At 43.4% G+C, this 144,179-nt stretch overlaps 1 protein-coding gene and 1 long non-coding RNA gene across 13 annotated transcripts; both read right to left on the reverse strand.

Annotated features, from left to right (window-relative positions):
• Positions 1–33,505: 33,505 nt before the first annotated feature.
• LOC136286393 (uncharacterized) lies at positions 33,506–40,875 on the reverse strand. Of its 4 annotated transcripts, XR_010719894.1 has the most exons (7): positions 40,733–40,875; positions 40,113–40,245; positions 39,532–39,605; positions 38,399–38,510; positions 36,314–36,373; positions 34,889–34,948; positions 33,506–34,352 (listed from the first exon to the last, which is right to left on the reverse strand). It is a non-coding gene; the product is annotated as an uncharacterized lncRNA (long non-coding RNA). The 4 variants fall into 4 exon arrangements; XR_010719891.1 differs by lacking the exon at positions 40,113–40,245; XR_010719893.1 differs by lacking the exons at positions 36,314–36,373; positions 40,113–40,245 and adding an exon at positions 38,051–38,151.
• Positions 40,876–41,105: 230 nt separating this feature from the next.
• Positions 41,106–108,657, reverse strand: CCDC85A (coiled-coil domain containing 85A). Of its 9 annotated transcripts, none has more exons than XM_066177906.1 (5): positions 108,416–108,657; positions 107,917–108,297; positions 104,409–105,324; positions 58,230–58,306; positions 41,106–43,089 (listed from the first exon to the last, which is right to left on the reverse strand). In XM_066177906.1, exons 2-5 carry the CDS (start codon positions 108,133–108,135, stop codon positions 43,000–43,002), a joined length of 1,302 nt encoding a protein of 433 aa, XP_066034003.1. In that variant the 5' UTR covers positions 108,136–108,297; positions 108,416–108,657; the 3' UTR covers positions 41,106–42,999. The 9 variants fall into 9 exon arrangements, 7 of the variants coding, with proteins under 7 accessions (XP_066034003.1, XP_066034006.1, XP_066034005.1 ...); XM_066177908.1 differs by lacking the exon at positions 41,106–43,089 and adding an exon at positions 58,017–58,049; XR_010719895.1 differs by lacking the exons at positions 41,106–43,089; positions 58,230–58,306 and adding exons at positions 97,082–99,160; positions 99,615–99,734.
• Between the last annotated feature and the right edge of the window lie 35,522 nt (positions 108,658–144,179).

Raw genomic sequence — 144,179 nt, forward strand, 5'->3', positions numbered from 1 at the left:
GCTTCTCTGAGCAGCCTGTGCCAGGGCCTCCCCACCCTCACAGGGAACAATTTCTCCCTAATATTGAATCTAAACCCACACTCTATCAGTTTAAAGCCATTCCCCCGTGGCATATGCAGATGTTTCAGGATTTTCTACTGGAGTCTGCGATCATCAGAATGACATGATCAGTTGCTCCAATTTAGCTTTTAAACTGAACTGAATTAAGATTCTCTATGATGTCCTTGTTTAGGGCTTTTCAAAACCCAGCCTCTCAGAAGAGAAGGGGAAAGGTTCTTGAAATAAGAGGTGTCTGCAACAGAGCAGGCCAATTTCCTGCCATTTAACATCACAATGGTGGAGTTACTACTAATATCAAATTCAATTTGTAAATCCATCAAAACAACAAAACAGCCCGATTTGCCATATTAAAAATAATGGCTTTGTCCTAGAAGGAAAGAGGTTTGTTTCAACAAGACAGGGAAGAGAGCTGTTCTTGTGACTGCTGTCCTTTTTGCCCCCTCGCTTACGCAACCCACAAGATCTGTAAATGTTCTTACTTCCAGCAGCTTCCCGGAGCCAGTCTCTCCCTTCAGCTGTTCTCATGAAAACCTGCTTAAAGCCACAACTGAACCAACATCCAAATGAGGACAGAAGCTGACCCAGATGTGTTCAAGCAAAAAGACTCAGAGGCCCAGCAGAAATTCAAGAGAAAACGGGAATAAGGAGCAAAGGAAGGCTCCCACATTGCCATGGGCTTCACTGTCCAAACCTGGAGGAGTTTTGCCCTGGGTGAGCTGCCAATGCCACAGGCTTCACGCAGCTCCAGCAGGAAACTCTTCTCTAGATGTTTTTGATGGTGCCCACCACAGGATCCCCCCAGGAAGGACACACAAATGCCTCTGGAATGCTGTCAGTCCTCCAAGTGCTCAGTGTCCCCTACAGCCACAGCCATTGACTGCAGAGCTTCTGGACTCAAAACGTCCCCACAAACATTCTGAAGGCAAATATCAAAAACCTGAATCATTTTACACATCTTTCAGCAGCAATCTTTGAGCCCTGCAAACCCAATTACAGGAATGAATGATGAGACATCTGATAGGGTAATTACTCATAATTAGATTTTGACAATCTTTGTGAGATGGGCATTTGACTCATGGGGAGAGATGTTCTCATCTCAAAATTCACCAAAATGTTAGTTACTGTGTTGAAAAGTCAAATACAGCAGTGTATGCTAAAAGAGAGGAATCCACACAAGCAAGAGACACAGCCCTGGAGCCACCTAGGCTGTTTATGCCTGGGAAGCCCAGGAAGGCTCCAAGGGATATGTGCCCAGTGCAGCAGCAGTGCTGTTCTGCAGTCTCCTTTTCCCACCCTCTCAGCTAAGTACCCTGTGGATGTGTCAGGCTCACATTCCCGTTTTTCTCACATCCCCATTTCCTGCTGCATGCCCTCCTCACCACAGCTTTTGTGGCAGTCTGTGACTTGGCCCACCTTAAACCCAGCACTTCCCAACACCTGCAATAAACTAACCCAAGCACTCAATAATAAGGGGAGAAAGAGGGAATGAGCTCTCCAGTTATTCCAGATGGGTGTCTGTCCCACAGAATGTGAGCTGCCTGCGGGGAGGGCAATCTCCATCTTCTCATAAAAAGTAGAAACAATGCCACTGGCATATCACAAAAATAGCAGGTAATTTTATCTTAGTCCTGGACTGAACAAACAGAAATGTGGAAAAAAAAACAAAAAACAACTTTTTGGCAGATGTTAGTCAGAAAGTGAGAAGTAAGAAAGGTTCAAGTTTTCCTTCATCCTTGGCTGATGGCAAAGAGGAATTTACCCCATTTTCCTTCACTAAATAGAACTGTGACTTTATGGAAATTAAAAATAGCGTTGACCTGGTTATTGCTCTTTATGACTACATTCTTATTTCCAGTTTCCTTCCTTTATGCCTTTTGCTTGACTCAATTGCAAATTGGTTTAATGTTTCCTCTTCTTTATGAGCATCCCTCCCGAAGGGCACAGCCTCCTCATCTCTTGCTTTTTTGGCTTCAAATAGCTGAGAGCCACATTAGCATCCTCTGACTGGAGCAGGATCAGGGGCTTGCTCTGCCTTTCTTACCTCAACCCTCAGTAATCCTTCTATTTGAAACTTCCTTTTCAAGTGGCTAAATTTCCCTTTAGCCCATTTACACTCTCTGAGGAATATTAGCACTAAGGAATCAGCCACACTCACTCTCCCTTTGGTCCTGTCTCCCTCCCTCATTCCCGAGTCTTAAATGCAGATCATTGGTCTTTAACTTCTGAGTATCCCAATGGTGTCCATCAGCCCCCTTCCACTTCCTGCACTAAGGAGCTGACAGGTACATAATAAAATAGGACTTGTGGTTTTTATTCCAGTAAAAGTACCTTGGCAGGCCAGAAGCGCCACATTGTAATCCCACAGTGAAGGCAGCTCTAATTGAAAGGTTCCTTCATGTTGGAGAAGACCTGCAGGCAAAGCTCACATCTCACATCCAAAGCTGATCCCAAGTCCCCCAGAACCAAAAGCAATACAGGATGTGCATTTGGGAACCACTGAAGTCAATAATGCACAGTTACTTAGTCCTTCTTCATTTAATGAGAATCTGTGTCTATGTTATTGTACCTAATAATTCTCTAGTGAGAGGCAGCAAAGGCAGAGAAATGGGGAAGAGAAAAGCAGGTCCCTTTGCTCTGGCCCTTGGCATGTGACAGAGCAAGGAAAACTGAAATATTTGGAAAACTAGACCTTCACCAAGGCAGCCCCCAGGGCCTCCTCTGGCTCCACACTGGACATGTGCCTTTTCCTGAACCATCCTCAGGCCTCTACCATGCAGCCGGTCCAAGAATTCTGCTTGCAGGAAGCATCTGGAAAATAAGGTATGACCTATGCACATGCACTTAACCTGAAAAAAAATGATCCAGTAATCTTCCCATGTCCTGTAGAGAAATAGGACACATTTTATCTCCTGTGATTAAATTAGTGCTTGGTCTGCAAGAAAGTTGTAGGATATGATTTCCCTGGATTACTTCCGTGAAAAGCACTTTCCCTATTTTCTTTCTGATCCCTTGCTTACACCGTGACTCCCATTTTGGGAGAGGACCGTTTACTCCAACACATTTTTCTTTGCAGATTACACCACCTCCAAGAGTTTTTCATTCCTTGCAGCCCTTACTTGTACTTCTCTTTTCTAATGAATTCTGCTGCTGCTGCCCTAACATATGAGGAGCTAAATATCTAAGTAGCAGAAGTGAGAGATTCAGGGATGTGCATTTACTTAGATTTCTTCATTTCACAGTAGGTCCAGGAGAAATGCACATACATTTTTCAAGAGATCAATCAATAATCCTATTTTGTTTGCTTGCATCCTCAGTGCAGCATTTCCATCTTATTCCCATAGCATACAAAAGGCTCAATTCTTATTTACCTGCCACAGAACAACAGGTGAATGTTTATGCACAGGCTTCAAGGAGGTTTAAAATAAGACAAAACAAACCTTTCTCTGACAGCAAACATGAAAATAATAAATTGCCTTAACACAGAACAGTGGTCAGGGCCAGTGAAAAATAATGAGCACCCTGTCTGGTTTTGAAGGATTCCCTAGGGATGCTGTGGAACCAGCAAACATTTTCTTGACTAACGAAGAAAAATCAAAGTGCAGCCCTGTCAGCCTTTCTTGTCCATTCCCTGGACAGCTCTGGATGCACAAACTGCCATAGCTGCTCCTGCATGGAGCACAAAGGATGATAATCTCAACAGAGTCGGCCTAAACCGCACCTATACTGCTATAAATGCAACCTGTCCAGCCTAGGAGCTGAACTTCCATGATCCTCATGGGTCCCTTCTGATTCTGTGTCCCTCACTCAAACATGCAGCTGATCATCTGGCCTTTGGCAATAATGAAATTACACAGAAGTCTCCCCGCTATGCCCCAGAGTTAGCCAGGAAAAACAATGAGTTAAGTGGAGAACTAGAAAAATTAGTGTCATTATTGAGTATGGTCTTGGAAATACTGAAATTTTCTACCTTTGTCACCGTGAAAAAAGTACAGCTGCTTCTGAGTTAATAAATTGGTAGATGACTTCCAAAGGATATGGGATAAGTGGCTGCAACTCCTCATTTCTGTGTCCCAAAACTTAGTGCAATGTCTTCCTGACTGTGCTGGCACAGCCTGGCCTGGCACTCGAAGCCAGCGGCTGCTTTTTGCTGCAGAATTGGCAGTTCAAAGGTGTAAAGCTCTATTTCTGCACTAACCTGATTTGGAGCTGGGATGGATTATGTAAGTTTGCAGAGAGTTATTCATCAGCACAGGCTGACAACATTTCATCTTGCACAACTCCACAGCAGAAACTAATGAGACATTTAAGAAAGAAGATGAAAAGGAGGAAAGAGGGGAAGATTAAAGAAATGTATTGTTTCTTAAAAAAAAAAAAAATGAACACCAAAACAACAACAAATAATAAGCAGAACAACTAGAAAGTAAAGGAAAGAACATTTTTCTGAAACCTTTGTCTTTTTTGTTCCTGAGACGTGCTGGTGTTTGTCTCCCTTGAGTTTTCTTACCCTTCTCACTGTGCATGATCAATTCCTGTAACTGCAAAGAGCAAAAACCCAAAGAACATTAAATGCGATTTCTCCTTTTAGTCCATTTTCCCAGCATAACTTTGCAGGCTGTATTATTTACCATTAAACAATTTTACATTCAACACTTCAGGAGACATTTTCTTCAGTAGCAGTTTTGTTTGTCACTCTGAGATGAAGCTGCTGATTTTAGTGTGGAGAGGATTTTAACAGCAGCCAGCAGAAATGTCACTGGGTGTAAGTAACTCTTCCTTAATAAATACAGAAAAGTCTCTTTAATTGACACAGCTCTGGTAGAACTGGAGAGGTGGCAGCTAAGGGCTGTTCTCTCTGTGTAATACAGGGACAGGGGGACACGTGGCTGCCCGTGGGAAGAGAAGGGAGGCTCTAAAGAAAATATTGAGCTGTTAATCTGTTACCCCATTGCACCTGTGACAGAGATAGGGTGTAAGAGGCTGAAGTTATTTTTCTTACATTTTCTTATTCCATTTTTTACCAGGGAAGAAGAGGATGCCATCAAGTTTCTCAGGTACATTTCTCATGATAAAAAGCACAAGTTAATGATGTCAAGTATTACTTCAGCACCTTCGGCAAACTCACCTCCCGTACTCTTGGATGAACTTGTTTTCCATTCAGTAACCTTCTCTCAGGCTGACTCTGAGATGCAAAATGTTGCACAGTTTTGGGTCCCAGAGAATTGAAACAGGAACAGTATCAGAGAAAAGAGAGAGGGAAAAGATCCTCCCAGGTCAGTTACTCCTTTCTCTTCCTCTGCTCCAACAAAGGGCAGAATTAGCTCTGCTAAATCACTCCTGACTTTGTCTAAAGTGATCTGAAGAACCCAACAACAGCCCTTAAACGCGCAATGCCAGAGCCTGCTCTGCAGCACCCCTCCCAAGAGCTGTCCTGCTCACCCTGTGCAGCCCAGGGGCAGCTGAGCTGCGCAGCAGGGAGCCCTCACTGCAGGAATTTTCAGGTGTTTGACTCTCCCAAGCAGGACAACGACAAGATTCCTCTAAATGCAGGTTATAAATTATTTTATCATTTCTCTGCTAAACAAGGAAATGTGTAATGCTTGTGGTTACCGTTCTTTTGATATTCCAGGATTCTCATTTATTTGGGTCCCACAGACAACAGTGAATGAAAGCCCCACGGAACAAATTTAATGACAGGATAATGAATTTAAAGCCTCCATCCTACAAACGCAGCATTAACCACAGGATTTATTGCCAACACCACCAGGCACATTCATACAACAAATTTGCTTCTTCCAACACCTTCCTGTGACAACACAAGGTGTTCAAAGAGCTGAAGGCAGGGCTGACATGGTGCAGTTGGAGAGGGAGAAGAGCCCCTTTCCCCCCTTGTTTGGTTTTCCTATCACAGCTACTAATTGGGATTGGAGAGAACTGAAAAACTCTCCACCAGACCAGGGCAACCTGTGCCAGCACACTCTGGCTCCTCCCAGGGACTGCACACAGGAAGTTTTTCAAAGATCCTTAAATCCCAGGACACACAGCGACAGTAAAACAGAGAGAAGGATTCAAGGAGAATCATGTTATTCCATTGCTGTGTTACACCAGTAATAGCTGAATGTCCACAAGACTGCTAAAGTAAAAGCAATGCTTTCTCTTGAAAAAGAGTAGTGTTGAAATTTCATTTAAAAGCACCCAAAACACACACACCTAGAGGTGATAAAAAGGTTAAAAAGTTAAAGCAGTAAGAAAAAAACCTGAGGAAAAATGGGAAAATGAGCTGGCTGTTGATAAAACAAATCAGTCATGGTATATCCACAGACTGAAGGGAAATCTTGGGCACTTTTGAGAAGAATCAATGTTTGGATATTTGTGGACCATCCCAGTGCTTTCCATTGCCCCCTTTCAAAGTGACTTTGAACTGGTGCCTGCCACAGGACAGAGTCAAACATTCCTTGTCTCCACAGGAGGGAGGAGCCAGCACCAAACAGATTTGCTCTCCCAAGTGCTTGCCCACTGAGCTCTTCAGTCACTTGGACATCCACGAATATGTTATCCCACTCTGCTGCAACAAGATCTGCCAAATTATCCTGCCTGTCCCTGGACAGGGAGAGCTTGGAGAGAGGCCAGCCACCAGCTGAGAGCTCTCCTTGCCAAGTCTGTCAGGCAAATTGATTTTCCTCCAAGACCTTTGGGCCCCTCTGAGCAAAAAGAAACCATATTTCATCTCCTTTTTGCTCAAAGGGCTTGGAGCAAAATTCTCCAATCTGGACTAGAGGACGCAAAGTGCCCCCCCTGGTCACCTACAAAACTTTTGGATGTGGCCCAAGACAGCAATGCTGCACCAGTGGCAGCTGATGAAGGATCATCTGTGACGGGTCTCACTTCTCCGATATAAGTGCATTGGTCTGTCTGCTTGTTCACTGGAGGTATTTTGAAGGTTCTGTGCTTGGGGAGGTTTATATCCCTTTCCATCATACAGCTGGTCCTCAGTTCCTAAACAGTTCTAGAAATCTGTGAAAATTAGCAGGCTTGTAAAAAGTAAATTGAGATATTTGTTGCAGTGGGGTAAGTTTTAACACATCACTCTGGTGCATCATTGCCTCAAGTGAAAATAACCAGGGAAGATTTATTATGTACCCTCAACAGAGGAGGAAATAAAATCTGAAGCCAAGGGTTTTATGCTCAAAATATCCCCATTTCTGCCTTTGTCTGGGCAGCTCTTATGGCTTCTCCTGAGTTCTGAGGAAGGGAAGCATAACAAAAACATTTCCTAACACCAGAGATGGCACATTTCTGGTTTAGGGACATATTCCAAACCAGCACTCCGATATAGGCTGTGGGAGCTAATTATGGCAATCCTTTCATGCAATGGCCATCAACTATTCCTTGCCCAAGCCAGGGAGAAACTCCATTCCCAGCTCCAGCAAAATCCTCACCACAGCATAACACTTTTCTCAGCAGCACCAAATGGGTAAAGAAGGGAGATGAAGGAGCCTTGTATCCCAATTTTTTCCCATTTCCAAAGGGGTTGTGTGCTTCTTGCTGGCACTGCTCAAACACTGAAATAACCATTTTGTCCTGACATGTCACACACAGCTTTTCTTAGGGATTCACTGCTGTGACAAAACTCTTCCCACCATCTCAATGTGTTTTTAATGGAAGTCAATGCTAAGCACATAATGGTTTAGCAGAAACACATCTACAGTGTCAGAAAGGAGGAGAACCAACAATGGCAAGCTTTGGTCAAATCTAAATGATTCTCTTTCAAACCTAAACAATTTTGGTTTAATTACAATTATTGTTGCCAATTTCATTAGGACAATCCCTCTGTCTTCTCTGTCTTTCATCTAGATTTCCAGGATTTGAATAAATAAATATACATTCCAGTGAACAGCAACATTTCCATAAAGCTTTCTTTACTGTACCCAGATGTCTGCCTGAGAATTTCACTCTATCTCTGCCAAAAAGGAAAATAAACTATGATATAATTTACTTTGAACTCTGACAAGCTTTGGATCCAAGATTTTGGTTTAGTCTACACTAAGAAAACCAGCCGTGAAATCTAGGTTTGCATCTGAGCTTAAATGTAAATCATCTATAGGGAGAAAGGAGGGGAGGTCATTTCATCTCAGCATTTTTTCTTTGATTTCCTCCACCCTCAGCTGGAACAGCAAGGTGCTAGCTGGGATCAAAACCTTGTTTGGAAGCACTCAGATAAGAACAACCCATCACTGTTTATGTTACAGGCTTAAAACATGATAAACTATATCATACCTCAACTCTCAACTGCTTAATGTAAGCTCTAATATTTCCCTTACTGACTGCAAACCCAGTCCCTCCGATTCTGCCTTGCCAGGGACAGTTCTGAGTGCTCCAGGTCAAACAGAGTAATCGACCTCAGTGATGCAGTTGCTCCTGAACTCCAGCAAGCCTCTCAAAAGTGGCAGTGGACACGGCCAGGAAGAATTAGGGACCCTTGCACAAGTGCTGGCCATGCTTTGGCGATGAAATTCAGTGCATCAGCTCCCCAGGATGCCCCTTCTAAATCCAGTCCCATACAGACATAAGATTTTCAGCTTTTCTATATATAAGCCAAGCTGATTCCTTATCCCATCAAATTTACTTGTTTCCCCATGGCAGGTACTGAGGAGAGGACTAATTAGGAATAGTGAGGAATGAAGATCTTTCTCTCAAGAACAGAAGGGAAAGATTTAACTGTTCAGTTGCTAACAAGGTGGTTCCCAATGGTAACAGAGTTGGATACTATTGGTACACCACATTTCCAATACTTAAGAAGGAAAAAAGGTTCAATTAAAGCAGCAGAGTGCCAGAGATTTTACCTGTCAGAGCAAGAGGCATTACAAATGTAGTGCATTCAAGAGGGAAGAGGAGTTAAAAAAATAAGCACCAGTTCCCCAAACCCACCACACTGACTGGGATACAATCCAGATACAAAATGGACCCTTTTTTTGTCCTGTTATGTGGTGCTCCAAAGCACTGACCAGTTCAGATACTCCCCCAGATTTTGTGTGTAAGGGGTTGACTCTGCCCTCCCAAACTGGAAAATTACCCAAATCACCTCTAATCTTACTTTTCTATTGTATTTGTTGCATTTACCTGAGCACACACATTTATTTAAATGCAAGACTCATGGCATCAGTTTGCTTTAAAAAAGAAAAGCTCTGTAACAAATCTTAAAAAATCAACCAGCTAAGCTGTGAGACAAAATTGGCAGAGATGTGGAAGGCTTGGCAGAGCCCATTTGCACTCCTCACAGCTGGAGACAGGAGTGCTGCTAACCCCAGCTCCACTGGGAGCGCAGGTCAGAGCCCTGCAGAAATTTCTTTGAGACATCCTCTTTTCACTTGCAAAGGGACAAAGGGAGAACATTTCTGCTGAGAAACAGGAGTGACACAATCCAGCAGGTCAGGGATAAGCAGCATCCCTCTCCCACTGCCCTTCACAGACATATTTTCCAGCAGACAGCTGGGTTTTATTTTCAAAGATCACTTCCTTGGCAAAAAATAAAAAAATTATGCAAGCAGATAACAACACTCAGGTAGAGACCCCCCCTTACATACACTGCCCTCGTATCTGCTGACTGTTCAACAGGGAATCCGTGTTTAATTTGATGCAGTTTATGGTTCATTATTAAATATGAATACAAATAAATGTTCTTTATTTTCTGTTGGATAACAGTCTCTCTCCAGGTAATCTTCCTAAATCAGGGTGCAGTTTACCACACCTGACACCTCACTAGGGAATTCCATAGCTGTCCCAGCTGATGGCTCTGTGTTTGCTGCCAGGAGCCAACCAAACCAAACCCATTCCCACCAGCCAATGCTACATCCCTGACAAAAGCTCATTTTTCAAGACGTTACTCAAGGGACAACACAGAGAGGGTCTGTAACAGAAGGGCAAGGGACAGGTACAGTACAGGCTGGGGGAAGTCAAGGCAATTCCTGTGCCCCACAAGTCATGACAAAATTCATATTAAAATTCTCTTGCAAAAATAGGAGGGGAAAGAAAATTGCTGACAGAAGTATGGAGCCCAGGCACTGCAGATTTGAGGTTTGTGAGGGGGAAAAAAAAAAAGAAATCACTGTACTGTGTTTTTCCTTTTTGCCTCTCAAATGTCATGACCTTTTTTTCCCCAAAGTATTCTCCAAAAGTTTTTTGCTTCCAAAAAAAGGCAAAGAGATTTCCACAGACAATTCTGTAGGAAGTTCATCACTATCTCACCAGCAGAGCTGACTGCATGTGTAATTTGTAATTTTCCCTTTCTTTACTGACTGCAAACTGACTTTCTTAAAAAGCTCTTGCCCTATTTATTTCTGTCCTGCAGGAAAGGCTTTGCCAAAGTCCAATCAATTATGAGGTATAAATCCATGAGCAATCAGGCTCCATTACTTCCCGGCTCAGGTCATTTAGCTACCTTTGCAAAGCCAATCTCAGTGTCAGGGTAAGGGGAGAAGCCCCTGTATGTGGTGGGGTGACCCTGGTTGGAGGCTGGATCCCCATGGGCTGCTCCACCACTCCCCCAAGGAGGACAGGGTAAGGAAAAACCTCAGATGGGAAAAGTCACATGGATCAAGAGAAAGGCAGTTTACAGAAGCAAAGGAAAGCAAAATATTTATTCTCTACTTTCCATCAGCAGGCTATGTCCAGCCACTTCCCGGGCTGTAGGACTTCAGGATGCATAGGGAGACTGCTCCAGAAGACAAACATCATAATGAATGCCTCCCCTTGTCCTACTCTCTCGCAGGTTTTTCTGCTGATGTATATGGAATGGGGGATCCCTTTGGTCAACCTGAGTCAGTTGTCCTGGCTGTGTCCCATACTCTTGCCCACCTCCAGGCTGCTGGTGAGGGGAAATTCTGGGGAGACAGCCCCAATGCTGTGCCAGCACTGCTCAGAGCACTGGGGTCTGACCAACACCTTTTAGCTACCAAGAGCTCAGCACTGTGGGGGAAATTAATTCCATCTCAGGCAGACCCAAACCAGCCAGAAACTCAACTAGTTTTCAAGAGGTATACATTTCGCTCAAAATCATTTGTTTTCATAATGCATTTAATTTTACACATCCATGTGTGTCCAGCGCATGCAACCTTTCACTTTGAACAGTAAGAAAATAAAGTATAATATCCCAAGGTTTGTGAATGCACTTTAAAAAAACGTCACCTGTCAAAACACTGCTCTTAGAGAAAGGCTTATTTTCATAGTCTGTCACCATAATCAGATGAGTGTCTTCAGCTCACTGCACGGCATTTCTCCCTGACAGCAGCAGCAGTCATGATAGCAACCAATGAGAGACATCAAAGACAACTCTTGCTGCAGCACAGAGTCCATCCCCAGCACTGGGCTGTGCCAACTGCTGCGACTTCCAACTTCCCCAGGAGCCCCATGTGAAGGACAGACAGGGCTACTGAGGCACAAACATGAATTACAGAAACCCAAGCTTCATCCCAAAGGTCCAAAATCACCGGGTCTTGTGGGTTTAGACCACTGATGTCCCCTTAATGCACTTAATGGTCTGGAAACCTGTGGGAAGCCTGCACAGAGTGGTGCAATCAACTGAATGTCCCTCAGGTGGGATGTGCCTGGTCCATTCCCTTTGGAATCTCTTGGCTTGCAATGGCTGATAATGTGCCAGTTGCTGCCAGGCCTAAGGCACCACTATTCAAGGAAATCAGCACAAACAACGCCAACATTCTGTTCAGTGTTGCCATCCACGGCACCTCAGTGAGGATTTCAGGGAAGGCAATGCCAGGGAAAGGGCACTGACACCCACTCAGGCACAAGTGTGTACTGAAACAGGCCCCAAAGTGATGGCTGCAGGCACATTTCAGGGGGACTCTATAACCTCAGAGCTCCCAGACAATGATAAAATCCAGATAAAGGTGAATTTTTTTTTTTTTACTTGTCCTAAAGTGGTCGAGCTCCAACAAAGACACAAGAAATAAATACATCGGCATTAGTCCCTTAAAAGTTGTGAGCTTCAGCTCCTCTTTCCTTCCAAAAGCTTCATCAAGGCAATTGGCTTCCCAGGAGCAACACAAAATCATTTTGCTGGAAAGGGCCACACCAAAACATTCTTTTAAACCTCTCCCCAGTTAAACTTTAAGAGATAGGCTCAAGTAAGGCAGTCAAGACGTGGGCAAACCTGCACCAGAGTCCCTCTAGGGGCAGATCTGTCAGTAAAGCCTTTGGTCAAAGGCTCACATGTTCATCAGCTGCAGTAGTGTAAAACACGCTAGGTCAAGGTCAGCTCCCATTTAATAAACAGCAAGTATCCTTGGAAAGGAGGAAGAGAAGAGGTCACCTCTTTGTTCAATGTTCAGTTTTACTTTACTTTCAAGGAACCCTTGAAAAAGCCATTTCTGCGCCCTTCCCTCACACATGGATCATCTGCTGCCTTCTGGGACAGCCTGGGCACCCAGCAGCAGCTTATACACACTGGGGCAGCTGCAGCACGAGTCAAGAGCTGCCTGTACATTTACTTTCTTGTTCCTAGGAGGACTTTCCAAGAGGACAAAACCCCAATCGTCTTCTTAGTTTTCTTATAAAGCCTCCCACCACTGCAGTAGCCACTGGCATGCAGCCATGCCACAGCATGCCTTCTGGAGGTGAAATCCCTATGGACAAGCCTGGAGCCAAAATAGAGCCCAGCCCAAAGAAAGAGAGAATCCAGAAAGAGAGTTCAGGGTCGCCATTCCTGCCAACTGTAGAGCCTGTGCATTTCAGCAAGGTCTGTCTTTTTTTTTCAAAGTGTAATAGAAGAATCAGGACTATTGCTCACACTTTGCCACTTCTCTTTAGCTCTCTGTAAGAGGCTTTCTAGAGGAAGGAGCATCTTCTTTTAACAAAGGCAATTCTTTAACAGAGCATTCCTCTGATTCATCGTTTTCATCCCTCCTGTGCTTACAAAACTCATGCCACCCTTCAAACAATCCTTTTGCCACCAGATTCTAAGAGCCTCAATCAATATTCCACTCAAAAGTGTATTCCTCTAGAAAGGATTTTAGCTTAATGCCAGAATGGCTTGAACTTTTTTCCAGCCTGGACCAGCTGATTTCCAGTGGCAGCTTGGGGAAGCTGAGGGTGAGATCAGCTATCTCTGCTCTGAAACGAAACTCACAGAGGTGCAACTCTCACTTAATCCAGCCTCCTTTTCATCACAGGTATTAAGGATTCCTCTTCAAGCACTTATGCTCTTCTGTTTAATCTCCCCTTATCTCCTGAGTGGCCATCGAGCAGCCTCTTGGAATTAAGAGGGCTCAGTGCTAATAAGCCTGGGAACAGCTCTGGAGCACTCTGGTTTGGAAATGTTATGGAAGACACTCCTCAGCCCCTCCCAAAGCACCTCCTGGAATTGCTTCCTTTTGCAGTGCAATATCCACAGATCCCCTATTCCACACCCAGCTCATCAGATGAAGGCAGAGAACAAGAAAATTTCCAGAGGGTGCAAGTCAGGGAACAATGGTCCGACATTGGCTGCTGCCCTGGATGGCAGCCAGGGCTCACAGAAAGTGAAGGAGCTGAGTGCTCACCCAAAAGCTGCTGCCTTCAATGAAACAGGTATGGGAGATGTTAACTGATGCTTTTACCCTTCTCTGGTGGGGAGAGAAGGGCAAAAGCATCAGCATTTCTCTGGGGTGACTGGGGCTTTTATCTCCACGCCCTTGCTGGGCTGCAGGGCTGCAAAGTTCCTCTGCAGTCAGATGGGCTCAGGAGGAGATTTCCTGCACACAAATCCTAGCCAAACCAGGAAATCTCTTGTGCTGGTTTTGTGCCTCTGTTATTACAAGCTGTCTGTCTGGCAGCTTGAGCAGGAGATCCTTTCAGTATTACAAAAGCAATAAAGAGTTGGAAAGGAAAGACGAGGAAGGACAATGTGGATTTTTGCAAGGGGAAATTGCAGGAAGGCCCAGAAGAGCATCAGAAGAACCAGAGGGGGACATTTTGGCTATATCCTCACTGTGCAGTTATCCCAGGCTGTGAGCCAGGTTTTATCCCATTCCTCACACTCATCTGGACACTCTTTACTATGGTTCTGGAAGAGTCAGATCTGAAATTTTCATTTTGTTCAGGGAGGGAAAACTTTTTGCAAATTAATGCAACTGAGTCAGGGATCCTTCCCCAAGGAGACAACCTCCATCCCTCCATAACTGTAACTGACCAAAAGCAACTGTAGATCACAAACAAGCAAAATATTTACCCAAAATGCTCTCAGACTCCAGAAAAAGTGAGGACATGCTAATTTAGGCAGCGTGTCAGTACATCTGCACTCTCGCACAGGCTGCCTTCAGCAGTTTGATCAGAGCGCAGCACACGAAACAGGAACAGAGTCCTACCCATAAGCAGTAAAATATATTTATTCTTGGTTCATGTTTCAACAAACCCTAACACAAGACTTGGGTTTCATGGTGACAGCCATTCTGCATTTATTGCAAAAGAAACACCCTAAAATAGATTTAAAACTCTCTACCTACAAATCAAAGGTGTGCCATATGTGTGCAGAGCTGAGATTCCCAAGCAACATGGCCTTGTGCTCTCAGAAAGCCCTGTTACTCCCCTGAATATAAATGATAAAGACATAACATGGAAAGGAATGAAAAAATCCCTTCACGACATTAAAAAAAAAACCCTTCTAGTGACTTACTGGCAGGCTCAAGAGATAAGAAACAGAAGATAAGTGAAGGCAAGCACCCCAAGTGCATTTCAAATACCAGTCCCAGCCTAAAAGAAGAAAATCTATTACTCTCCTCAGGAGAAGGAATCGGCTGTCTATTGTCGCCAAACATGGAAGAAAGAACAATATTTCAAGACAGGGTTTGTACTTCTTGGGAGACAGATGGGAAAGATGTTTTGTCTTTTTTTTTTTTTAACTTTTCTCAGAAAAATCACTATTTTACCAATAAATCACATTTGTCATAGCATTTGTGCTCTGACCTGATACAGAAAAAGGATTTGTACAGAAAGTATGAGAACAGAGCTTTTCAGAAGTGATCCCACAACACTTGACTGGGTGTTACATCTCTGAAAAGATTGCAGGAATTACAAAAATGAACACACCCAAGGCTTTCTTCAGAGCCTTCCAAATGTACTCCTATACTAATTCACACTACAAAAATTCCCCATTTAAGACCAGGTGTTTTACTTAAGTAGAGTTGGAGAGTTGAAAGGGTGTCTGAATCCACTGCTATCCTGAGCAACCCAGAGCAGTGTGACAGGGAAAGGACAGACATATCCACCCAAATCCCGATTTCTAGAAAAGAGCAATAAATAAGTCCTGTGACATATCTGCAGGCTAGGAGGGAGCGGCCTGTGAACACATAAAAAATTGCAGTTTAACCCAACTACACCTCCAGAATCATGTTATACTCCACGTCAGGTTGGTTTGCTTAAGCAGCAATGGAAATAAACAGCTTCTGTACAGTTTAAGTGAGGTTTATCAGCCAAATAACAGGGAAAGGGACCTTGAATCAAATGACAGAGAAAGCAATGGAAAAATTCCCATTACACTGAAAGGTTTTTAGATGTGGGCCATCTACCATGATGTCTTGGCAGAGCTATTTGTATTTACACCAGTAAAAATTCTGACAATATGGGAAACCTCCTTTTTTTCCCTGTTAGTTACCTTATGCCAGATACATTCTAGAAATATCCCATATTGATTAAAATGTCTATACATTCAATTTGAAGTATGGAAGTCACCCACTATAAATCAGTCTCATGTCCAGTTAAGGCCATATGTGCAGGATCAATTTATTTAGGAACAATGTGATTGTTCAATTTCCAACTCAACAGCAGATCTTCCCAGAAGATGTTGTCCTTAGTGTTCACCACTAGAATGCATAAAACACATTTTTTTCCCCTTTTCCGTTAAGAGATTAAATGCATTTACTACTGGAACCTGTCCTACTTCTCTGCCAAACTATTACAGGAGACAACATTTTTACTAGGCTTAGTTAAATCTCACGTTAATAAGATAAAGTATAGTAAACTAAATATAGCCAATATTTCATTGTAAGAAAAAAGTGTTATGTATTTATTATATTTCCTATATGATGTATTCAATGTATGTTTAAAGTATTTAACATAAACCAGAATGTCTGGTTAATAAATACAAATGTTAAACATACATATAATATAGATATGCTTAAATGTAAATTGTATTTTCTATAGTACACTGCTTTCCCTTATGGTAGGTAAGAAATTACTGATTTATCACATGTAAAAGCTCTGAGCTTGTAAAAGCTTATTTCTGAGATCCCTGTGCTATCACTGATGTCCCAGTGCAGCCTGTGCTGAGCTCTGCCCAACCACTGACTTCCTTGCAGCACTTTGAAGGCAATTCAGTCAGATTTATTTGATTCCTCTGAAATGTAAGGCCATACATGTACAGCAGATTATTAAAAATGCTGGTTACGACCAAAAGCACAGCAAGATACACCTGGTTTGACCAGGACATGCACAGAATCACCCCATTCATAATTTGGCCCACTTTTCACCACGTGTACAACAAACACACTGGCAGCTGCCAAACCCTGGCTGGGCTGCAACCATCCTGACTGTACCTCATGCAGATCCCATCTGCTCTGCAGCACACAACAAGGCTGGGGCGTCAGAGGCGCAGTCACTCCTCAGTCTGATTCCTCAGCTTACCCTCCTCTTCCCTCCCAGGCAGAGAACCACTCATGACTCTTTCTTTATTTGCATTTGTCCTCCTTGTGTTTCTAAGGCTCACTCTCTACAACACCAAGATGCAGTTTCCCCCACAGTAAAGGATAAAAGGTATAAAACTTTCATCTGCAGCATAGATCTGCTTTCCTGGTCAAGCACAACCCACAGAAGGCCAGACCCACTTTAGAGCCCAGTCCATGCAGGAGAATGCTGGTTTGGCATCACTACCCTTCAGGTTTTAAAGCTCATTCCAACCTCTGATCATCACAAGGACCAGTAAAACAGGCTAAAAGCAAGAGCAGCCCTGTGGTCCCCTGGCTGGAGTGAATGAATACATTTCAGGCATGTATCACATGCTATGACAGAGGTGTATGGTCAAGAACATCTACAGTGTTTTATAAGACATAAAGGAGAAAATGTGCTGTAATAAATTGTAAAAGTTATGCCTTTTAGCATCTGGATGGCCACTTTAGAAATTTAAGACCTCACCTTTAAAAAGTGAAACAACTGAGCTATAATTCATTTTTATTTCACTATTTCACTTCCCCATCAAAGATTTTCACTCCACACACACCACCTTTTTTCCAAAAGCTGTCATGAAAAAAAGAAATTTTGCCTTGAAGAAAAACATAGCTATTTCTTTCCATCCTACAACATTATGTGTTTCGATCCAGACAGGGTTGCAGCAGTTCCATTTATGCAGATTCTCTTTCAGGAGAATCCATTAAAGCAGGGAATGATTGCTTCACGTGAGAAAGGCTAATGCTTCAGAAAGGATTCTGGAAGGTAAATATTCCAGGAAGGACTCAGATAGCCATACTACATTGTAGGCTCACCTCTCACCAAGGCTGAAGCAGCTTCAGGGCTAAGCTTATCTACTTCAGCCTTTCCAAAATGTGATTTCATAGTAACAGTGTCTTGTTCAACCAAGCTCTGAGCACACGGCACTTCGGTTCAATGTTGGGGTTATTTTGCCATTTCTGCCCTTACATTTTCAGCTCTCCAGGCAGAGCAGCAGCTGAACCATGGGCACCTTGAAGAAGCAAAGTCACATCTCTCCTGGACCACCCCCAGTGGTCACCATTTCTTCAAAAGCCCATTTTTACTGCGGCTTGGGTGAAAGATGTTTGTGCAACAACTCTCAAGTGATCCCATTTCTATACAGAGCTTATATACAGACTTTTACTAATCCAAAGCAAAGCAAAAGTACAGGCCCTTCACTCTTCCTTTTTTTGGAAAAGTCTTGGCAGCTCCTTCACCCCAATGATGCAATGAAGGTTTCCCCTGCTTCACCCAGTTCAACCCCTGCAGAGTTTATTGTGGTGTGCATCACAGGTTCCTGCCTATGAGCCTGCAAACTCTCAACTCAGTGGGGCCTATTTCTGCTGAGTTTGGATTAATCCAAGGTCACACACACATCTTTGTAAGGGAATTAATGCTTTTTAGGACCCCAGTCCTTTGGGTCCTATTTTGCCTTGGGTAATGGAAGCTTCCCAAGAGAAAGTGGGTTTAGGCGGTATTTTATGTCTCCTTTACCAATCAATACACATAAAACAAAGGCTGAGGTCCCTCTCACAGCCCCAAGGAGCCTCCCAGCATCGAAGCAGAGCTGCCGGGAGTTCTTGATCTTCCTTCGTGCTTTTGCCTGCAGAGTGGCCTCCCGTGGTGCCCTCAGCTGGAGGACAAAGCTGTGTCATTGCAGAGGGTTGCAAACGAGCCGCTGATTACAGAGCACAATTAAGAGACATCGTGCGGGTCCCTGCAGGCTGGTGCATCATAACCTTCCGTGCTCCAAAGGTCAGTCGAAGTGAGCACAGTGGGAAGTTGGATCCCTGTCACCGGGAAGCTCATTGCAAGCAGGTTCTTGTCTTTTGGGGAAGGCACGTAGAAACATTTAGTTTTAATTACAAGCGGCAAACCAGAATGCCAACGAGATGACAGCAAGCTGGTTCTCTGCAAGTACACGAGCTTCAGTCACCAGCTCAAGCCAGAAAAAAAACCCCAACATTATGAACTTGGGAAGGTGATATGCTTCTCTGCAAGGATATAAGGATACTCCTTAGCTGCAAGTGTGACTTGCATATATTCAATGTCTTTGAGACATCTCGCTCAAGCACAGGCTTTACACCACGAGTCTGATGTGGCTTTCACTTACTCCACATTTATAGCACTCTTCTGCTGAGTTTGACAATACTGGAGTTTGGAGAAGCAAAGCTCCACATGAGTTTTCAGATCTCTGCTATTTAGGCATGTCCTTCCATATTTTAGATTCCTATCTGAAACAGAGCTTTACAAGATTACAGCCCCGTGTGAGCAAACCCAAAGGGAATAACAGCAAACACTGTGTGAACACACAGCTCTCCCTAACACCAGCCCAAGTCTTTTCCCATTCCACCTGCACATCCCTGCTCTGAGCTGGTACCACAGGGATAAAGGCAGCTGATGCTACAGACCTCATGGGCTAAGGCTTGTCTCTGTAAATAAAACCAGTGCTATTTTTTCTTTGAACAACCTTTAGCAGCTTGATCCTGCCTCTGGGAATGATATTTCCTTTACAGAAACACATTTGAAGGATAATTCACACAGACTCACTAGGAGCTGAGGAAAACCTCCAGAGAGAGCAGACCCTGAGCCTGGCCCGGGAGGTGAGTGCCACTCACTTTGATCTGCAAACCCTCACATTCTTGCTCCATTTCTGCAAACTTCAAAAATTAGAAGTTTCTTCAAACTTCTTATGCCAGGATGCAACCTTGCTATATTTGTTGTATGTGAACTATTCAAGAATAAACCTGTAAATAAATTTCTCTTTTTCCTTATGCCTTCAAGGGGTTTGATGGAGTGTTTGCTGATATTTGGGCCAACTGTTGCCAGAGGCTTACAACTGCAGAGTAACCCCCAAACCAAACCAGAAGTGCTGCGTTTGCACACTCTGTTCAGAGAGACAGACTGACACTCTTAAAAATATTTCTGCTCAGACTTTCCCTTCTGTCTCAGAGCAATAAAATATTGTCCAATGAGGCTGAATTTCCCTTTTTGTGATGCCTTCACTAGAGAGGCACCATTCTCTCAGGCTCCAGAGACAAAAGATTTACAAAGAAAAAAAACAACTTTCATGTGTAATTTCAGTTGAACTTCTGTTATGACTCCCCGTCTAGCTCTATACCAGGATTTCCTTTGCCTTCTGAAGCAAGAGTAAACTCAAATATTAAACAAAAACTTCTATTTAAAAAGAAAACAATTGAACTTTTCATGTATAAATCTACACATTTGTTCTAGAAATTTAAACTCGATCTATCATCTCTAACACCTCTATCAAAAAAAAAAAAACAAAACCATGCTGAATAAAACTGAGGGCTTTTTTCCCTTTTGCTGACAATAAAACAAGTTCAAAACAAGAGACAACTGTGTGCAGACAATGTGAAAGTCACAGCAGATGAAGAGTTAATACAGAAAAGCTGATTTCCTTCATTTTCTGTGCCTGACTTCTCCTCTCATGTTTCAATATCTATACTGTACTGTGATTTCACAAAGATCGGAAAGCCCTCGCAGACACCAACCCCTGTGTCACAGGCAGGTGGGTCCTGCACAAACAGGACCTGCTGAGACACTCCCTGTCCCCAACAGCACAGAGAGTGTTACAAAGTCAACCCTCAGATCTACCAGGGAGAAGAGAGAACACAAAACAAAAAGAGAGACAATTCAGATAGAAAAGATAAGCTGAGGACACCGCACAGCCTTGATCTGTAGCTGATCTCATGCCCTCAGCACTGCTGGAAGCTCTGGCTAGCGCTCAGCAGACTTACATAGACCAGTCCCAGTTTCATTTACTTAGAAATGAAAGGCACTGCTGGCAGAGGCTTAACACACAGCCAAAAGCTCAGGAGCAAGTTAAAGCCAGCTGAGGCACCTCAGGTGGCAGACATGGCCCCTTACACACACTCAGATGTGGAGGCTGAGCTCCTTCCAGCCATGCTGACAGCTCTCCATGCCTTGGCAGGGATTTGGACACAAAAGCAGCAGATCAGGGAGGGACGGGTCTGCTGAAGTGGCCAGCGAGATTGCAGCCACCTGCACACTCTGTAGCTGCAGTGCTGCTAAGTCTGTGAAAGGAGGTATGAAATCATACCAAATTAGTTCATTCAGAAATTTGCAAATATCACTGTTTGCACAAGAATCATCACAATACACTCTTGCTATATATATATATATATATATATATGTATTTTTAAAATAATCTTTTATGTTCCTAGGATCAGAAGTACACAGGAAGAAGTTAAAAATGCTGGAGCACAAGACTGGAGAAACTTGTCCTCTTCTTGCCAGAACAATGCTCCAAATTCCCCAGGAAATACATTGCCTTTTAAAGCACAGGTGCTGTTTTCCAATGAGCTTAAAACCCCAGTGGGTCTCAGCAGACACACATATGCTCCCAGACATAGAGCCACTGAACACCAGGAGAAAATCCTCAAAGATTTCCAGCATAATTTTTCCTCACAATATTGTATGCAAAGCCCACAGCCCATTTCTGACAGCACCTGTGTAGGTGTGGAGCCCCATTCTCACACCCTCATCCACAATGTGGCAACACTGGCTTTCTCAGGATGCTTAAAACTAAATTCCAGCAGAATCCACAGGACAACAGCCCAACCAACATGTTCTCCTCCAGGGCATAAGTCTGGTGTTGCTCCGTAAGTCACCTTTTTGGTTTGGGTAACAACAATCCAGAGCCAAGGCCCCAGCACTGCACAGCCTCAGGAGCAAGGGCATTTCAGGCACTGAATATGGGGATATGGCATCAAAAAAGGAGTAACTTCCGGCCGTATAATTATAAACTGCATCATTATGCATGTGAACAACCAAAGGAGAGGACAAACTGAGGTCACCCAGGAAACTTTGATGCTGGCATTTCTTCACCTCCAAGTGTCTGACTTTGCAGCTTTAATAATATTCTTGTCATGAAGGGGTTTTGTTTAATTTATATATAGATTATGGGTTGCTGTCTATTGGCGGACACCCACAGTATTGGCTGGATGCAGTTTAAACAGCAAAACTTCCCTCTGTTGGAAACACCTGTTTTAGTCAGAAGAGCATTTCATTGCAGGTGTTACACCCTGAATGAAATAAGAACCTATTTTGATTCTGTGATCTGCCCAGGGATGACAGCATCATTTAATGCACCCATCAAAAGTTACTAACTTGATCATTATGGAATGTGGAATGGTGCATATGACCTTTCTTTTAAATTATCATCACAGACTTTTAATGGGTTTCTCAAAAGTTATTGTTATTAACATGAATATTTCAGGAATAAAATCAGCCCCTTACAGTCAGTTATCGCAGTGCTTAAACAAAGCTGGTATTTGCAAACAGCCTGCTGAGGTATCAAGAACTCTGTTGTTCCTAAAGGAAGACTTAGATGGAGACAAATCTATTGCCTGGTCGAGATACTGGTAAAGACACCGGAGTTAATTAATTGTTTTAAATGGGACAGAATTTTACAGCCTGTCCTGTGGTTAGATGGGCACAAGCTGATCTTTTGCATCTGCCAGGCCTGATTGGTGTGTGCTGGAGGTGGCTATGAGGTGCAAGGCACTGGTCTGTCCCCCATGCTGTGAACCTGCAGCTATTATCCTCTGAGGTCCTTCAGCCACACACCAGAATGAATGTCACAACTACAGCGAAGGTTAGCCAGCAACATAAGGGACCCAATTCCTAAGCCATGGTGGACTGCATTTTTTGAAGGTGCCCCCTTTTAGTTTTAATTTCTAAATTAGGAGTGAACAAACGGTTTGGTCATTCAGAATAGAGGACAAAACTCCAGTCACATCCAACTGTGTTAATCTGCCGTTGATCTTTCTTTGGAGCTACCCCCCACTCGGATAAGTGCTCCAGTAGGTCTCACATCTGCTGTACATATTTAATTTTTTAGTCACTGGAGGAAAAACTACAGTAGTGGGTCTAGAAAAGGGCTGGTCTGGAAAAAGTGCAATGCACGCAGCAGGGATCAGTGGTTCCCTAAGGATGTCCCTTTTCATCCCCTTGCAGGGATGTCCCCAGCCCCTGGTCAAGGGCCCAGCCCCAGGTTCCAGACAAGCGTTTGTGATTTAGCCTTTTCTGGGAAGAAAGGGGTGAGTTTTGAGGGTGTGCAGAATTTTTTTATAACAGCCTCCCACTTCTCATGGTCCCAGTGAAGAGTTATCAGAGGTCTGAGTGTCCTCTGAGGGGCCACTACTCCATTTAATGTGCTAAATGCCACCTTGTGAGCTACAGTACCATTTGCAGGAATCAATGTAGAACTAAGTTACTAAGCATGTGAAATTAGCTACAAATAGCAAAGGCATTCTTCCAGGGAAGATTCACTTTTTTTCTATCGTGCCATAGTTTCCAGCTATTATTATTTCTTATATGTTATTATATATAGTTGGTGCTAAACTGAGTTTAGAAACTCTTGTAATTCCATGCTCTCATCTATTTTTCTGCCCCAGCAAGCCTAACTGCCAAGAACAGGAAAAATCCACCCCATTTACAAAGAGAAAATCGTTATACTTGATTCTACACACATAGCTACTTAAATACCACAAATTTTAATACTGGGCACTGTGAAAGGCACTTAGCTATGTATGATGCTGCCTCCACTGATTCAGGATATGCAATAACTGTGCAATGCATGTCACTAAAGACTACAAAAGCTACTGGAAATGGAGCATGTCTGGACTTGTGGAGCACCATGCCAATATTGTGTTATCCAGCTTTTTACCTGGCAGCTGGCCAAACCCAATAAAACTAATTAGCATAAGAAATGTTTTACAAATGGAAAGGCTGCAGTTAAAGACAATCCAAGTGCTGAGCTCTGTGTAACAGGCAAACACCACTGCCAATTTTTTTTCCTCGTGGAGAAAAGGGCAGTTTGCTCCTGCTCACTCCAACAGAGAAAGTCAGCTCCGCTTTCTGGATCTACTACTCCTGGGAGACAGCAACAGAGAGGACTTGACTATCACCACTATGATGAAGATGATTCCCTTGGCTCACTGTACTGAAACAGTTACTTGCAGATCCCCTCTCATTATATGCAATTTTTAGTTGCATTTTGCATATCATAGTTTTTTCACACATCCTTCAATCTGCCACCACTATAGGGTTTCATCCAGTCAGGCCCAACATGCAGACATAGTTTCCTGTTACAGAGAATCCCACAGATGCCTTCAACCCAGCACTGATTTAGAATCTTTCTGAAAATCCTCTGCTCCCTGCCAGGGCTTTCAGATTTCAAGCCAGAAATGATCCTATGGCTCATGGTCTCACTGCCACTTGCTTTTGGCATGTGGCAGGGGTTCACTAGTGTGACACAGAGCTCCTGGCACAGAGCAGAGGCACAAAAAAAGCTGCTAAAGAAGTTCTGGTGCCTCCAGCCATCACACCCAGAACTGTTTGCCACCAGTGCCACAGCACATCCCAGTCTCACATCAAGGATTCTGTTGGCACCGAAAAGCATTGTTGATATTTACCCTGATCCTCTGAAAAAAATTGTGGGAAATGAAAAACCAACAAAGAACAAGAGTCTTTATTCAGGATGCAAAGCCGGGAAGATTATTTGATCAGGAGAATTAATCTGTCTCCTCTGTAGGCAGTGATATTTGGGATGGCACTGAGCAGCCATTTTCACAGTTCCAGAAATTCTCATTTTGGTCTGTGACTACAGACACCACTGTCACTGTTGGATGCTCCCATCCCATCTCCCAGTTCACACCTAACTCACCTTTGCACTACCAAAGTGTACATATGACAGCAAAGTGGCTCCCTCAACTCCACTGGGCTGCCTCACCCTGTGCCTGAATCCAGCCACATGCTCCAGAGCCTCCTGGCTTAGGGCTGGGACTGCCCACTGCTCCCCATACATATACCATAGCCTATGGTAGAACACATTTCCTGCTGGAAGGGCAGGTGGAAGGCTTGGCGCACTGAGTCTAGATAAAGTTCTTTAAATTATTTGAGAATATTTACCGGCAGATGCCAGCACAAAGCAGTTCTTTACTCCTTTTCATTAGATGTTGCTCCTAACGGATCATTCCCAGAGCCCTCCTGGGAATCCGTCAGAGAACTATCTTCTGCCAAGACTAGCCCAGGAAACAGTGGCTGATAAAAGGCAAGAGGCATCACACTGAGTAAATGGATCATTAATGACAATGTTTAGCAAGAGACAGACACCAAAGGTCCTTCTTGAATGAGATCTGTGTCTGACAATGTGTATATGACTGCAGGGAGAGCAAAAAATAGCACAGTATAAGGAAGGACACACAGCGAGGCTACCAGGGATGCTTCTGCCCAAGAAGGAACCTTTCCCTGGGAGTCTACAAAAGCCGTTCTTTGTCTTGCCTGCTGCCCCATTTACTCTGCTCTGTACAGGTCAGAATAAATCAGCTCAGAATGTTCAGGTACAATGGAACATGATCACTTTCAATCCCCAGCCTCCAAAGCAAGGCAGGCATCACACTGCCATGGACACCTTCAGAGCAGGGGACTCAGACCAGGATCTGTCACTTCTGTAAAGTTTCAAGGGCATACCCTTCCTCCCAAAGAATGTTGCCTGAGCAGATGACTGCACCATTTTGGAGCACTTTTCCCACAGCTGCGGGCACCTCTGCAGGCTGTGAGCACTTAGTCCAGAGCTTCCACCAAAGTCATATGCATTTTGAAACACAGTGACTCTGCAGCCTTGGCCAAGGATTTCAGCTGCATTCCCCAAGCATTATGCTCACTGTGCTAAAACACACCTGCAAAGCAGTTCTTTCTGATATTTACTTTGTAAAATTAAAGTACAGGGAGGGGGGGAAAACCAGAAATCAGTATCTTTCTGCTACCCCTTAGTTTGCACAAGCCGTCAATGGTAAATGTCAAATGCCAGTAGTGCATTAGAAAAGGATCACACTGAAAAATTCTGTCTTCAAGGAGAGAGCCCAAACCCCTCAACAGCCCCAAAACTGCTCCAGTTTCACACACAACATCCTATATTAGGAGCATGTACACTAATGCCTAATTTAGCCATCACAACTCCAGGAGTGTGGGAGTCAGAGAGACTCCAACAGCACATATGCAGAGGGTTGTCTCTATGCTGAGTTTTAGGAAGTGCTCCCCTGCTTCAGACAGCTCTGCCAGTTTCAGACATGGAATACTGTGAGATCCGAGCTCATTAGAGGAGCAGGTGGGGATGTCTGCAGCTGAATAAGCAGGTTGCTTTGGGAATAACATGAAACAGATGTCCTGTCTTTGCACTCCCTGAACATTTTCTGCAAATAAATTGCAAGTTCAGGGTTTAAGGCTGAGTCTGTCATTTATCTCTTTAGTAACTCCTCTTCTGTCTTCTTCTGTCCGTTTTCTTTCAGGGCAGAAAATCTCTGTAATAAGATGATTTTAGAAGCTAGAGAGCAAAATCTGGTTTTTGATTAATGTAGTGGTTTCACATTCGCCAAATTTAGTGTCCGCTCTTTTTTACCTTCGGGAGATAACATTTTGGAGAAAAAGGCGAAACAGGCCCCAACTTGAGGTAAACAGATAGATTTTACTAACACACACTAAGAGAAGCAAAGGGAAAGAAGAAAAACACAAATGAAACTTCTAAACCAACCCTTTCTCCCACTACAAACTGTTCATTTTCTACAAACAATGTAAAAAGGCAAAACTCAGAACTCCAGATCAGTACTACTTATAAAACAATCTTTCATTCAGTCTTTGAGAGAGAGAAGTCTCTCCTGTTGTTTTGGTAACTTTCCACAAGACAGTCAGTCTACTTGTGGCTCCTAACTCACACAATAGCAGCCCATCCAGGAGAGTCTGCAATTGTGGAACCTCCCATATTCACGTAGCCTTTCCCATGACCACACATATGGGTCATAGACTCACAGACTGGGGTGGCACTTTTAAAGATAAACAAATTTGAAGGCAAAGAATTCTTTATCTCAGAGAACAGAGATGTCTTCTCTCTTCTTCACTGGCAGAGGGCTTCTTCTCATCTCTCTCTATTCAAACCTCTCATGGGATCCCGAAATCACAACTTCTAATTCAATATTCACTCAGTAAATCACAGATTCCTTTGCTTTAAAATCCACACATCATCTCCCCAATTTGTATAGTCCAGGAATAGCATATTCATATTACAGTCCGTTACTAAAACTCCCATGAGATTTTAGCCTAGAACTCAGGCAACTCCTCATGTCTCCCACTTAAGAAGTCACTCTTCCTCTACCGACCTAGATATCCTCACTTTGTCCCTTTACACATCTCCAATTTGGCCTTTTCTCTCATCTCCGAGAAGGGTTAAAGTCTCAATCTGTGTCAGGAGAGAGTTAACTTTTCCCAGGCCTGTGGTGTTCAGGTGATCTCTGCTGCGGCAGCCCAAAGATTTCAAAGCCATGCCGGTAAGGGGGGCGGGTAGATGCCTTCTCTTCCACCCTGGATCTGATGGCATGAGCCACTTGAGCTGCTCAGAGCTGCTCCCTGGGGCCTGGCGGGGTGGGGCAAGCAGGATTCCATCCTCCTCTGGGCCAGCAGCTCCAGCACCCAGGGCCAGGGCACAGCCCAGCCATGGCCTGGTCCCCTCCGCCAGGGCCCCTGGCATGTGGCCAGCACAGCCGAACTGCAGCACTGCCGCTGGGCAGCCGGGGAAAAGGGGCTCAGCCGGCCCTGCCTCCTCTGCGGGCAGCGGCTCCCGGGGGCCCCCTGGGGCAGCGGGGCCTAAACCGGGCCCTCCTCAGCTACCCATGATGATACCTGGCAGCCAGCCGGGAGGAAGAGGAGGGCTCGAACCCAGTCTCAGCTTTATATGGGTATTACCAAGAGTCGTATTCCATTTTCCTAGTGGTCAAAACTACATGCCAGACCAAGAACTGGCCTCTGATAGGTCCCTGTCCTTTCCAAAGAATTCTAAGGTCCTAGCAGAGCAATATTCTATTAACCAAAAAACCAAACTGTATTACCCTGTGACAATTGAGCAAGGGAAATGAAGGACTCCCTGCTAGATGAGTTTACTGATATTTCAGGTAGAGAATACTAAGAGATGCTCTGCACATGGTCCAGGACAGACACACATTCAAAAATCAAAGTTCACTGAAGAAAATTATCAGCTGGGGTTTATTAAGGGGATTTTTCTTCAAGATGTTTTCCCAAAAGCATTTATCATTCAGGCTGGGGAAGAAGTTTGTTTTTTACATATATTAAGTATAGCCTGTAAACTGTTATTTCAGCACAGCAATGCATTTACTCATATCAAAGGTCTGAAAGAGATAAGCGACACTGGTTCTGACCCCATACCCAAGTCCTGGGAAATACTTAGTCTGGGCTAGAGCCATATTTGCCAAGAGATTAGTTAGAGCACATGTTAAGGAGGCTTGATTTTCCTTCTTTCAGGAACATTTTGCTTTGAAAGACCAAAGCACACAGCATCTCACACACAAGCAGTGTTCTGGGATGGCTCTATTTGGAGACACTCCCAGCCTCTACCAGAAAGCAGCCATTGATCGTCACAAAGTCTCTATCACTTCCAGTCTAGAAGGTCTCATTGAGATCCATTCAGGTTTGGCAGCCAGCCCCATTGGTCAAGGCCCAGCACGTATTTTAAAAACATTACATAGGTAATGGACAAGGGACTAAAACAGGCAACAAACTTCAAACTCTTACTAGCACAAAAAAAAGGGACTTACAGGTCTACTGCCTTAACCCACAGAGATGTGTCTCTTCTGCCTGTGCTGCTAGGATAACCCTTCCAGTGTGCAATTCTCTTAATAATGTGCCTAACTCAAAACTGTGCAAAAGAAACTTCCAAAAATCTGCATAGAGGATTAGCTCAAGTCTCAAGACAAAGAGGCAATAATTCACCCACTCCATCAGCACTACCAGAAGCTAATGTAAAATAAATTCCATGAGAGTTTCCAAAAATGTCAGATGACAATAATACCTTAGTGAGGCAGAGCATATTTTATGTATCCTGTTCATTAGCTGAAAAGCCTGTCTGCATGACTGTTTTTTCTCATTTGAATTAATCACACTGTATATTAAGAAGAGACCCGCTGAGCTCTTTAATACATAAAGTATTTAAAAGATGTTATTAAAAAAGTTATTTTGGAAAATTGCAATTACACATCTATGTGTACACTTGCATTTATTGCTTCTCTTCCTGTCAGCCTGCATCAAGCAAGAGACACATGAGCATTTCCACAGCCAGAGGTTTGGAGCCATGCTACGGAGGTTTACAGGGAAGTAAGAGTATTACTGTGTAGATGTAGAAAGGCTACACATCTTCCAACAGAAGTTAGGTTGGCACAAGTAGATTTGTCAAAGTATTTCATACTAAGTTTATAGAGTACCTCAACTTTGATCTACACCCCAGTTCCAAACCCAGAAACTCAAAATCCAAGCTCAGCCTAGTCCCTAAGCAGTGCCAACAACCTCCAACTGATGCTGTGCATGGAAGCTCCTCTATGAGCAGCATCTCAGTCTGGAGCCCTGAACATTTTAAAAAGCCCTTTGCAAGGCAACAAACCCATCTGTCCACCAATGTACATCCCCTTATGTGATGGAAGATGTACCTAAAAGGAAGTTCAACTTTTTTCTTTGTCCTTTACAGGCAGACAATTTTTCTAGCTTGACATTCTTTTCCAATAATAAACAAATACAGCCACTGCCAGTTTATCCCCATTTACTTCACCATCAGGCAGCTCTTCTCAGTTCCTGATGTTCACCCTCAAACTATTTATAGACAACAGCCTAAAACATCAAGCCCCTAAAGTGAGACCTGGGCATTGATTTTTGTGTACAAGACAAGCATAATTTCTGCATATAGGGCTATCACCTTTCTACTATGATTAAAAGCAGGAGAATAGCAAAGTATGAATTCCACAGCCCCAACAAATCTCATGAAATTTGTGAATCACATCAGCAAACAGGTCTCACTCAGACCCCCATGGAGAGCATTGGTAAAGGTTGACACAAGGGCAGCAGTTCCAAGTGCTAAATGGATAAAGTGGCATCCCCAGCAGAATTTTTCTTCATTCATTATCAGTGCATTTTTAGAGTCACCACATAACCCTGCCCACCCTTCCCCACAGGGATATGGGTATCAAGCTATTCGTCAGCAGAATATTGTCACATTTTACAATATCACCCTTAAGTACATGAGCTCTCAACAGGACAGCACGCTAGAGGGTATTGATTTTGAACCACTGACACAGCAGACAGCATCCCCCCAGCAGGAGAGATGCCCAAGGTCAAATGCCTTCTTAAAATACACATTTGGCTACAGGAGTTTCATTAAGTTCAATAAACCATCAGGTATCGACTGGCGGCACTATTTATAAATAATCAGCCTGTGCAGTGCTGACCCCTTTTTTATTTAATGAAATTTGCTTCCTCTTGTCAGTGTCAAGTATTTTGAGTTGGCAAAATGCTGTGACCTCTCCTACACTAAAAATGAAACTGTGTATGAAGACTGTCATAAAAGCCCAACACCAGCTCCTGGAAATAGCATGTATCTATTTAGGTGATATAAACAAGATGTCAAGTCTTTAGGAGCGTGAGCTGTTGAAGCAAGCACCAAACCCTCCCTAGACACTTGCATACCACAGGCAGGGAGTGAGGGAGCTCTTTCATTCAGCCTTCATTAAATAAATAATATATTATGCACAAGCAAAATTTGTGTTATTGCAGAAGTGAAACAACTCATCCTGAATTCAGACATCCAGGAATTAAAGTGCTCGCTCTTTGTGCATTTCCTAAAGGGAAAGAATTTCCTAAAGGCAGGGTTTCTTGTAGAGGAGCTGTGATGTCCCACAGCACTGTAGGCCCAGCCAGGTTAGGGCTGGGCCTCAGCAAAACCTCCCTTCTCAGAGCTGCAGTGCAGGACCAACATCCCACTGTGCTCAAGCCCCCATGCTCCCTTAGTTCAGCATTGCTTCCTCCTCCTTAGCCCAGAACTGGCAGGAGCTTTATCCACCACAGGCTGGCTAAATCTCATTTTAAATGAATGGTCCTTTATTTGCCAATGGAATTTCCTTACTCTTATCCTTTATACCACAGTGGCAGAAGTAGGGACCCCTTTTCGTCTTTCTGAGGTAGTTTGTTCACCTGACCTTTAAATTCTCCTGCACCATTCATAAGGCAGGTAGGGGTGGGGAATCATAGCAAAAAAAATCCAGGAAACATAAGCTCATTCCTTCAGGCCATTCTATATTTAGCAGTTCCCTGGTGTGCTGCTATGTTTCTAATTGCTGTTGTCAGAATGCATGCAGGAGAGGGAGCTGCTGTTTTACAGAAGAACAACCCTTCCTCCCCAGGTGTGAAGTGTGGGATGTCAGCTGACCTGGAGCAGGAGCTGCCAGGGTCAAACACAGCACCCAGACTCTTCTTTCCCTAAGGCCCAACCTTGCTGGAAGCTGCCTGGGTTTGTTTCCATGCTCTTCCCCCATTCTCACAGCAAGGAGTGCACGCCGGTGCGTGTGTACACAGTCATAGTCACTACATGGCATGGGGACATTCTGATTTGCAAGCAAGCAGCGTTCAGTGACACCACACTGTAACGAATATGGGGAATGGAGAGATAAGGAGCTATTACAGGGCAGGATTAAAACCCTTCAGTTGATCTGTATTGATTTTATTTTTGCCGTACCGCCTGCCTGATCATACATCTTGCCATTCCCATCCCGCTGCTGGGCAGGAGAGGGCACGGCTCAGCCGAGCCTGCAGAGTCCAGCATACATCCATGGAGCAGAGGAAAAACCGCCGGCATCCTTGAGTGGTTACAAATTACAGACCTCTCACCAGGGGACCGGGCTGGAGCCAGGATCCAGCTTTTAGCGTGCCGTAGCCAAGTACAGCTAAATTACACTCTCAGCTGCTCTGCCAAAGAGCCGCCGTGGCAGACACAGTCGCCAGCAGGTCCGTGCCTGGGGCCACGTGCATATCCACCCACAGCACCCCAGGCACCAGGACGGGAGGCCAAAGTGCTCCCCGGCTATCACACTTGGCCCAGGTTTAGCCCTGCCACGTGTAACAGCCAAAATCCCCTCGGGGAACAAGAGGCAGGAGCTGCACAGTGGGAGTGCTGAGGGAGAGCTCCCACACCTGCACACTCAGCAGCCACAGGTGCTGCAGTGCTGCCTTGGCCGCTGCGCCATCATGGAACTCCCCTTCTTGCCAGCCCAGACTGACCCAGGAGCAACTGCTGCATGACCAAACAGCTCCCACCCCTCCCTGCTGACCAGAAAGCAGCAGATTATTGGAAAGCAGGAATTATTTTCAACCTTGTTAGCATTTGCCAAGCGTCATTTCAACGCTAACATTATAGGTGTTTAATAGGGCCATACTGAAAGTCTTTGAACCTTGCAATCAATATAGCTGAGCCGCACACAAAATTTACCATTGATCTGTGTTTCACTTCATTAAATGTTAGTTTTACAAGCTTTGAAGATAGGCCCACTTAAAATTGCTTAACAACCTGTGGCTGCATCATCAGCTCTAAATGGCCGCGCAGCACTGACTGCAGGCTAACACACTGGTCAGTTTTTTCTTGCCCTACACCAGTATCAAACTCACTTTTAAAAATCCGTAACATGTTCAGCAACATTCCCTTTAAGCTCAAAGCACGCTGACACAATTACTTAGAGAGAGCACAGACAATATAACTGAAACCCTGGGCCCACATTTGAACACCCAGCTCAGCTGTGGTGAGCTGCCCACCCTACAGGCCCCAAGGACGGGCTCTTGAAGACTCTTCAAACACCGATTTTTTTAAACATGCCAGCTCCCCTGGAACAAGCAGGCACGTGTTGTTAGTCACTTGGAGACCACACAATCCTCAGGTGGACTAAGCCATACAGATTTGCAGCAATAACAACATGCACACCCAGCAAATTAATCATCAAATCTGCTCTCTTCCTTGATCCACTGAGTTAAGAGCGAAACACAAAACCTTGATTCCTGCTACACCAGGATGGCTGAGAGGATCTATCGAGCCCTTAGTCCACAAGCAATGCTCTGCATGGGATAAATTATGAGGGCTGATAGCAAACCATCACTCTGCTACCACTACTAACACACAGTGTTACTTATCTTCTAGACAAGTGTAATATTTTAGTGCAAATGGGTGTATGTACTAGTATTTCCTCATTTCTATGGCCTTGCTAGCCTCTATAATTTCACTTCCACAGCCAGCAGCTAGTAATGGAGAAAAATATTTTACATTCATTACAGAGGAAAACAAAAACAAAAATAATTCCATATCCATTATTCCTTTATGCTCTGCTTAAAGGTTACATTTTCCTCTCCATTCTTGTCTCCTGCAGTTTATTAAGCCCTTTGCCATGGTAAAATTCATGGCAATTCTTGGAGTAAGTAAAAATCTATTTACACAAACAACTGATACACAGCACAAACCACCAGATAAGAATCAGCATTCTTGAAAATTAATATATATATATCTTTAAAGCAGATCAGTAGCTGAGGAACTTACCTACCATGTGCAGACAGGTAGACAGGCTGAGGCCTCCTTGCTTCTCCTGCCATCCACGAGCTGCCTCTGGAAACACTGCTCAGGTCCTTTGGAAATAGCTACTCACGGTTGCTTGTGCCAAGGGCTGCTGTGACAGTCCTGCACCATGCCTGGGTGCTCTGCTCCCCTTCAGAGGGAGTGCTCCAGTTTGGCAGCAGGGGGCTCAGAGAATCAAGCCACATCTACAGCCCAAAAAAAGGCAGCTCCCCCATTCACCAGGCAAATAACTGGACATGGCAAAAGCACAGAAAACATTTTTGTATTGGTGCTCCACATAACAGACCAAAATCTTCCAGATGCCAGTACTGAGGTGTTACACTTCAGTAATTATTCATTCTCCTGCCAACACATGGGAAACCTCTTTTGGTTGCCATAAGCTCCATGGCCGGGAGGGAGACACACACATACAAATATTGAGATTTGGAGATCTGCACTGCACAGAGTGATCAAAACCACCCCCGCAATACATCCCAGGGACGTTCACAGCACCCACAACGGCAATGGCATTCAGAGAATTCTCCTTTGTGCATTATTTCTCTCCCTCATCCATGGCTTTGCTTTGGGCCACGGCCACAGCAGAGGCTGGGAAGTGGAATGTTGGACTTGAAGCTAAAGCATCACACAACGCAATGTTTATTGACACTGTCTGCAGGAGAATGCTGCTTCTCTGACAGACTGACATTCCTACACAAAACAAACACACTCCTACAGGATAAAAGGAGTGGGGAACTGCTCCAGCCACAGTCTAGCATGACTTCACATGGCCCAGCAGCCTTTGCCAACTTGCCTGGCACAGCCACAAAATCAACTCCAGACCCAAGGCAGGAAAGGAGAAGGACTGAAATCAGCTCTCAACTGCAAAGTTTTATTCCCCTGAGCATCGACAAAACGCAGATGGTCTTTTCTCTGAGTAAAGACCGTTTTTACCTGGAAAACTCCAGTCAGGAAGAGAAACCAGAAGGCAAAGAGGAGAATTTTGCTCATACAAGCACTTTGCTTTGCAAACAGAGCTGTACCCCTCTAATCAGCAGCAAATGTTCCTGTGCTCAGCAGGAATATGTGCAAACCAAACCTGTCAAAGAGATGAAGGCATTTCTTCATGTCAATAAATATTTCACATTGATGTAAACAAAAAAACCCAAACAGACACCTGTTGGAAGGTTTAAAATTGAGGGAGAATGTGTTAACGAGGCTGTTTGGGATCTACGTTTCTTTTCTGAAATTATTTGAAGGACTAGGGCCAAAGTCCGCAGCAGATTGTAGGGACCTTCCCTTAGCAGCAGAGTTCAAACAGCAAGAATTTTCTGAGCAGTGTTTCCCAGCAAAGGCCACCAAGCAGTCCCAGGTGCCTTCCAGTAGTACCACAGCAAACATAAACACATACTAACACAAACACTAAGCTAAGAGCAAATAAAATAAGCCTGCTTTTCAGGCCCAGGTTCCACAAACCCAGAATAAACCCCATTCAGAGTTACCCATCTCTACCAGCTTGCAAGGTGAAATTAATTTTTAAAGCTTTTTAATCACTACGTGTGACAATTCCCATGTAATTTACCCACTCCTCAGGAAATCACAACAGACACACCAAAACAAGAATAGAAAATGTACCGTTTTGAGGTAATTTTCCAGTCATTTATTCCCATGAAATCCCAGTTAACAGGACTGTGTCTGTAAATCAGCAACAGAAACACAAAGAGATTTGGGTCTCTTTTTTTTAAGTGAATATCTGGTAAACCAGCACTAATTTTCTGGTAGGTTGGAATGTTGTACAGGTCACTCAAGTAATTGAAAACAGAATAAGAACTTAGGTTTGTGTGCAGTTATAGTTCAGCACTGCAGTAATTTTTGCTGCCCTTTGGACATCTTTATGTATCTAAAAAGAATGAAAACTCACAGGACACATCTGAGCAGAGGTTATTTTGGTTACACAGCTCTCTTCTAAGGGATATTAAGGGATAAGTATTAAGGGATACTATCCCTTAATTTATATAGTTTCAGCTCCTCTTGTTCAGGCCACTGGAATTCTGAGGCTAGTAATATGTGAAATAAGAACTAAAAATGTGGTTAACAGGCAGTTTAGACCAAAACCTTTTTGGGAGCGTATTTAATTACTCCTAGGGATAAAAAGAAAAAAGTCTGCCTAATATTTCCTCCCTAAACAAACAAATTGCACAGAGTAATTAGACTAAATATCTTTCCTTCTTCCAATTGCTCCAATTTATGGAGTGTTTATATATTTTCTGTGATGACAGAAAACTAAAATGGAACAAATGGGAACCCATTGTTTATAATGTGCATTCAGAAAAGTTTTCCTCAGTCTGTGACATCAACAGCGCCTGAGTTACCCACGGACACAGGTGGAGGCACAAGTTATTTATGTAGAGTCCATCCAGCCCAAGAAAAGTTGCCTCCCTCTATGACACAAAGGACTGGAAATCTTCAAATTCCACTTCTGCTTTTTTTTTTTTTTTTCCTCCAGACTCTCCCAGATCAGTATTTTCTGTATTTATGGCAAGTACTTGGGCTGGAGGTGAAGGCCCAGTCCTGGCAGCTCTGTGAGGGGAGAATGCAGCCGTGAGGGAAGATGGCAGAGACGGGGCTGTGAGTGGAGAATGGGGTTCATGCGAGGAGTTGGCAGAGATGGGGCTGTGAGGAGACAGAGAGGAGTTGTGAGGGGAAAGAGAGGAGAATGAGGCCGTGAGGGGAAAATGGAGCTGTGAGGAGACGGGGTAATTATGAGGGAAGAACAGGGCCGTGAGGTAAGATGGGAGTTGTGAGAGGAGAGAGGGGCTCTGAGGGGGTGTGAGAGGGCCATGATGCTCCTGTCGGTTCCCACAGTCCCGGCTGCATCATGTGAAAAACCCCACTGTAAAAACCAGCTCTGGGGAGCCGAGGGGACAGAAACATCCCCAACACCTTCTGCCTCAATCCCAGCAAGTGAATCCTGGGACACGCCTTCCTCAGCAGGCGAGGACATTTCCAGCTGAGACCTCGGCATCAATTAATTAATCGAGATCCAAGATAAAAACTTACCAGTGCCAGTCTGGGCACTGATCACTGGCTGCCTCTTCTCTTCATTGTTCCTTTTTCCTGCTAAGGTAGGGATAATGGCAGGTAAAAAGACAAGCCCACTGTCACATGGAACTATCCTCTGAGAAAAGAGAAGGCAGCTTCAAAAGAGCCGAGGGAAGCAGCTGGAAAAGCCTCAAGTTGTCTATTTTTCTTTTATTTGTATTTTTTTAAACTGACTGCTCATTTTTACACCTGAAAGTGTCTCCAAAGTGTCTTTAGAGCAGAACATTTATTGGTCTCTGCTGGCACATATCTGCCGTCCCATCCAGCTCAGTTTTCCGTCAGTGCTTGCAAAAACATTTTCCTGGACATAGTGAAGTTATTACTTAATATAAGCACATATGGATTATGGATGCAATATATAGGTATTCCTGCAGTTTCCATTCTGTAAGGCTACCAACACAACTTCTTCCCTGCCTCTATGGCTTTGTTTGTCCATGGCTACAAATGTGGATAATCTACTCCAAGGCATGGCACACATTCTGGAACAGCGCAGGAGGAAACTGAAACCTCCAGTCCATGTTTAGCAGCATAAAGCAAGAGCACCCAAGCAACATATCCAACCCCCAAAATAGTCAGCGCAAAACTCTGAAATCTCTAGTGAGAAGCCAAAGAGATGCTGCAAAACAGCCACAACAGGCTTAAAAATAAAAACCGAAAGGAAGTGTGAAAATCATACCAGAAAGGAGAAAAAAAACCAAAACAAACCCCACACTGTTTTAACACCAGAACATACAAGAATGCTCGTAAGGAAGGCTTTAGAATGTGTTTAATAATTTGTCGCGAGTAAAGAAAAGGTCTTATTCATTACATCACTCATCTTGCACCCAATTGTATGTGCATGTTGGGGTTCCAGCCTGAAGCAACGGGTTAATTCTCCAATTATTTCACAGGATTAGAACCACTTCCCCACCCCCCTGCCAGGAAATGTAGTATTACTGTGAAGCCCATCAAGACATGCTATTTCATAATTAATACTAAATAAAAAGTGAATTCTCTCCTTTGTCTAAATAGTTTATTTTGGCTCAGCTAGGAGCAGCAATTAGCAGGACAGCCTCCCTGAACACATTTGATCTGCTACAGGGTTTCCTGCTGCGGAGCAGAGGAACAAACCTGATTTCACACAATCCATGGGGTTTATGTTGGCTAGATGTGCTGTAATTAAAATGATTTTTTTTCCCCAAGGGCTTTGTTTATCTGCTTGTGCTTTCTCAGAGAGGCATGCACGTACCTAATTTAGCAGTTCTGTTGATTTACACTTCTGCTCTTTACCAGCTCCCTTTGTAGCATTTAATTTTTGTAGTTTGGTGCAGAAACTGGGACCTGTTGTCACTGGTGTTATAGGTCTGTTTTATTAGCAGGAGTAGAGGAACAGTTCCCATGGAAACATTTCCATGTCTCATGCTGTGCTTTTCCTGGGATTCTCAAGGTTGGATAGGGTGGTTTCTGGGCCTTCCTAAATGGGAGCATGCAGCAGTCTGTGGAGACTTCCCCTTCAGCAGGGGGAGGAAAATACTGTATTTTTAGATTGTGTATTTCCTCTCTTATGACGTCTAATGCCTGTGAAAACAGAGCAGCTCGACAGCCCCACATCACTGATTGATGTTCAGGCCAACTCCCACCACTCCGAGAACAAACTGGATTCTATTGGAAAGGCCACCTCCAAACCCAAGACAACATTTTTTCTTTCACTCTGACCTTTACATTTAAGCTGCGAGTGAAGCTGTGGTTTAACAGGGCTCAGCACACTGGCCTGAGCCAGGATGGCCTTGTGTCATACCAGGGACTTCCCAAGCTTCCTGAAAAAAAAAAACCCAAACACACTATCAAACCCCTTCTGCTCCACAGTGGAGGTGTTCAGGCCTGGGAACACCACTGCTCACTGACCAATCCGAGCCCCTGTCATGTACCAAGAGTGATGATGAAAAGAAAATGAGGTCAACCTGTGAAAGGATTAAACCACCTTCTCCCTCTCTCAGTGTTTGCCACACACAGGTGAGCTCAATGCAAACAGATGGTCCCACCTAAACACAGCATGAGATTCACCTGCAGCAGCCTGGATCCCGGCAGGGCAGGTCCCCATCCCCCTTCCCTTTGTCCTCTTTCTTCCCTGAAGCTGGCAATGGGCTCCCGGTGTTATTTTTCTTTTTTTTTATTTCTGCAGAAATATTTTTATTAGAAATAATTTTATTTTTTAAAGTGTACTTCAACATATACACAATAGTGGGGGGCAAAAAAAATCCAAAGAAACTTCAAACTTCAGCGCAACAGCCAGTGCTTTGAAGAGATCATTATAACAAGTTCTTATTGAAGAGTAATTATCTAACAAACACATTAAATAATTCGGTATTACTATTATTTCAGCAGTTCTTTGTGAACCAAGTGTTTAGGAAGCTGTTTCAGGCAGAAGCATGTGATGCAGTCCCTGGGGCCCTTCCCCACAAGCCAGTAGCATGAGGAGAGCCACCAATGCTTGGACTAGGTTGGAGCTCCCCAGAGCCTGACTCTAGCAAAGCCCTCCTATCAACATCACAGGACACTATGGTTTCACTTATTTCTCATCATCCCCATCAATAGTTGTCAAATTTTTAATTACTCATACGGACTTGTCTGAGCTTTCACAGTCAAGAAAGATTCAAGTAAGGTTTCTGTCTCTGGTCTATGTTACCGTAAGCTTTTCAAACACAGTCATATTTTTATGTATCTAAGAGTATTCAAAAGTTCATTTTCCTTCACACTACCATCTCTGTGTTGCTTGACCCCTACCAATCCCACATAGCTTTGCTAATCCTTCCCCTCCTCTGACCTTCCACACATCGAAAATCTCAACCACGCCATGCTATTGCTGGGATAAAAAAAAAACAAACAGAAGGCATCTGGAGCCAGCAAGCAGGAGGGGAAGGAGCTTTTTGTTTAAGGAAAGAGTAATTCCAAGCAAGATGATTTGCTTATTCCTCCTTTGGCAATTCCCCTTCCCCCTCACTCCCAGTACTGCACACATCAGACCTGAGTTACCAGCTCTGGCAAATACCACCTCACAATCCACTCAACTGCACGTGCTAGAAAGTACCACAACCACAAAGCAGCCCAGCAAATCCCTGTTCGCTGTTCAATTAATTAATGCAGAGCCCCTATTTAGTCATTCCAGGCAGAGCTGCTATCGAGTCAGCTGTTCTTACCTTGGGGATCTTCAATGGACCAGAGCTGCAGTTTGGTGCTGGTTTGGGGATATTCATGGCTGGTTCACCTGAGCCTAGAAAACACAAATTCAGAGATAGACAAAGATGGCATTCCATTCACAGCAGCTGCATTTGCTGGCCCATTCTGCTCAAAATAAAGGACAGTCTCATCAAGACTTTTTTCCACTTAAAAGTGGGGGGAAAAAATGGCTAAGCCATTTTCTTCTGTATCGAAGTGGTGAGATCAGTATAAAGAATTCACACCACCCTGGGACTTATTTCAAAAACGTTTGGGGAATTAAAACAAACCAGTGCCCTGGCATGGCTGGTATTTGTTGTGGAGGCAACACAGAATGACTGGGGGGCATTTGGTGTTTGAGAGGTTTGGGTACCACAAAGGAGCGCAGGGCCAGGCACTGTCCCCAGGCCACAGAGGCTGTTTGGGCTGGCTCTGCTCAAACATTTAAAAAAGGCACTCTGGCTTCATGCCATGTTCATAAACACGTCCATCAACTGCAGCCTTTGGGGAACAGGCTCTACTGAAACTAGTCACTTGCTGAAAACACAGTGCCATTCTTTACCTTCTAACCCTTCAGCAAAGCAGCTTTTCTGCAGTAGAGAAGGTAAAATCCACTCCATACATCCACTACACGAGTGCTATTTAAAATTCACTTGCGCAGTGAATTTATAGTTCATTCAGGCTCAGCTCAGATCCTGGGAAAGTAACAACATTTGCAAATCTTCAACCAAAGCAGAATTCTGCTAAAAACAACTGCACAAAGAGTCCACGAGGCTTGGCACAGTTACATTTCACTGAAAAGGCTTAATCACAGGGGCAGGGAGCAAGAGAGAGGAGCTGAAGGTCCCCAAGTACTACAGCAATTTTTATTAATTAGCAGAGAGGCATTTCAGCAGGCTACAGACCCTCCCGAGAGCACCAACCCCCTTCTCCACACACTGCCCACTTTCTCCTCTTAGGAACGGGCATTTTAAGGAGCTCCCATGAGATTTATTAGCTTAAAGATATTGATTGTACTAAGTATCTCTTTTCTCAAGAAAATTTAGTTAAAGCTCCTGCTCTGCATTAAGAGCCAGCCCTTTCCCCTAGCCCACACAGGCCCATCCTGGGGCAGGGATGTGGTGGCACACAAGGCCACCAACACGCTGTAGAACACTGCCGGCCTCCCCCAGCACCCCTTACCTGAACAAGAAGATTCCAGGAACTTCAGGTTCTCCTGTCCTCACCTCCAGACTGCTCTGTGAGGAGGGCAGGAAGAAAGAACCAGCACAGGTGTCCTGGGGCTGCAAACACAGCACATCTGAGGACTGAATGAGTTGCACCTGGTCACAACCTCCTGCACAATTACCCACAGCTATTCCTCCTTTAGTAGAAGACAGAGAAGCAACTTCACCTTGCTGGGATTTTTTAAAGACACCTGGCAAGAAAATTAAGAAAAATGCACAGTGTGGAGCTCATTTCTCAACCAGGCAGGAAACACTTCCAACGGCTCCTGCCTGTAAGCTCAAGCAGTTCAGAGCTTCAGTCAGTAAAGGAGAGCAAACAAGTGTGGGATTCTATAATTTATTACTGTTGCTAAGATGAACACAATACTTGATACCCCATCATATGCAGAACTGTAAAAAAATAGCTTTAATACAGTATCAAAATTTACACAAGTGTAGTGTCAAAAGACCAGTGTCCCTCGCTTGGCCCCTGCACGTCCAGAGTGCAGGCACAAATACAGGTGTTACAGCTGTTCATACATACAGAGAGATAGGAATACAACAATTGAAATTGAACTCTGCGAACAATATAGCAGAGAAAACAACATGGGAGAACAGATAGCTGTCTGGGCTGGGGGTTATATCAGAAACCACGAGGAGGGCAATGGTTCAAAACAGAAGGCTGGATTCTGCATTTCCAACTCAGGGAGAAGCAGTGAAAAGGAGTTTTGCCCAAGAAAGCAATGCTGGATCAGAGGCCTTACATTGAATGGTACCAAGTGAAAAGAACAACAGAAAACAACAGAATTACTGCTGCAAATTAACACACTTTTTCTGAAGACAGATAGCAGATTTACATCATACTCCTATATAACAAAAGATTGTACAGCTACCGAGCTACATTTCACTGCAAATAGCCCACGGATACAGTCCAAGCTCAGAAAAACAGAGGTTCTGACTTTGGCTCTAATCTTAGTAATCAAGAACAAACCAGAAACCCAGGAATTGTTGCATTCCTATTTATTTTTTTAATTCATTTTTATTAGTCTTTTTGATACTCAGCTATGGTAAAAAGTTAAGCAACAGCATTCAGTCACAAGCCTGTTGCACATTCATACATGAAACTATCATTGCTTTAAGATATACACAAAATACCTATCGTTGTAATTCAATACACACAGCTAGGATCATACACAGAGATAAAAATAAACTAAGCACATCTAGGGCACCGTCTGGTCAAATCTCAGGCAATCTGAACAAGAGCTTTCTGCCTCATAATAATGAAAGACATGCTCTGAGGATAATAAAACCTTTTTCTTTGAAAGAACGCTACAGTGGCAAGAAAAGCTTTTTTTTATAATGCAGTGCAATCTTTTAGATCCTTGTAGGCTCTTGTTAAACAAACCAGCATGTCTCTAAATTAAACAGTAGAAATTAGCATCCTGACAATTGGAAAATACTTTCCAAAATAAATTCTGATGGAAATCCTGACTTGAGACCTGTAATAGTGATGCATAAGTATTCTATTCATTAAAGGGCCGTTCATTAAACACCTTACACCTCTTCAGAAGATGTGCATCAAAGTGAATCAAAAAGAAAGCTATCTTGACTTTCATTTAGAAAGAAATTGTGGATCACTACAAGTACTGTAGTTATGCTACACTACCGGCTGGTTAGGACTTTATGGTCTTTTAGCACCTCCAAAGGCAGGTATTCTACCAAAGCAAAAAAATCATCTGGAAATTGCCTAAGCACCATTAATGGATCCTTTACAGACTGAAGTGGGAGTTACTGAGAAGCGACTTAAACCTGCGGAGACCAAAGGCACAGTTTATCAGTGTCTCTCCAGTCTGCTGAAAAAACCTCTCTTAAATCCAGTGGAAAAGTCATTCAGACCTATCAGAGATTCACTGTAACTAACCAAAATAAAACTTATTTTGCCTAACGCCTGCAGAATCCCAAATACCTTTTGGTTAGGATGGCAATACCTCAGTGCTTCTAAGGGTGGAGTGTTGCAGTGAGGGTGCAGCGCTTCATTAGCTGGGATATTGGAACAGCAGGATTGGGGGACACTGCCACACGGCTCCCCACCAGACCCCTGAGCAGAATGTCCCCCTTTTCCAGCAGTCTCTCGCAGTGCAGACGCCCTGTTGTCAGCTGGGAATTGCAGCGGGCGCAGGCAGCTCTTCCCCTCTCCTGGGCAGTTCACTGTGCTCTTCAGAGAGAGGGCATGCTCAGGGCCTCTTACATAGGTCCTTTGTACTGATTTCCTGACAAGTGTTGTCTAATTCCAGGGCACGACCCTGCAGCATCTCCAAGTTTCCTCCACACAACCTAGAGGAAGGGATGGAAAGAGAGCTCATTATCCCCAGTTAAAGAGCACTGGCGTTCCTATGGACACGCATGTGGAATGCCACAGCTCGGCACACACACCATGCAGCACAGCTAGGACACATGGCAGGGACACACAACAGGAGCAGAGACTGTCTCTCAAGGGACATTAACATTCCTTCTGAACACAGAAAGCACATGCTGCCAGGTAAAAAGGATCAAAAACAGGGACACATGAACTGGCACATACATCACTGGGACATTTTATGCTTCACACACAAGACTGAGGGTGTTTGCAGACCTCAACAGAAACTCTGTCCAACTATTTTCCCAACCACATCTCTTGCAGAATGTGATTCAGAAGCACAAAGATCCATCCACCGGTGTCTAAACGTCTCCAGTTTAAAAACCACAGAGCAGTTCTCTGTTTCAAAGGATTTACTTGGTCTCTTAAAATCAAGCAAGGCATTAGAAGTGTTTACTCCACTAGTTCTTCCTTGAGGTCAGAGGAATTGTGCCTGCACTCACTGTGCTACACTTGGCTTAACACCCATGTTACAATACTGGAATTAAAAAGGCAGAGAAGTGATACACCCCAACATTCAGGGAAGTATTTTATAATGATTTATAGAAAGGTTGATGGAATCTGAGCACAAGAGCAGTAGCTTGTGTCATGTCCTCAGGCCTCTCAGGGACCACTAGAGACAAGAATGGTGATTCCTATAAATTGTATCACAATTTCAGAATATTTTTTTGTAACTGCTACTATATCACCCACTTATCTCCAGGCCAACAGCAATATGATTGTCAAGAAAGGTAAAAGCTGTTTTCCATTGTCATCATTCATTATTTGTATTTTACCAGTGCCTAAAGTCCAGCAGTGAACAGACACTGCATTAGCTGGCACTGAATAAAGACAAAGGAGCTGGATCCTGGGAAGCTGACATCCTGAAAAGGTAGTTCCTATAGCTGACGAACAAAGGCAGAACAAACCCAAGGTCCTCCTGTGATTCTGTGCAAGAGATGGGAAAACAACCCAGTTTCTCTGAGCCTTTGCTGAAGAAAATCTGAGTATAAGCAAGAACACCAGAAATCCTTTAGACTGGAAGAAACATGACTACAGTGTTAAAGCACAGGGCCTGACGAAGTCAAGTCTTTAAAGGGAACTGTCTTTAATTCCAATGGGTGGGCATGACCCAAACCCTGCAAACTTGCAGCCAGAAATCCCAAGTCACCATCATAAAAAACCTGTGTGCTTTAGGCACGTTTGTTGTGCAGTGAAACACTGCAGCGGTGAGAGCATGGAAAATGGGGGTTCAGTGATTCCTCCCAAACTGAGTGTCTGTGGCACAGCCAGGCTGGATCTGACTATTCTTTCCAACCTCTGATTCCTGATTTTCCTAACTTAATAGTAGCAAAGAGGAAGGTCTCCTGGACAGCTTTTGTAAGAAGGCACATTACACCTACCTATGACTTTCAACAATTTTTCTTGTCAATACATATTAAGACAATATTTACCATGCAGCTAATGCTGACACAGTAATAAACTAGGAGGTGACACTTCCCAAAGTCCTTTATTTCCAACTGAATGAGTGACCCCTGCTTGCTAGGAAGGGACAAATCCATACAAGAGCGCCCATGTCCTAAGCACTAGTGATAAGCTGGGGTCAAAATGTCACTCAAAATCATTCCAAATTTCACCAGAAACCTCAGCTAAAGGACAGCTGTGAGGCTCAAAATGCAGCCATGGAGATTCCTTTTTAACTTACTTCCAACACAGAAGTGCCAGGATGCAGGAATGAAAGCCAGTCAGGAATCTGCACCCAGATGCAGGTGAGAGCCATTACATCTGCTGGCTGCAGCAGCATTCCAGCCCTGTGGGACTCCATGAGCAGAAGGAAATACCCATGGAAATCCCAGCTCTCTGAGCCCTCCTGTCCAGGTACACCCCTAATCCCAACTGGTGTATCTCACCTTCCCTTGGCCTCCCTTCCCAAGTGAATTGCAAACAAAACTTCCCAGTAACCTGAGAAAAATAATGAATAACACCCCTCCAGACATTCCTGTGCTTTGGAATTACCCCCAGGCTCACTAATAGACCATGAACTACCTCTAAACCTGCTGCCACACGTGACTACATTTTCAAAAGGCACTACAAGCTTATAAATAAAGCATAACCATTCCCAAATACATTGCTGATGAGGAGGCACCAATTCCATGCGTACATCCTGAGGAGAGAATTCCCACCTCTGTTATCTTAGTAAAATATCAGCATGATCATACAGCACCACAAAATTCCTACAGCATGAATTACACATCCATATTTGCATTTTGCAATATTTTGGTACCAGATTGCATTTTGGTACCAATCAACACCATGCATCAAAATTCTGGAGCTCAAAATGAAACTTGTCATCATTCCACTGTTTTCACAGGCAAAAAGATGCCATGGCAAATGTTTCTTGTGGAACACCCACAGTGCATCAGGCTGCAGCTAAACACTGAGTTACAGCCTGGCAGAAACTGCAAGGAGAATGCAAAAGAAAAGAAACATTATAATTAGTTCATCACAAATCCACTGTGCTTTTAACATGGACTGGGTGGGTGTAAGAGAAGACAAAACCAGAAAGGAAATAACCAACTATTTAAAAAGTATAATAATACATCAATAGTCAAATCAGGCACAATTACAAAAGTCAGAGGAACAGGGAGCATTTCAATGCCAGTAGCAGAGCTTTGAATGGCTGGGGAACAAAGGGACAAGGTGGGATACAAGTATATATTTGAGATTTACACAAATGAAGTGATAATGTCAACTTGAGCATTTTAGAAGTGGCATTACTTACATCACAAGAATTTTTATGGATTACTATTAAATATGTATGACTTACAAACTGGGGTTTAATCCATAAATTGTGAAGGAATATCACAGGCAGAAAAATATAAAAGGGCCGTTGTTCAGGTGGGGAAACTGAGGCTGCCAGGCTTCATCACACTTGCCAAGTTTTATTCTTATGAAGGATAAATTCAGGTCAGCTGAGTCATACAGTACTTTATCCTAGATATATTATACACATAGATTTTTCTGATCAATACTAACCCACATGTTAACACTACAGTGTTCCTAATGAAACAGTAATTGCATTACAGAAACAGTAATTGACTTAATTTCCATATAAAATCTTCAAGGGCATACTGTCAGCATTTAAACAAAGATTACTCTGCATCTTCAGGTGTTTCCAGGCTCAATATGGAATATAAAATTGAACACCTTAAACTCACACTGCACATTTTTCCAGCTGTCTCAGTGCAAAGCCAATCTGCATGGAGCACCACATGCAGAGTGCTCAGATACAAGTGGCCCAGGCATGCGGACACACAAGTAGCAACTTCTTCCAACCATCCTGCCTGGTGGAGCAGCTCATGGAAGAGCCTTGGCCAACCAGCTGCATGGCAAAGCTCTGCTTGTGTTCCCCACTTCCTCTACCAGCAGGAGACCCCAGGCAATTTTTAAAATATTTTAATTTTTTTTTTTAAGCCAGGAAAACAACAGCACTATTTTAACAATTCTCTCCTCTGCTTTCTAATGGAAATGTCCCTTTAAAACACATTCCCGCTCTTTAGATTTCTTTATGTGCAGAAGTGGGTTACACTAACAATAAGGTTTTATAACAGACACTGTTTCTTTGTTGCAGGAATTCCAAGTTGCCAAATTTGTACAGAAAAGCAGGCTCCTGATGCTGGCTTGTTCTTCCTCCTGCATCCGATTCTGCAAAGTATGCATTCCCCAAAAAGGTGGGACCAAACCCATATGTCCACCCTGGGAAACAACAGTCTGCTCCCTGACTGGAGATGGGGAAGTTGGGCAGTCTGTAAGCTGAGAGCTCCATTTGGATACAACACTTCATTTATATCAATTCCTGCAGTACCTCCTAGTGAACTTAAAGCTCAGCTTTCACATCATATTGAACTAAACTCTGTGTATTTCTTATCAATCCATTTCAGCAAGCAAAGTGTCAGCTGTTGTTCCAATATTTCACTCACACAGACCAGCTGTTATTACAGGTTGTCAAAAGTACCTTGTTAAATGCTCTCTTCAGGGAAGAGCCTTTGCCAAGGGGGATTTTAAGAGAACTACAAAAGGCTTTTTTCCATAATGACACATGATCTCTTGACAAAATTACCCTCCACAGCTTTCTTTTCTAGGCATCAGCAAGTGAAATATATGGAAGATGCAGAGAGGACCTGGAGCACTCTGAACCAGGCACCCCTCGGAAGCTGGGAACTTTGTATGAGGGTGAGATCAGTGCACTCCTGGGCAGAGTGCAGCTGGCAGGGATGTGGCTGAGGAAGCCACCGCAGAGGGGACCTGCCAGTGAGGGCATGAGGAGAGGGGCTGGGGCACTCTCTGCTGCCTCTCCCCTCTGGATGCCAGGAAAACAGGCGAGGTGGCTGCAGGGAAGCGCTGCTGTGCCTGGGGATTGTGTTATAGGAAGGGATCTGATTGCTGTAATTCGTGCTTCGCTCCACGGAGGAGAAGCCAGTGTCACCGGCCTGAGGGACAAAATCACCCTGCGCAGGAACTCGGATATCCAGGCAAGTCAACAGCACTGCTGAGCTCAAAACCAGAGCAAATGTCTACAGACGTCCCTTCCAGAAAGAAGGCAAACCTTCCCCCTCCAAGTATATCCCTGCAACACCTGTAGAGGTGGGGGAAAACACCCAGTTAACCAAAAGCAGGTTAGAAATGAGTGAAGCATAAGAGAGAAGAGGTGCCCAAAGCCCCAGACAACCACGAGTGAGCCAGCGCTGGGAGAGAGGAATACACAGTCCTCACTCTGTTCAGCTCTCCCTCAGTTTTATTCCCCTCCAGAGGAACAGGGACACCACTGGCACCTGTGCTGTAGTGGGACAGTGAACTCAGCCATTTGTTGTCTCAAGTCACCCCATAAACCTTGGAATCTTGTAAGGCTTTCTAAATTTCTTTAATTGCAACACTATTACTGCTGACAGAAGGGAGATCTTGAAACTTTACCCTCTGATTACTTGTGTCAACTGCTATGTATCAATGCCACACAGTCCTTTGCAATCCAGCCGTGACTTCAGGGTAAAACACATCTGTTCCCAAGGGAGTTTCAACACTGACCTTGGGATTGTAGTCTTTGCTATTTTTAACACAAATATACTGCGTGCCTTGGCTTTATCTCTGCATTAAAGTCTTTCTCTCTGCACACGTTTCAGGAATCCCTTGTATTCCACTGGAGCACAAACAAGCATACTCAATGAAAGACTTCCTTATTCAGCAAAACACCACTTCCAGCTTGAAAGAAAAACTACACATGTAACATGGATAGCAGTTACAGCTGGAATCACCATGGCTGTGAGGACTGGACCCTGCCCAGGAAACACACAGTCCACAGATGCAATGAGTGACAAACAAAAACAACCCCACTCATGATGGTAACATCGCGGTGGTGCCCACAGGGATGTTGCCAGGACAAAACACACGTGTTGAGGAACAGACAGGATGTTTTGCATGGACTGTACCAGAGGAGCAGCGTTACCTTCAGAGCATTTACCACTGAGTCAGACTGCTGAGAGGCTGAGCCATGTCCACTGATGTTGGCTGGCTCGTTTGCAGAGCAGTGACTCCCCTCCGCCCCTCCTGGCATCCTAATGGCATCCTTCGCAAAAAATTAAACACTATTTAATACACAAAAGGCTTGGTCACTGATTGAAACAGATGTCAGTTATTTATTGCTCTTTTGCAAAAGGCTGAGAAGCCCTGAAGGCGTGTGTTACTCCAAAACCCCCCTCTTTCTGTGCCACAGTAACCAAGGGCCAGGCGAGGCAGCGTGGGTGGCACTGCGGAGTGTCACCCAAAGGCCCTGGCCCTCAAGTGCGTTTCCCTGGAAAACCAAGACATAGTAACAAAATTTCTTATGTGTATACATCACCTCACAGAAGCACTACAGTTTAGTGAGATAATTTCATCCTCAGAGGAAGGTTTTGAGAAGGTCTAATTTTATCTCCATAATTCTGGAGGTTGTTCCTTCAACGGAACTCACATTTTTGAACATTGCTGCGAGGTTTGCATCACGAGCTGAGCTGCAGCCGACCAGGGAAGGAGCCAGGAGCTCCAGGCTGCCAGCTCACTCCTTCCCTGTCTCCAGCTCCTCCAGGCAAAGGCATGGCCCCCTTGGCCTGAGAGACGTCAACTTGTCCCCAGCAGTGACAGCCTTGGGGGCTTTGTCCTCCCAGTGGACACCTGGAAGGGCTCTTCAGGACACTGCCAAAAAGATGCAAGCTACCTAAACTCTTCTAACACAGTCACCTCAAACTTTGCAGGATGTGAAGCATCTCCTGGAGTGAGGTAACCTGAGCAAGCAGGCGGCTCTGGAGGAGTGCTAAAAATACCCCTGCTGTGGGCAGCAATGTGAGTGCTGCAGCCGCAGGAACCGCCCCAGCCCCGCTCCCGAGCTGTTCCCAACCTGCCCTGCTCTTCCCTTTCATTCCTCATGCAGAACTTTGTGTAAAAAAAATTGAGAAATACAAAGAAGCAAAGACTGAGAAATGGAACTTTCCTCCCTTAAAGAGTAACAAACACCATAGGAAACATTAAGAAATAATGTAGCGGCAATTCCTGCTGGAATGTGTGGGAAATGTGTTTCTGAAGGAAAAACAATGACAGTGGAAAGAGCCTCTGATGAGGATCGGTGCCCCATGTGCAGTCATTTGCCCTGCTGAGCAAGCACATAGCACAGTGCAGAGGTTTTGGGGATATCTCTAATCTAAACAATAGGAAAGATGAAGGTAGGTGTGGGAGAAAAAGGGCACAGAGCGAAGACACAAGGCTGAACTTCACAGATCCAGCGTACCTGAAAATTCATTGGAAAGTAACCCAGTCCAAAGCAAGTTCCTAATGCTCTTGGGATATGCTAAGGCCATTGTAAGCAATGGTGAAGGCCCAGAGCAGCGTCAAGAGGCAGAGAGGTTCCTCCTAGCCACCCACAACATCGACTTGACCCCCACAGTCTTCTGCAAGACTGGACCTCACGTATTTCAAAAAAAACCCCAAAAACTCTGTGGGGGGGGGGGGAAAAAAAAAAAAAAAAAAAAAAAAAAGAATTGCAGCATATGCTAAATCCACAGAAAAGCTACTTTAGGCCTGAATCTGAAACCTCACTTCACACATAAACTTGTCCTCCTGCCAAGCACTGGATCCATGTAATTCATTAGAGTGGGCACTAATGGATCTCGTAACCAGGCTGACAACAGCAGCACACACTCAGGGCTGTGCAGGGCAGCATCCTGTAGTCCCCCCCCAGCAATGACCAGGATCAGTTTGCTGTGAGGTATGGAGGGGGTTTAGGACTTACTTTACTTTGGGAAGGATTTATACATCTGTTAGTGAGTGGCCAGACTTAATGCTGTACTTTGAGAAAGGAAATGGAAGTTGAAGGAAAAGGGGTAATAAAGCAGATTGTAACAAGTCCAGGTTAGGATAAATTCAGTCTGTCAGTTTTGGAGCTTTTACCAGTAAAAGTATTCTGTTTCTTTACTAACTCCAGAGGCAGCAAAGATTTTTGTCAGTTTTGAATAGAAAATAGAAATATTGCCATTAAAATGCTGAGAAAATGAGTATGGACTACACATGTAAAGCCTCCTGAATACAATAAAATCCAAACTTCCTGCAAGTGGTGCTGCTCTCAAGTGGTTCAAGCCCTCCTCCAGGCAGTTGTGTTCCACAGCCTCTTCCCTGCCATATGTAGCACATTTTTGTCTCCTTTCATGAGAATGAGAAACTTGTGAATACACTGCTTCAAGCAGCCAGCACATGTTGGTAGGAGACTGAAAATTAGTATTTTCCCTGTGGACATCCTTCTCCTTTCTCCCTCTGTCCTTGACAAGAGACATAAGCTTTTCTTTAAAAAGTATGGCAGATTTTGCAGCCCTGGAGGCCCTTCCTCAGCTCAGGGACTTCGCATGTCAGGTGAGGCCACTCCACTGAGGCAGTGAAGCTTCTGCCTCCCTTGGAGGAAGCTTATTCCATGGGATGATGGGGATGCCCAGCCTGAGCATGGGCCCTGTGCGCTGGAGACTCTCCAGCCCTGCTGTTAGGAGTTCCTGAGGCAGTGAAGCAAAGCAGGAGGAAAAGGCACTTTGCCAAAGCGGTGGTGTCTGAACACACAGGGCCTTGGGGGATGAGGAACTGAGGTCTGCAGAGCCTCTGGCACAGCTGCTGCTTCTTCCCAGGGGGAGCACGGACACGTGTCAACTTCCACCAAAACCTGGCCTTGGTGTCCTTGCACTGAGCCTCCTGTCACTGCCCAGCCCAGAGTACAACTGGATCCTGAGCAGGACCTCGAGGATGGGAAGAGAAATCTGCTCCCTTTCTCCTCTTCCCTAGCTCCATACAGTGCCTGCATCCAGCCACTGGAAGCAGTATTCCATGCGACAGATCTTTTTGTTTCTTATCCAGTAACAAACTGTGGATGTGGATCCAAATCAGACAGGAGGGATGAAGTCATAGCTCTGTAGTGCTGAAATCTCTATAAATTTTAAACATCTGGAGTAACTGTAAACAAAAAGCACTGTAGATCATCAGCACCTGAGAAATAATTTACTTTTTTGCTCCTCCCACACAATCAGCCTCCCCTACTGGCCCTGGCCAGCTCTTCTGCCCAAGTACAGCAGTGTGCACATGACCTCTTCTGACTCTAAATGGATTTCAGTGCAGGTCATCCCACTGCAGAGAGCAGGTAAAACCCACACTATATCCTGTGTATGGCTTCCCACAAGGGTAAAAATCCCTGAATGCACAGATCCATTTGCTGTTAGAAGTAAATCTACAAAATATCTAATGCCAAAATGTGACTCTAGTGAATAGAAAGAACAGGAAATCTGACTCAGCCCTGTAATATCACCTAACAAAAAGCCCAGATGAATGGAAATTTAGCATTTCACTCACACTAACTGCAAAATGTTACTACTCAGGCCATTTTCCCACAGCGCCAGAGGCAAACCCTGCACTGTACTCTGGTCAGGGTCAGAATAAAGACCCTTGTGTAGAACAGAGTATCCTGTGATGGAGAGAACTAATCATGAGCTTTTTCTACTTAAGTCAGTAGAAAGCTTCATTTTTTCAATCTGTATTGTTGATAAGGACAGTCATGAATGAAAAGCACTGCAGTGCCCAGCCCACTGTCCAGCTCAGTCCGTGGGAGTCCATGTGCCAGCCCCTCTGGAGATGCCTGGCACGCAGGGAGATCCAGGAAGGGAAAAGCAGTCCATGGCTGCCCCAAGGACACTCACAGTCACCTCATCAAAGCTTCCAAGACAGCAGGATTTTCCTGCCTGCTGGGCACTGCTCTGTTCACTCACCATCCAAGCCCTACCTCATTCTGCAGCAGCCTCTTATCCCGGAGGCAAGTGGTTTACTGGGAAGCAGATCCTTCCTGCTGGGTAGCTGCCATGCCAGTTAAATTACTACCTGATTTTCAAAGCTTTTTTCCTTGATTTCCCCAGCCCTCAATTTCCCTGTACAGCTCAAAGCAAACACAGACCATGTTTGTCAGCTTGTTTCAAACAGGCAGGAGAAAGGAAAACCAGAATGCAGTAACTGCAGCATGTTGCTCTGCTGGATTAATAACACACTAAAGAAAACAGTGACTTTTTTTTAGGGAACATTCCTGTCAATTAAAATATACAACCTTCAAACACTGCAGTTTTTCACCTGTCCTCAAAGACCTCAGCAGATACCTCTCCAGGATATTGCTGCCAAAATCCACACACTCTCAGAGTGGATTTGAGACACAACTCAGATTTCTGAGTGGACAAAACCATTTCTGGCTACACCTCCTCAGAAACAGCCATACCCAGCAGGGCCTTCAGAAACCTCATTTGATAATGCACAGGCAGGAGAAAAAGGTTCTAGGCTGTGGCAGTTCCAAACCTTGGAGGCCACAAATGTAAAATCTAGAAGATAACGTAGAGTCTACTAGAAAATTCTCAGAACAAAGTAATTCCAGACTCTTAGAGTTATAACTGAAAAAAACCAGTCTGTCCTCTGAGAACTGCAACTCTCAGTACACCAAGTTTTTCTTGAATTTGTGTCTTGGTAACTTGAAGCTCACGAGCTCTTGTCTTCCAGCCCTCCCCTGCCAAGCACAATGGACACTCTGCCCAGAACCTCAACTGCTGAGAACTGGAGCCCTTCATTAATGGCCTATTAATTTACTGGGGATGGGAGCACATGAAACAACTGGGTGGGTGGATGCTCTTGATTCACTTTCTTTCAACAAATATTTGATGACATGATTAGGAAGCATCAGTTTGTTCAATGGCTTTTAATTACATTTTGGTTGAAGGATTCCATGCTAAGGAAGGGAGGAGATAAGCGCTGTGGGACTGTGAGTGACACAGATTTTAGGAAAAAAATACTAACCCAACAGTTCCCATCTTCCAATTAGATTTAGAATTTTTAAAATGCCATGAAGGGGGGAAATAAAAAACACAGATCTCAGTGAAAGGTTCTTGAAAGATTTGGAAATGGGTTGAAATAAAAAGTGATAATCTAATGGAAGGGGAAGAAAGAAGGAAATGGAAATTTTGGAAGAGCTTAAAAATAAACTGATGTGTACCTAAGAGTCACGCCTGCCATTTCCCAGTTTAACATACCAGGACTGGAATGGACTAACAAGGATGTAAACCCCCCCAAAAAGAGCCTGAAGCAACAGTGCAAGTGAAAGAAATACAGGAAAAACAGATGGAAAAGGACCAAAACCCTTGGAAAGGCAAGGATGATAAAATAGAGGCAGCAGAGCCCAGGTGAGAGGGAGCAGAAGGGCTCCAGTTCAGCCCAGCACCAGAGCTACCTCCTGGTCCTGTGCTGTGGGAGCCAGGAGCTCGCTTCCTGCATCCCATCTCCAGCCCCCCTGGCACTGTGTCTGCAGCATCCTGGCAATGTTCCCCTCCCCTTCACTGAAAGGGAAAGCCGAATTACAAGGACAAAGAGCGGGAAGGGGAAAAGTCTCCTCCTCCCATGAAACAAATAAGAACTGAAGCAATTTAAGTTGGGTGACTTGCCAGGTTTGTCTTTTGCAAATGCACTCACTGTCATTATATGACAGATGTCCACATTCCCAGAGTGTTTCAGCTGAGCTGATCAGCCCTGAAATACCACCCCTACAAAAACTCAGGGATATCTTCAGCTAATTGACGTTTGGATGCCAGATCTTGATCTGGCTTCCCCCAGCATAAGGCATGGGGAGCGGTCATGCACCACAGCAAGTCTGGGAGGACATTGCTCTTTCCAGGCCTCTGAAGTTACTCACTGACATAACAGAGCTGTCACAGCCCAGGGAGTTGCAACTGGGATCCAAAGCCAATCTTTGATCCTTAGGTATTTTATTAATTATCACTGAGTATCTTCATTACAACAGCACAGGTGTTAAGTCCTGGTGTAGTGGACTGATGTGACAAGATCCGAGTGGCAGGGGAAGATTCAGAGTTTTAGTAACAGGGAGGCCTTAGGGATGGCTTTCCAGTTCTCAGCCCTGCAGGTCAGTGCAGATGAGTTACACGTCTAAGGAGGAAAAAATGCCTTGTCCACCCTGCGCTGCTGATGGGGAGGAGAGAGAGAAAATCAGGAGCAAAGCTGAGCCAGGGAAGAAGGGAGGGGTGAGGGGAAGATGTTTTAAGATTTAGTTTCTATTTCTCATTATCCTACTCTGATTAGAGTGGTAATGAATTAAACTAATTTCTCCAGGTCAAGTCTGTTCTGCCCATGACAGTAACCGAGGAGTGACCTGTCCCTGTCCTTAACTCAACCCATGAACCTTCTGCTGTGTTTTCTCCTCCTGACCAGCTGAGGAAGGGAGTGATGGAGCAGCTTTGGTGGGCACCTGGCCTCCTTCCAGGGTCAACATGTTGTACGTGGTCAGAGCACTGCTGATGAGGCATCTTCCCTTTTCAATGTCATCTGCACAACCCAATCCCCAGAGGTGCTGCAGTTCCATGTGCACTTTGAGTCAGCTGAAGGCACTGCCAGAGCCCATGTGCTGCTCCTGCCCCAGCCCCATGGGGAACTACTCTGGCCTGAACTCCATCCAGCAAACCAGAAACGTTCTTGCTCAAGCCCTGCAGCCTCCAGACCCTGCTGTGACACAGCCTTGCCCACAGGAGTGTTTGAGGAGCACCAGCACAAGCTGCTCACCTCTCAGCCTGGCCACAGCCAGGAGAGTCTGGCATTCCCAACAGAAAACTCAGCTGCATGCCATAAATCTTAGAAAGTATCTTCTTTCTTGCTCAAAAGTCCTGTTTGTGGCCAGAAACTGAAAGGGTCTGGATCATTTCTTGTTATTGGAGAGAAGGAAAACAAAACAACAACAACAACAGAACAGCTCTGACCAAGCCTGCAACCTACAGCTCCTTGTAACTCTGAAACCCCCTCCTATGCTCCGAACCACCTTCTCAACCACTGTTCAGCACAGTAAGAGATATTAACAGGCTTAAGTGAATATTCCCATTTTTATACCTTTTCTATTACCTGATCAAAGTCAAATATTGACTCAGTGGTGGTACTGCAATTCCCCTGACAAAGTAACCCTTTGGTACAGCAGAGCGAGCTGAAACTCGGGTTCCATTTGAACAGTGATGGCAGCACTTAAAACCATTTGCTTTGGAAATGCTCTTGCCACTAAATATTAATAAAACCTTTACATTAGAGGTCTGCAGGGTTTTGAAAAGAAAACTAATACATATGGAGGGAGACAAGCAAAGCAAAAGAAATTGGAAAAGAACCACATCTAAGTGACAGAGGAACAGAATGATTTGTCTGGAGAGGTGTCAACAAATGTGTCAGTGCATTTCCATGAGTGACACATAAGCAGGAAAGGGGGAGAAGAAAGGATATTGAAAGCAAAGAGGAAAAAGAAGAAAAGCGTGGCAGGAGGAGAGAAAAAAGCCTGAGACAAGGCCAGGGCTCTTCAACAGACACAGAAGAAGTGTCACAGTCACGACTGCAAGTTGTCATCTCTCTCCTAAGTGCAGTCCTGTGATTCCCAAACCCTCACAATGCCCCAGCACCACACCAGGGAGCGGCTATCCAAAAAGCAAAGGAATCTCTCACTGAGGCACTCCTGAAATTTTAAGGCAGGAGTGAGTAAGGGCTGAGTAAGGGCTGTGCCAAAAACCTTCATCAGTTGCGGAGCTTGTTGTAGATTTTCAGGTTTTTTGTCAAAAGCACTTGGCTTGGCTTCATGCCCAACAAACTCCCATTCCTTCCATTATATGAATCAAACCAATGCCAGGAGTTCATGCATTTCCATCCTGCATCCTTGTTTTTGTGACAGGGCCTGATCACCACTGAGGTGAGCACGTTCTAGGTGGGACCCACAGCAATAACAAACCCCCAAAACGAACTCAGGCGAATGTAACACCGAGGTGATTAGTGCAAAGTTACAATAAGCTCAGTGTCTACACTTCCTTCCTCTCCCCAAAGCCATGTCTTCAACCAAGAGGAAAAGTAAAATATGCCAGGAAATGTGAACTCTTGCCGCTCATTAAGTCTTAGAATGAAGTACCCAGAGATATGAGGAGATTTTTCAGAGCTCTACCACAGATCCTTGTGCCAACAAAACCACACGTAAGACAAACTGACTCGGCTATTTGAAAACAGAAAGTAGTTTCCAGGCGTGCTCACCTTGCTCTTCCCCTTCAAAACTCTACCCTCAGCATATTTTGTTTCAATGTTTTTTGCAACAGCTACAGGCCTAGGTGCCAGGCTGTTTCCACGGGCACTATTCTCTAGTTTGGCACCCCAGCCAAGGTATTTTCACTGAACTCAATGCACACAGTGTGGGTCTTCCAGGCTTTGGTAAGATTTGGGAATGCTTTTTGTGGGTTCTGCCTCAGCACCTCAAACCCAGACAAATCAAACATAAAACACATGGACACTTCAAAAGATCTGGCCCATGAAGAGTGTTCTGCACAATTTATCTCCCAGTGTTGTTCCAGACTCAAGACAAACCACACAGTATTTTTGGGTGGGTTTCTTAACATTTGCCCTGAGAACCACTCTTGAAAAGAAAATAATATTCATTATCACTGAGGATCAACCTTTGCTTTCCTACTGAAAACTGTTTACATGTCAATGAGCAGACATTTCTTGTTGTCCTTCTTTTCCAGATCCAAAAATTAGGCTAGAGAGAAGCAAAGTGCCCAAGGTCACCAAGCAAAGAGCTGCAGAGGCCCTTCCAACTGTCATATGAAAGGTGAGGGGAAAAGCCATCACATTTTACTTAATATCTGCCTTAAGAAAAGGGCAATAAATCTGAGCCAGTGGATTTTAGTTCATACTACATCACTGTTACCTTGGATTTTAGAGTCAAAGGTACTAAGTCCAACAAAAAGCAGTTTTCTTCCTCAGACCAATGACTAGTGTTCAATTTAAACAAAATCCAAAATCCAACTTCTTTTCTTTTCAGTGGGCAACTTCATTTGAAGACCTGTTGGATTTTTCTAAGGATTATTTAATGAAACATAATAGAAATACGTTCTAGTAAGTATGTGCATATATGAAAATTACAAGTGTGTTTGATTCATTTGTACTGGACTTTTAAATTTTTCATTCTTAGAAACATGTTAGGAAAACCTCCAACATCACATTTGTTTATTTATTCAATTGAATTTCAGTCTTGCATTAATGTAGCTAATATATTCCTTGAAGTATTAAAAATAATATAACCCAATTATTACTTAAAATAATTTTTTTTGTTTGCACTTTTAGAATAAAATATTTTGGGTAACTATAAAAAGTAGTAGATATTTCAACAAGAACCTCTTGGAATAAAACCAGAAGGCAAAGGGTCAGTTCACTGTGATTCCCAACCCATCAATTAATTAATTAATTAATTAGAACTAGCGGCTTCCAGGAAATTTTCTTAACAAGGTATCAAAGCCTGTAAAGGAAAAAAATTAATGAAAGCATTGTCACAGCCTTAAATGAATCCCCTACTCAAACACAGCAAGATGAGCAAACAGATGTGAGAGCCTTTGGTTATCTGAGTGTTCAAACGCAGGAAGGGCAAGGGCTGCTGGTCCCTCTGCAGCCCGGGCACTCCCACGGGGCTGTCACCCACCTGGGGCAGCATGCGATTTTCCTCCTCCAGCTGTCTTACTCTGGCCTCCAGCTGCCTAACATAGGACAAGGTTGATTCTAAAAAATCAAACAGAAAAAAACTCGTATTATCCACAGAGATCTGCTTGTGTTTACCAGTGCCAGAGCCTGCGCCACATTCTCACTTTTACTCACAACAGATTACCTCTCTCAAATATCCAAGGAACATCCCACTCTGCTCCTTCAAGGGCAGAGCAAACAACACTGATCGTGGAATTGATCAATTCCTTGTTGCTTCTGATTCTGAACTGCTCCACCTTAAGGCGGTCCCTTCTTAGACCCAAGGAATCCCACAGAAATACAACACAGGCTTGAGTTCTTCCAACCCACCCCCACTTGGAAACACTCCACAGGCGTAATGCATTATCCCACCGGGTCAGCACTGCAGACTCCAGGGAGAGCAGATGGTGCTGTGTAGGCAACCAGGGTGAGAGGAACCTGTCACACTGTCCCGGGGCTCTGGGGCACACACAGTCTCCCTGGGCAGCAGAGCAGCTCATGGTCACTCACTGACCTCCACAAGCACAACCTTTGCTGCATTGTGAAGAACATGAGTCACTCTCAGCCTGCTCCCAAGAACTTGACATAAGAAGAGAAGATCCCTGATCCGGCACTAAAAGCACCCACGAGCTTTACCATCACACATTTCTTGGGTCACATAGAATTGCTGCTCTTTAAGTCCTGGATCTAAGAGAGAGACGTGTCTAGGAATGTAGCACTCAAGTGTAAGAAAAAAGGTGCAGAAAAACTGCTGCGACTCTTGCACCTCCTTGTATGTAGGTGGAATTCCACATGTACTTGTTCCTGGCTCAGTGATCCACTCAACTTCCTCTGCGATGTCAATTCCCATCACACACTCACATTGCCACGTAATTAGCCATATTGATGATTGATGGTATGCAATCCACGGGTATCAGGGCAGTGCTGATGGCTGATACAGCCCTACAAAGCTGCATTGACAACACAGCAGTTCACTGGTTTAAATTGACAGATGAATTTGGGCATGAATTTCCTCTGATACCTCATCACTACTGCAGCCTGCCCGTAAAATAGGGGGAATAAGGTGTCACTTACCGCTCTTATGAGACTGCAATAGGCTAAAATATGCATGGGAATTTACACAACATGAAGACAACACACAGTAATTTGTCAAAGATGATTAATGCCCAGCCAGGCACTGGATTAAAAATAGCCCTGTGCAATGAAAGAGGAAGAGGTAATCTGAGGTTCTGCGCGCTCTGCTGCGTGAGGATTTTCATAGTTAGTGATGGGTGCATCTCTGGAGAGCTGCTGAGCCCAGCTCAGATGAGCACTTAGGAGATGAACAGCTCATTCAATTAACTCCCTACGACAGGGGCCCTCCCACCAAATAAGCTCCTTCCCAGCACAGGCACTCCTGAGAGGAGCTGTGGGAGCTCCCTCACAGTCACTGCCGTCAGCACAGGCACCAGCTCCCAGCACATCCCAACCCTTTTCTCTGTTGTTTTCTACCTGAGATGATTCCTGAGCACCAGTCTTGTCAGAGGGGATGGACCCAGCGCTCCCTCTGGCACTGGCCAGCTCCAAGTTCCCTGGTTACAAGTTCACTGCTGTGTCAGCACAGGTTTGGACTTCATGCTCGAGTCCAACTTCCCAGATGTGCCCCCCAGTTCCCTCTGTGTGAGCTCCCCTCTGGATTCTCTTCAGCTCCAGGCCTTCTGTGATTTCCTGGCTGAGCATTCCTTATCTCCTCAGACAACACACATCTCTTGGCAATGTCTTCCTCTTCATTTTATTCCTTCACTTGTCTGTTGGGAGTCCAGAGCAGAGATCCCTGCTGCTTCAAATCACACAACTCAGCCTCCGTTCCCAGTGCCAGCTCCTACCAGCTGAGGATTTGGTCTGGAATCTGTGCCTCTTAACCTTCTAAAGTGTGAAACATTTACTTAAATCTTCTCTTGTAATCTGACTAAAAGGGAAAATTAGGTCATCTATAAAAGGCTTGAGCAAGCAAATCCTAGTGTATGTGAGTCTTCTTGAGACATAGACTAGACACATATATATTTCAGGATCTGTTAATATATTTATGCTGGGATGTTATGAGCTTAGAGGAAAAATGAGCAGAAAAGTCAGTCAAGGACATAGGAGATGGAGAAATTGAAAACACATGAAGTGAAACACTGTCACCAAACTTCAGAAAAACCCAACCAAACAAAAGTTGCACCTAAAACTGTTTCTGAGAAGACCTGTACCATCCATCTCCTCTGCTCCAGAACAATCTGTGCAAACAGGACAGTCTCTGGCTAATGTCATTACTGTCAGTTTCGACCCCTGTGGGCCCCTTAGTTACGTGATTTCCACTCCTTCCCATCTTCCTTTGTGAGGCATTGCTAAGGATGTAACAATTCTGGAAAAATTCCCATTCTCAGGAACGGGTTACTACCAAATGAGCTTCCCTCCTTGAGCTTCCAGTGCACTTAACATCATTGAGAACATGATCAACATGTGGTGCTTCATTCCAGGGCTGAAATAAAACTATTTTCTGAACTATTAGAGACACAGAAATATCTTGCTCTTAGGGAAATTCAGTGACAATTCATCCTCTCTCCACATCTGTCACTCTAACATGTTGTAAGAGAACATCAATATTTACGTAGCTGATCTCGTTTTCTTTTGACATCCACGCTCTTGAAGCAAGGAGATATTTTGGGGTTATGTCAAACTTTATCAGACACTTACGTTGCTGCCAAAGGCATATTGTGCATTGGTTTTATCCGTTTTTATATGACTGTGCCTGGTCTCAGTCTAGCAAGGAATTCATAATATTCTTTAAGCCAGATTATCCTCTGCCGTTTTAGAATGGGTGAGGATATGTTAAATTCTGATATTTTTCTTTTTCTCTCTGGGTTAGGGGGTTTTGTTGGGGTTTTTGGGGTTGGTTTTTTTTTTTGGGGGGGTAGTTTCTTTGGGCTTTTTTGGGTTTTTTGTTTTGTTGGTTTTTGGGGGGGTTTTGAGGGGGGTGTTTTTTTGGGTTTTTGTTTGTTTGTTTTTTGTTTGTTTGGGATTTTTTTGAGGTTTACAACTCACAGGCAGCTGTGGGACTGCACTGGAGAATATCCTAAAGTCTGAGGTTCTCTACACACTCACTAGATCCCTGGAAAAAGGATGAGAACCCCACAGAAGGCAAAAATCCAGAGGTTCAACCTACCTTTCCACTTGTTCATAGGAGCTGGAGTAACAAGCCCAATATGGCAGGAGGAAGGGATTTTATCCAACAGAGGAGTACTTGAAGCAAAGACAGAATGGGAGACCCAAGAGCTGGACAGAAGGCTGCTCTGAGGCAGTCCTTACATCCTCATGGGCAGAAAATGGAAAAACATGACTTGGTGATAATGCAAAATTCACTTGGATTCTGTTACCAACAATACTTCCTGCTTTGGTACTCATGTTCCTAAAGGAGGTCTCCAGAATCCTTGGGAGCCACATCCCAAGGCACATTTTTTAAACACTGAGGGTATAAATAAGGGAAACTGCCAACAGTTTACCTGGGCAGCGAATTCAGCACATTGGGTGTAGGGATACTCTGATGTGTGGCAACAAGAGTTTGGTTCAGGTATATCCAACTTCTACAAACTCCATTTGTTATGCTGCTCTTCCAGAATCACAGAATTAACTAGGCTGGAAAAGACCTTTGAGATTCCTGCACTGTGCTGGCAGGAATTAAATAATTGCACATCAAATCAGATTTTGGTCATTCAAATCCATACCCAGCACACTGCAGTGACAACTAAATAATCTTTCAGTAAATGGGAAATGAAAACCAAGGTTGTGCAAGGGGTACTCTAAACCCTCCTGTGACTACCTGGCAGCTCCACATGTTTAGGAAAGGGTTTCTCTGCTAACTGGGGAGCAGATTCAATGATATGCAAACCATCTCCCTGTCCTAGAATTCCTAGTCATCTGATTTAATTACCTCAATATTAATATTCACGACAGAGACATGCTATCACTGCAATCCATCCCCTTTCAGCTACCTTGTTTGGATATAAAAAAAAAATTAAAATGGCACTGTTGGATTTACAGTCTCAGCAATTTACACCCCCTGTACTCAGTGTTGGCACTGGCAGCATCCACCTCCCCAGGGCAGGATCAGAGGACCTCCCAAGGTCATTTTTAGTCCTGTCTCCTATGATTTTCTGTTAGGCCTGCACATCTTACATAACATCCCTTACTGAAGAAGTGCTAGAGAACTTCTTATTAGAGAGAAGCCAAATTCCCCCCAACGCAGCGCCACTGGGATTAGTGCTATCATGTAGAAAGAAAGACATCTGCCCAAGGCTGGATTTTATTAAGCTCACCAGAATGTTTAGGAGCTATTTACGACAAAGGCACATATTGTCAGGAAGTTTTGGGACAGCGAGCACCATGGCACTGAGACAGACTTTGCATTTCTCAGTCTTGCTGTTGTCTGAAATTCTCCCACCCCAAGCTCAGATTCTTCATGGTCATGGATCCAGCAATTCTTGATTTCTCCCAGTAATTAAAAATATAATTAACTAAGCTGAGCTAGTTCACCAAGTGTGTCAAAACTGAATCCTAGCAAGGGGAAAAACTAGCACATGCTGGTTCAAACATCCAGGCTGCAGAGGCAGCCCTGACACTTGTGCCGTATTTCCCCTTTTCAGCACACATTACACACAGACAGGTGCGAAATTACTTTATCTCTGAAATCAGAGAATTTTATTCAGATTTCACACAAAAATAGTGTGTTTTCTCCGGTGCAGCAGCTTTCAATCACAGATTAACTGTTTATTAGAAGAAAACATACTCTTATCTTAAGGCAGCCCTTGCCGTGCCTTTAACAATTCAGTGATGGGGTCTGACTCAGATTCTAAGGTGTTTGCACTTGCCTAGATTTAGTTGCCACTGTGGATCAGGCAGTTCAGTGAGCAGGTCTGGGCTGACTGTGCACACACATCCCTGTGGTAAAGGTCTCACAAGGCTTTCCTTCTTCCCAAGGTCACCAAAGAATGCCCCAGGTCACCCGAATTCTGCCTGTGACACAACTCATGAGAAATGTATTGCTGGCTTCTTAAGAACGTTACCTATTTAGGCTGGAGGTTTTGTTGCACATTTAGCTTTAGGTACAACAAACTTTCCAGTTGAATTCATCTGGAAAAAAAAATAAGCTCAAAAAAAAAGCTCAAAAAGTTTAAAAACCTTGCCTGGAGAATAAAGGATTCAACTATAGGAGCACCTAAAATTTATCTCAGATGTCAGCTGAGGTAACGCTTTTGCTAAGAGCTGGATAACACTTTCACACTAATGGGCTGCTGAAACACTAACCTTGCTTTGTTTGGGGTTTTTTGGTGCTAGAGGTGACAACGGCAAGGCTTTCCTTGCTGGCCTGTTAGATACCCCGTTAGCTCCCCTTCAGCCTGTGCTAAATGCAATCGGCACATTATTGACAGAAACAATCAAACCCATTATGCTGTTGCTGAAGCCTTTCCCGCTGGCTGTCAGCTTGTTCTGGTATTGACTGGCTGTGGTTTATGATCAGTAAAATCTTTACTGGTTCCATTTACTCAACCATTTGGGTTTGTCCCTGTGCCACTGCACTCTCCTGTGCTCATCAGGAGTGTTCCCAAGAGCAGGCACAGCCCCTGGACTGGAAACACAACAGAAGGAAAGGGGGATGGATGTTCAGCAGGCTCCTGCATGGAATCAAATAGAAGGCTGGAAAAGGCACTAGCTGAGAACAGCTTTGCTTGGGGAAGCAAGGGAGATGAAGCACTCATTCATCTCTCCAACCCAGTGCCCTTATCTCCCTTCCCTAAGCCAGGCTATTCTCAGGCTTGCCTTTTCCAGCTTTGCACCTGATTTCACATAGGAATCTCAACTTTACACCAGTGCCTCCTTCCTAGTCACATGGAATTGCATCTCTTAAGTGTCCCTTGCTGAAAAGGCCCTGGGTCCTCTGCAAACCTGTGGCCGCTGAGAAACCACTGTATCCATTGAGCCACCTCCAGCTTCTCCCAGTTCTGCTGTGCCTCTGTTAAATGAACATTTACAGGACAAAATGGAAAAATACTATAAATGAAAATACAAAGCTTCCCAGCAAGAGCAATATTTGTGCAAAAACCAGAGGGTCAAAGTGACTGAGACACCAAATACATGCACTCTAGGTTGCTCACAATCCCCACAACTCCCCACAGATGCTCACAGCCACTTTTCTTAGCACATAAAATTGTATTTCATAGGCTCCAATCATCAGATGTTGAAGAGACATAGTTTAGAAAATTAGTTTTAGGTGAGGATTTTACTATTGGTATGGCAATCTCAAGTTAATAATACATTGGCTTCCACCTGGCAAACTGCATCTTAGGCCAAACCTGAAAACTACGTCTCCAGGAGTTCTGAATCAGACCTCTCAAACATTTTTATGCTCATCTAGTGCCTCATTAGGAGGCAGTTATCCAACCTGTAAACTCCTCTTTCATGGGTTCCTGTTTGTGTGACTCAATCTCAAACTCAAATGATGTTCCTGAGAGTACAGAAATAGAAACTCTCACATTACTGAAACCATTGAGCCATTGAACATTTTCTTGCTACAACTACAAAAGAGATGCCAAAACTCACAACAAAGATCGATAGCCACATGAATATGTGGGGGAACACCCAATCCACAACTCTTCCTCCGCCCTGTGCAAGTGAAACCAACAGTCCCCCTTCTGGGTTTATATGGGGCAAATTTGGATGGAGAGGCAGGGGCTCCACGAGATGTTTGGGCAGCACGCAGTGCCAAGAAAGCAAGAGGGGCAGCAGGGCCACTCTCTCAGGCTCTGTTTCCAGCTCCTTGTCTCACCTCTGATCTTGCTGATGCTTCATTCCCTGCAACAGGAGCATCCTGCATGAACTGTGGTGTGCACACAGCATCCAAAACCTCCTGCAAACACAGCAGGAAAAACTACAAAACCAGTAAGGGAAAAAGCAGTGAGATGCACTCAATTATCTATCTCTAGGAAGAGTCATGGGGAGAATTCCCCTGAGCAGGCAAGGGCAGAAGCTGGGGAACTGCCAGAGGAAGACAGGCCAACCTGGGCAAACACAGCGGAGATTTTAAATTATCAGGACAAAAGGGGGTTTTGGATTAATTTCTCTACACAGAGTGATTAAGATGTAGGACAGGCTATTAAATGCAGTAAAAGATGTTACAAGATTAAGTATGTCCTGGGGACTGAAACCACCCCCTTGCTTCCAGAGCCCATTAAAGAGCCATGGTACTGTAACGCCTGCCTGTCCCTCCTGAGCTAGGCACATTTAAAGCAGGAAAGATGAGCATTTTGTAAAATTACTGCACTAGCAATCTCAGCACAGAACCTCATTCCAAGGAAAAATTAGCTCTATCCATTTCAGCTGGCAGCTACACAATAGCAGAGGAAAAAGCTGCCGGTACTGTCTCCATCTCCTCTTTAAGACTCTTTTGGAATGATTGGGAAGGGATAATGAAAAGAAATATTCAAATGACAAGGCATTTAAAATCTATCAGTTGTAAGCATGTCACTCTCTAGGGACTCAAGTCTCCTGGGCTGCTCCCTCTGCAGCTGGAGTATCCATGGCTCCAGATGAAATCCCTGCAAGGAGAAAGCCCCAAGAGGGACCTCAGAGATCAGGAATCAGTCTAAGTGTCCAGCTCTGGTTGAAATGAGCACTCAACTACTTCAGCACTTTGGAAAACTCTGCAGATGTCTCCTGCATGTTCCTGATAGCCCAAACATCCTGACCTTAGGGGCAGAAAGATTCCTGTGCCAGAGCAGACCAGACACCACCCAACAGAGGATACTGCCCAGCTTCAGCTCATTATTTCCCTAATTTCTGAAGACCTGCATGCCTGATCAGTACCTCTGTGCTCCTGATATGATGCTGGGATTATGGGAATACCCCAGAGAGACTCCCAGCAGCCAGGCCAGAGGGGACTCAGGTGCTGCAAGCCAAACCCTGCTACATTACACTTTTAGGCTTCCAAGCTCTCCCTGGCATGGGGTTTCAGCACCTTTTACGTATTTCCTATCCACACGGTGAGATTCTTAAACCCACATGTTCCCCTGTCTTGTTGCCTTTGCTGCCTTCCTGAGATTTCTGTGGCTGCATCCTGCACTGTTGCAGCTGGGCCTGGGAACTAATCAGACTGTGCTTTATTTTGTGAAAGTGCACAGAGACAAACCCACATCACGGACTGATGCAGAACAACATTTGTGAGAGGCATAAATCATGGGAGCCCATGTTTTGTCAGGGCTTCAGAGGAGGCCAAATGCTCCGCATAAACAACTTTCTGGTTTCTCAGTGTTTCAACTTTCTGCCTTTTCAGTGTTATTTCACAGCAATCAACATAGACCACTGTTATATTAATATGATGCTGTTAAAAACACTCATAATTTAAAAGTAACGTCAACACAGGTAACAAGGCCCACAGCATGTATTACTGAGAGCTGTACTAAGCACGTTTACTTGCCATAAAGTTGTTGAATTAATGACTTATAATGATTTACCCCCAGAAATGACAAATGGAGCCCCTTGTCCTCTCCTTTGCTGTGGTTGTGGATCTGCAACATCTTTGTAGCAAAACCAGCTGAGATTTTCCAAGTCAGCACATTCAACAACCAGCTGCCCATTCCCTGGGCTGCACCTGAGGCTTCTCCAGTGATCCTGCATATCCCAGCACAGCAGATGTGGCAGCTTCCTTAGGATGCTGCTGCCTGGCAGCTCCCCCACTGAGGAGTCCCCAGTGTTAGTGAAGCTGATCTTTGGGCTTTAAACGTTGCGAACATCTTCCTGACCAAAGAGGTTAACAAGTCCTTTCACCTTACTATGCTTCCAAGACTCAACTATCTCTCCATGCAGCCCTAGCTAAAGGACTTAAGTGCCTTCCATGGAATGGCCTGTCCACCCTTGCGGATGTGTGTCCATCCAAATCAGCCACCCAGCACAGCCATCCCCAAATCCATGTCCCCCTCTGAGCTGTCCCTCAAACACGGGGATTGATGCCACCGGTGTTGGCTTCTCCTTTTATGTTCCAAGCACCATTTCATCCAACAGGGATGAAATCAGCCAAATGCAGGAAGTGCTCTAGAACCTGAAAATGGCAAATTAGCAGTTGCAATAATTCCTCAAGTTTCTAAATCATCTCCATCCATTTGCAGGGCTATAGTGCTCCGTTTAGCACGAGACCCTTCCACATCCAGACCAAGCTGGGATGACTCAGGGAGAGTAGCTCAACTTAAGAGCTCTCCCAGCTGCTTATCTTCATCATCAGAACAAAACAAGCATTTTAAACAAGGTCTCCTCTGTTTATTTCCTGGTTACTTCACTAATGGGAAAGCAATTTACGTATTTCCTCTCCCCAAACATACAAATAATTGCACAGGACTTTTGGTTCCAAAGGTTGTTGGAAGCAGTCATGTCCTTCTCACTGAGGTTTACACAGAGCAATTTGTGACTAATCCTCTGCCCCCGGCACGAGAAGCTCCCCAGGGCCTTTTCCTGCCCCTCCTGGGTCACACAACACATGCTTAAAGATGAATCAGACTCAAAAATCAAGTGCATGTGTCTGTGTGGATATGTGCATATGAGAGGAGGGTCTTCCCATGAACTACCTGCCTCAAATTACCATGATTTTGTTCTGGCCACTCTGAAAGCTGCTTTTATAGGGTGACAAGGAGGAAGAATTTGCCCCATTGGCAGGCAGAAAGCTACAAGAGACACATAAGCATTTCCCAAGCAGGTGGTACAGTCCCATTTATCATCTCTGATTAATACTACTAATGAAACTAAAATATAGTAATGTTGTAAAATAGAATAAATCCTAGAAAACTAAAAAAATACTGACATTTTTTTCTACCAGCAGCTGCAAAGTAGGACTGAATCTCCTGAAATTTTTTTAGAATGAAGATTAAAAAAAAATATATTCCTAGGGTTCTGGGCATAAAATACAGATGTGACTGTAACTACAAACTGCAGGAAAACTCCAAGAAAAACAGTAGGGCAGGGGGGAAGATTACAAATCCCATTATATTACATATGTATGACCACAGCAAGTCATGTTAGAGACACAAGCAAACCAGCCTGCCTACTGCTTTATTACAGAGGGATCAGCTCAGAAACTGTAGTGCTGTGGGCAAGGGAGGTAAAATCAGTGTATAAATGAGCTGTCAGGGCAGCTGCTGTAACAAAATGCAGACAGCATCCCGAAATTTCTGGAGAAAATTGAGACATATAGACAGCCTTGGAGGTTTAAGGCTAGAAAAACGCTTTTAAAACAAAGAAGTCTGGCTTCCTGCCCTGTAGAGACAAAGGAATTTTGATAATAATTCCAGGAATGCCTGTTTTCCTTTTCGCTGCTGGAAGTGGATATGGTCAAAAGAAGTCTGTGGGCTTTTCCTGTAAAGAAAATCTTGGCAGAAACAATTGGACCAAAATTAAATTTATGAATGAGGTTTTTTTGTGTGACTTAGGACATGAACATAAGATCTGTAGCAATAAATTATTGCAGGAAGATTATATTTCATGGGTTTTGTGAGCCTGACAACCAATTCCAATCCATGTGCACTATTTCCTGCCATTCCTCAGGACAACCCAGCTTTCATGTTCACCTATGGAAACAGCAGGAGAAAACCTGTATCAATTACCCTCTGTCACTTTGTTTACAGCATGCTGAGCACAAGAAGCAAACTCATCTGCCCCAGCTGGAAAACCATAGAACATCCTACAGTATTTCCTGCCTCCACCTGCTCTGCATGGGTATGGAATTGCCTCCATGGCACCAAGATTTGTCACCCTACAGTTGTTAACAACGTCCCTAAATCTTATACAAAAGATGACCCCCAGCAGCCCCCCCAGTATTTCCTAGATGGCAACAAGCAATCCTGGCCTCACCAAGGGTGCAGAGAACTGCCCTCAGCTGCAAACCCCACAGAAGCTTCCAGTCCTAAGGAAGACTAACAGAAAAACACTGCACAGGATTGGAGACTAAAAGGAATCTCCTCCCATTCTTCCCGGAGCAGCAATTATGACACACAAAAGAGTGGACACACAAAACAATGCCTTCCTGGAAAGGTGCCAGCAGCTCAGAAAAATTATAAGCTCACTTTTCCCGTAGCATAAACACATTTCAAAGAGGTTCCTTGAAAAACGTTGGTGGCAGCAGCTCCTCCGCAGAGCAGCCACTGAGAGCTCCACACTTCCCTACCTAGCCTGCTCTTCCCGAGGGAAAGGGAACTTTCTGGGACAGCTGAAATAACCCTTTCTTGGGCACTCAGGTCCCAGTTCTGGTGGGAACTGAACTCTTCCAGCAGTGGCAAGTCCCACCACTCCTCATCCACCAAACTGTGATCAAAGCACTTGGGTGGCAAGTGGAGTGAGAAGTAATGTAACTGCTCCATTTGCTCTGTTTGTTGAGCTTTGGGTTGGTTTGGGATTTGGTTTGGTTTGGTATTACCTTTTTTTTTGTCTCACTGTTAGAAATAGGCAGAAGGCAAAAAAGGCATTTAACATATCTCTAGCCCATATCCCAGGAAGCAGTAGTGAGTTTTCCCACTTCAGTCTCCTCCTGCTCCCACACCTGTTTGTTCAAAGACAATATTTCCAGGTTTCATTTCCACCTTTTGGTAAGAGAATGCTTGCAGAGGCAGCTGACACAGCCATCTGAGTTTTGCTGAGAGCATTTGTTCTATGCTGACCGGGGCCTGGCTCCACAGTCAGCACACAGGGACAATTTACACTGGACAGTACAGAAAGAAAAATGCTCCCATTGCAGAACACACATGGTGACAAAAGGGGGTTGTTAAAAGGCCACAGGCTTTTTCCTGGGTTTAGTCAAGTCTTTCCTTTAGTCAGTGATCCAAGGACACTAATGAAGGGTTATACCCACACTCCCAGGAACACTGACTCCAAGGGATGCTTCCCATCATCAAAAAATGAGGAAAAGCAACAACAGGATCAAACCACGCTCACCCAGGTGTATGACTTTGGCAGCCCTTTTTGGTGGAGTCCCTAAGTAAAAAGGACTGCAAACTGCCAACATTTTAATGAGACATAATTTCCACCTAAACATCAGGAGCTTTATTTAAAAGCCATCAAGCCTTGTGTCAACTTCCAGATTTGCTTGCTGTCCTTACTGAGGATGTTTTATATTTTGATAAAAATCCTTCTCTTTGAGTTAAGCATGAACACACAAGTTACTGCTCTGCCTTAGAATATGAGATTAGAGGCTCAGATCTCTAAAGGACTGGAACTTTTAGTAAGAGACAGTTAAGGGATAGACTCACACCTGGATTTGAAGCTTTTGGAAGGGAAAGACAGGGTGGCAGAGTCAAAGAAAGGAAACTTGACCTCAGTTTGAACTAACAAGTGAGACAAATCTCTTCTTGTGGAAGTCAGAGGAATGCAGACCTGCTTGGGAAAGTAAAATCAGAGGAAGTGAGCAACAATCAGCAATCTTATTTTCAGAAAAGCACCTTATCTTCACTGCTTCATTCTTAACACAATGTTTCTTGTGCGGCAGTAAAGAATTCCCCGTAAAGAAGTCGTGTTTTTTTCTTGCCATCCATTCCATCCAAAATCTACAATCCCATAAGCACCAAGCATTTACCACTGGACACTGTAAATGTTGGCAGTGTTTGTTTCAGTGTTAACTGTTGGCTGTGTCATGTCAATTCCTACTTGGTTCTCCTGGTTTTTGCCAAAGCCCAAATAACACCCACAGCTGGGACCACCAAACCAGTTTCTTTTACAGAACGACAGAACAGTCTGACTTGGAGCAAGACTACATTTCAGAACCACAAAATAAATACATTAAAATAAATTGAAAAATTTTTTTTTTGAAAGGTCTTCCCTTGCAACAATAGCTGCTTCAGTTCATAATTCCCAGTTGTCCAAACCCTCCCTGTGTCACGGGGATTTCCTAGGAACAGAACATCCCATCATAGACACAAATTACTTCAAATCCAAATCAGTTTTCCTAGTCTTTAAACAGAGACACTCCACTCTTCAATATTTAACACACTGACCTAGGACTAAAGCAGGACACTTGTGATTTGAGTATCAATTTTTAAAGTGCTTCTGAAGCCTCAAGAGGCTTTTCCCACTAAAATTCAGCCCATGCTTAACCTATTTACATAGTCTTTCATCTTCCTGTTGTAAGAACATTCAATCAAATCTGCTGAGTCAGATAAACCTCTTTACAGGAAAAAGGATGTTTGTCCTTTGGATTCAGGCTTAAAAAATATAATGGAAACCGCAAGTTTTCACAAATTCTGTAGTAAGTGCTGATATTCTGGGGAAATATCTTTGTGAGTTATTATTTGCTGCCTGGGGAGCATATCTGAGGAAATTTTGCATCACAGAAAAGTATTCCCATGCTGTAAAAAGATAATTTTCCATTCTGTACATTGCAACTTCTCAAATTAAATTCCTTTCCCCGTTGAAATACCGAGTCAAACCCATCCAGCCTACAGTTCATTTAGGGTACTGAGCAGATCACATGTTGAGCCAAAGTCACTTTGATCCTAGAAAAAAAACAGTAGACTGTTGAATCAGCAGTGTCATCCACTAGATTAAATTTGCACTAATCCAATGAGATCCAGCACTTACTTTGCCCTACATGTTAAGCACCCCCTCCCAGTCTATTAAGGACAGCGTATTTCATTAAATGGTGCTGGTTCATAATTCCCAGTTCAAGTCTCAGCACAAATTAAAAAGCAGTTTAAATTCCACTTTCCCTCGCTGATGCGTATCTCTGGGAGCGCCTGCCTTGCCACACTGGCAGGGTGCAGCGCCACGAAGCACTTCCCTTTGCACAGGGCAGTAAAATGGCTCAGAAAGCTTTGGAGATGACAGATGTGGGAGCACCAGGAGCCAGACACCGTGCAGGAGCCATGGGGGAGCCGAGCGCGGCTGCTCCGCTGGCACGAGGAGGGAGCCAGGTGAACACAGCAAGGGGGTGAGCGACCTGCTCTGCGACTCCTGGGCAGAGGGAGGTGGAAAGCAGGATATTTATATAGTGTGGATATTTGTATTTTGTATGTATACGGACACATTCACCTATGGGGCAGCTGGGCACAGATTCAGCTGCATCCCCTGCTCTCTGTGCCAGCGCTGCTGTAACTTGGGGGCCACCCAGCCCAGGGGAGTCCAGGCTCCCTCCTTCCAGAGTTTCCATATCAGCCAATTGAAATCCCCAAAGCAGAGACCAAAACGAGATACAGATGGGGCCTCTGTCTTGGGCCCACCCAGCTGTAAACAGTGAAGTTCACAGCTGCAGCCTCAAAGCAGGGCTGGGGCAGCTCTCACAGGACAATCCTCTTCCCCCTGCAGCAGCCTGGAATCGATATTATGGACTGGTGTATCTGTTCATCCTGCTGGAAGTCAGTTTTTAAACACCAGCCTTTACCTGCGTACTGTGGAGTTCCCATTTTTCACCAGGAATTGCCTCTCACCTGCTGCTCCAGACTTCAAGAGACCTTAAGCCCTTCTCACCCAGAGCTCAGGCTCTCAGAGCACAGGGAATGAGTCACTTCACACTGTAATTAATTCCTCCTGGCCCTGGGAACCACAATACAAAAGTTAATCAAGCAAAAGAGAAATTAAGGATGTTGTTACCCAAAACACCCAAGTTTGACAAGTCATATTTCTTGACTCTCAGATTATTTCACATCTGCCATTCATTTCTTAAAGCTCCTCAATGAAAGCACTACAGAAAAATTATGTTTATTTGAAATGTCACCTTTAAGGAGCCTCATACCAAGTTTAAGCTCAGTTAGCTCATACCACACTAAATTGAAAATCTGTTGAACGAAAGATGAATACGACTGAATTGCAGTTTTCATAATGCAATAGCACATAATCAGAGGTGGGATTGCTGTCCCCAGCAGAATTCTCTCTAGAAAAAAATCTGTTTCATTGTAACAGGACAGGTTAATTACTTTTTACCCCCCAATAAAATTACTTTTATATAGTTTTTGGTTATTACATTAGAACAAATGATGCATGGACAATTTTAAACATGATTTCTCTCTCCATGGAGACAATCAGTTAGCAAACTCCCAAGTCCTTTTGCAGTTTTTACTCTGGGTTTATTGAAATTCTCTTCAGATTTTACCCCATTCTCATTACTCTCATTGCCTGATAATTTCTGAGACTGAGAATTAATAAATAAGTAATTAACTTCCTTGCTTCTTCATATCACCCATTATCATAAACTATTACCGTGAACACTTAGAGATGTGCCAACAAAAACACCTGAAAGCCCACAGACAGCAGCAAGAGTGGACAGCTGCTTCCATGTCCTCAAAATTTTGCTCCTCTCTGTGTTTGTCAAACACATCTCTTACATTTGACATGTTTATCAGCTGGATAAATATGAACATTGTTAAACTTCACACTCAGAAGCATCACTTTGACCCTGGGGCAGATATTCACATTGCATAGTTTTGCAGCTGGAGGACCCACAGAAGAGAAATATGCTTTGAAAAAGGCAGCCAGGTCAAGGCCATATGAATGAAGATTTAACATTAAGATTTATTTAAGCAAAACAATTTTTTAAATAATGAAACCTCCCTCAAAAATAACATTCCAATGAAGTTAGATCCTGTTGCAAAGAAAGGTGAGGGGAGAAGTTTGAGAGGAGTGAAAAAGTTCATTTTCAAGGGTGCCATTTAGGGCCTTTTTCAAGGGGTTAGAATTCACACAGATATCTTGAATGCTGATTAATCCAGCACGAGAAGGGGCTGTCCTTGGCCATAAGGTGGCTTGTCACTTCTATTATTTGTTTGACCTGTCACTGGTACTTCTGGCATTTTGACTGTTGCCCTGCATCTCCTTTGCAGCCAGCCATGGACTCAAGGGTTGTTTCTTTCCACGGGAATTTTCAGCAATTGTCCCCAACATTTTTGCTCCTAACTGGCCTGTTTTGTTACAGGAACAAATTGTAACCCTTCCAAATGCTCCTTTCAAAATGGGAATTGCCCATATTTATTCGTGGAGTCTGTTCCATCTCCAGAGAGGAAATGTCTAATTGCTCAGTTCATTTCAGAGACTACTCACTCACTCATTTAGCTCCAGGGGAAGTGGGTACTCGTGGCATTTCCTTTTAAAGGCTTCTAATTCTGATAGTGCCACCCATGTAATGAACATTATGATATGAATGACCAGGACATATACTTTCTCTGATAAACCAATTCAAGCAAGGTCCCCATCCTAAAGAGCCACAATGGGAAGCTGTATGGATAAGATACTTATTATGCAGGTTATGATTGAAAATTTCATCTTGATTTTATTTGCTTGAATTAGTCAATGCAAGCAGTCAATGCAATTTTTTTCCTAAAAATGCAGGAAAAGCTTTGTATAATTTATTCTCTCTCTGGCTCATGTGTCAGAAAATCATAAAAGCTTTCTAGCTTCTCTTTTAGAAAAATAAAAAGCCAACACATAAAAGCTGCTTTATATTATAGGATCTGTGAAGTCAGTGCCTGAAGTGATGGACGCTGCCCCAGTGCCGTCCTGGACGTGCTGTCAGTGGGGAATTGGGTCACAGCTGCCTCAAAGTTGGGAACAATCTGCAAACAGTTTTGCCCATGCCTCTGGGCCACTGGCAAAAGGGAATACAGTGGAGCCACAGCTCTTCCCAAAGGTCTGGACCTGGCACACCCACCCTTGCAGCAGCAAGTGATGGTTCTGAAGAAGGACATAAAAATGCCCACCACAGTGGCTCTGCCACTCCCAGGCACCTCTGGGTTCAAGGTAGATTTGAAATAGATTTAGGCATTTTTAGCAAGATTTGGGTGGAACTCAGGGTGCCAGATCCAAACTATGCTCTTTAGATGCACTGACTTGGGCTCCCTGGATAGAGAGAAGGCTGAGAAGGGAATTCACCAGCACAGGAGAATGTCACAGGGGCAGCCCTGCTCCAGCACAGTCACTGCTGGTCTCTGTGGTTCCTCCCACTTCAGCCCAGGGAAAGCACAACAATCTGATTTTCACTCCAACATTTGTCTAGATACCTTACAAAACAGATACACACTTATTTGTGTTTTCACACAACTGCTGCACTAATAATTGCCCCAGGCACCATAAGACGAACTCTGGCTTGAGTCAAGGAGCACAGCCTGGCAGAAGGGACAGGAGATGCTCCCAAAAGCAGAATACACATTGTCACTGGCATCAGCAAACACGGGAGATACTCTTGGGCTGAGACTGGCAAATCACAGGAGCTCTCCATTGCTCTTTCCCTCCTCCAGAGCCAACCCCATTCAGCACAGAGACTGCCTCACACTGCAATACACAGTGACCACACCACCAGGACAAATTTCCTAGGAAGGAGCCCTCTGCATCCAGCCAAACCTGGACAGCCTGGGCTTGGCTAACAGTAACCCTTCCATTTCCATAAGGATTAGCCTAATGGGGTTATTTATGGTGTAAATGCTGTTTACAGCCACTGCAAATGCTGACATCTACTGTAAATGCTGACAGCGATTTGGTGTTTATTAAGTTACGGGTCTGACTTACAAAGGCAGTCAAGTGCCGGCATTGTGCCCATTAAAGCCATAAAGAAAAATATCCCTTGATTTCAGAAGAGTCAGATGAAGACTCAAGACTTTTCAAAACTCTTAATTGTACAGAACGTCACTGAAACAAAGTAAGCCTAGAGAAAGTGAAAATGCTCAAAAAATTCTTCAAGTTCACATCAAGTGAAATTTTGCAGTTTGCAGGTATTTCACATCAAAGCTATAACAGATGTGAAAACCAAAAGGAGCAAGAGAGAGAGAGAGGTAATTGAGATGCATGACTCCTCTGTTTCTTAAATCCATGAATCTTCTATTTATTAAATCCAGATATAATGCAGAATAACTGAGTCTTAACCTTGCTCTGAAGTATAACACATGACAGTGCATTTCTCACAGAAGTAGTATCACTGTCTTGTGGCAGTAGCAAGTAAAAATTAAATTATATGAATACTTAAGAAAATATTAATAGGTGTCTTAAACAATGTGTCATGAAAATCGCATCACATATATGTTTTAAAAACCTTAACTGAAAGTGTAGTCAAGCACCTGCAGGAAGTAATTTTTACATTCATAAAAAAGTCTAGAACAGTAGCTGAACACACTTTCAGAGCTGGCATCAAAAGAACAAAGGTTTAGCTGTGGATCACAGTTCTCAGGACAAACCCAATGTTCTCAATAAAGCACAGTTTATTTCAGAAGTATCTCTGATCCCATTGTTAGCACATCATCCTCAGCACCCAGAGGTTTAGGTACACCCAGAGAGAGGGAGCGCAAAAACCAAAAATCCCTTTTACCACTTCCAAGAGCTGAAATCAGCAGCTGCAATTCCCATGGAACCAACAGGACTTCCTTGTCCTCAAGACAAAAGTAATAGGAAGAGATATCTAATAAATAATTGTTACTAAAATAATTCCTACAAAGGTATCAGGTAAATCAGGGGCTCTTAAAATGCAGAGAGGCTTTTGCTGATTCAGGTATTTGGGTGCAAATCCCACAAGCCAAATTGCAGGTAAGGGAATAGCCCAAGTTCCCAGCCAGGATACCAGAAACCTCACACAGCAGCTCTCCCCTCAGAATAACTGGTTCAATATTGAGTTAGAAACCTCCAGAAATAGAACTTTAAGATTATCATTTTCACATTCCCTTAGCTAAGGTGTTGCTCTAAAAAGAAACTGCTGAAAAGAGAGCTATCATGAATTAAAAATTCAGGGCAGGTAAGTTCTATGCGGAATGTCTATGTATTTAAGAAGCCCATTTATCCCATGCATTTATATTTCTCCCTGAGCTTCCTTTTCATGAAATTATATTTGGAATTAATAGGATTTAGAATTATATTTAGAATTACACAGTCAACACTGTACAGCTGTGTCCATCTTTTTAAGATGCTTTATAAACCAATTTTCCCAAAGATTTCTCAGCAATCTGAGCTAGATATGGACTTTTCCCCCATTTTGCAATTCTACAGATATTTGGATTAAAAAAAAAATTCCTAAACAAAATGAAGCTTAAAAAAGTACCTGCTAATGACAACCATTTGCTTAATGGCAGTTGTTCAGCCAGTGCAGCAGGAGACTGCTTACATCTGCCAACAGAAACCATTTTGTAAAAATAAGTCTTGTAAACCACCACACATAAATCCATGGAAAATCAATGCCTGTGGTTTCTATTAGGAAATAGCAATGAATTATTCCTTATCCAAGAAGCAAAATAAGCCGCTTTTTTTTTCTTTCCACCTGCAAAATCCTGGAGGCCAGATCCAAACCCTTTATCAGTGAATTCCTCAGTAACTCCTGTGGGCTTTGGGTGACACCGTTTGCCTGTCCTTAATCTTGTCAACAAATTCCATTGTGTCCTTTGGAGAAAATCCTGCCGTTGTTTTAAGTATGTCTAATCCATAAGGACAAAGCTTTAATGAGTTTCTAAATTTGTATCTTAAGAAGTAAAATAAAATAAAATTTAAAAAACTCCTGTGACCTAGAATCAGTTCCCAAGCACTGCTCATCGCTTCACTCTGCAGTGAGGTTGCAAGATGGGATTTATCCCACATTCATGAGAAAGAGGCACAAAGAAGGAAAGTTTCCAGTGCTTAGAGATGGTTCTCATATTCCTCGGAAGACACCAAAGGGGCCATGCTCTACACATTCCCTGTCACAGGGGAAGTGCCACCTCACCTCCCTGCACGTGTGTGTGTGTCTGGCAGCATGACACCATTTCTACATGAGAGACAGCAGTTTTTGTAAAAACAAGGAGTCCAATAACTGAAAGGTGGAGGAGGCCCCTGGGAACAGCAACAGATTTCTCAGTTCTCACTGTCCATCCCTTAGGTGGTTTAATAAAGGGCAGGATATTGAGCATGGCAAAATGAAAGAGATAAAATTCATAAGAACTCCTTGTGTTCCACAGAGTTTGTTTATAATTTGGCAGTTGTGTAATTTAAAAGAATTGAGTAGCACTTCCCATGGAGACTTTATCAACCTGAGAGCAATAACATCCTTGCCTGTTACCTGGGGTTTATTACACTTCCAGCAAAATGACAGATGAAACACCACCATTTCACCTGCTTCTAGTCAAGAATTTAAATTCCTTCAAATGACCCAAATCCATACCCTGCAGGAAGCTGCAAGGCAAAATCGTTTACTTGGTCCCTTTTAATTCAATTTTTCATTTCAATCTATTCACTTAGGTAAAACAAATTAAGGCTGGTAAGCAGCTAGGGGAGTGGAAGATGAGTGAGTGCAAAAACAGATGAGGTTGTACATACTTCACCTCTTCTTCCATGGTCCTGTGGCCTCTTCCCTCTTAATCCTGGTGCATTTGTAGGAAGGAAGGCCTTTGCTCTCATTCACAGACACTGGTGGAGGGCTCCTCCCTTGTTTCATATTTTATTTCCACTCAATCTCTTCCCTGACTGCTCAGCCACATTTTCACAGAGAGGTATGTGTGTATCTTTAGAACACAACCCGTGGTGTTATGTCTGCACATCTAGCCCAAACAAATTTCTACTTGCAAATTCCCTTAATTATAACCATCCACTGCACTAAAATAAGGCACAGTGTTTAAAATCACAGCGTTCTCAGGGTGAGTTCACTTGAGTGCAAGTCAAACCATGCACACAACCTGTAGCTACACTGCAAATGCAGGCAGGCTCTGCACGGAGGGATCCCCTCCACACAAGCACAGCTCTGTGCCTGGTTTATTAAAAAATTACTAACAATTGATTGGGTAGGACTTGAGAATGAAATGAAGCTTCAGTATGAAAGGGTAAAGACAGCTTTTAAATGGTCAACTCAAGTTGTGCAGCACACAAGGGTTGGCACACTGAGCTGCAGCCAGATTGCTCTGTCACCCATGAGTTCCTAATAGCCACACTTCAGTCTTTTTTCTATTATGAATTGCCTCTAAGTATCAAATTTTATTTATATGTTCGAACAATATCTTCATTTCTTTCATTGCTTTTGAATTTCCTGCTACTGCATTTCATAGATCATCTCTATCTTCTAGACGTAAAATAAAGCTTCAGTCTGTCTTTTGCAGATAAAGTCACTGTTTAGATGTTTTGTTTATTTATATTGTTTATATATTTTCACTTTTCCCCCTGCCTCTCCTCAGAGATTAAAGTCTGTTCCAGTTATCCCTCACCAATTAATTCCTTTTTTTTTGTCCTCAAGGAGATGACCAGCGCTTCACTTACTATTAGCAATGAAGCTTACACAAAACACATACGTTTGTATTTAGGTTGTATTTAGGTTAATTGATATCAAATTCTAGTGGAATTGAACTAATTTATGATATTCAGGTAAGTGGATCTTGAATAAGTTTGTTTTGCTGTGGGATGCGTCTTGAGTAAGTTTGTTTTCCCAGGCATGACTCACTTCTAAAGCAGACACCATCCAGAGTGTGGTTTTACTCCCAGAGACATTAGAATCTTTGCTAAAAAGTGACAGAAGGACAAATATTTGAGACCACCTCTGGGAAAATCTATGGTCAATCACTGCTTTAACTGGGGTTTTCTTCCTGATCTCACTCACACATTGGTTGTGAATTCTGTGGATGCTCCCTTTGTTCACTTTTAAATGTCACTCTATTTTCATGTCCCAACCATTTTTGAAAGGCAGATTTTCTTAGCTGGTAAAAGGGCATTTGAGAAGGCACAGCAGCAGTCTAACATTTTCAGCTCCAGTCCTGCACTATGTCAATTTCATCTCATCACTTGCCTGAAGTTCTTTCATTCTCCTTGTTTTGGAACCTAAAGACATATGGCAGTAATTGTCTAGAGGCAGAAAGAAGTGACATGTGGCATGAGCTGAGAGCAAGCTATGGAAAATAACAGGCAGAATTATGAGGATTTTCACTGGAGGTAACAGAGTTAAATATAGTACTAAAGTGTCCCAAATACAATAGCAGCACTTTCTACAGGCGTGCATGTGCTATAAATACCTGGGTTTCTGATGGCAGACTCCAGGTGAGGAGCAGGATTCCTCCTCAGCTGAAATGCCAGTGCTTCCTCCAGTGAAGCCCAGCGAAGACAACAGCAGGAGCACACACCAGCAAGGGAACAGCAGTTCCAACTCATCTGCAAGGTCAATACTTCAATCCGTTGTTGACAGCAAAAAAAGCACTTTCTGGGTGAACTGGCAGGTATTTATTTCCCTGGTTGCTCTTACACTGGTTCAGCAAGAGCCCAGGGAACAGGGCTGGGGGACCTGCTCCTGCACTTAGTGAAGAGCAAAATGCACAGTGATGAAATTAGAGGAAAGGAGATTTAGTCTACATAGATATGAAGGTATTTGCTTCCTTCTCTTTAATGAAATTATTCCAAACTCAGAGTAAGGACCACCTCAGAGTCAGGGTTTATACAGGCCCATGTACCTAGTAGACATATTTTCAGGTGCAAATCAAATGCAGAATAATACAGATGCTCTTATAAGTCAAAGTTGTTTTAACCCCATGTGTATCACACCCTCTCCAGTATGAAGTTAACAAAACTGCTCTGCCCACCCGGACCCCTAGAGAGCCAAAGCTGCAGCTGAGAGAGGCTCAAACAATACACCCAGCCCACCGGATGTAAAATGATTGATATCCTGTTTTAACTGATGCCTCTTCATGAGACTCTTTCTTTACCTTTCCAGGAAATATTGAAAAATGTGTTGTCTTTTGATAAGCTTTAGTTTTAAGCCATTAAGGAACAAAAGGAAAAATTAGTGAGGTTAATGTCTGAACATAATAAAAATAACTGCTGGCAAAAATCCCTCTAAATGTGAAATACAGCTTATTCTGCTTGCAGCTTTACATGAAGCTTGCATTTCTTCCTAGAGCTTCAGCAAAGCACAGGAGACGGACTATTTGTCAGAAAACCACCAAGCTGGAATTTCACGTCAGGCTAAGAGATCCCAGCTGAGCTGTTTACTTCTAAATAAAAGAACCCATGAAGTATGGTATGGAGCTTGAATTCCTTCACTTGAAACCCCAAAGCTGAGTGGTCAGACCCAGAAAACTCCCTCCACAGTTTAATTAATTTCAATTTTGAAGTTCTGCTGCACCTGGTAACCAGATCCACTGCGCAGAGAGCACAGCTTTAGCCAAATCCATATCATGAATTGCATAAAATACACTGGCTGATCTTACCAGGTAAAATGAACTAATTTATTAAGCAGTAAAGTCAGGGTATGGAAGTAAGAAAAACTTCTGCGTAACGGGGGTGGCCACTATCCAAATCTTTGCAGCTTTCAGAAGAGTTGCCATTATTTGATGTCATGTATGAAATGCCCTGAAGATCTGAAAACAAAGGCAAATTCTCCATCAGTCAGAAGCCCTTTGCATTATGTCACCTTGAATTAGTTAAGGGTTTGGCATCTCATCTGTTCCATTTTTACACTTTTATCTGGTGATTTGGAACACCCACACAAACCATTTGTCATTCCCTGTGGCCACAGGGGGGATGGTTGCATGGAGTCACAAGGTCCTTCCCTAGTAAAAGAGAAGGAAAAAGAAAGGAGGGATTTAATTTCCACAGCTCTATGGTCAAGGAGTCATTTTCTTCTCTCCTCATTACAGTGTCTTAGCATTTGTTAAAACTCTTTCAGGGAGAAGAAGAAAGAAAGTAAAAGGAAGAAGATGTATTAAGATGCATAAACAGCTAAACAAAAAAACTCTGTAAAAAATCACCTGTATTCCAGGTGTTACTAAATCAGATTTAACCAGCTCCTGCAGTCAGACCCCCCCTCTTACTGAGGAAAGAAGTGAAGAAATGGCTGAGAAAAAACTGGCCTCAAGAAAAGCATCATTATTATTTCCTTCCCACTTCAAAACTTTTAACATATTCAGTCTCCCTTGATTTCATCAAGATGCTGCCTAGGCAAGTAAAACTAGCGTCAGCACCAAGACTACTTGCATTGCAACATATTCCCGGCACTTCCCTGGTGACACGACATGCAGAGCATCACTGCAGCTCAGGATCAGGCTGTGGCACTCGGCATGTGCCGCTGCAGCAGCTGCCGGGTTGTGGGACGGGCCATCTCTGCCCGAGGAAGCCCCAGCCTGCCCCTCCGCGGGAAGATGGCACTCCCGAGCACAGCGCCCCTCTCCCTCTCTGACAGGGAACGTGTTTCCAGGGCCTGCACACTCAGCACAACTCAAAGCACCCCTGACAGGAATTCAGAGTTCTGCTGTTCTGCAACCTCTATTTTCCCTTTGAAACACTTACTATATTTACGTGTTCTGTTAGACAAAACCACCCTCAGCACATCCCAGTGCTTCCTGCCTTTCTCCCCTTTTCTTGGTCTGGTGCAACATCTCCCAAACTTGACACCAAACCTGCTTATTGTTTTAACCACTCATTGCATTAAGTGTAAGGAATACTGCCAAGAAACTATACAGTGTCCTTTTCCCCTATCCTCCTGTCCTTCAGAGACTCCTCGTTCCTGCTGACTCTGCCAACCTGCAAAACCTCAGCTGGGGGCAAGGATTTCAGTTTGCTTTCTCTCCGGAAAAGAATATAAAAAAATAAGAAACAAACCACACCATTAAACAAATTGCCTTACTCATTAGTCAGGCAAACATTTCGGGTTTTTTTTTCATTCATGTACAAGAGTTTCATTTCTGTTCCCTCTGGATTAAAACCAAACCTTCCACCACAGCAGGTAGAGAGGGACTACAGCTTCACATATTCATGGAGTTGGTTCAAATTTGTTCTGGATTTCCAATATAAGACATTCATTCCTTCTCCACTATTTTTTTGCCTTTTTTGTTTGTTTTGGGTTTTTTTGTTTTGGTTTTGTTTTGTTTGTTTGTGGGCTTTTCTGTTTGGGTTGGGTTTTTTTTTTGCCTTTCAACCAGGAAAAGCTAAATTACATGCCCACTTTGCATGCAGTGCAAAGTGGGCACGTAATACCAAGTGCAATATATCCTCAGGGAGACATCAAATTCAAATTCTGCCCTGGGACATGAGGATAAAGCTTCTGCAAGTGTATCAGAATGAGAGAGAGAATTTTGTTAAGATTTAATGGAGATCACAAAGCTCAAGTCATCTGAATTTCCAGAACCAGAGGCTGGAATGACACCTGTGGCTTTAGGAAGTACAGTCAATCTCCTTTCCCTGCTTTCAAAGGCATCTAAACCAAGCTATGAATCCTTTAGTGTTTTCTATCCCAAAGTTTTATCCTGTTTCAAGATCATCTCTCATTCCTTGCTGACAACAACTCCGCTTTTTAAAAGTTTTAATTTTACTAATTAACAACATTCCAAAAAGTAGCATTTTTGATGCACATGCTGTTCTTCACCAAAGACTGTTTTACCCTTTTTCCTACCCCAAGGAACCATTTTTGTTTGCTAAATATCCAGGGAAGGAACACAGTACCAGCATTGAAACACATAGCATCCCTCTGACACTAAAATGAAGCTCAGCCTGCCAACTGTTGGATCTGTCACACCTCACACTTCTTGAAAAAGAGAAGCTTGATCATCACCCATCAAGACTTTGATAGACTGACCATGAGCTCCTGTCTCAAGGATAGTAAGAAACTGTGGTGTCTCTTCTGACAGTACCCACAAGGGATTTTAAACTTACAGTGCAATTCAGAACTATGTTAATTCCCCTATCACTCATAATAATAGAAAAGTTTATTATTTTGGTTGACAGGAAAGTGAGGAGCACACCATGGAGGCAGAAGAGAAACTGAAGCAGCATTTGCAAAAGATATCAGTAAAATGTGTTTTACCACTGGAAGCAAAGCCAAGGCTGAGAAATGCTGAAAGTTCATTCCTTGAGCACCTCAAATAAGGCAGAACACCTCTAGGGGATGTGGGAAGCTTCTTCCAGAGGAACAGCAAACAGGGCTCAGTTTAGCCAGGTTTGTTCTGCCCTGCCCAGGCAGGAGCACACAGCACCAGTCCAGCCACATGAGGATCATTTCAGAGAGCTACAAAGTACCCACAGAGGTTTGGCTGCTGAGGAAGACAAATAAAAATATTTTTGACCTCAGATACATTTCTCCAATACAAAAAGATTTTCCCATAGCAGAAGTTTGATGACTTGACATTCCAGACATCAATAATTTGAAAGCATTCTTCTATGACTACCTTGAGCATAAAGCTTAGTTCTTGAAAACAAACCTATGTCTCCCACAACATCATTCATTTTCCACAATTTTTCCAGGGGTGAAGTCTGAGTGCCAACAGCCCTTTAAGGAAACTGTCTCATAGCCACAGTTGTTCATCAGACAGTCTGGCCAGATTTAGAGATGAAAACCCAAACATGGATCATTCTGATGAATCCAAGATGACAGATGACAAAACAGGGAGATGTAGAAAGAATATGATGATTGATTTTTACCAAACAGAATATTCCCTGGATTGTTGCACTGCAGGGCTTGGTGTCTGTAATGGATAGAGGAGTTGTAAGCAACTGTAAGTATGAGGAGCAGAGTCACCTGATACTTAAAGATGAAGGCTAAAAAACTGGCTTACAGATCATAAAATTCTTTAGCACTGAAGTTTCTGAAGATGTGTAGGAAAGCATAAGGGAAACAGAATTTTCAAGAGACAAAACAGGTCAGAGAAAGGAGGTTTTTCCCCAGAATGGGAATGATTCTTCTTGACATAGTCCTGCACCATTCCCACCCTCAGCAGCCATTTTTTCATTATAATTAAATTTATTTTATCTACCAAACCACCAGCAGAGTGGCAGGGACAAGGGGCAAAAAGAAGATGTTAAGGGTGGTTGTGATAAGGAGAATAAATAGGTGGTGTGGTGAGAAAAGAGAACACGAATCAGCTTCAGGACTCAAAGGAGAGGGGGATAGAGGGGCTGTGTTTGCTTGGAGCACATGGCAGCACTGCACAGCAGCTCCAGACAAAAAGTGAATGATAATTCCACCACCAATGTTTGCAGAGATCTTGGAAAAACTTTCAAGCTCTTGGTCTTTGGTATTTCGAAGAGCAAGTAGAAAGAATCTCAGCTTAATATTTCAGCCTTTACCCTCACGGTATTTATGACTGACTCAAAAGATAATTGTTTTTCCACCACAAGCACACCCGTGTTCTTTCCGGAGGTTAAAAATCCAGGTAAAGATCCAGACTGACCCTGCTCAGCTTTCAGATGCTGAGAAGAGCCTTGCTTGCAAAAGTACGGCTTCTTTCCTTTTAAATAAATAAAGGATTAAATGAAACACAGAGCCTTTGTTTTTGACAGCTAAGACACTGCTGAGCCCTTGTGTCACCCCAAACCTGCACAGGAGCCTGAGTTTAAAGGAGAATTATGAAACAACCTCTCACAAAGCGAAGTCATTGGCTCATCTCAGCTCTGTACGGCAAGGACCAAAACTGCTTTAGGACCTACAAAATTCCACCTAAGTCCAATATTTTGTTGCTGTGGAGCCTGTCAGAGCACATATCCTATGTAGCCTAACCCCCTGGTTTTCAGAAGCACAGCTGATGCTGATGGTTCCAGCAGCAGACACGAACAGCCCTGGAGGCCGACGCTGCCAAGATGAGTTGCTTTTTGTTCTGGCAGGACTCTGGCTGAGCTGCTCACCTCTAGCACCCATCAGCAGCTCAGCACATAGACCAAACATTGCCAAAATGAGACCTCCAGGACAGGACAGGCCAGTACATAAATGTGTATTTTGACAGAGTCCTGAGCATAAGGAACCCACTGGGGGAGCAGCACGTTTTCTCAAATCCCCACAGTGCAAGAGGCAGATCCAAGGCTTGCTTGCATCAGAAGAAACCCCAAAACTCTGTGTCATCGGGTGCTTGTGCTCCAGAGAGACTACCACAGTACATTTAATCATTTTCCTTGCCTATAACACACCTCTCCCCTCTCCATCTCCTGCTGGCTGGATTCTCCTCTCATTTTTCTAGTGCTAATCCTCTGTCTAAGCAGGTTTTTCTCCCCAGAAGTTAAAGGGTAAAAGCAGCTACAAGACTGGGAGCTGAAAGTTCCCCTGGCTGAGTTAGCTCTGCCATGGGCATTTCCCTGTGAGTGGAGTCCCAGTGCCTGGGGTTCCAAACTGAGGTCTGTCAGCTGGGATCAGCCCAGGGACTACTGCGGGGATTGAAGGACCATGCACAGAGGGATCATCCATATACTAGAGCTTCACTCAATCCCCTGAGAGCTTTACAGAGTAAAACCAGTAATTTGATAAGAAACCAGAATGAAGTGCGCTATGAACATCTTCTGCAGCACAAACTGATGCTAGATTAGGTTTGTAAAACATCTCATGGGGAAAAAGGGGGGTGTTGTAAAATGTGCAACCTTAAAATCTCTCATAGTTAATTTTTGACTTTGTTTTTTTCCTTTAAATTATGTTTATCAATCATACAAGATTCCAGGGGTAAAAACAATGAATAATCCACTCAAAATTAATTCTGCACATTGGTTCTACAATGTTGAAGGCAATAAATCATCAGTCACGAGCACAGGACCACAACATCTATTTCATGCACAAAACAGCACTTTATCATGGTAAATTTAGCTGTGTCTCATTAAACTGACTGCAGTCTCTGGCCAGCCAGTAAAACCTGAATAGGTTTTCATATTATATTCCTCAGAGCTCAAAATAAATCACAAAGTTTCAGCCTCATGTATCTACGTGATCTTTAGAAAGTGAATTAACCATTGCCACTACTGAACAGCATGGAGTTAGTCCAAGCAGCAAAATTTCAGAGAGAATCTTTCCTCAGCCTCCACAGCTCCATTACAATCATATTAGAGATTTTAAAACTAATTTAGTCCCCACGCAGTGCAGTAGATTCTGTTTGTTTATTTGTGGTGGGTTTTGTTTGGGTTGGAGCTTTTTGGAGTGTCAGTGAATTAGTCAGTACCAAGAGAAAAGCACAGTCACAGGCAAACGAGGTGGCACATCCCATTCCTCCAGAAATCAATGGCAATATTCCTGCAAGAGGATCAAACTGTGTATGATCAATTTCTCATTCAAATTCATTTCTTCTTCCCACTAAAAATGAAATTAAAGCCAAATCCCAATATCTCTTCTCCCTGTCGTTTACTGGCCACACTTTTTCACCTCTGTTAATGCTCGAAAAGATGTTTTACATGTGGCTAACTGTGCCAAGGTTTTATTCCAACCTCACCTGTTTCCCTCACTGCATTCCCACTGATTTTTCATACTTTAGTTACAGTGGGAAGCAAAGACTTTAGGAAGGCATTGACTATTAAACACAAAACATATCTTCTCGTGAAAATAAAATCAAGATAATCATTGCATGAATGGTACTTTGCAGGAAGATAAACGTCCTCTCTCCCTCTGACATTCCATTTTTTATCAAAATGGGGTTGAACAGGCTCGGAACTCTGCTTTGGAACTACCCCTGTGATCTGCCAACTTACAGTACCCCAAGTGTTGAAAGGTCAGTTGTTGCTCCTGGCAATCCTAATTCTTATTCCTGCTTCAAGGACTCCACTACTGGCAGGAAAACAGGCTTAACAATCCTAGTTCAGTATTTCCTTGATTCTACTTCAAGTCTCTCTCCTGCATGTGTAAGAAATAACCTAGGCTGTAAGTGTATATGGATTTTTCTTTTTTACATCTTTAGTGAAAGCAGTGACTGAAAAAGCATATGATGCTCTTTTCATACAAAATATTTAAACACCAGAATATCCCATGTTAGGATACATTCAATAAATTATTTACCCTCAAGATTCAGGGCTTATCACTGCACCATGTTTGTTCCTGTAATGCCCACAGGAGTAATTGCAACACAGCAGAACTTCATTCAAAGGTTCCACAATCCTGTGCTTCACTCTCTCCACTATTAAACACCACCATGTTTCTCAATCTAGTTCCGTTTTCCAGTGAAATGCTTTAAGAAACTCCTTGGCTTAAGAGAAAAAAAGCTCCAGACCACACCCAAGATCACACAGTAATTGTGATTTTTAATTATCAGTGACTAAAATCTGCATTTCCTCAAGGAGAAGAGTCATCATCCTACCAATGTCTCTTTAGCAAACACTGTAGGCCCTCAGCTGTCACCAGAGTGATTTCAAAAGGAAACAGGCAAAACTCAATTCCAATCTCCAGAAATGCAATCACAGATTGTCACACAGCCCAAGTGCAAGTCACACACAATTTTTTGAAGCACCAGGCAGAGCCTGGTGCCCAGCAAGGATGGCTCCCAGACTTCCATAATATTAATTTGTGGCAGAGAGCAGGGTTGATTTCCTGCCCTCAATACAGTAATGGATTGGCAACACTTGTATTAATTCTATTTTCTCCCTTATTGTGGCATCTCAGAGAGACTGTACATTTGAATATTGAGTTGGTTTGTACAGCTACAGAACAAGCTCTATGTCACCCACAGCACACCTTCCTGTACTGACCTATCCCTTGGATATAGACTTGGAATTTCCCACCATGAGCTTCACATCCAACCTGGAATCTTGTACAGGAGCATGGAGGGAAGAGGGTGTGGTGACTGTGAATGAATGTAACCCATAGCTATATATTTCCCTAAAAACCACATATTACCTTACAGTGAAACTGGAAATATAAAAATCCTCCCTGATAAACATTTTGACATTTCACAAACACCCTGGCAGTGGGATGGATGGATGGATGGATGGATGGATGGATGGATGGATGGATGGCAGTTCCCAGGCAACTGCATGTGATCACTTTCTGTTTTCAAACCAGAAAGGCAATTTCATATTAGACTGTGCAATTAAAACCCAACCTATTTCTTTTCTGAGTAACCTTCCAGGAAATCTTTCTATCCTACAGTACCTTTGATTCATGTTAAATTTATCAAAATTACCATTTAGACAAACTGAGAGATTAAAGGTACTTAAAGCTATAGTTGGAAATAGTCCTAAGGCTAAAACTAAGCATTACAAATTATTCAATAAAGCTTTCAAACCTTCTATCTTTGTAAGGATATTTTGCTAAATTCCTTGACAATGCTGAAAACAAAATTAAAAACCCCTCAAAACTCATGTTGTATCAGAAATTTGTAGTTTAACATGTTAGTTATAAGGTGCCTTCTACCTGTGTAACATTGGATTAAATTATTACTGAGCAATTCATGACAGCCTTAGTAACTGAAGTTAATTCACTGCTTTTACTTTAATTAATCTGATCCCATAATAGGTGTACAGATGGATAGTCCTATTTGTGCAGCTGAGTGAGCATTTTCTAGTTGAATTAAAATGAGACAAGTAGTCCCCTAAATGAGCTGCTACCCTGTATGGCTACATATCAAATGAACCATCAAATTCCTACAGATTCACTTCACCTGGGATCTTTTTCCAAGCCCCAAAGCACAGGCACCTGTAGGAACTTCTTAGCCCCATGAACTTCAAACAGCTGCTACGCAGGGACTAACAAGGGGAGCCAGGAGGAATTCCTAGATCCCTGTCTCACTCTGAATAATAAATCACCCACTATCAAAAATAAATCAAGGAAAAGAACTAGAACTGTAGGTTTTAATTTCACAATAGACTTTTAGTTGGTTTTCCAGTGTAATTGCTTTTCCACCAGCAATAATAATCAAACGACTCATAGTAACGACTCACACAAATCGTTAAGATTAATTTAGTAAAAATGGATAGAAAAAATATTTTGCTTTCTCCCTTTTTAATAGGACAGCTCAGATTCAGCAGCAGAGTTCAACTAACACAGACTATTGACTGATACTGTGGCAGCAGTCATTTGAAAAATTAAACACTCCATAATGAAAGATTTCTGCCTTCCAGCACATGGGGGTTAGAATCCTGCTTCACAGAGAACTCTGGTGGAGGAGGAGAGGCCACACAAAAAGAAATTCACTTTTGTAAACTATCAGCTGCCAGGTCTGCCGAAGCTCCATTCCCACTCCTGAGGAAAGACTGGCAGGAGCTCCTCCAAGTGCTCGAGACACCAAAAGCCACGGGGAGCTCAGTGATGCTATAGAAACACAAATTCTGAGTTTGTGAGGACCAGCAGCACCATGATGGTCACTTCACCATGACTGGCACTGTGACAAATGTCCTGTTTTCCACCTGCCAGCAGAATGAGGTGGGCAGGAGACCAAACTGACACCTGTGACTGACTGAAAAACTACAGTCATTAACAAAACCCTTCAGTTGTATTCAACACCCACAAACAAGTGATATATTAGTGATCATTACCTACAGCTTTTGAAACTTTGAAATGCTGGAGCTCTGGTTATCCTGTAATCTAATTCTGCTCTCCCACGCCTTCATTTTCGGGACTGTTCAAAAACAGGGCAAATTCAACATAATCCACCTTTGAGTAACTGGATTATGACTTTTTCCCTTGCCCAGAGTCCTTCTAACATTTTTGTTTTTTCAGACCTTCACTTTACCTATGCACTCTTAGGTATAACTCTGAATCTGTCTGACCTCATCCACTTTCTTCTTCTCAAAAAAAGAAAAACACCCTCAGAAACTATTTTCTGAGCAACTCTATTGTCTCTACTCAGCAGGGTGCGACTCCAAACCTCCAGCATCAAACACAGCCTGCTCTCATTACAGCTACAAAAGCTACCCCCACATCTGAGTGATGTTTCCCTAGAGATGGCAACCAGTCCTGAGCCCGGTTGCAGGAGAAAGGAGATCCTGTTCAGTCCATCCTTCTCCTGCCTTTCCGCTTCCAGCAATTGTTCGCTTGCTGCTCCATCTGTGATCCCGTAGGGGGAGAGAGCTCTGCCCCCCAGGCATGACTGAGTCAGCTCCTCCTCTCCTGGAGATGCTTCATCCCTGCAGCATTTTCCAAGGTACCTGGCTTGTGAAGAGCTCCAGCCTTGGCTCAGCATGTCCAAGGCAGCAGAGAGGGAGCCTGGCACGCTGCCCCTGGAATGCATTTCCCACTGCTGTGTAAGAAGGGTTTTAGATCTGCATCATTCCCGAGATATGTATCTTTATACATTTCTAAATATGTTTATTTAACAGGCCAATTAGCCTCTCACTAATCATCTCTCATGCTGGGTAAGAGTCTAGCAATGTAGACAAAAATATACAGAATATTCCTGTTATTCCACTTCTCTGACTCTCCTGGCTATGCCACACTCAGGAACATTTCCAGTCTCCCTTCGTTGTATATAGATGAATGTGCTGCTGGTTTACATTTTTTTAATGCATGCTCCTGACTCAAGCTTCCCAGGGCTCAGGCAGAAGGAACACCATCACTTGGGAAGCGTGTTCACCAGACTGAACACAAACAGAGACATAACCAGCTCCCATGTGAGGGTTCTGGACACTGTTTTAGAGCATTCCATGTTTACTGACTGCCAGTGATAGCCCAAGGGTTCAGTTTAAAAATAAAATTACTGCTTTGACCCTTTCAAAATACCTGGGATGTATTTTGATAAACTATTTTATTTTCTTTATGCTATTATCACTATTTCTTACTACTGTCTTTGAATTTCTAACTTCTTACTACTCATTTTTCTTATTCAGGGTTCAGAGTCTAATTTCTTGACCCACATCCATTAAAAGATTGTAATTATAAAAACGTGATAATCCCATTAAGTAGATATAAAACCAGTTAAATACAGTAGGAATGTTTTTACAGGAGAAAATTATATGGCTCTGCAGAAAATTTTACAAGCTAAGATATTTAGACAAGTGCTACCTCAGAAGTAGCACCATATGTTCCTGTACTTCAGCATGAAAGACAAAATGTCTGCAAAATGAAAAGCAATGGATTTTTTCCAAAAGTTACTGCCATGAGAATTTAAAAATATACACTTACTTCAAATACCAAATAATCAGAGCAATCGAATTAGAAAAGAGATAATTAAAAGACTAACAGGTTGCTAAATCATGCTCAGGACACACAGCCTGGCGTTTGCTCTGGTTTGTAATTAAGATGAAAATAGTAGCAGTACTAATGTCTCCTTAATCTCTGCCCAGGTCTGAAACATTAGACTGCACTCAGAGCACATTTCAGCTGAGAAGGGCCATTAAGGACTGGCTGCCTGGCACGGCAGGAAGCTGCTGTAATTGCAGGAACTTTGTGCTCCCAAGCAGGATTGTTGCTGCTGCCCTGTCAGCTCATCTCCCTGGCCGGGAATGTCTGGGCTGTCATCCCGGGATGTCAAATCCCGGCTCCCCACGGGGTGCACAGCACTGGGGAGCTCTAGAGCCTGCACCGAGACCTGAGCGGGCCCATTCACAAACCCTTCTCGAACTGACCCTGCTGCAGTGACTTTGCACAGGAGCAGGCAGGCAGAACCTTGCCCCAGCGTTCCTTTGAACACAGCCCCGGCTTCACAAGACTTTAAGCAAACATTTCAGCCCGCAGTGTTTGACAGAGAGCAGCAGCCACCTACCTGCTAGAACGGAGTCTGCTGGCGCCCAGCCAGAACAGCTCCAAATCCCGAGTTCCTTCCTTCCACATCTGCCAAGTCACAGATGTTCAGCCTGAGCCTCGCCATGGAGATTTATATCTGCTAAGCACCACTTCCCCCCTCCCTGGCACAGTCACAACATGCCACACTGTTGATGGATGCTGAGGGCCAGATGACCATCTTGCCAAAATACTGTGTTCTCTCTTTTTTTTAAGCTAAGAATGTTCATTTTCAAATTTTATTCTGATAAAATCCCCAGCAGAGAGCTGACCATGCCTCTGGTTGGTTACTATCATCTTCATTTCCAAATCAAGACAACTACAGCTACACAACTACTCTGCAACAGTAAAAACAGGCCACAGACACAGGACAGAAAACAGAGCTTCCTCGAGTGAAGCTATCACAGCCTTCCGGGTGTGGACCCATTGTAAATCATTTTGTGTGCCAGGACTCCTTTAAGCAGCCCTGTATAAGATACATTAACAGCTTCTAACTGAACTGCTGCACACACAAAAGAGATTTAAAAATAGCTTAGTTTCCCACTAGCCTAATTCAGGAAATTCAGGAAGGAAGGAAACAGTGCCTTAAAAGTTGATTTTGAAAGGAAACACATTGAAAATGTTTGTCTCAAACTGATTGTTCATAAAGGTGTTTTCTAGGCATGCGAGTGACTTCAGCCCCAGTTTTTACACCATGCTGAAAACAGACTAAGAATAAAGCTGTTAGAAAACTGGCATGATGCAATGGAATAATCAACAGCAAAACCTCAGGAAACCTGCATTAGTTGGAGGCTGATTAATCCTGTCTTGTCTTTTGTTTAGCTCATGGTTCTTAATACACAGGTGATGATGACGATATTTGTGTGGTTGGTAAATTGTTTCCAGAAGTATTGATAAGAGCTGCAAGTGGGAACCAGGCACTACTGACAAGTGTAAGCATTTGCTCAGGGTAACAGCACACCCACAGCTCTTTATACACATCAAGGTCTCACCTTCATAAAGACATTTTTCCTGACCGGGTTGCCACCAGGGGAGCGTTCACACACGTAAATCAATGTTCTGCACATCGATGCTATCCCAGCCCACACATACAGGAACTCTCCAGGGCCAGAACTCCGTGAGTTAATCCAGCCAAGCTCTCTGGGCAGAGCTGCTTTTTCTCCTAAGTCACACCAGACTGGTGCCAAACCCTCTCTAGGCTCAAACTCCAGCATTACAAGTTGGAGCAGGGACAGGACTTTCCAATGGCTTTCCACAGTAAGCAAGGGAGCAAAGAAAAACAGCAACATCCTCCTCTCCCCCTGGGCATCCCACCTCTGGAGTCACAGACTTGCTCTGGCCCTTTCAGAAGCTCACAGGACACCACAGAACTCAACTTCTGCAACATAAACCAGAGCAGAAGCTTCTGGGCCAGAAAAGTACAGACATACCACAAAAGCCAATTCCAGAAGAGGCATAAATGTTGCTAATCTGATGACCAATTTGTTACAGATTTTCAGTCTTTCCCTCTGATGATGAATTCAGCACATAACACCAAAGTTGTGGGTTCAATCTCCATACAAGCCATTTACTAAAGAGTTGGACTTGATGATCTTTGTGGGTCCCTTCCAACTCAGAATAAGCTGTGAGTCTGTGAAAATAGATGTCACTGAACATTTATTTTGCTGGCTTTCAGATCTGACATATGCTTGGGTTTGGGCTTTTCAGCATTTGGCTTTGTGTTCAGAGGGAGAAGTTTTCTGCACAACACATACACATGTTCACAAAACCAGAGCAAAACAGGATGCAAGGTCTGATTACCTCCATGTCTGATGAGCTCTGCCCAAAATCCCACAACACCACACAGGAGGCGTCCAGCCCAGCTGATTGGTTTGCTATCAGGGCACACCTTCCATGGTGTGGAGAATAGACAGAGATGGACAGATCCACAGGTCACAAGCCAGCATCATACCAAGCCAAAGTCTACAATCTCATCCACCCCTGGTTCTCCACAGATCTGAGCTGACTCAAGCCCTCAGTTAGAAGTTGAATCCTGAATTTAGATTGCTGAAGGGATGGTGCTCAGAAACAGAACTGTACCTGCAATCTGTAGGGCAAAGAGCCACTTCTGATTTACATCATTAAAATAGAGAAATCTGTGTTTGCTGAAATTTATGTTTGCAACAGATGTCTCTGGGTGTGGCAGAATTGAGACTGTGCTCTGCTGATGACACTTCTGGAGCCATGAAGAAACTCTCCCAAAGAACCCTTTGCACCATGTTTCCACAGATATGATGGGACACAAATTTGGCACTTGGGCCTCGTATCAGTAGTTCCGTGAGTTGAGATGCAAATCAAGCAGCTGATGCAGGCAGCAACCAACTCTCCTGACACCCGATGGGCAAAGCCACAGACCAACAAGCCTCAGTGTTTGGCATGAAAAAGCTCCTGGTTCCCTGGAGAACAGCATTTCTTAATAAACAAAATGCAAACACTACTTGGATTTTTCTCATTGCAGGGAATAAAAAAACTTACTAGTAACTTTTATCTTTCACAACAGATTCTCTCCCAAGATTTTCCAGAGCCTCTTTGCTTCCTGTGCATCATGACGTGTTTCTAAGCAGCACTGCACAAACAAGTCAAAAATCTAACAAAACTGGGGAGGTATTAAAAGCACTTAAGCGTCAAATTTGAGAACAAGCATCACCTGACTATCTTTGCAGTCAAGATCCTGTTTCCCCTGCAACAAGGACAAGGAATATACAGAAATCTTACATTAGGTTTAAGTGACGTGCAGGATTAATATCTAACACCGACTGACTGAAAAATACATGTGCTAAGTGCAGCTCTACTAAGCACAAAGCAGATAAAGCTAAGGTTGCTACATTTAAGCTATAGATCTTTTCAGTGATAAATTCAACAGTATTTTGCTCTCAACACCAATAGAAATTGTTTCTCATTTAAAACATTATACACCAATCCTTCAAGTATCCATTTTCCAAAGTGACACTGGAATCAACTCTCATTTTTTTTAGTAAAAAAAAAATAAAATAAAAACACATGACACAGGAAAGGTGGAATAGAATATGTTGCCCCGGAAACTGACTCCTGTGCCTGAAGGACACATTTCCAGGTGGCAGCTGATAAGTAAATACACTTTAATTTGCATTGCTGTAGAGTTATCACAAAAGTGGGTCATGCAAGTCCTTTTTTGCTACATCTCCTTTTGGAGTTCCCCAGCCAGGGATTCCATGGATACAACTGGATGCATTTGCAGTATCAATAAAAGGAGTAAACACTGTCCAACTCATTCTTGACAAATCCAGGATGATGGAGTGATCTGACAGCATAAAACTCTGGGATCCATGCTTCAAGACAGTCCAACCAGTCATTTCCATGCTGTTAGCCAATCCAGCAATTCAGGCTCAATGTAACATTCCAGTACACTCAAAAGTTTAAAAAAAAAACCTTCCCATTTGATTACGTTCATGGAGAAACTAAAACACATAAATCCCAATGCCCTCATGCTGAAATTAGGGTTTTTTTAAAATAAAAACTCAGGATCTTTTGTCCTCATAGTTCTCCAAAATATTTACATGTGCTATGGTTTTAAGTGGTCACAGTGTAGCATTCAGCAGTCTGGACAGGAGTGTAGGCCAGGCATCAAGCCCCAACAACAGGAATGAATGAATGAAAGTTGTTAGTACCTGTACCTGAAGGAGACATAGGTTTGGTATCTTCTGCTGTTCAGTTAACACTGAAGAGCCTTTGGTCTCGGTGGCTGGAGAGCTGGTTAGGAAAAAAATCATTGCTGGAATGCTTTCTTGTCATGTTTTCTTTATGGACTTAGTGACACTGCAAAAACCTAAAATTCAAAATTTAACTTCAGGTTACATAAATTTCTAAAATGGACCCAAGTATACAAGATGAATGACAGGGACAGACAAGTGACTTCATTCAGAGCACTGCATGAGCAGAGATATTTAAGCATCTTGTTTTGTCTGGGCATCCCATTTCAGTGCAAGTCAGGCACCAACAAGGAATGAAGTGCTCAAATGCTTGGAAGGATCTGAGTCAATTTACAGGTTCTGCCTCACAGCATTCATGTATTTGTGCTTGATATATTCATCTGCCTCCAGTGGAATGTTCTTTTTGTTTCACATAATCCAACACTATTTTTAGAGGCTGATCTTAATGTCCTCAGTAATGTTTGCAGACCACAAAAGTCATAAGATGGATTTTGAACATCATTAAAGTTTGCTCACTCTAAACCAAAAACAGACTCAGGAGCCAAGAGGGGATGTGGGTCAGGAATCAATGCCTTTCTCCAGGCTTATCTGCACTTGGCCTAAGTGGGAGCTTATCATGGAGTGATGAATCAGCCTTGTACCCTTTGTAGAAAGCACTGATATTTTCCTTTGAATCCAAGTCACAGGTACAGGCTCCACAGTTGATCACGGCAAATTTTCACAGCTCGCAGGAGCTTAAAGAGATGCAGTAAAAGAAATCTAGTAAGTTTTGAGGTCAAACATTTGAAGGAGCTATCTCACTACTGTTTAATGTTACAGGCATAAAGGGTCTGGAATAATTAGTGTCACCTTGGGGAAGTACCAAAATGGAGACCTTTAGGAGACATTCCATATTGTTGGTTACCACATGGCCCACTGCACTTTTTCAGCTATGACACATTTTTTACTCTTGACAGTGCTTGAACACTGCTGTTTCACTGGTCCAAATAACCACTTTATTTATTATAGGGACTTTTATAAACCAGTTAACTTTACATGAATCATACAAACAAAATAAAGGGTAGAAGAAGCATGTTCTTGCTGAACTACACAGGTCCAGAGCTGCTGGCTGCTGGCTTCTTCACTCCCCGTGAATGTTACTGAAACAATGCAAATATGCCCGAAATTTTATAGCAGAAATGATGAGTAGAACTAAGATTATTTGTTATTCACAGCCTTCACAGAACTGTTCATCTTTTAAGACAGCCTAGCTCAAGATAGCAGCTTTCCCATTCACAATCAATAAATTTGCACACACTTCCACGCAGCATACCAAATGCTCATGGACACATCTCAGATCACAATCCTGACCCTCCTCTGTGTGCCTTGCAGAATTAAATGCACTTAAAAAATAATTTTACAAGCCCGCTAAATATGCACAGAGTAATATCATTATTGCTTATTTTTTTAAGGACAACTTTAGTTTATTCCCTTCACCCCCCACGTTATACTTGTATAACTCATTCCCTCTCAAACAGATTATTGTACTGCTTTCTGCAGTAAGCAAAATTCAAAGCTGTGTTTTGGTCCTAGCTGATTCTCTTCACAGAGACCACCCTTTAACCAGTGAAGAAGCACAGGCAGACAAGATTTACATCGAGATCATGACTTGAAGATAATTCTCAGTGCTCCCTCAGTAACTATATATCTCTGGGCATGACAATATGACCCAAGATAAGCTGTGCTTCAGTTTCCTAATTAAGGCATAACTTACTAGCATAGAAGCCAATGAATTTTCACTGCCAGAGTCATTTTCTTATGTACACAAGGCTTTATTATACCTCATTAAATACCCTGTAATTTGGAATGCCTCACTGTCCTACTCCTGTCAACATCCCTGCACTTTATGTGTGTGTGGCAGTATAAAATCTGAACCCCACACTACACTGCCTGCCACACTCTTCCCTACCTCTTAGCCCCACTACAACCCCTGCACAACTCTCCATTGTTAAATTCATAATAAAATTTAAAAATTTTTTAAAAAACATTAATAGGTGAACAGAAGAGACAGGACATTCTGACTGGCACACTACAAGGCTGAATGTCTTAAACAAGCAGCACTCACCAAAAATTATTGTAATATACTGACCCCATTACAAGTGCCATAGTTCAGAGACTTTTACAATTTAATCACTAATATTTCTAAACCCATATTTTACTGTTCTAAACTCACAACACTAACTCCAAAAGCTGCGTGAAGAACTGATACATGAGATCCTGAGCTCAGGTTAAAGGTACTCTCTCTATGCAAGGACTCAGACAAGACTTTAATGTGAGGATTTGCCATTCTGGCACTAAGAAAAATAAAATAACACAAAAGTGCCTACTTATTTCAGGCAAACAACACTAACAGCCGTGCAAACTCCTGATAAGCTCTCTGAGGTAAAGGCAAATGGTTCACACCTTGACCCAATCACCATGAAAAAGAAATAAGCTTCTCTACAGTTTCCTGTACCCACCAAAACAAACTCACTACTCAGAAAAATACATTGTTTCTCAAAAATGCCCAATGAAAGAAAACAGACGAAAGATCGGTATGCCAGCTCCATCCCAAGTGGACCGGTACGACAGGCAGGGGGTGGGAGCAGGCGCTCTCTTGCAGGGTGTTTGTGGGGACCGGCGTTGTGATTGATCATCAGCCCTTCCCTCCTGGAGCTCCGGGGGCAAGTGGTGGGGAAGTTCCAGCAGACTCTTCAAACACGAGAGACGGCCACTCGTCTCCGGTTCCACTGCTCCTCCTCTCCATCCCGGTTAAACGCTCCGGAGAGACGGGCACTGCTCACGGGGCTGCAGGAAGACACCGCACGGGGCTTTGCTGTGGGAACTGCGGGACCCGTTCCCAAATCCCTGGCAGCACCGACTGCCTCTCACCTCATTAACCCCCCTCTCAGGGACTAGCAGGGACCTTGCTCCCAGAGACGAGGGACACTGGAGATGACTTAAAGGTAACGTCTCTATTCCCTACTCTGCCTCTCGCTTCCATCAAAGAACGGCTGAATTAGCACTAAGGCCGATCTCCAAAACAGAGTCGCCTGTGTAGCGGGATATGCAGCCTCAGGGAGAAAGGAAAAGACATAAAACTTGGAAGCAGTGACTTCCCAGAAGGTGCTGGGGTGTTCTCAGTCTTGTAGCAGGAGGGGCTGTGCAGCTGAGACCCCCTGCACATCCCACTGCAACCAGCAGTGCCACAGCACCAAAGAGCAAACCCTGCAGCTGTCTGCCACTCGGATCAACCTCTGACCTGCGCAGGAATCAGTGCTGAACGTCCAGACAACCTAGTGAAACCAGCCCACTTTCCATAGGGAGAGGCATCACTCTGCCATTAACATAAAGTTTTGCTGGAAGGATGATCCGCCATACACTAAAACATTCAAATAAAAAGGAATTTTGTCAGTGAAGTTAAGAACATCGTAAATGTCTTTAAATGTAATCCTTAAATAACATGGAACTGTAAACCTCCCCCAAAAGTCTTACAACATGGGTTACTAGTAGGTTCATTGTTTTGATACTACAAAACACATTTTCAGTGTGATAAATCACAAAAAAACGAGTTGGGTAATAAATGCAGCATGCTGTAGTCACATCCATATTCACATCTCATGCCCTAGTTCTCTTACAGTGTGTGTAACAGCTATAACCAATTTACAATTTTGACAAACAAACCTACAGAGTTCAGTTGAAAGACTCTGATTGAGAAAGCTTCAGAGCTCCACACTTCAAAATTATATACCTGAAATAAACATGACGTCACAATACTGTCAAGGAAAAAATTCTACTGATCCTTGTAGCCTTTGGTCACACTCTGAAAATTAGGAAATGCTGCCTCAGGCTCCCAGATGTGCAGTCGTAGGTGCCACCAGGACAGGTCAAATCACACACAGAGTGCTGTGCAGTGCTATTAATGACAGGAAGATTATTTGCATTTCAGCTTTAAGAAACATAACTTGTAAGCAAACATACATGGAAACATGACATCATCCCACTCTTCTGCCAGCAAAGAAGAGCTGTTTGCACAGAGAGGGTATCAAGTTAACTCAGTAACATTGTGCATTTTTTCTCTTTGGAGTCACACTGCAGTTTCCCCATTTTACTCAGTGCAGTGTTTTCTAATTTAATTTTCCTTCTCAAAAGTGCATTTATAAGAGAAAATGTCCAAAATTTATGCTGAGTCTCTGCTTAGCCTACAAACACCTTTGCTCAAGGAGAGGTGATGCTGCATTTGTTCTGTAAGAGCCCTCACACCTCCAGCAGTACAGGAGGTGTTAGTCAGCAGTTTGGCTTCTCTTCTTTAATAACCTCAGCAGGAAGCAAGAAGCACACATGAAAGCCTTTGGAAACCTTCCTTTCACACAAGTTAAAGCTCAAAGTAAAACAAAGGACTTCTTAAAATAGAAAGTTGAAAATAAATCACTTAGATTAAAAAGCCAACACTTAGATTGCAAATGCTGAAAGCAGATCAATTTATAGAGGCACTTACACCTCAGGTATCTGTGTCAGAGCTAAACTGTCACATATTTTTCTAGGGTGCGTTAATGGTCTCTTCTCAAAACGATTTTACTGCTGGTATTTTCTCATCTAATTTCAGCAGTCTTTCTATCCCAAATACTTCTGTTCTCATTACCTAGAACATTTAGGTGTGCTTACATCAAAAGATTGTTATGTTTTATTTGGTTAAAACCTCTATTAATTAAATACATGTGTTTTCAATTAACTGGCACCAAGCCAAATTTAGCTCTCCCGTCCCATTTTCTATCACTCCAAAGGCTAAGGACACTCATTTCAGAAAAATATGTAGGAGAACCATGAAGTAGAGGGGTTTTTAAAGCCTTATAAATCTTATAAATGAAAGCTGACATGTCATACAAGAAAAAATACCAAGATCAAACCCTTGAGCATAGAAGATGAGAAGAATTACGAAAGGAAATGTTATCACCTCATCCTTTATTCCTTTAGCTGTGCCTGTGAGCGAGAGGCTGAGGTAACTTCCCGCATAGCTTAAAACATGCATGAAGGCCAATGATTAATGCATAAACACAGCCTGCAAAGCAGCTCCAGCTGCACATCACATTTCTGATGGCATTGTAATATTATACTGCAATGCTCTGACTGCAGCTCCAGTCTGTCAGGAACCTGCAAACTCTGATCCATCCCACGCATCTTTACGTACAGCCGCGGTTCTGGGAGAGGTAACACCACCCTGTGGAATCCACTGCTTCCCTGTGGTCACCAGGTGCTGACAGGATCACAAATCCAGGTAAATGGGAGCTCCTAGAAGCTCCCATTTCTCCAGGAATAGCCAGGCTGTTCACAAACATGCTTCCAATTAGGAACACCAGGTCCAGGTAGAGAGTACAACACTTTTGGAATGAAGTTTGACATGCAGAGGAATGACTTCTCTCAGACATGATTCAATGTCCAGTTCAGATCAAGGACAGGCTTGTACTGACTCTAGTAAATTCTGACTACATAGTTAAAATATTTTATTTTACTCCTTTAAATATCAAAACATGTTTGTCTCTGCCATCATTTAGGGTCACCAACACTTCACTCTTGCTGCTCACATGACAGTCCACAAGAACAACAGTAAGTTGAGAAGCACCCTGCAAACTCATGACACAGATGTGCAAACATCTGACAGCTAGCAATACTCCAAACTTGAAAACATACTGGATTCCACCAATGTGGTATAGTATACTTACTGCATGACTTCGGGATCACAATCAAAATACTGTCCTTCTGTGTTGCTCATGAGAGTTTAGGACCAGGCTTCCAGGCCATTTCCTACTCCCATTGTCACAATTTCAGCATTCCTTACTACAAGATCAGGATTTTTATCGCCTACACTCAGCTGGCAGGGTCAGGTACACACAGAACATCCAAATTAAGATCTGCACATTATTTTCACAACAATAACAAATTGTAATGACCAGTACTTCTACCACTTCCATATTAACTGTTCCCCATAACTTTACAGTGGCTGACAAAATCAAAACATAAAATACCCAGATGGATTCAGCCTTGCTGTGAAGACCAAGTATTTTCCTGAAGTTAAAGTCTTTCCTTCACAGCAGAGCTGTCAAGAGTCTTACCAAGTTTGATCAAGGTCAGACAGATGTCAGATTTAAACCTCAAGCTTGCATCAAATTACATAAATATGAAAGAAGAGAGGTTTGACAACTTTCTGGTGAGAGAAGTTGTCAAACAAAAGAGAACTTCTCTGTAAAAGTGATTATATAAAGCACAGGGCAGGCAAAGCTCTGATTAAAGTCAATAAAGAGCCTCCCAAAGCACCAGCTGCCCTCTCCAGCACCTTATGGCCTGAGTCCAATCTTTTGACAGCTGAAATACACTGCACAAAGGATGCCAGGCAACTCAGGAATAAAGTAACAACTGCTTTCACTGCACTGTTAGGAATATGGTTCTTAACAAGGCTACTTGGGGAAAAAAAACCCCAACCAAACAGAAAGCCTACACTGCTGGCAGCAGAAAAAACAGATCTTCCTTCCCCTGTGAGTGAATTTTAAAAATACATAATTAAAGCCTTGGATCACCTTCCTACATATACTGTGGTGGACCGAACATCACAGATGCAAGAAACAAGTCATTTTTAGGAAGTCTGGTTCCACACTTCGTGCCACTTACAGAAAGTCAATAGTAAACACAAAGAACTCAATTGAGAAAAACACAGCATTTAATGGAAGTTGTGTAACACCAACTTTAATAACTTCTGTATTACACACCTTCACAGATTTGTCACACACTCACCTTATTAATAATTTTAAAGTCTTTTTAAAGAGGAGTCTCTATGCTTACTGTGTTGGGGATGGTCAGCCCTGTCAAAAATACTTATTTCACTGAACACAATGTGGATTTGCCCCTGCAGAGAGGGGTGAACTGAGGGCATTGTCCAAGTTAATCCCAACAGGTGACTGGACAAGTGTGACAAAGGCTGAGTACAGCACCCATCTCAAAAGCAGATCCAACAAGTGGCAACTTTGACTGATGCCAACACAGTTTCACACAGCTCCTTATGAAATGGAAACACATGAACTCCATCCAAGACAATTTGCTAAGGCAAAATCATCACTTTCTGCAGAGCTTGACTTCAAATCTACATATAAAGGTCTGAGAAAAGGGTTTTCAACAAGGACACTGCCTTCATGAGAACATCCCAAACCACATGGAAGAAATAAAAGGCAGCAGGCTACAGGAGTTTTGCTAAATCTAAAATGAGTTATTTCTACAGCAGAGTAGGATGTCTGAACTTTGTAGCTTTCAAAATAACAAAATACTTACATTGTGACTCTCCTAAGATAAATAATTTATTTCCATCAGTCAGGATACAGAGCTCTTAAAAACTAAGCATGTTTATTGGAAACCTTTCCAAAAGGCAGCAACAACAACAGCAAAGAAACCCCTTCTTGATCTTCCTAAATTTTTAATTTGTCATGATTAAAAATCTGCAAACTCAAGGCTTTGAAAAGCTTTAGGAGCTATCAGATTGTTTTCTGTTGAGCCTACACTTCATTTGGGGTCTTTTCCAAAGTTTATGGAAAAGGATATAAGAAGCCTTCAATCAATAAACAGGAAATTTTAAAATCTTTAAAGCCACTGACAAGGTAGATTAGGAAGGTGGAAATGAAATTGGAGACACTCACCTCCACTCTGCTGACTCAGATATAGGCAAGGCAACAAACATAATGCAATTCCTCTTATGCAAACACAAATCCACCTAGGGAGAAACAGCTTACATCTACCAGCCACAGAGTAGGGTCAGGGTTGAGAGCTTCTCCTTGATACCCTACACCAAAACTCAAAATGCACTTTTCTCCTGCTTCTTTAATCTACCCCACACCTGCTGGATGGACAAACATGTACTCCAGTTAAATCACCTGCTAAAGGAAAAATGGTGACACCAGACTCATTGCCCTTCATTTCACATCAAACATCATTCCTGCTGCAGAAATAGCTGGAGTAACACTGAAACTGCCTTAGCAATTTTCAAAGTGAGCTTTTGCTCCAAGTATTGACCCACCATTCATTCCGTTGTACAAACTCCGGTGGTGAGGGGACAGCTCATCTGTCACTTGTCTCCTGAGGGTACCTTCTCTGCTGCCTCCGCTGAGGTGTTTGAGGTGTTCTGGGCTCGCTCCATAGTGTTGTTTCAGATGCTCCGGGCTTGTACCCCTCACCTTGTGCAGGTGCTCTGTACTTCCACTGGGCGTGTGCTTTTGAAGGTGATCTGGGCTGCCACCGCTGTGCTTTTGATGCTCAGGGCTACCACCAGGCCTCTGCTTTTGAAAGTGTTCAGGGCTACTACTCAAAACGTGCTTTGGGATAGTTTCTGGACTGCTGCTGCTGTGCTTTTGCTGTTCCGGTACTTTGACAGTGGTTTTGTGATGCTCAGGGCTCGGCCCTTTCAGGTGATGATCAGGACTGCCAGAACCCCTGGGCTTCTGCAGGTGCTCTGGACTGATACTCCTGTGTTTCTGATGCTCAGGGCTCCCTTCCCCCCGAGGTTTTTGCAGGTGCTCTGGACTGGTGCTTGGGTGGTGTTTGTGATGGTCTGGGCTGTCTGTGCTGCCCGTGCTGGAAGTGCTGCTGCCATCCCCAACATCTCTGATGTACGCGCTGGTGGCAGTCAGCTGGCACAGGCTGATCTGGCTGTCGATAGAGCTCCGGCTGCCTGCTCCTCCACTCTTCTCCTCATCCAGCAACACACACAACTCCTTCAGCTCCAGGTTCTCCTTAACCACTTCTTCTTGCCTCACTTCCAGCTCTTTCAGCTTCTGCAGGTATAAGGCCACCTCCTTGTGCATGACACTAGCGCTGTACCTGCCCAGCCTCTGCCACTCGCGGGACACCCTCTTGCCCTTCTGCCGGTCATCATCCAGGAAGCAGCAAAGGTCTCTCAGTTCCTGGTTATCTTCCTGGAGCTTCTGGTTGATGTCCTTTAAAAGAAAGATTATCATGACAGAGGAGTGTCTAAAGAAATTGACGTTCAACTGTTACACAGGCCAATGGACAGCACTGCTGCAAACTCATACTTAAGCACTCCAGTGAGGCATAAATAATTCCATGTGTAGACCTGGCACGTTGTAACAGCACCATGCTTTGAGCAAACAAAGCTGCTGTCCAGCAAAAACTGCCTTTAGCTTGGAGCTAACTTCTAATTTCTGATACAGCAGAAGAGTTTCAGGTGTTTAATTAATTTTCATGCTAAATATCAGAGTAATTTAGCTCCCAAATTGGGCAAAGATTGTAAGTGCTCTCAGGATGATCTCACTCCCCTGAGAAATATTCACCTGTGAGTTATTGCTAAATAAAAGTGCAAGGTACATCAGAAATTATAATCTCTCAAATAATTAAGTATTAACATTTATACTCCCTATTCCCTAAAGCATAGTCACATATAAAAATGACCATTTTAGAGATTTTTTTTTAAAATTGGGGTTTGCTGGATTTTGTTTCTGATTGGCATAAAAAGCCTGGTCAGTCATCAATTGACTAGGATTGCTTCAACCACTCTGAAATGAAATAATCTGCTTAAATAGATTTTTTTCACCCCTAACAAAATGAAGTGCATGATTCTACGCCCTTCTCTAAGTGAGGAACAGTCTGAAGCAAATGCTCTGAAGTAAAAATGCTCAAGGTATTACCACAGCAGAATAAAAACACTTTCAGTATTTTGTCCTTCTAGTTTGGACTTGTGACCATATTTATCTTTCTCCCATCATCTACATATTCATTCCTTATGCATGACATTACAGCTAGAGATTAGCCACAGTTTTTAAAAAAGTCAGTCTTATGGAAACACCATTTTAGCACAGTTTCCTAGGAAAAGGAAGTTTTTGTAACTTCACTGGATTTAGGTGCATGAATGCCTGCATTTGTCTGATTTTTGCCTCAAAACAACTTGGAATTTGAACACTTTTAGCCTGTATTTGACAATGGGGAAAAAAAAAAAAAAAAACCCTCAATGAGGCTTTAAGGTGTCCTTATGAAACTCTGCTAGTGAGAAATGCTTGAAATGACCTCACAGTGGAATAACAAAGTTGTGGAACTCCACAATTCCTCAGTCAGGAAGCAGGAGACACCCATCCAGCTGGTCATTCTTACTCATGGAGCAGTTATTTCACACAGGACAAAGGAGGGAGATTTCCAGACACCAACACAGGGCTCAAGAAACCTCCTTCTCCCAGATTCTTTTTGAAAGTTCCAACTGAGGCATCTGAACAAAAGACGGAAGTCAAACAAGACTTCGGAGTTTGGAATTGAGAGAGGAATTTGTGACTCCATCCTATCCATCCTACATGTGTTTCATCAGTTATCAGGAAGATGCAGAAATCCAGATACTTTTGCAGGTAACTGGGAGAAAGATACTATTGTAGTAACTGAACTTACATTTAAAACATAAGCTTCAGCTTTACTCAATACTGCCCTGAGTGGGTCTTTTTTACCCTCAGATGCCACCAAAGGGACACACATACTCATACTTTGCAGAACACAAAAACTTGGGAGGCAGGAACTCTTTTCCCCCACAAGCTACTTATTTCATGCCACACTATTATCAAAGACACTTTCTCAATAATTCTGTAATTTAAAGCCATTCTATAAGTGAAGAACTCTCTTCTAATGCACTTTCCTGGAATAATTCAAAAACCCACGCTGCATCTCTGTCTCTTCCCTCCTTCCCTCCAGCTTCACATCACTGAAGGAATTTCCTGAAAATTCTCAAAGCAATAAGCCAGAAAATGTTCTGTAGTCCTGCCTACTCTAAGGTAACTTTCTAGGTCTATAACCCACAAGCAAGATAACGCTCTGTAAATAGTAATACTTTCTTCCCAGTCAGAACTAGAAAGGAAGCATTAGGGACTAAGCTTCCCATCCACCAGGAGAGTGAAATTAAGAAGGGAATAAGTCATTAAAAATTGGTCTGCCTCTGACTGCAGCCTGCACAAGCACACAACTGAGAATGGTTTGATCAGAGATGTGTTATCAGACATCTTTTTGGACAACAAATTAGGGATTGCTTCTGATCGTCCCAAGCCCAAGGGTTTGCCATCACCTCCCACACGCTGCACTGCATCCTGGAAATGACAACTCTCTCCAGTATCCTACCAGCCTGCCTAACAGACTAAGCCATCTGAAAACAGTGACAGAAAACAGCGTGAGCTAAACAAACCCTTATTTCTCGTGCACTTCAGGCAGGCTCATTTAACCACACTCGAAACCAAAGAAGTCTAACACAAAACTGACTAGACTTCAGCGTTTTTATTAACTCAAAAGAATACTGGGGCAGAGCATAAACCAGCTGTGCCCCACAGCCTACCAAATAGCTGGTCATCTCTTAGCCGGGCACTTGACTGATTATTAAGCGGGATCAAACGCTATCTACCCCAGTACTCAACCACTTTTCATGCGGTTGCCGGGAGCGGCTCCTCCCAGACCATCCACCTGACGAGATTACTCCCAGCGGGACGGGCGGGGGACGCGGAGACACCGCACAAACTTCAGGGGTCCCACCCTGCCCACCCCGCTACCTTCAAGCCGCGGATCTCGCCGAGGTGAAGCTGGAGGCGGCGGTTCACCTCGCGGATGAGGTTGCTGTGGTCCAGCATCGCGCTCATCTTCTCGGCCTCGGCGCGGCGGAGGCTGCGGATCAGCTCCTCCTTGCTCCACTTGAGCAGTTCCTCGTCCGACACCTTGGACAAGTCCTCGGCCGGCGCTGCCCCGCAACTTTCCGCCGCCACTTTGGACATGGTGGCAGCCCGGGGCACTCGCGGAGCCTCCCCGCGCTCCTGGGGCCGCCCCACCGCCGCCGCCGGGGGAAAGGGCGAGCCCAAAGCCCGCGGGGTGCCCCCAGCTCCAGCGCTGGGCCGGGGGTAACGAGGGAGACCTCTTCTGGTCCCAGGCAGCGGAGTCTGGAAAAAAAACGAGGAAAAGAAGGAGGAAAGGGTGTGGAGGAAGCCGGGCCACAGGCTGGGGAGCAAACTTCCCCGGCCGAGAAGGCAAAAAAAAAAACAAAAATAGAAAAAAGACCTAGACAAAAGATCTCCAAGACAAGCCCAGCTCTTGCAACAGGTCAGCGCCAGCTGCGTGCGCTCGGTCCCCGCCGCAGCGCCAGGGATGCGCGGTGGCTCTCACGGTACCCGCCGCCCGCGGGCTGCGGGATGCAGGAGAGGACGCGAAGTGCCGATGTCGCGCACCATAGCGGAGGGCAGAGCGGGCGGCGGGGCCGGGCGGCGGCGGCGAAGGAGCGGGAATTAGCGGCAGCAGCGGGAAGGACGGAGCGGAGCGGGCGCTGCCGGCGCCAGTGGCGGGCGCGGGGCCGCTCGCGGCTTTTCAGCGGGGCGCGCGCCACGTGCGGGCGGGGGCGGCGCGGGCTCCGCGCGGCTCGCGGGCTCCCCCTGCCGGCCAGTGCCCGCCAGCGCGGCCGGGGCCATCCCGGGGCGGCGGCGGGACGGACACACCTGAGGGACGGACACACCTGCGGCAGCATCCCGGCCCTCCCGGCCCAGCGCCCCGGCCGGTGACCGCCGCGCCCCAAGGAATGGAGGCACAAAAGCAGCCGCCCGTGCATCAATGCGATGCCTCCAGTGGGGCGGCTGGCGGGAGGTCACATTACATCACCGCCGGGCAGCACCGCCTCGGCTCAGCGCAGCTCGCAGGCACGGACAGCCTCGCACCTAACCTGAGTGCAGCTCCTTACTCCAGTTGAAGGTTGCATGCCATGAGCTAAGCCCCTCACAGGAATTAGGCTTGGGCTGCTTATAGACCTTCCCTAAGAATATTCAGCCGCAGTGTAGCAAGGGACTCACATTCCCCGATTTGCTTAGAGATACAAAGACTCTGTGTAAATCTGCCTTGCAGATGATTTCAGAATGAAGCTTGATAATCCATTCATGCTGCTTACAAAGAAAGATGAGACGACAGATCTCAGAGGCAGAGGTGGATGAACTGAAACTATTAGGAGAGTAATTGGTTGAATCTCTGTTTTTCAAAGGGATTCACAAAGTGCCCCCTGAACAATTCCCCTGCGGGCAGAGGAGGCTGCCTCGCTTAATGGGCCCTTCCTACCTCCAGTTCTGCAATTTTAGAATTATGTAGGATTAAAGAAGATTTCTGGTTCTTGAGGGGAAAATTGAAGTAGTTAATGCCAGCACTGGCAGATCATGAGGTTGTAGCTGGCTCTGCACAGGCAGCTGCAGAACCTGTCCCACATCACTGTCCCAGCCAGCTCTCTTGGCATTTTCCTGCCAATGCCAAAGGACCAGACCAAGGACTATTTTCTGCTCTTAGTCCTATTTAAAAGTTGCTACAAGAATGGTTAAATCAAACACTTCATTTGTTCTTACTGCTAATCCTCTCCTTGAACTGCCAGCTGTACTTGCCCACAATAAAATTCTCCTGCTCCTATCCATCGTGGTTTACACTTGGACTTTTCACCACACAAGTCCTCCATGTTTTCCCTTCCCAGTTGTCATGAAGAGATGTTCTTTCAGCTGATACATTTTCCTTGTACTGCCAGCCTCCCAGACACATGCCAGACATTCTGATTCCACCCGGGATGGTCCTGGCATGAGAACCCCACTGGAGCTGCTCCCACAGGTCCAGCCTGCTGCTCAGGATCCTCTTCCCCTATTCCAAGGAATACCTGTGCCACAGGAGGGTGGCATGTTGGCTCAGCTGCAGGAGGAACCCCAAAGCCCATCACTGTCAACAAGAGCTCCAACCAAGTACAGAGCTTTGCCAGCATGGAATCCCATTTTCTGAGCACTGCCAAGTATTGTGTGAAAATTTTGTTTTTCTCTGCAAACTCTATCACTCTCCAAAATCCTCTGATTTTTTTTTTCCACTGCAAAGAACAAAGCTTGAGATAAAAGCATCAGACCAGACACAGAAAAAATACAGTAAGAGGCCATGAAAAGGAGCTGTCATCTTTTATGCCCAAATATATTTCATTTTAATGCAACTGAAAAAGAACAGCTTGGCAGCAATAAATAAAGGCTTTTCTTCTTCTAATTCAGCAGTGTATGGGTTGAAAGGTCACATGATGTTGGATCTTTAAAAGTTCAAATTAATTTCCATCCATGAAATAAACAGTTAACTGAAAAATGTCCAAAAACCTTTTAAACCAAAAGCTTCTGGGAAGATTCTCCACTTGCCTCAATGTTAGCAGTGTTTCTCTGGAGCAGCATTTCACAGTTTTGATCGCAAGGAGCCACAGAAAGCACTGATCTGAGATGAACAGCTCCAGGAAACACCGTGTTCCCCACAAATATGAAGCACCTCCACATTTGTGTCTTCAGAAGGCACAGCATTATTGTACAGGCACCAGTGAGATAGGGAATTCATGGTGTACAGACACTGGAAGTAGTTCAAACTTTAAACATCTGGGACAAATGTAGCTCTAATAATGGAAGCAAAAACGTATCAAGTGAAACTAATCTGGAACGTTTCTTTAAGGAGAAGATCTAATTTCACATTCACTCACACTTGTGTAACAAGATCAAAACCAGAGTGGGAAGCACAACGTAATTACTCCCATCTCCTGGCAAGTTTAAAACTTTCCTTTTAGACAGTTCACCTCACTGCTCAAATGTCAAGTACTTCCATACTCCTGGACTTTACCGTCAGTGGTGAGAACAACTGCCCCAAAACAAACACTCTAATTTTCACATTAAAGCTGCATTTTTGAAATAGTCCCCTGAATAATTCTCATTCACAGCCTGAAATGGAGAATCTGGGCAAATGAGTTTGGAGACTGCAGTGCTGGGATTGCTGCAGCCTCTGTCCAGGGACAAGGGGGATGGCAGTTCCTGTCCATCCTTCCAGTTCCCTCACACTCGGTGCCAAATGCCAGCAGTAATGTGGATCCACAACCAATTAGATCTCCATAGCTGACCATGCTTTTTCAGCTTGGTAACATTTTCACTGCTGTGTCCTGCCCACCCTTGGACATGTAGATACCCAGAAATTGTTGCTGGCAAAATTCTTCGGCACATCCTCAAGGACTTGGTCTTCATTGCTGCCTGCAGACCCTCCAGTGCTTTAAGTTTCCGACTGCTGGGCGGAGTTTCTAAGGATTATCATAACCAATAATAACTATCTGATGATTTAAAAACTCTTGGACGTTTCCAATGAGGCCCTAAAGCTGTTCAATAGCTCTCTGCCAAAAATATGTCATAGCCAAGTACTTGCCTAGCAGTCATTTTACACAAAAAAAAAAAAAATCTGGTTTTGTTCAGACCTTCCAAAAATACTTTTGAGAGGAGTTCAGACTTGAAAAATGTCATTCCCAGATTGGAAAGAAGTGGAGAGAGCTTTAAAAATGAAAAGTTCAAGTAATTTTAGTTACAGTTGCTTCTAGATGTTCTTCCCATCAGTCATGTGTCTGCAGCTGACACCCAACACAGCATCCCCAACATCAGCTGCTCTCCAATGCAGCCTGGTTTTTTTCTCTGCTGGCTCATCCCCTGTCCCTGGGCAGACCTCCACACCTTCCCACCCCTAACCAAGGAGAGAGTTCCCTTCCTTGCCTTCCCATCCTGTCCCTACAGAGCCTCTTTCCACCATGGCAGCACCACAGCCATGCATCTCTTGCCTACCAGGTCTGGTCCATCATTGCCTCATTTGTGTCATTGTCATCAGCTCTCTCTGTCCATCCTTAGGTTAAAGTTCTCCTCGGCAGCTTTGCCAGCACATGGGCAAAAATGCTTTTGCCTCATTTGGCCGAGTGGATCCCAACTCTTGCTAGCAGTACTTGACACTCAAAGATGGTCCCATGGTCACAAAAACCAGATCCCTGCTGTCAGTGCAGCTGTGCCAGCACTTACTGGCCACAGGATCCATTCACCCCTCCTCCAGCTCTTTTACCATCATAGGATTCACTTTCCAGCCCTGACTGCCACTCCTGTAGTCACTGTACCAGCATAAATTAGATAATGCATTTTACAATTCAATATAGATCAACTTCTCCTAATGGAGTCTCCAGCAGTGTTCACACACTGTTGGTACACATGAAAGTTAATAGTCTGACACCAGGCCATCCACACAGTATTTCCTACTTAACTGCATGCCCACTTCCACTGCAGAGAAGATATTATGGATAATGCCATCTAGCTAAAGCCGGCCACAAACAAAATCCTTCTCTACAGACACCTTTGCATTCAAAGCATTTACAGATGGAATCCTTGTCCTTTGCTCCTGACTTGACCACAGGTAAAAGTAAATGGCCAACTCTGAGCAAACCAAACCAGGCAACATGAACTTTTCTCATCCCAGAAATACTTCTGAGATAGGAAGAGGTTCATGTATTTCCAACCATGAGAAAAATGTAAAAGAAATCTAGAAAAAGATGTTTTCAAATTAATAGTCTGAAGAGAGGACGGAAGCTCAGCTTGAATTTGTCATTGAGCTTTTTAAAATTTCAGAAGTTGCAACTTAAACCCCTTTAATTAATTACTTGTGGTAAATAGTTTCTATTTATTCTCTAAGAAAACTAACTACATATAAAGCTTTTTTTTTTTCTTGAAATTGTTGAGAAGTTTACCTCCATATTTCAAGATCCAGAAGTTCTCACAAAGCCAAGTTTTCTGTGAACTTTTTCCTGCTGCCACCTACACCTTCCTTAGGGTCCATGCAAAGACCATGCAAGTGTGCGGTAAGCTCTTGATGAGTCAATGAAAAAATAATGTTAAAATCTACCACTTATGAATAATCAATGGTTTTCCCAAGGATGACTGCACTGATCTGGCTCACAGAAGCTGTATGGGATGCAAGGGAGGTGGAAGGAACACACAAGGCCAGGGATGGAGATGGAGCAAGTCCATCCCTGCTGACAGAATCTTGCATTTGGAGAAGACTAAACACACCCTGACTCAGGACAGCCACCAAACGTGCCCCAGAGGAGAGGAGTGGAGAGCAATGAGCACATCCTGCTTGAGCTTAGGCAGTGCCTGTGGCTCAGCCAGACCTCCAGCTTTGATTTGGAATCTGTAGTAGAATGAAAAGTTCAGGAAGGTCTCACATAGGCACTTTGCCTTTTATTTTAATTGCAGACTTGTGTGTCCCTCCTCCAGGACAAACCCAGGATCCACAAGTCATGGATTACAGGAGGTAAGGAAAAGACCTTTTTCTGAGCCAGGAAAAAATACTGCCACTCAAACTGATAGGGAAATTGCTTCTGCAGGTGTTGGCCCATGCTCCTGAACCTGCCTGTTCATCTCAGTGAGGTTCATGTAAATGAACATGCTTTATAACTGCCCAAGGTTAAACAAGTGGGCTGATGGCTCATCCTTAGAGACAACATCAAATATGGAAACAGGCACCCTTCCAATTCAACAGAAAACATTCCTGAGACAATAACTTAAAGGCATCCATAGATGTTAGAGGGAAATCGTTAATTATAACATTTTTATGGGGTTGATTTTATTGTGGAGGGCTTGGCAACTTTTCTGCAGAGCTGACAGTTTGTTCTGGCTGGGATCCAACACAGACAAATTACCAGAGCATCTGTGGGGTTGTTTTAACTGTGCTCCCATTCTTCACTTGGTTAACACTGGACTTTGCTTCCTATTCATACTTGATTAGTAAGTTAATAAGGGGCCAGATGCTTCTTTCCACTACTGTTGATGGAAATAAAGCACATGCCCATATGGTGGGGAGTGAGACAAGGTGCATGTCCTACAGCACCATCCTTTGCTCCCCCAGCCCCAGAAGAATGGCAAATACTGGCACAGTATCTTCAGACATGAAGATGGAGACCTTCTGTCCTCCTCTAAGACATCAATAGAGCTTTAAGCATTTATAAAAAACTTAGTAAGCACAAGCATTGGAATGAGATTAAGGCATTATTGATACTTGTTAATAGAACCTTTTTACAAAAAGTGATTACTCACTGTATTTTTTTATGAAGCTATGTGTGCTTAAGTAAAACTAATCTACAACAGGACAGACCTCCAATGTCTGTAACATCGTTTTTCATTTAGAATCATCTTAATGTAGCAAAAAAAACATTTAAATCCATCCACTCATTCTGGCTGACTCATAGTTATGTGATGGCCTTTTATATCCATCCTTGGTAGGGCAGGATTTTGTAATTTACAACAGATCTCCCAAAATTTCAGGTTTTGCCTGCAGTATGGTGGGCTCTGTTGTGAAATCATTGGTTATTCAGTCACCATTTACTTTGTCACAGAGACACCAGTGGTCTGTTGCAGAAGCAAATTTCTCCCTGTCTCTTGCTGCTTTACTGACAACTTCCACAATGCAGCTCAGTGGGAAACCATTCCAGGGACTTCCAAATTATCCAAACTTCCCATCCTAAGGTTTTCCCATCTTTATAGGATTACCTATTTACGGAGAAGTAAAATTAGATTCTTTTGAAGATTTCCCTGGAGTCACTTTAAATACTAGACTGGTTCAAAAACACAAACAAAACCATTCATCCAGCCAAGCATGGGTCCTTGAGTTCAAAATTGGAAACCAAGTAATGAAAGAAAAGCCTAAAACTAAGGAACACCCACAGGAGACATTTGCACACCAGTCCACATCAGTCTCATGTCCTCACTGCAAGCCCAAGTCCATCTCAGCACTTTCCAAAGCCAGTGGCCAGGCCACAGCATCAGGAGTGCTGCTTTCCACAGTGTCCCTCTTTGTTTGGGCTCCAGAGCCAGGACAGCAGCTTAGGAACAGCTCATTTCCTGACAAGTTAACCTGCAATGCTGCACTGCCAGCCCCAACCCAGGCTTCATCTGAGAGGTGCTTAGCTCTGCACAGCTCCTGCTGCAAGAAAGAATTCCAAGACAAAAGCCCTTTAACTTTTAGATAATAAAAAGCAGCAGGAGTAACACAACCTCTCCAGCAGATGTGGCTGTGATAACATTCATTTCCTTTATACCAGTTGCAGCTCTAATAATTCCTATTTCCTTATCCCTATTCTTTAAAACCGGGGTTTTTTCCATTCCTTTTTAATTAAAAAACAAACAAACAAAAGGAAAAGAACAGAAGATAAATCCAACAGCAACAACAACAAAATCTTCCAAGGTTTGGGCTGCTATGAAGTGAAGTATTCAGAGCTTATCTAATGGAACATGACACTTCCTATTGAGTGCATTCCCTCTGCTTCTCCAGCAGTTTAAAAACGACTGCAGTATTTCTTAGGGTTTGTATCTCACATCTGAGCAAATCCTGGGTCTCAGCTCACTGGCAATTCCTCACAGGGCTCTGGTGGAACATGGCAATAACACCGTTGGAGGAGCGAGCACTCAGAGCCTTTTGGGCTCATTCACAATGTCAGTGAGAGGGCCTGGTGAACACAGAGTCTGACTAGAACAGCAGACACCTTTTGCCTTTTTTTGTTTTTTTTTTTTAATTGCCATCTACAGATGGGTTTGATGAGAAAAACCAGAAAAGTTGCCCAGAAAAGGAGAGTTAATGGTATGGCAGTAAAACTATCACAATGCCTAGTGGAGCTCTAAGTTTTAGCTGGAATTAAAGCCCAGCTGGATCTAAAGTCATTGCCTTCACATGAGTTGGAAGCTACAGGACTGCAGAAGGAAGCTGCCTGCTAATAGATAAACAGCCCTGAGCAGACCCCAATGGCTCCATAAATTAATTCATTATCAGCTCTGACAATGCCATTCAGGAGAAAATAAAGACTGCAGTGTATTATCCACGCTGAGCCTCACTTACTTATTTGCACTGCGATAGCACCCAAGAGCCCCAGCCATGCAGTGGGACCCCTTGGATCTGGGGCTATAGAACCACAAAAGAAGAGGACTGTCCTCAATATAGTCCATAAAAACACAGTGCCCCTAGAATTTACAGGATGCACCTTTAGACAGATCTCTGGTTCCTGCAAAGGAAAGAGGCAGAATTAGCTAAATCTGAGTGTCCCATTTAATATGTGGGCATTTCTCACTGTAAAGCTGCACTCAAATTAAACTAAGGAAGGAACAAACCACTGCTTTATTGTCAGTTAAGCAGACAGTAATCAACTGAACATTTACCATCATGTCATGCAGCAAGACTTTGAAGTTCTTCACTGGTTTCGGGCCACTGAAATACGCATCTAGATATCAATGTATGCAGTGCCCCTCTTGGAAGGAGGGTACACAGCAATTGGAAAGGCAGCTCATGAGGTTATTGAATGAACAACAATCCCCACAGATCCCCTTCCTCTGCAACTTTCATCTCCAGGAACACACTTGTTAGTTATTCTGCTGATCCCTCTCAGTGGGAAAAATTCATTTAATATTTAATTAGGCTGTGTTCAATATATTAGGTAAGTGAACTACTCTATCTAGTGGTAACTTAATGTTACATGCTGTATCATTACAACACCGTGCTGCAATGGTATGCACAGTACTGGAGATTTTGGTCTATTTGCTTATGAAAAGGAAGGGCAAAACAAAAAACAACACCCAAATGATGATTTCTATTCTAAGCAGCCTCCCTTGAGCTATTATTACTTCATCAATTCCAGAGGAGATGCATGAACTCAGGAAACTGGGCACTGGAGTGGGAGGTTTTTTGGCTTGTTTGAGCTTTTAAGCAGAACAGGAATTCATCGGTAGGGAAAATCCCTGTGCATGGCTTGCACAGCCACAGGCATGACAAACTAGAGTGGACTTTCTAAACTGAGTGAAACAGAGCTGAAACAGACAGGGCAACTTAGCAATTCCAAGAAATAAGATTTAATCAAGTAAAGCACAAACCATTCCTTGAGAACAGCCAGAAAAAATCCTGCTGACCTCAGCCACTTCCCAGCAATTTGGGATGACACACACCATAATGTTTGGAACACACAGGGAGAGGAAAGAGAATCTCATTGCTGTACATTTTGTCACAGCTGAGGTATGAAAAATGCCCAGGGCAAATGGTTCTGAAAATAAACTGATAGGTTGCAGTTGAAACAATTGTTTCCAACAAGGAAATATTAGACACCAAAAACCCCAACACCCAATCTTCCTGGGATGAGCATTTTCTCTGTCTGTAACATTAGATAAACAACGTGCACAAAGATCTTTGCATAGCAAACTCTTGCAGCTTCAGCATCGTGTGAAACAAAGGAGGATCTAACCCAGAAGTGAGATTCCCTTGGCTGACTCAGCCAATGTTCTTCAAGGCTAAAGAACAGATTGTAACATTCTAATATCTGTGGATAGGGACATTTAGGGTCAGTCCTGAAGGACTGGGGATATGATGCCACTACCTAAAACCCCAGAGCTGACTGACAGAAAGTTATGATTACAAAAGGAAACAAATGTCAATAATTTTTTAATAGGAATTCAGTGCTATGGTGGCAGAGACCAGTTAGATATTTTAGAATTTGTCCCAAACCTCACTGGCTCCAAAACATGGCTTTCCATTATTTGCAAAGAGTCCTGGATTCATAAGTTGTTCAATTACTTCTTACTGGCCTTGGTCCTCATTTCTTTTAAAAAGCAGAATGGCATTTAGATAAAGAAAATGACAGAAACAAAATTAGAAGAGGGAAATAGCTAACAAAAAATAATTAGGGAAAAAAAATCATATTGCCTACTTTTTTCTTTTGTCAACTAAAATCCTCACACAGTTGCAGTAATCTAAGTGGTACTTCCTTACGTTGCCAAAAATGCAAAGATGTTATAGAGAATTTTGCAAGTCAGCCATGTGTCAGAAAATCCCAGCTGACTGAACTTTGATAAATGTCTTTTAAAAAAGAGCAAATGTGTTTTATTCTTTTTTCCACTCTAATGCCTTTTTTATTTTGGTGTGAGATTTTTTAACAGTGATTCTTATAAGCATTAAAATCAAAACATTTAGAGAAACTACAGAACACAGAGCCCTGTTGCAAACAGCCACGGAAAGATGTGCAGCTGAGAAAGGACTTTTGGAAATAAAGCAGGTTCTGGAAATGAGGACCATCTTCAACTTTACACAAACCCAGAATATCCCTGATCTATCACAGGGGTGGGGGGAAGCAGTTTGGACCAAATTGAAAGGAAAACTTCCCAGAGCTTTTCTTCCAAGAGGATCAGATATTGATGTTTCCCTCAAAAGCAGCTATAAATAAATAAATAAATAAATAAATAAATAAATAAATAAATAAGGCTGAATAGAAACAGTTATTTTCCATACAACCTTCCAAAGCTCAGACAAGAACGAAGGACAAAGTCAGAAGGTTTCATCATGATTACAGACATAGAAAGAAAAGAGAACAAACTACAACCAGATTCTGTTAAAGATACTATTGCTTTAAAGACAACTCCCCTTCTTCAAAGGGTGACAGAAATGTTCTGACCCCACAGGGAAATTGAGAATCTTTCTCATCTTTGTGCTTTAATCTTCTTGTTTCTCATCTTCCAGGGACATAAATCACTGCTCAGCCCCGTGCCACATCCCTCTGTGGCAATACCATCACCAGGCCGGGCTGAACGTGTGCCAGCCTGGGCCTGAATAAGGAGCATTTTGGGGGAGAGGGAAACCATCAGATGCAATGCTCATGTAGGACAAACCTAAGAAGATTTCTGTATCAATCTGCATAAACAAGGCAGTTCCCTGACCCGTTTGGATGGGCACTGCAGCTGCTCACTTCACCAGGATTCTGAGGACAGCTACTGGTATGAAATTTTCTTTGCCAACTTTACATCTCAATAATCCACTTAAAATGTACAAGAACTAATTAAACTTAGTGGATAATGATAGTAAAAATAGTCCACAGTAATTTCTGGCATATTCTATCTTCAATGCACTTTACAGACATTAATTAATTAATGGATAACATGAATTAAAAAATCAATGCACGAGCATAGCATATGATTAGAATTAACATTTCAATGACTCTCCTTCTCTGGCCACTACATTTACAAAAAGCTTCTCACGTCTTTGCACGTGTGTGTAATAATTAGAAAGGATTTTGTACAACTTATTACAAAGCAATTATAGAGCTTCAGAGCTGTCCTGTACACTAAGTGAGAACTCACATCTGCTCTGAAATTATCCCTGAAATTCTGTCTTTTTAGCTATTTCCACAGATCCGTGTTACTGTAATCTCTTTTTCCTTAAACTCCGCTCACACACAGAGGTACTGTGAAGTTCCTGCAGCTGCTGGAGTGCTCGCACCCAGACAGAAAAACTGCACTTGGGAAGTTCCAGGGACCAAATCCCATTGCTTCTTCCCACATGGCAAATACCCTCACCAGATACCTGGTGAGTGCAGCCCTCACTGATGCACCCCAAAAATCACGTCTAGTGCTAAAAGCAGAGCAGTGCAGAGCTCTCCACAGGCCGACTGCTCTGGATCTGCTTCACAGGACATTTCTTTTAGCCAGAGCCTTCTGACTTCGCCACAGCAGATTAAATGACATGCAAGTGTATCTGTGCAGGGGCCAAACATGGAAGTCTCCCACTAGGAGGAACTGAGGTTTTCAGAAACACAAAACAAAGACACATTTTGGCAACTTGTCTTTCCCTGCTGCCAATTCAAACCTTACAGCTTAAAATTACTTCCTTTCAACATCTGTTGTTTTTGTGGCAAATGGGTTGACCTCTGTGAGAAGGGAAAAGTTCTTTCTGGGTTTTTTTGCAGGCCACTGCTCTGCAGGGATGTCAGTGTCCGGATAACTCACAGCTGTTAGATTTTTCTTTTCCAACAGTTTTTGAGGGTTTTCAGGTACTAAACCAACCCAAACTAACAATCCCCAAAGCCACGAGGACCCACACACATTAGCTACCACACACAGCCAGCAATAAACAGAAACCTCCCACAGCTGACAGGGTGAATGCATTTGCCTTTTCTCCAAATCACCAATTTGCAGTATTTTCCCTGCTGGTGCCTTCCTTCCACTGCCCTTTCCATCTGCAGAGACTTGCAGTTTGTCCTACTGCTGTTCCACGCACCTTTTTAATGAAAATTAATTCATGTTGCAGCATTTTCCCTGCTAGTTGTGTAGGCTGAGCCTGCCTTTGCTCTGCTGCTCTCTGCCTTCCTTTATGGACCAGTGCAAATTGCCCAGCCACAGTTCCCTGTATGAATCTCTCTTTCTCACAAGTCCCCAAATAATTGTTGAGTGTTACATGTGTGGAGAGACAAAAGCATTTCTCCATCCTGACACGGTTACCTCTTTCAAATGACACTCTGCTCCTGTCTAACTCTTCAGGTGGCTGTAGCAATCTCTGAGCAGATGGTTCCTGTTACAGTTCCCCTTTTTTTGGTGCTGGTTACATGTTCGCAGTCAATGCAATCAATAGCACACTTCTCATGTTTGCCCGATTACATAAATAAATATAGATCCAGTGCTCCCAGTGCACAGGTTGAGGTGACAAAGGGGAGGACAACAGTGAAAGCCAACAGCAATCACTCAAACCCTGCTGAGTAAAGTTTTTACAAATAATTAAATTATCAGCTTCCTTTTCCCATTTAAATTCATTAAATGCCTATAAACTTTTAACAGGAAAGGCCAGCACTGATTTTAATCTTGCTCATTACCTCTCCTGCTTCTGACTAATAGGGCTGCAAATATTCATTCTCATGTTAATTATTTTTTATAACATTATTATTCTTTAAAATGGAGTCTTTCTTTAACTTAGACAGAAGCTGGCTGGTGAGGTCTATGTAGTGCATTTTCCAGCTCATTGGATTTTACTTTCAGCCATGAAAAAACCTGTGCAACTACAAGGACAACTTTCAATCTGGTCACTTCATAAAAGCGTTTCTGGACACTGTTGATGAACAAACTGTGCTAATAAAGTTTTCTGGACCCTGAATGGAAATTCTCATTGGAATTCTCATGAACAGGACAGTCCTAAACCCTTACTAGTAACTGCAGGGAATATTTCACAATTGTACAATTGCATTAGTGAGGCAAACAGGTTGAAACTGGAGAAAAACTCCAGGGTCATTACTGCCACACGAGCCAAAGCTGTGAAGCTGAAACATTTGATAGCCACAATGTAGGAATCAGATTCAATGACAGAATTTTCCAAGCAAACAGAAGATGGAAGGCTTCCAGGTACTCTTACATGGAGCCCATCCCAGGAATCCCCCTGAATCCATCCCTGTGTGCAGCAATCTCTGCTGCCACTATCACTCTGTGACCTCAGAAGAGGATAATGAGGGAAAACCGCCCAATTCCTAAAGCACAGGGAAATGTCTTTGGAAGAACAGTAATGAGTCCCATCTCGGGAGGCTTGGGAGAGCTGGAGAGGGATATTGCTCTGAGCCTAGGAGATGATTTTAGACAAGATTCAGGCACTGGCCCAGAGCACAAGGAAATTTCCACTGCTGTTGGTACCATATATCACTGGGATAAATAAAGGCTTTCCTAAGCTATCCCCTCCCCATTGCCTTTCAGAAATACTGCAGTCACAAAAACCAGCAAAAACTTGAAGACTGCAGAAATGCAAAGTATTTCTCTTCTATAAAAATGTTCCAAAGCAAAGAAGTATCATATTGAGCAATATTTCATAAGAAATTACAGCCTCATAGCTCTGCATTTTGCTTTTCCATTTAGCACTCCTACCCACCTGCTCTCCCACCCACATACCCCCAGCATTATTAATGCTTATGAAAAGGCATTAAGTTTTCATAATAAAGAAGGGTTTTGTCCATTATCTAGAGAATAATGTGGTTGATTCATTATGCTCCCTTGGGGAAAAATAACGTTTTGGTCTGCTCTAACTAGATGATCTTTCTTGGGACAATACAACCTGATTTTCTTTTGCATTTATAAGAGTACCAAACAGTTCTGCCTGGAGACAGTGCTTTTCATTGAGGGGGTGTCAGGTGTGCTGCTTGCTACATGTCATCCCATACCATGCGTTGTTATGTGTAGAACAAGATGTGTCTTGGATCCTAAAAGCTGATTCTGTGTTTTTTATCTCATTACTGAAAATGAGATTGCTAATGGTCAGGGTTTTGTACATAAAATCTACTTCAAGGATATGCTTTGTTGCCATTTATTGTTTGCTTCTGGAAAGTTCTTGATTAGCCAGAAATTTGGTGATGTCATTAAATCAAAACAACCTAAATAAGCATTTGCTTGTGCTAAGGTTAAGGCCAGACTACAAATTTGGAAGTCAGTGGTGGAGCCAGGGATTACAGCTGACAGTGCTTTAATATCTACAAGCTTAATGTTATGGTAAAAAACAGCAGGAGCAATCCAGGCAGGAATGTTTTGGCAGAAGGGAGAAGCAGCTCTCAAGGCAGCCCAGCGCCCTCTAAAAGCAAACCAGAGTTTGGATGTGCCCGTGGCAGGGAGGTGACACCGGCACAGAACAGGGAAGCACTGGTACAGGTGTCACGCTGTGGAACTGGTGGTCACCTTCAGCATCATCTAAAGCCTCCAAGCAGTTGTCAAGGGTAACCAGCCCTCTGTTATTCCACTTCATAGTGACCTAGACTAGCCAGGCAGGAGTAACTACTTGTGTCAAGGCTTGTCAGAGCCCTCAGCAAGGATCTAGCAGGGAGGGGACAGTCCCCTAAATATCACTCCCCAGCTGATATAACCAATTCCATAGCAGCCTCATCTGTCCATGAGAAGTACTGCATGGGAAGTAGAGAAACGGCAGTAGAGTGACTTCAGTCAGCTCAGTGAACTGAGTGGATTTGTTATTTAGTGAACATCGCTTGGGGATAAACAAACCAACCCCTGGACCTATTCGCTGAAATTTTCAAAAATAATTAATATGAGCACTAAAATTGCAAAAATCAGACATAAAGCATCAGATAAAACATAATTGTACTGAGGAACCAAGAGCTACATTCCTCTCTGGCTTTTACATAGGTAAGTCAAATACAGCTTAAATAAACTTTTTCTGCACCCGACTTTGATAAGAAATGCTGACCCAGACTTGTCTTGCTCACCCTTTGCCCCCTATCCACATGCACCCACACGGAGCCAGTCACTCCAAGTGCTCCACGGGGTGAGTGCCGTATGAAATGCACAAGGATTGGAGAGGATGGCTCAACTCTCCAGGACCTTTTGGATGCATCCCCAGCACAGAGATACCCAGACTGAGGGCTACCTGCTTCAGGCCAGCTGTGCCCACAAGGCACACAGGGCAAATCCAGGCCTTTCTGGCCGTGTGTTCCCATCAGAGAGGGAACATTAACAGCGACAGTGAAAGATGACCGGGCATCTCCACTGAGGGGGAATCTCCCCAGAGTGCAGAGAATATTTCCTCTGGGGCTGAGAGCTTAGCTCACCCTTGGAGAAACTTAAAAATAAGCCGGGATAAATGCGGGTGGCATGTGACACGGCATGTGGACATCGCCCACAGTTCAAAACACCTGTAGCCTGCCCGGGCGGTTCCCTCCTCAACCAAAACCCCTCACGACTCATTCCTTGGGTCCCACAGAAAGTGGCGGGGAAAACGGCGGGAAGGGCCGGCAGGTGGCGCCCGCACACAGGTGGTGCCTGAGCGCGCCGGCCCGACTGGATACCGGCACGTATAAAATACACACAAATCATACACTTATATGAATATGTACAGCAGTACTCCCCCGGCCGCCTGAGACCCTCTCCTGTTTGATCTCCACAGGAAAAAAAGGGGCTTCACCTCAGGCCGTGGTCCTTAACGGCCCTTTGGAGCATCCCATGCCTCCAGGCCTGCTCCTGCCTCCAGCCTCCTCTCCCGGCACTGGCAAAGAGGCAATGGAACCACAGAAAGCGATTCCAGAGAAAATCTGGAAATATTGAAAAAGTGGCAAAATTTGCCTCTCCCGAGAAAGGCCAACGCCTTTTATGACTCACACGAAGTGCCACTACCATGGGTATTGGGGTGATTCCCAAGAATCACCTGACATTTTACAGTTTCCCCTCACAGACCACGTTCTTGCGTATGGACATTGCACACGACATTTAGTACCACTGGCCACTTTGAGGTTACCCACTGAAGGGATTCCTTAATGTACAAATCCAGGATTACAGTATAGTTTGAGATAGAGGAAAGGAAGCTCAGGCATGGCTTACAGGCAGACGTAAATCAGACCAGAACAGGATTCTTGGTCCGAGTCTTTGCTTTTGCTACACGTCATTCCCTCAGCAACACCACAAGTCAATGCTATCACACCGTGTCAGACAGAAATCACTGCGAATGTGAGCTCAGAAAGAGGAGTGAATTGTCTCAGTGACAGTGAGCCATGGCTGAGGCAGGGAAAGGACAGAAATCCTGATCCTCAACTGCTGCTATAACCGTTGGGACCACCCTTGTGAAAACTGCCCCCTAACTCTCTTCGCTTGCACCCAAGTTAGGAAAGTCTGTTCAAGTCAAATCAGATCAAATCAAAATAAAAACCAAAACCTGAGCAATTTGCTTTTACTGCAGTGTAGCGCACGTAAAGGTGACTGCGCAGTAACTCATGGTTACGGCCCTCAAAGTGTGATGAAATAAAACCAAGGGACATTTCCCAAAAGGATCACACTCCATCTGGCTGCAGCTCATAAGCTTGAGAGCAGCTGATAAAATATGCACTAAGAAAGCCAGAATTTGAGTGCCGTAGCCACCTCCAAAAGCATTTGTTCCTAGAAATGCATCTGGGAAACATCTTTCTCCCCCAGTGCATTGCCTTCCTCACAGGAAGGTAGGAGGAAAATATGCCCCACCTTAGAGTACTGTATTTTACTAAGAACAGTAGCTGGATTTCTATAGGATTGGACAATTCCCTCTCTTGAGTGATGCCATCTCACCCTCTCTGCTCTGTGATCTGTGCCAGAGTCTGCCGGCAAAGGGACCTGACAGGCTTGTTCCTGCTTGTGGGGCTGAGTAAGTTCATTAGGCTTACAAGGGAGAACAAGCTCAAATAAAGTGTACACATCACTGTGCCCTGCCTTAATTAAAATGTATGATCACCAAACAGCTGACACCCAAAACACTGCCCACGCAAAGGAGGCACAAGTCCCTCAGTTAACAATGCTTTATTTTCTGGCAAAACATCTCAGGCAACGTATTTTGTTGGTGGGCTTGAGGCTTATTTTTTGGGAGGGGCATAAGAGGCTGCACCTTGTGGAACTGGGCCTCATAAGTTTCTGGACGTGTTTCAGAAAGCACTTGAAATACCAAGGTTTTCAAGATAATAACTGGAAAAGATGTATATCTTTTAATGACTTGATGACATTTTTGCAATCAAGATTTTGCAAAATACCTTACAAGCACTGACCATCTTTTCTGCTCTTTCCCATTTTTGTAGCTGATGGCAACATAAATACAAATCTAAAAGATTTACACCTTGGAAAGAAATATAAGTATCTAATTATACAGGTTTCTCTCCAGAAGGGAGAAAAAATGCCAGTCCTGTGCTGCACTTTTAATTTTGCCAGACCTCAAGTAATGAACATTTGCCACGGGTGTTTCAACACTGCTCTGCCCAATAAGTGTTCCAGAATATATGATCCAGGCTTTCTTCTGACAGCTAACTAATTGATTCTCAGAGAGAATCAGCTTTCCAAAGGTGAGGAAAAATTATTTATGTGATCATTTTTTTTGTAATAGAAAGCACAGCTCTAAAGGAAATAAAAATTTTACTTGGAATATGATAAGAAAAAAGCATTTCAGCAAGCAGGATTGAGTTGGCTCATATCACTTCTGAGAAGAAAAATATATGGGGTTTGGTTTTTTGGGGTTGTTTTTTTTTTTTTTACTTTGTTCTATTACTTGTGATATAGAGGGTTTAGATTTAAGGTTATCTTTTTATGTCCACTTTTATCACCAACCTTTCCAATGATCTTGTTCATTCTGGCTGCAGAAACTGGGGCACATAATGTTATGCCATTTGCAACCCATTACGGAATGTTGTTCCAATGACTTGCAATCGAGTGCAATATAAAGCCGTTTATAAGGCAGTGACTCGAGTACAGAGTTTAACATAACTAAAAGATATTGAAAAGAAAGGCACCCAGAGCCATCGTATTTTTATTTGCTCATAAAACTATTTTGGAACTTTAATATTCAAGTGTAAATTTAAGCCAAATTAAAGCACTGAAATGTTTACTGAGAGTCATATTTTAGGAACAAGTAACTTCAAGAGTATTAAGAAAACAAAAACTGGGATCTGAAGGCATACCTCTGCACAGGACAGCAAAACTCAAACAGGATGGTTTAGCTGGGAAACAGTGTGTTCACTCAAAGTGAGAAGTAATGAATAACCCTCTTATAAAGGTGCTTCACATGCACAAATCCCATCAAACACAAGAGACTGAGAGACACTTCCAAGTCCCCTTTGAACATCAGGAAAAATGCTAAATCAAATGTACATTTCCTTAAAAGGGGCAGGTCTTTGGGAGGTAAAAATAGGCAAGCTTTGCTAATTTAAGTCCAGGACTTGAAAATGTTTTGGCTCAGCAGTGCTCCTGGGAAGTGAAGGTGTTATTGTGTCCTTTTTAGAGAGACTGTGCGGGAAGCAGATTTTTGCTCTTACATTTTGAAACATCAATCATGAGGTAGAAAAATTTTGAAGCACATCTGTCCTTAATGGAGTTTTAGGTCAGCTGCTGCTGCTGGAACGCTGAAGCATTCATCTAATTCAGCACAGGAATTTCTGTCTTCCCAAAATTTACGGGAGAAAGGCTAAAGGCCATCGCAAAGGCTGGGGAGCAAATTCTGCTCTATCACACTGGGAGTAAATGCTGTGTGGTTACTGACACCCCTGATCCAAGGGGAAAATCCTCTTGTCATGGACTCACGTATGAGCAACCAGGAGCAGATGCTGACAGGCCAGCAAAACACCTGGTCCCAGTTTATTACAGGCAGAGGCTGCCCAGGGCCAGGAGAACCATTGCCCTACAGGAGCAGCCCTTTGGGGCAGGATCAGAGGCTGAGCTGTCTGGGAGGGGACAGCAATTCCCCCAAGGAGCTCTGTGGTGGCATTTGGCAGTTTCATTGTTTTCCACATGTGCTGGTTTGCATTACTGCAAAAAGGCAGCATAAAGTGGAAAAAGCACATGTTTTCAGAGTTCTGACAGTTTATACTGAGTGCCATACAAGACAGCCCAACTATTTTCCTTTTCTGAAAAAAAGTTTCCCCTGAGCAATCCTTAATTCCCAGTTCCAAAATGACTGGCAATTAGGAGTAGATGAGCACTCCACACTCCATCACAACACAGTTACAACTATTTAAAACCCAATTAATTTCTTTCTAACTTTCCCATCAAGCTGTAAAGTTCCAGTTGGCAAGGATTTTTACTTTGATTTTGAATTCCTGCTAGGAAGATTAACTGAAAATGGATTTGGCTCGAACAGCTGCTCCAACCATATTTTGTTTTATTTTGTTGCCATCTCAAATAACAATACTTAGCACTCTTCATTTTCAAAGCATTATACAAACATTGACTCACATCCCCTCACAACAATCTTGTGACATCACCTTCTGTGAATAAAATCATTCTCATTGCAAAGAAGTGGAGAAGCAGCAAGAGATCCAAAATTTGTGTGGAGTCACAGGAAGAGCCCTTGGCTGAGGCAGAAGGAGAAGCCAGGGGTTCACAGGCCCCTTCTGGTCCTCGCTTTATTAACCTCCACTTCTGCAGAGGGGGAGGATACTTTGGGGTGGAGTTTTCTTTCCTTTTTAATTTTTTCAGCTCTGTTCATCCCCGGATAACAGCCATGGTAGCCAGCTGTGCACGTAGCAGCTTGCAGAGGCTTGTGCCGCTACCTACCCTGCCACCTGAAGTCGAGCATGCTTGGCTGGGTCCAGGGTAGGGAGTTCCCTTTTCCCTCACTGAATAAATGGTATTTTCGGCATGGTCCTGTGCAAGTGTGTCTCTGCCCTCAAGTCACTCAGGCCCATGGATCTGGCTACATCCAACAAGGAAGATGATCTTTCTTTCCAGCCACACTCAAGCCTGACCAAGTCATGATCTCCGAAGAGTTCGCTGCCTGTGGGGGCAAGCACTGCCAGGGCCAGCACTTAAACCTTGAGTGCTGTTTACTCAAGGCTCACACACTGCACATGTGGCTTATGGGCCTAAATTAGGAACCTCAGGTTGCTCTGAACTCGCTGGAGAGAGGTGCCTCCTTTCAGGGGGTAACTCAGAGACCTTCATTTAGGCTCTGCTGATGACTGAGCGCCTGTGCTCCTAAATTAGACATCTAAATCAGTAGTCTGTGCAAAGCAAAGTCGTGTGAATGCATCCCTATAAATACGTATTCTCTGCAGTGCCAACTCCCGTAAAGTGAGTAAATGTCAGACGTGTTGAGCACAGAGTTGTCAGGGGTTTTTTTCCTGAAGAAAACTGACAACACTCCCCATGCTCTTTGTGGTCTTTTGCATGTCTTGGTTATTTTCCCTCCTTATTTGGCTTCTTCCTAAGTATCTTAAAAGATTTTTCAGACTGAAAGAATTGGATTATTCCCTACAAAACTACATCATTACCTAGAGAGCCCCTTTCCAAAGCATTCCGAGGCACAAGCGAGGGAACAGCTCCTCCTGAGGCATGACAGGTACGTGGTGACAAAATCTAGGTTTTGCTGAATTAATGCCTTTGTTATACAACACCCTTGTTTGTAGACTGGGAGGTACTGAGAAGAACTGGCATCAGGAGACTAAATCATTCCCAGGCCCACTACTCTTGCACAGCAGCTTTTAACAAATTATTTCACCTTCGTCCTGCAATGAGGTATTCTCCATCTCAGCAAGCACTACCGGGTGCTTCCTCCATTAAGGCCTAGTGCCAGTTTTTGAGTGCAAACTGCTCACAGAATTCCCCAAACCAGCTGAATTGTTACTGCTTCGAGTGCAGGAAATTCCCGACAGGAAGAGGGTCCTTCAACTAAGAAAGCTGGAGCCAGTGAACCTGAATGCAGAAGGACTAATTAAGTTGTAAAGAATCTCACTAGAGGTGGGGTCACCCTTGCCACTCTACTCAGCATAGATAATTTTTCTGGTATCTCCAACTACAAGAAAACAACCATAAATAAAGCAACCACAAATAAACCCACCAGTGATATGCAGCTTTCCAAGTAGCACGTCTGACTCCAGAGGTGAACACTGTGGCAGCACTGACCTACCTCGTGTCTTCTGCAGCACTTTCTGGCATTTTAAGATCCCCACAGGGAGCTATTATGGCCTTTCTATCACTGGGGTAATAAGAAACACCTAAAAGACACCAAGAGCACATAAAAAACGCACAAGGATAGAAAGAGGATGCAGCTGAAAGAATTTTTAAGAACTTTCTCTCCATAACAACCCCCAATTGATGGCTTTTGTTTTATTCCGGATCCCCTTTGTTCCTTCTGAAACTGTATTAACAACTGCACACCTGGGGACTGAAATGAACCCATTGTACTCAATACAATGTACCAAGTGTGTAAAATAATCATTTCCCCATATTTATCATCCATCTCTACACATTCTGATTGCAAAATGGCAAAACACTGCACAATAATCTCCATGATGGAAGAAGCAAGAACAAAATCTTGTGCTGTTCTTCCTAGGCATGCTTATGTGCAGTGAATTAAATGGCACAGAAGGATGAGTTTAAAATTTATATTTCTCATCACGCCATAATGTCACTAAAGTTTACAGGGTAACAACACTGGCAGCTGAATCAGGTTCCCACTGGGATTTCAACAAGTGACATGTAAGACCTTACATGAACCACTACTGAAGTTTCAGGCACTGTTTCATACCAGTGCAGTGTTTTATACAAGCTTCACTTCACATGAGCATAATTTTTTTTCAGGTATAATGAAGTGATGAACTGTGGAATGAAAAGGAAGAAAGGTAACCAGATACCAAAGGCCTGTAGGTATTTATTACTTCAAAGTGAAAACACAGTGCAGACTGGAAGGGGGAAAGGTTCAGTAAAAGCAGTTTCAGCAGAGGAATTTAAAATTGTTCACATACTCCTTGGAAAGAATCCACAGCACTTTCATCTGGTAAGAGTGGTGCTGTGTTAGAAGTTGTGTCATCTGCAAGAGCAAGAAAACAATAATCTAGCTAACACTTGATTCTGAACCAGTTGACTTGTCCAAGAGCAAACAAAGCAGCATGAGAAGAACAGGAGAAAAAATACACCCTGACCAGTCCAGGGTCAAGAGCAAGTTTTGTGTTCTGTAACAGCACAGATCCCCTCTCCTTAGAAACAGCTGTTATTCCAAATGGCTCCTGAATAGCACTTTTATGAAAATTCCATTGCTAAAAAAATAAACAAGGAGGCAGAATGACCACCATAAATATAAAAATAAAGAGTAAAAATACACATGTGTATGTAATATATATATAAAAATATAAATATAGACAGAGAATGAAATGTTCTCAGTTAAGTCTGAGACACCATACAATGAAAAAGTGTTGTTCTTGCCAAGTATGGACAGACAAAGCCCAGCAATTGTGGCCATTAAAGATTTATAGGAGATTCCTGTAAAAAGCAAGAGGCAAAAACCCAGAAGTCACAAAAGCCATTTCATTAGACAGGCCAACTTAATTAATTTGTTCAATTTGCTTCTCTTCTATGCAAGGGTGTAAATGCAGGGTGGGAAGCAGGAGGCTAGAGGTGATGGGAACGAAGCTCATTAGGAAGCAATAAAGAAGGAAGAGACACCAGAAAATGAAGGTTAGTTCATTGGGAGAATTTTTAAAAATGCCATTTGTCTTCATGACACAGAGGCAGAGAGCTCAGTGGGCTCATGCACAGGGTGGGTTTGTGGGGACCTCTGGCCTCTGACCTCAGTGTTCAATCAAGGCAACACTGAGCTGTGCAGGGGGCACACTGGAGTATCCAGTGAGTAGAGCCCTTAAAGGTTACAAGCCAAACCCAGAGTCACAAGAGACACCTAATACGCCTGACATAGAATTTCAGCAGACTGCAGATTACCAGTCCAATGCTGAAAATTGAAAATCCAAGCTCACACACCTTGGCCCCTGCTCAGCCTTGCCTGACACATCACACACAGAGCTCCTTCCTACTCCGTGCCTGTGTGACATGTACAAATACTACTCTCTGAAGGAGCATTCCATACTTCCATGCTAGACTGGAGTTAAATGCTCTTGAACTGGGACCATTTACCCAGGCAAAAATTTTACTTCTGCATAGAAATTCATTTCTTATGAGCAGGCATTCAGGGGAAGGCCAGGTCTCCCTCAGGAAGGGGAATCCAGATATCAAGCCAGCAGTCTTCTGGAGGAATCTCCATAAGCCACATCCCATAAATAAGTCAGGCTCAATTATTTTATATCAAAACAATATCTTAGCTTTAATGAGTGCAACTGCCAATACAGAGAGACCTGTGTTATGAATTGCTATTTTCTCCTTCCCAGCACTTTCTAATTTCCTGCTAAGGAGGCAGGGGAATGGGGTCATTAATCTGAATTAAGAATACCCTGAACCTGCTCCACACTTTATCTGCTAACATTTTCTGGCACAGCAATATCGGATGGGATTCTGTATGTGAGACAACAGGGGAAGGTGAGAAATGTAGGTCCTGATTTTAAATAACCTAAGAAGAGGTGTATTTTTACTAGCAAACTCTTAAATGTAAAAGCAGCACAAGGCTCTCTGTCTCGAAACATTACAGGAAATGTGTTGAGCAGACAGCAGATAGCGTGTTCTTTAAATGAACTAGCATGGGGACTTTTCTACTTTACCTTCAAATTAAATATTGGAATATTATTGAAAATACATCGATGAATGAGATCACAAAACAAACATAAATAAAAATATAAGGTATTAAAATAGAAAAAGTACAATTAATAACAATTCTCAGAAAATTAATGAAAACATTGGTACAGTTATTGAGCACATTTCTTCATCTGGGAGCCCAAAGACCCTGACAAAAGACAGGCCATGCTGGGTCTGTGCTTTTCAAGGAGAATTGCACAGAGACACAAACACGATATAGCCCAAGGAGTCCAATATCTGGAACCACCTATGCATTCAAGCCTTGCTTTCTTTTTTATTATTATTATTTTCTATGGGACTAAAATAGAAACTGCAAGCTGTAGTCACAGAGTGCATTCCTATTGCGCATGGCACAGGACAGACTCGGACCAACAAAAATACATGGCCAGGACTGAGACCTCAGTGCTGCCCAGACCCATTGCCAGCTATTCTACAAACGAATGCACCTCCCTCAAAATTACTTTCCTCAAATGTATAATCGGTGCAAAGTCAGTGGGAGTTTTCCACAGGATTTAAACTGCTCATGGAAAGGAGAATTTCCAGCAGCCAACCCAAGGCCCCGATGAGCTCTTATGCAAGGTCTCCCGAGTTTCCAGGGCTCCTCTAGCAGGACTGGGCCTAATTCAGAGAACAGCTTCACAAAGGCCATGCCTGGAATGGTGAATGTCCATAACCTGGGACTCAACATCCTCAACAGCAGCAGCACCACGAGAAGCTTTGGCTGAAGACACGGAAGAAATGCTGCACACACATCTAACCCAGCAGAACATGGCCAGTTCTTACTACAAATTACTTAGTAATTATTCTCCAGTCCCTCTATATATTTGAGAAGCCAAGAAAATTAAAAACCAGTAGTAAAACTTTCCCGCCCACATATTTCTTTGGTAACATCTGAATTTTCTCCTGCCTATGGCTGTTCTACTAAGCCAAAAGCCCTTCAGCATTTCTGTCTAGAGCTAAGCGATGTTTCCTCTGCTCCAAACCTCTGGCTCCCAGGTTGGCACATCTATTATCAGGGTTGGATAATATGATAAGTAGTTATATCTCCTAGTGTAAACATTTTTCAGCTCTGTGAACCTCACTGCTAAATGTGTACCTAGGCAGAGTAGAACTTAGAGCCAAGGAAGTTTATTAAGGCAGAAGACAAAGCTTTTCAGTTGCTCATATTTCTGTGCTTGTTATTTGTTGGCTGTGCCTCGAGTTTTCTCAAGAAGGAGGCAGGCAGCTCATTTCAGCCTCTTCTCAGCCTACTGTCATGACAGAGAAGAGGGAGAAAAGCTAATGCTGTGCTCTTGAAGCTGACAGGTATCAAGAAACAGATTTGAAAGTTTGAGGCTAAGATCCCTCCAATTTTCATACAACAGATTCTCCAAACGAGCAGTGCTGTGGTGTCCCCCTCCCTCATCCTTGCACAGCTCACAGCAAGAGAACATGAGATGAAATGTTTGTGCTGGAAACAAGATGAGCATTGACAGATGAGCTGATTTCTTCCCTTATTTGATGTAAAGAAGTTTTAGACTAACATAAGAGTTTTCTCTTCCATGCAAACAGATTACACAAAATGTAACATACAGGCTACAGAACTTTTTTTTTTTTAAACTTCTGTTACATGTGACACTCAGCAGATAGGATGGAGCTGGAGAAAATGCAGCCTATATAGCTTCCTACCATTCCCAGTCCTGCTACCTTTGTCCCATCTCCCTTAATTGTTACCAGAACATAGAAATTCTCATATAGGATATAACTCCCCAACTTAAAAAGACATTTTGTGTTGGAAAAAAGAGATTACAGACGGCAAAGGGCTGGGAGCTCCTGCCTTGATTGATTTTATTTATCTTTTAAATATATATGCTGCTGGTATAAGAGCTAAAAAGAGCAAGGTAACCTTTAAAAGTGTGAGTCTACCCAGAAGGAACCTCTCTGCTGCTTATTCAGCTCTGACTTCCTTTTATTCCAGAGAAAGGACTGCAAACTGCGGAGCTGATGACCTGTGGTTTGACAACTACTTTAGGACCATGAAACCACTTGCTTAACACTGGACAGGCACTGGTTTGCTTCATTTTTTTTCCTATTTTCAGCCTTTCACTATAAAAAAAATTTATTACATTTTGGCAAACAGTTAAGAGTGCAGGAACTGCTGGTCAGCAGTCCTGCTGCCTCAGCATCCTGCCTTTGCCAGCGGCTTTCAGGAAACCCATCTCTTTTTTGGGCAAACTTTACCGGTTCCTGTGGTCCCCAGGGCCCACCCAGACACTCCCTCGTGGCTGTGTCCCCATGGTTGAGCACATCAAACAGCCCTTCTTTAACTCTGAAGATGGTCCATCAGCCTCCTTTATTGCACACTACGAACCTTTGAGGAATGGCATTGTTTCTCAAGGAAAACCTCATGATTTTCCACTGACATTCTACCCCTGAGCAGTCCTTCTGTCCTATAGGTGGGTCACAACACATTAAAAATAATTAATTCTATCCCCAAATTAATTCCTTGTCCCGTTTGAGTTGTGACACAAACAGGTAAATCCTAAGCTCTATTTCCAAATCCGAGTAAAACTGAAACATTCTAACACTTTTTTTTTTTTCTCTTCTTCTACTGCCATCCAGTTTTTCCAAAGGAAACAGAGCAGCTCTTTTCATGAGCTTTTTGAGAATTTTGGAGGCTGACACTCAGCCATGCAGCAATTCCTAGAAAAAGGAAAGCAGAACAACTGAACATTTGAACTCCCACAAATAACCTCCACGATGATTTTCCACATGACCCAGAAGAATTATTTTTAGAACCAGAAAAGTAGCTTTATTCTCTATTTCCATTTAGTCCTTGCAATGTTGGAAAGGACATTCAGTAAGGATGAGTATTATTATTTCTCCGTGATGCGGATTCCCTTGGAAAAGCAGTAATTCCTGGAAGTACCAGCCATGATGAAGACAGGCTGTTCTAAGCACAGTGTAACTCATGGTGAGAGCTTCTCCCTCCCAAGGATTTTCAACCAAAGCAGGCAAAACAGAGCAAACAAAAGATGAGGAGTTTGTTTTGGAGGCCAGGGGTCTTCCCTAGCTCGTTTTGCTGCAGTTTTTTGTGTGAGATGGGACAAGCCAACAACCCCTCTACACTTTAGGCTATATTTCTAGACAGAAATGCCTCCACTACCTTTCCATGAATTGAAAGGTTTCGGCAACAGCTCTCAACTGCCCTTTTCCACCTCAGACCCAACAGGCAACTTCCCTCCCTCCCTGACTTCTGCTTTCCACTCTCCAGGGCCTGGGGGCACCAGGTGCCATTGAGTGGTTACAGAAGAGGCTCAGCAGTGCAAAACCAGACCATCCTGTTTCCAGTTTTGACACCCTCACAGCTTCATAGCCCACAAAAAGTATATTTCTATAGTATTCCTGCTCTCATTAATTTTTCAGTGAATACATGTTGTTCAAAAGCCCAGGAAATGCAAAATGCTCGTGTCCACCTGGCAGGACCCCACAAGACCCTGGGTCCCACTGACCCCTCTGAGTGCAGTGCTGAGGGGAGGTGCAGAATGTGCTACCTTGCACCACAGAGTGACATTTCCCACACAAATGTATCTGTCTGATTTGTCAATCTCTTACTTATTTCCACAGCCTGAGGACAAGCAGCAGCCAATGACAAATGCAGTGTAAGCAGATTTTTCTGTATGAATTACACTGAACTTTCATTTGCATGGCACAGGAAATGAAGCCATAAATTCTATTTGCTGTAAAAGCCCATTACATTCATCATATTACAGACTAACACAAACTCTGATGAACTCAACTACAATGCATCTCAACAAATGGTTGGGGAGAAGCTGAGCTCTGTTTGAAAACCATGAAAACTAAGGAGATGCATCAGTTGGTTAAAATAGATTTGGGATTCAGCACAGGGTTCCCAGCACAGGTGAGAACCAGGACCTGGTTCATGTCTGGTTTCTTCCTTAATATTAAATGTCCATCACAACCTCCCATGGCATTTATATCCCTATTTGTCAAATTAAACTGATCTATGCAGACCTTTTGGTGCTGTGCAATGCTGCAGATAAAAAACCTTGGCTTAGGAAATGCTTCTCCTCAAAGCTTTCCCATTTGCAGTGTCTCTCTCCTGCAAAGCCCAGTTGAGACAACAACATGAATACAAGTTCAGATTGAAAACTGGAGTGATTTTTAAGGTAAAAAAAATATTCCATGAGAATAATCCCTTTTAAGGAACCACTGAAAAGCTGCTGTGAGAACCATACAATTTATAATGAATCAAAACAAGAAATTCCAATTACAGAATTTATAATTTAGGAATTTTGTACAGTGATTTTTCTTTTGTGGTCTCATAGAAACTCTAGCGATTTTGTATGTGTCATCTGTTGGTTATTTATCAATATGTGACCTACTATGCTACCTATTTTAAGGAATTTGTATTAATTTGTATGTTGTTAAGAGGCTATCTCGGCTTTATCCACATTTTATGCGTAGGAAGAGTTAAATGACAGACTGTAGGAATGTCACAGGAGGTATCTGTGCCTCCCTCCCTACATGCAGGGCACAGCCCATGCTCCAGACCGACACAGAAATTCATTTACTGTGAAAACATGCCCAGGAATATTCCCAGAACAGATGAGGAAAAACTGCCTTATCAGCCCTTTTTCCTTCGCTGCTTTCCACAAGCCCTGCTCTAGAGAAAAGGAGATTACTTTTCCTAGAATGTGTACAGGTTGCTGCGGTGCTATCCCAGCAGCATTCAGCGTTATCCCACAAGGCGTGGCTCTGCTCCCCAGCAAAACCTCATCCCGCCTCTTTCCCTCTGCCCACGGCCAGGCAGCACCTGGAGAGAAGCTGGGAGTCCAAGGGAAGGGGAAGGTGAAATAAATTTCACGGATGAACTCGGGCACCTGGTGAGCAGGTCGGGGCAGAGAGGCTCAGTGAGCTCGCTGGGGAGGCCTGAGGTGGCTGTGCCTCCTCATCCAGGCATCCACTGAGCCCAGCCTGGTGGAGTGAACTCCAGAGGCCTCTCCCGGTGGGATCCTCAGCCATCAAACCCTTGCTCTGGGCACAAAGTTCTTCCGTTTTTGGGGGAGACAGACCACGAATCTCCTCCTTCCAATGAGAACCACATATGAATGTATTTGCATTTTACTGCTCTTTCTGTCTGCAAATCTAACATAATTCAATCTGCTTGTTTTGTTTTAATAGCAAAGATCATCATCATCAAGAAGTCAGAACTGAGAGAGGCCTTTTTGTTTTGTTTTGTTTTTTTTAAGTTCCCCCAGATTTTGTTCCTTTTTGTCCCTCAATGAATGAAAACTATGATGCTGCAGAGGCTGGGAGAAATTTAGCTATAATTCAAGAAATCACACCGACATCTCCACAAGTATGCAGGGACAGTGTGCCAGGTTTTGTTTGCTTAGGTGGCTCCCATCATTATCAGATTTCTTTCCCTTCGTAGGTCATGGCTGTGCTGAGAAGCACGTTCCATTTATACAAATAGCATTTCAGTTCTTTAATTAAAATGCAGCATAATCACAAACAATTGAGCAGCCATCACTGAGGCACAAGGCAGAACAGCTTGTCACACACAAGCCACAGAATTAAGGCTGGAGACAATTTTCATTTGTTTCCTTATTAAGGAACATAAATGAAGCCTTATATTATTTGAAGATGCTTAGAGAATATAGGTATGAGCACTTGGTGGGTTAATCACTTCCAGACAGAAGACTATTGGTAATTTCTTTAATTACAGTACAACTAATCAAACACAGAAAACTCAAAAGAATTGGCCGGTTCCTATGGATTAGACTGCAGGGGTCCCATCTAATTTCAGGGACTTAACCCACGATTTCCAGTAATGTATTTCTACTCCAACTCCAGAACAAAAACCAAAGCTGCATAGCAGATGGTGAGGTTACCATACCAATTTCTGTATTTTTATTTAATACAGCCACAGCTGAGGTTTGGTGGGAAGAGAACATTAACAATCAAGTGAATTGATCAAATATAACTCTTGCCATGGAGTCAGGATAATCAGTTTAAACTTGCTGCAAAAAGCTAAGTTCATAAACCCATAAAAGTCACCTAATTGCAACCTTTGTTCGAAAGAGCAAATACAATTGTCAAAGCAAATGCAAGTGTATAAACTGCTGCTTTTGTCTGCTTTAGTGCTTAAGACTGGAATTTTTCTTTCTATTGCAACTTAATTACATTTTTAAGGCATTTCAATGTATTAAATAATTTACTGCCATTACCTTAATATTTTTGTGAGTTACCTAATTTTTCTATTTATTTTTAATGTGCATTTTTCATACTTTTAAAAGCCTTCTATAAAATTAAGATGTTTATATCTGGCTGATTCTGACATAAAAATAGAATGAGCCCAGTGAGTCAGAAATCAGCTCTTGCTAGAGAAGACCTAAAGAATCTTAAATGTATTCACAGTGACACATGGAATTTTTTTTTTTTTTTTTTTTTACATGGGCTGTGATGGAGAAGGTAACTGAGTATATTACAATGCATGAAAATAATAACCTGTCTTTAATCCAACATCTGGTTTTCATGAAAGATGAACTTTAACTACAGACTAAGCAGGGCGGGGGGGAAAGGAAGGCTAGTGAGTTAACACAGGGACAGACAATTTACTACCTTAATATTAATAGAGAAGGGAAAATATCTTTCTGGCAGAGGCTATTCACACAAGAACAAAAAGATAAATTTCAGGGAAATTCCCTTCATCAAATACAGCCGTTTGGAAAGAATTTAAGTGCAATCCTTTGCTTCCTCATCTTAAAACAGAAAGGGATTGCCCAAAGATTTTGAGACACCTCTGGATTTTCGCAGCTGATTTGTGATATGCACTTCTGTATCTTCAGATAACCTGGTATCCTCCTGCTAAATCTCATTTAGAGTCCAGCCAATTCTCACCTTGAATTTTCTAGGCGCCTCCTGACCTCAGGTGCACACAGTTAATTCGTCCTCGTAATTTATCTTATCCTTCTTTCCAGCTAATTCAATTACTGCTTGATTAGTGACACAAGACAAAGGAGAAAATAAACCTAGGCTATCATTAATGAACAGAACTGGGGAATTCACCTGCAGGTTTCCATGAGAGGCCTCTTCAGTGGGGCACAATGACATGAAGAATGACATGGGGATCCCTGTGCCACCCTCCAGACTGGCCCTGAGGCCATGGAATGGGTGATACACCACTGTGTTCACTTGAGCTGGTCCTGCTCAGCACTGAGTCAGTGCTATGAGATGCAGGGTCCTTCCTCTCTGGAGACTTGAGCAATTTCCCTGAATTCAGTTCCCAAATTAAAAATTGTAAGAATGACACTTGATTATCTCGATAGGAAAAAAAAGGCACCAGTGCCTCGGTGAGGTGTATGAGTGGTGTAAGTCACAGAGCTGAACACAGAGCTGACAGCTAACTGGAAATTTGTTTATCCCAGGAATTCTGGTTTTGAGTTATCCAGGGAAAGATGCAGCCCTCCATCCCTATGCAGGCTGCTTTCTGGGCAGCAAAGCCCAGAAGTAATGAATGATTTGCTGCACATGCCTTCACAAGGAGCTTTGCTGACTACAGGAAGTTTTAATCAAATACTCAGAGTGCTCCCCAAATGCTTGAGCAGATACTCCAGCACACTGTTCCTCCTCCTACCTGCTCACTTAGCAGCATTTATTCCTTGTGCTCTGAAAACACTTCTCTTTGCTTTGGCTCCAGCCAGAGAGGATATGAGAGGGAAATAGAAGACAAATTCTGCTGGTCCTAGAGCTCCAGGGAGTCCTCCTGCTGTAGTTTGTTAAACGACACTGTTAATAGTCCTGCTTTAACAGCCCTGCTCCCTCGCCGCTCCAGAGCTGCTCTCAAGTGTGCACAGATGGGAAAATATTTTCCTCCTCCCCACCTCCTCCAGCTGGAAGAGGATTGCTCCTCCAGTAAATCCCACCGAGTGACAGAACCATGCGCTGCTGCAGCACAAGAGACGTGACACTGCACCTTGTGAGGGAAAACTGCACGTGCTGGGCAAGGTTAACATGCAGCTATGGAGCTCTACTGAGATAAATGTTGTTTTGCCACACAAAACAGAGGGTATGAAGGATATTAAAAAAGGCATCATTTCCCACCATGTCAAATTGCAGCCCAAAAGCAGAGTTTTTAGTATTCATCTAACTGGCCTTTTAACAGCATAAATAGAATATTGTTATCTGCAGAGCAACATTCTAAAAGGTGATTTCAGATAAAGGGTAGCAGGGACAGCTGATGAACCCAACAAAAATAAACATTCTCTGAAGATGAGGATGTTTCTGCTAGCACAGATAGGTTACAGCAAAAACCACTTACAGCCAGAACAGAGATTCCTCAAAATTATTTCACAGGGTTTGCCACATGGTACCACAGCAGCCTCAGACTTTTCAGGGATCTAAAAAGTGTCACCTGGTGTTATGCCTGGACTCATATAAATACTCTGCTGGTGATAAACTCAAGAATGAGATAAATCTTATCCTTTGAGGAGACTTGAGTTCTAGAGTACATTTCAAATGTAAAATTTTACACCCTGCCTCAAGAAACTCAAGCAGCAATTCAGGATATTCTGAGTTCTCCAGTACCACTGCAGCTCCACTGTTTTATTCTCCAGTGTTAACATATGCTTGGCTTGAAAACAGGGACTGCTTTAATCAAGGCTTATTTGGCTATTGTCCTTTTGGAATTATGAGATCACCAAAGGACCCAGCTTAGGATAATGATAGTGAATAGAACAACTTTGGCTTAACAGCGAAGTGTAAATTGTGTCTGAAGAGGAAACATCCACCTTGTGCCAACTGGTTAAGCAGTGCTCCCACAGGTATTTCATACATACAAACTTCTCAAATCCCGTCTTTTCATTAAAAAATGACCATAAAAGTTCAGATGCTCAGCTGAAGATGACTGCTTCACCCAGTGCCATAGACATTTTTTCTTATTTCATTTAAGGTTTTGAAGCATGGTTTGGAGCAGCACTCTCTTTGGTCAGCACACTGGAGCTCATGCTGTAGTATTTACACAGTGGATGTTGGATGGAGCAAACCAGAGTTAAGGCACTGGGTGTTGAGCTGCCACTGCCATGTCCTTGGTGGGTGCAGGGGTAGAACCACCCCCACTGCTGGAGGCAAAACCACAACCAAACAAACAGCTCCACATAAAGCAAGGAAAATTTGTTTGTTTTCCCTTGATTCACAGGAAGAGGAAACTTTTCCAGGGAGCCCATAGCCAGCAACAGACTATTCAGTGCCCACTCACTACTGGCCAGCACCATGGGGCAGTGAGGGACCTGCAGGATTTGGGACAGCCCATACACCCCCACTGCTGCTGGGCATGGATCTCCTACCCAGAAACACCCCATGTCCTATCCCTACCCTCCAGGATGCTCGGCATGCCCTGCAGCCCCTCTGCAAGTAGATGGCACCTCCTGGAGCCAGGAACTCAGCCACCACTGTGAGGAAATTTGTTGAAGGTACAGCATTTCCGAGCAAACGCACATTCGTGGCTCTCCCTGGAACAAGGCTTCCAGTATAGCTGTGGTCAGAACCTGCTCCAAAGGAACCTATGCTTATTTATATTCTGGAGACAGATTTGAGCCCTTAGTATCTTGTTTTCCATACTCACTTTAACAAAGCATGCCTTTTCCAAGACTTGCTAATGAGCCTAGCATACTTAGGGAAAAAATGTAAAATATACAAACAAACTCACTGTCAGATGGGTTTTTCCAAGACCTGGCCCGAAACTCAGAGAAATAAGAAATAAATGCTATGTCCCTCCAAATATCTTACAAACTCTGACGAAGAAAAAAACCCCAACCTTGATTTTTCAGCCAAATCTCCCAGCTGCTTTTGCAATTCATAACAGGTCTGGCTGAAGAGTTGGTTCATTTTTATAAATCCAGTTCCCTTTCACAAAAAATGTGACTTTAATAACATCCAAATCCTGATTATTTTATGCTTAAAACCAAACTTTGTTAAAATACAGTGCCTTTTCCTGCATTGTACTTTCACCCAGCATACATAAAAGCACTCCTAAATTTCTTTTGGAAAGAGTGTGCCCCTTCCAGAACCAGGGATTAGGATGGGTGAATTTGAGAAGAAAAATCATGAATCAAGATAAAAAGATAGCATCTAAAATCCTGGAGATCAGTAAGCCCACAAAACATGCACGACACTAAATCTTAAAAAACCACATATGTTGAAAATGCAACTAATTGATGAACAATCAGTGCAAGTTCCAAACTGATAACATCACTCCTAACACCAGGATACCCAAATGTCAGGTTTTGAAGGATATATTTCACTGGATTTCCTTTATTTCATCAATGCTGATCAGCACTGGATTCTCAAGGATTCCTTTCCCTTCTTGCAGGTGTAACATTTTCAAGGATCCCTTTGCTATCTCACTGCTCTGATTTCCTTAGAAACTCAGGAGTAGTGTGTACTTTGTGCCTGAACTGTTGTAAGAAGACACCAGAAAACATTTTTGCCATATATGCACACATTATTCATGGAATTGTGTGCAAATACATCTGTGAGTTGTCATCTGCCTCGCCTGAGCAAGCTCTCCTCCACATGAGTTGTGTCCTGACAAATGACACAAAAATAACCCTCTAGGAACCAAATGTGTTTCTCAGAAATGCATCTGCCAGCCTTGCCACAAAGCATTTTTCCACCTCCAAGCTCCATTACCCAAAATAGCTCTGAAGGATTTCCAAAAGGCCATCAAGACACAAAGCAACTTTCACATGTGGCTTGAAGCCTCTTGTTTCTCACCTACTATGTGACAGTGGAGGGGCCTGGGGAGGTTTGGACCAGATTAAGCCTTTGATCCACACATGTACCCGAAGTCTCCATGGAGCTGCATCCTATAATGTGCTTGGCACCACACTTACAGGAATAAATATTGTAATTTCTGACATCTGATGAACTTTTCCTGAAGGACAACACAACAGATCTTGGCCAAGGGCTTTCCAATGCCACAGCACACAGGAAACACTGTTATCCCTCAAATAAATAATTCATAGAATTTTGCTGAATGAAAATTTAGGAAACAAAAAATCACACCAGCATTAGCAGCTTGTCCTTTGAACAAGTTGCCTGCCAAGGTCAAAAAGCAGTCACCTGAAATAGGATCAACCAGCCAGAGATTCAGATGAAAATTTACCTTTTTCAGGTCAAGTTCTCCAGCTAGTCTTGGTGTGGAGGGAAGCACTTCTTGCTGTGCTTCCTGAGCACATCCTTACTCTGCTGCTGAGCACCAGCCACAGCCACTTTTCTGTTCCCTTGTGTCATGTTAGACACAAGGCCAGCTCAGTAACAAAAATCTGCAGAAACTCAAGAGAAACCAAAGGCAGCACAGGCTCTGCCATACAAAAAACCTTGCAAATGCCACAACTGGGGATGATATGGACCCAGTGCCACCAAGAACTCACAGGCACCCAAAGAGTGACACAGCAGCAATCTGGAGTCCAATTCTCCTTTCCTCAAAAGTCAGTCCTTGAAGACTTCCGGAGACGGGGTTCCAATCCCTAATAGGGATTTTGAGAATTCCAGAGTTTGCTGCTCCAAAAACACAGTTCGACCAGTCTGCTGTCAGAGTTGATTCCTACTAAAACAAACATTTAACATGTGCAAATACTAAAAGATGAATTTCCTGTTTGAACAGTCAGCACGACAGAACATTGCCAAAGGAATCATTGCAACATCTGTCAACGTAACCAACCAACTTCCAGCCAGAAAACAGGACAACCATGATCTGTCACCAAGAGACAGAACCAATGCCCCAGCACCGCCTCCCTATACCAGATTCCACATACCCTTCCCTTCCTACACAAATAAGCTAATACTCAGCTTAGAAGTGGAAGCCCCTTTGGTACTTAGCAAAGGAACCACCCCCCTCCTGGCAGTGACAAGTTTGAGAGAGTACTGTTTTCCCCAGAAAATTAGTTGCTTATGATCATGGAGCTGCTTTCCTCAGACATCTCATTAACAAAGTTACAAGCCTGGCCAAACCTCCACAGCAGACATGTTAAGGCATTGCAGTAATGGCAATGACAAGTCATTAATATTGACAAGAAATTATGCTTGAAAGTTGGTTTTTTTTAATATTTCCAAGGTCTTTGCTCATTTTCTAAGCAATCACACATTCCTCATCACTCACAGGGAATTACTGATAACAAAAATGTTTCATTTCA

The sequence above is a fragment of the Chamaea fasciata genome, unplaced genomic scaffold, assembly GCF_029207755.1.
Source record: "Chamaea fasciata isolate MVZ Bird 193981 ecotype frontalis unplaced genomic scaffold, bChaFas1.0.hap1 SCAF_3, whole genome shotgun sequence".
Classification (NCBI taxonomy): Eukaryota; Metazoa; Chordata; class Aves; order Passeriformes; family Sylviidae; genus Chamaea; species Chamaea fasciata.

Bases quoted from the DNA above. Each gene is read 5' to 3' on its own strand.
- CCDC85A (XM_066177906.1), bottom strand. From the start codon at position 108,135: ATGTCCAAAGTGGCGGCGGAAAGTTGCGGGGCAGCGCCGGCCGAGGAC. The intron at 105,325-107,916 runs GTAGCGGGGTGG...TTTCTTTTAAAG, and splicing joins GCGAGATCCGCGGCTTGAAG to GACATCAACCAGAAGCTCCA. The intron at 58,307-104,408 runs GTGGGTCAATAC...TTGATTTTTTAG, and splicing joins TTTGTACAACGGAATGAATG to AATCAACCTTGTCCTATGTT.